Raw genomic sequence first — 140,788 nt, forward strand, 5'->3', positions numbered from 1 at the left:
GGGTTATTATGGCAGTATATTTATCGAACTAGGAGAATAGAACATATTTAACTATTTGTTAGCTTCATTTACAACTCATAATTATTTAGACATAATGCAAATGTGGACTGGAATTCAAGTTCTGATTTTTTGTGGCCTTGAGCTAAGGAAAAGGGACCCAAGGAAATGGGCTTTATATGCTTGGATGGCTTTGTGGAATCCCCAACTTCATTAGCTTCTGTGATGACTCAAGATTGTTACTAAAATCCACTTTGTATTATCTTTAAAAACCAAGGAATATTATGTAGATCAGTAGTTAGAAGGTACTTGACTCAAAATATGTATGAACCAAAGGATATAAATGACTAAAAGCAGGAGGATTATTACCTGAAGTGGTGGAGGGTTGATCTCAGGATACGACCTGTGAGATCCTTCCTCCTGGCTCAGTGCTGGCTGAACAGGGGGCAGGAGAGCACCAGGAACAACACATATCTGGGACAGGAGGGAATGCGGGGAGAAAGGAAAGAGAAATACCCCTTTTTATCTTTATTGATACATGACAATTATGCATATTTGTAGGGTACATGTGATATTTTGATACATGCATACAATGTGCACTGATCAAATCAGGATAATTTGCATATCCATCACCTCAAACATTTATCATTTATTTGTGTTGAGAACATTCCACATCTTTCCTCTAGTCATTTTGAAATATATAAGTTATTGTTAATGATCATCACCCTACTGTGCTATTGAACACTAGAAATTTTTCTGTTCCTTCCATCTAACTGTATTTTTGTGCCCATTAACCAACTTCTGGGAAGGGCAAAAGAGTGGGTGGATGAAAAGGGCCCTTTTTAAGGAAAAGTAAATCTTACAAGAAGGGAAGACATCTTAGGAGGAAAAATAAAAAGGTGGACCATTGGCTTAGAGTAGGGACTGCAGAAATTGAATGGCAAAGAAAAAACCAACTTAGCGATGTGAAAATACATCTCAATGTCATTCTTTTCACAGGTCCAGTGCCTGATTCTTTTGGGAAGCTGGATATGAAGTCAGAATCTTTCTTTGAGTCATACATTTTCATGATTATGTTTATGATTGAATGATAGCTGACAATTATTGAGAGCAATTATTGAGGACAATTAATGAGCTTTCACAAGCCCTTTTCAAAGGTCTTTACATATATTTTCTCCACTTCTGATTGTCAGATATTCTTATTATTCCCATTTTGTAGATGAGGGATGCATAGGCATAAAGCCTCTGTGGAGGCAGAGAGCAGCTACGTAACCTGACCATGGCCCAACAGCAAACAAATGATGGGGCCACATGCAAATCCAGGCAGAACCCTTCTGTTATATGAAGCTCAATGTTTTCTTGTTTGCAGCTTGTTATGAATACATCTATTTGCAAATGGGTTTTGAAGCTACTTTAAAACATTTTGTGGCTGTGCGTGGTGGCTGGCACCTGTAATCCCAGCATTTCAGGAGACCAAGGTGGGCAGATTGCCTGAGCTCAGGAGTTTGAGACCAACCTGGCCAACATGGTGAAACCCTGTGCCTACTAAAAATACAAAAAAATTAGCCGGACGTGTTGGTATGCACCTGTAATCCCAGCTACTCTGGAGGCTGAGGCAGGAGAATCACTTGAACCCAGGAGAGGAAGGTTGCAGTAAGCTGAGATCATGCCACTGAACTCCAGCCTGGACAACAGAGTGAGATTCTGTCTCCAAATAAAAAATAAATAAGATTGAATTTTGAGCTCCTGACCATGTCCCTAGATTGTACTCATATGTATTTTGATGTCTAATAAGATTTATTCTCAGTGCATTTTTTAAGTGAAAGTATTTATTGAGCATCTACTGTATATCATGTGCTGAGATAGGCACCAGTGGTGCAGGGAACATATGGCACAGTCTCTGACCTCAGGTAACTTTCACTCTCATACATATGTATTAGGACACAAACAGATGTGTGAATATAAGATAGTATGATAGTTATTGCAACAAGTAATTATTTACTGTAAACCTATTTTATAGGATTTTAAACTTAAACTGCTTTCACCCTATTTCCAAAAAATGTATTGCATAACTTTAAATAGATTCTCAGTTTGAAATCATCATACAAACTGCAGTAGCATCTGCTGGTGAAATACTGCTTTGTATCTATTAGAATAGTCCAAACAATTGGGAGAAAACTGCATTATTAGAGCTGTAAAAGTTACTGTCGAGAAATCTCAGAGAAGAAGAGGAAGTTCTATGGTAGATGAATAAGATGACATCTAAACTGTTCTCTTCAGCTACTGAAGTTCTGTGGATATCTCACAGCACAAAGTTCAAGTGTATGCCCACAGCTCCTCATGCCACAAGATGTGACACCTTTCCAATCTCTTTTTGCAAACGTTCCCAATTATGTCTCTTTTAAGAGTACTTTTTATACCCACATATTCCGGATTTTGTGGTGCACGCAAAGACAAGATGGGAAGGGGCTTCCATTTGTTGATGCCAGCTGCTCTATGGACCAGGCCCTGCCCATGCATCCGTGTTGGTTCTTTTATCCCCACATCAGCCATAGCCCATAGGCATTAACTGCCATTGCACAGATGAGGAAATTGAAAGTTTAAGAGAATATGCAATCTACCCAGAGTCATGCAGCTTGTGTATGTAAGGGTTGGAATGAAAATCCAATCTGTGTGAGTCCCAAGTCCCCTTCAACCATATGGTTTCCATTTCATTTTACAATCATCTTGGCTGGGATATGTCTGCCCTAAAAGATAGTAAGTAGGAATATTTGTCTCTATACCTTAACCTGACATCTATGGGCTTGCTTTTTGTATTTGGAGGTGTCATAACATTATAATAATAATTTGATTTTATTTGAACAGTGGATATTATACTACTCAGTCTAGAGATTTATGACATCCCAGTCTAAACTGGATGATAGCAGTGAAGCTTCTTCAAGGAGACAAGTATGAGTAATAAGGTAGTAATAAGTTGAATTTCTATGGAGTTGCTACTTCTGAATTAAAACTAGTTGAGGTTAAGTAGATATTCAAAAATATTGCTATAATCTTCACTTAAATAATACAAACATTTATTATTTTTTACATATTTATTTATTTATGGAACATAGATGTAATTTTAAAACAAAATCTTTGCAAATTGTATTAAAATATATTAAAAACATAATACATTATCACCCAATAGGGTTTTTCAAAGTAACTCAGTGTTAGTTTAAAATGTGAAATTCAATCAGTATAATTCACCATAGAATACAGTGTGTATGTCAGTATAATGTATATATCAAAATTGGAAAGAAGTAAATTTATCTTTGTTTTGTAATAAGATGAAATTAAAATTTTAATGAATTTCAACTTTCATTTTAGATTCCGGAGGGTACCTGTGCAGGTTTATTACATGGGTGTATTGTGTGATGCTGAGATTTGGGGTATGAATGAAGGTGTGAGTGCCTGTTTTGAACTTGCACCGAGAGCAATCTCCCCTGATCAGCAGATGGTAAACTAACTTGAATTACACTTGAATTTTTTAATACAGCAGGTCACAAAGGGCAAATTGTGGTCCAGAGACAAAAGTGCTCGATGGTCTAAAATGAGTCTGCCATATCACTGAGGGTACAGGTCTTCACAGAAATATATTTCAGAAAGACGTCAAACCCTTGTTTAAAGATAAATGTAAGCTGGGTGTGGAGGCACACGTCTATAATTCCAGCTACTCGGGAGGCTGAGGCAGGAGGGTCCCTGAGTTCAGGAGTTTAAGACCAGCCTGGACAACATAGGAAGACCCCATCTCAATTTTTTAAAATGAGAAAAAAATAGATAAACTTAAGCATATTAACATTTTAAACAGTTTATTTAAGCAAACAGAGATTCATGGATCAGGCAGCTCCAAACTGAAAGTGGCTGGAGGATATACTGGAGGTGTTTGTAAGGAAGGCTTTTATAGGGTGAATATAGAAGTAGAGTAGAGAAATTATTTGATTGGCAAATATGTGGGCAGTTGCATTATTTGAACTATCCTGGTGGTAGGTCTCTCATTACACAGCTAATACTCAGCGGGCCACTTGTTGGTGGGCTAAGCTTGTTTCATTTTGTCTATGTAGGAACCCTGACCATGGGAGCTATCTCAGCCTAATGCTCTCCCTTTATGAAATTTTACACCATCTTTCTGTATCAGGGTAAGTGGGGATCTTCCCCAGGAGGGTTCTTACCACCCTGTTTCCCTCAGCAAAATGAAACTGTCCCTTTTGCCTCTGTAGGCAATCTTCTGAACAAGGCATTCCTAATATTCTTATCTTATTTTATCTTATCCTCTTCTCTGTACCTTGTTTACATGCTTCTGGAACACTTATGTGTCTTGCACCCATCTCCTGCATTATTTAGGCAATCCTAAAAGAAGACCGCTAGGATGGATTGGAAGAGAACTGCTGGCATATTGAGCCCTCTCGCTTTGTATCTGGAGCTTTCATAATTACCTTAGTTCTCCATGCCAATTTTGCACTTATCTTTGTTCTCCACTTCAAAATACATTTACCTCTGACAGCAGCTGAGTTCATAAAAGGGACCTTGTCCAGTGGTACTTATGAGGCAGGAGAAATGATATAGTTAAAATTATAAACTATAATCACTATATAGTTATATATTATATATAATCATTATATCACTCCCGGGTTGAAGTGATACTCCTGCCTCAGCCTCCTAAGTAGCTGGGATTACAGGCATGTGCCACCACACTCGAATAATCGTATATGTTTTAAAATAGGAATAGATTTTCTCAGTTAAATGGAAGGGAAATGCTAAGGAAAGAGTGAGATTTGACTTGATAATTATGTGTCTGAATGAATCAGCCAATTAATAAAATGAAAACAGGCCGGGGACAGTGGTGCATGCCAATCATCCCAGCAATTTGGGAGGCCAAGGTGGGCAGATCACTTGAGTCCAAGAGTTTGAGACCAGCCTGAGCAACATATCAAAACCCCGTCTCTATAAAGAATACAAAAATTAGACAGGTGTGGTGGCTCATGCCTGTAGTCCCTGCTACTTGGGAGGCTGAGGTAGGAGGATCACCTGAGCCTGGAGATGTAGAGGCTGCAGTGAGCTGTGATCATGCCACTGCACTTCCAGCCTGGGTGACAGAGTGAGACCCTGTCCCAAAGAAACTAAACTAAACGGAAATGAAAACAAACACAAGACAAAAATTGATGGACTTATTTTAACACTTAGCATGATGAACACACACAGATAACAATACTAACCCAATGGGTTTTTGTCAATCAAACTCATGGTCACTAGTCTAAAGGAAATAGGAATAATGACTGTGAATTAACAACCATTTACAACATTAGAAATACAAAATACAAATTATCATCAGATATATCAGACTCATAATTATTTGACCTTTTAAGAATTCATCCTGCTCTCCATAATGAATAAGAAAATATTGATAACTCTTGTTTCCCTTAATTTAACCCTTCGTGTTCCTGAATCTCTGAATTTGTGTTTACATCTTAACACTCTTTTTTTGTAATTATTTTATGCAGCTTTTTTCTCTTCACTTGAGGCATCTCCTATATTCTCTTTACACTTTTCCACAAATGACTCATTTTTTTTTCGTAAGCTTCATTGATGAGTTCCATGTATGTGATGATAGTGTAATGATAAATTGTCCATGTAGTTTCCCTCCAGTCTTGTTCATTATTCAAGTGACTCTCCTTGGTTTAGCAACAGGCTAGGAGGTATCTATGACATTATGTTCAGGTTAAGCAGGAAGAAGAAAACAAAATCTACATTCTCTTTTTTATATTTTAAACACAAGACAACAAATAATTTGGAAGGACCCATGATTATACAGGGAGGATTTTATGCTCCTTCAAGAGTAATTGAGATTGTTTAATTGTATGGAGGAATGAGCATATCTCAAGGGGAATCGAGAAGATATAATATTTGGATGACAGAATCATTAAGAACCGGCTTTGCACCCTGGCTACACCATTGCATATAGGAAATATTAGGGTGCAGTGGTGCACGCCTGTAATCCCAGCACTTTAGGAGGCTGAGGCAGGTGGATCACCTGAGGTCAGGAGTTCAAGACCAGCCTGACAAACATGGTGAAACCCCATCTCTACTAAATACAAAAAATTAGCTGGGTGTGGTGGCACATGCTTCTAATCCCAGCTACTTGGGAGGCTGAGGCAGGATAATCACTTGAACTTGGGAGGCGGAGGTTGCAGTGAGCTGAGATAGTTCCATTGCACTCCAGCCTGGGCAACAAGAGCGAAATTCTGTCTCAAAAAAAAAAAAAAAAATCACTGCCCCACCAACTTTTTCACATAGGATGATTAAGGATTCCAGAGCCCATGCTACCTCTAGGGGCTCCTACCCCTGCCACACCACACATATATCTTGGCAGGGCCTGTTATAGAGAAGAAAAGGCCCAGTAAATTAATATCACAATCATTGCCACATACCCACCAAAAGACTCGAATTAAAATTTTGACGAAATTCAGTATCAAGAAGAATGCGAAGATTTGGGAATTATCAGACATTGTAGGACTGTCAGTTGGTGTGTTAACATTGGGATGAAACCAATAATACCTAGTAAAACTGAAGATATGTTTCCCTGTAATGTGTGATTTCACCTCTTGGTTTATACTGTATGTAAATACACACTAATGGTAACCAAATAGAAATACAAACATGTTCACAACAGCATCATTTGTAACTGACAAAAATGAACATAACCCACATGTCCACCAACAATGAAGGGATACACACTGGTGTACTGTAGTTTTATTTATTTTTATTTTTTATATTTATTTTATGTATATAAATATAAATTTATATATATTTTTTGAGACAGAGTCTTGTTTAGTCGCCCAGGTTGGAGTGCAGTGGTGCGATCTCGGCTCACTGCAACCTCCGCCCCCTGGGTTCAAGCAATTCTCCTGTCTCAGCCTCCCCAGTAGCTGGGATTACAGGCATGTGCCGCCAATCCCGGTAAATTGTTGTATTTCTAGTAGAGATGGGGTTTCACCTTGTTGGTAAGGCTGGTCTCAAACTCCTGTCCTGAGGTGATCCACCTATCTCGGACTCCCAAAGTGCTGGGATTACAGGTGGCAGGCACTGCGCCTGGGCTTTTTTTTTTTTTTTTTTTTGAGACTGTCACTCTATTGCCCAGGTTGGAGTACAGGGCGCGATCTTGGCTCACTGCAACCTCCATCACCTCCCAGGTTCAACTGATTCTCCTGCCTTAGCCTCTCAAATAATTGGGATTACAGGCACACACCACCACACCTGGCTAACTTTTTTTTTAACAGAGTCTAATTCTGTCACCCAGGCTGGAGTGCAGTGGTGCAAACTTGGCTCACTGCAACCTCTGCCTCCCAGATTCAAGTGATTCTCCAGCCTCACCCTCCTGAGTAGCTGAGACTACAGGCATGTGCCACCACACTTGGCTATTTTTTTCTATTTTTAGTAGAGATGTGGTTTCACCATGTTCGCCAGGATTGTCTCCGTCTCCTGACCTCATGATCCACCTGCCTTGGCCTCCCAAAGTGCTGAGATTACAGTCATTAGCCACCAAGTGGTCTAATTTTTGTAGTTTTAATAGAGATGGAGTTTCACCATGTTGGCTAGGGTGGTCTGGAACTCCTGACCTCAAGTGATCTGCCTGCCTCGGCCTCCCAAAATGCTGGGATTATAGGTGTGAGCCATCATGCCTGGCTGGTGTACTGTTTTAATAGAATGCAGAAACAATGCTAAGTGTGAATCTTAAATACTTAATATTGAGTAAAAGGTGCCAGATGCACCAGGATACAGACTTTTACTCCAATTATGTAAGAGAAAAACCAGGCAAAATCAGACTTTACTTTAGGCATATAAAAAATGCATAATAAGGCCAGCCATTGAGGTCAGGAGTTCTAAACCAGCCTGACCAACATGCAAAACCCCATCTCTACTACAAATACAAAAATTATCCAGGCATGGTGGCACATGGCCCATGCCTGTAATCCCAGCTACTTGGGAGGTTGAGTCATGAGAATTGCTTGAATCTGGGAGGCGGAGGTTGCAGTGAGTCAAGATCATGCCACTATACTCCAGCCTGGGTGACAGAGCAAGGCTCCGTCTCCAAAACAGAAATAAAATATATAAAATACATAATAAAATTATAAAGAGAACCAAGGAGAGGATGGCAGATATCCACAGGTAATGTGGATATCTGTTATATCTGTTACTAATAAGGGGAAGGAAGACTTTAGGATCAGTTAGGGGCATACAGAGGACTTCTCAGTGGTAATAGTGCTCTATTTCTTCACCTGGATAGGTATCACACAGACGTTTATTTAATAACTGATGTATCCATATCTTTGTTTGCATATTTTAAAATAAGAATGAAATACAGGAAAGGAAGGTGAATGGAAAGAGATTTCTCCATTCATCAAAATTTTAAAGTCATGTTTTTCCTCAGGTTCTTCTCCAAGCTCAGTCTGAAATGATGAAAGCAGCCAAACATGGTGGCTCGCGCCTGTAATCTCAGCATTTTGGGAGGCTGAGGCGGATGGATCACCTGCGGTCAGGAGCTAAGACCAGCCTGGCCAACATGGTAAAACCTCCAATTTCAACATCACTCCCCCAGCAAGTCCCTAGTTAGATGTACGGAGCCCGGCTGTGCGCGTGGAGGACGGGCCCTCTCTCTCCTGTCCCATGGGGACTCTCCTCAGGGCTGTGCGTGGTGAATAAGGGCAGCAGATGCCTTGTGGCTTCTCTACAGCTTTGCTCTCAGAGACAGCAGGAGCAGGTTGTCTATGAAACATTCAGATGGATTTGCGAGTCCCTGAAGTCATAAAGCTTTCTTATGTTTAGCATCCACAGATAAACAGAAAGGTGTGCCAGTGAAACAGAACACAGCTGTAAATTCCAGCTCCAGAAACCACTCGGCTACGGTAATTCCCCACCCTGGCCCACCCTGTGCCCCGCTCCTCTCGCTGTGGCCCCCGCCTGCCCTGCGCAGTGCCCTGGTGCTTCCTTACCGCCCGCTTATCACTGTGTGTCTCCCCCACGCTCCTTGGCGGGGTCTCTCTCATCCCTGCCGATGCCCAGCTCCCTCTTACCTGTGAAGGACTGGCTTTCTTTTCTTCTGAGGTGGGAGTGGTTGTGCCTTAAATGCTATTCTTGTTTGTAATCTTTATCGTTGCAATGGTTTTTCTGCAATGCATGTAAATTCTGTATCAATGCAATCTATTTCATAGAGCCTTCTACTCTCTAACTAATGCATGATGTATTGTCGTGTATTGAAATGAAAGTAGAACTTTGACTTTCCTTCTAATGCAGGGAGAGGAAAGAACATTAGGCAAGTCTAATTCTATTAAAATAAAAGGAGAAAATGGAAAAAATGCTAAGGATCCCCGGCTTTCAAAGAGAGAAGAATCTATTGCAAAGATTGGGAAAAAAAATTTCAGAAAATTAATTTGGACGAAGCAGAGGGTATGTGAACTTTTTAAAACTTCCACGTTTTTAGTAAATGCACAGTTAGTTTCCAGTATAGTCAGTAGATCTGCTTTGAGCTGTCAGCATCTGGGTGACTGCGGTCCATCCCTGTGGCCTGGAAGACATGTTTCTCCCGGGGGCAGTCTGTGGGCTGTTGGGATCACTTCACCGAAACCCCAGTTTTGAGACTGAGTGCCAGGCCTCCTAGGGCGTCAGGGGCAGCTGATGTGAGCAGCACTGTCTGCCCTGAGATGCCAGAGGCCCCCGCAGGCTCTGCCTCCCTCTCACCCCAGCTCCTCCCTATGGCCCCGCCACTGGCTTGTGCCAGGGTCCCCAGCGTGACTGGAGGCACAGTTAGCATTAGAGAGTCCACCCCAGGCAGAGCTGGGCAACCAGGTGAGGGGAGGTGGAGCACACTGGCCTGGAAGGACTGTGGGCTTGCTGAGCTCTCTTGGCTACGGGGGTCAGTGATGAAGGTCAGCCTGCACACCCCTGGCCTCCAGGAGAGACAACAGGCACACTGGAAGACTGAGATGGAGAGATGAGTCCTTTCTTGAAGCTCCTTTTTCTCCAGAAGTTTATAACAAGGAGAAGCATTGAAAACAGAGTCAAAACCAACAGCTGTCACCGTGACCTGAATTTTCATCCAGGGCATACTTGCCAGTCCACCTGGCGTGTCACGGCTTTGTCACAGCTGGCTGTGGAGTCTGACCTCATGGTAAAACTAAAACACACCTCCAGCCTTTGTTGGCCACCAAGCACAAGTAAATCACGCGCCCTCTTTGAGGCTTGTATGTTTCTGAGAACCAGTGAAGTCGGAGATTTGAGATTCCTTGTAGTTGTTAAAAACTCCGAGTGTAATTCCAATGCTAGAGAAAGCCCAGTTTAGACGCCATCTACCTCGAATGGTGGCCTTGGGGCCTGCTACACTAGAAAACCCAGCCCAGGTAAGAAAAGGAGAGTTGTGGAGGAGCCAGCAAAGAAGCTGGAGGCACCTGCAGGCCCCTGCAGTGGCTGGGCAGTGGGAGGCCCAGGGGCACCCGTCCTGGCCCCTCGGGGCTGTGGAGCTTCAGTGGGGAGAGGGAGAGCACGTGTTGCCCCCTCTGCCCTAGGCCTGGGAGGACCACCCTCTGCCCAGAAGCAATGACCCCGAGAGGCAGGCGTGGATTTGAGGGTGCCCCTTCCCAGACCACCCGTCTCAGGTCCTTCCTCTACCTCCCCTCCTTGGGTTCATTCTGCTCCTAACTTTGAGGACTGCAGCTGCAGCTGGGACCCGGGGGGGTGCCTCAGATGCTGACCAACCGGAGGAGGGGGCCAGTGCTCAGAGGGCCCCAAGTGTTAAATTGAAAGCCCAGGCCAGAGAGTCCCACAGTTTCCTACTCAGACGGCATCAGCGCGTAACCGTGTTGAGTCAAGCGTCTCATTTGTTCAAGTCTGGACCTCACACAGCGTGGTTTTTAGGGAGTACACAGCTTTTTCAGACTCCTGAAGACAGAGTATGCTAGAAGCCCCAGGGCTGTCCCTTCCGCTGTCTGTGGGAAGATAGTGTGGATGGAAAAGGGCTCTTGTTGACCCACAGCTGATAGGGCGTTAGGACAGCCCAGGATGAGAGCTTTCTAGAATGTTCTGCTGTGACAGTCATTAATGTGAAACTCTCTAAAACACGGTCACTCTGGGTATTCTTCCAATAGAGTTTTTTGAGCTTATTTCCAAAGCTCAGAGCAACAGAGCAGATGACCAACATGGGCTGCTAAGGAAGGAAGACCTGGTGTTGCCAGAGTTCCTCCGTTTACCTCCTGGTTCCACAGAACTCACCCTTCCCACTCCAGCTGCTGTGGCCAAGGACTTTAGCAAGAGAAGCGCCACAGACAACGGCCGGGAGAGCGCCTCCCAGCCCGGCGAGCAGTGGGAGCCAGCCCCGGAGAGCAGCGACAGCCTGTCCACCAGCCCAGGCTCAGCCCCCAGCCCCCCTGGACCTCCTGGGACGACCCCCCCTGGGCAGAAGTCTCCCAGTGGGCCCTTCTGCACTCCCCAGTCTCCCGTCTCCCTCGCGCAGGAGGGCACCGCACAGATCTGGAAGAGGCAGTCTCAGGAAGTGGAGGCCGGGGGCATCCAGATGGTGGAGGATAAGCACGTGGCTGAGCTGACCCTGATGGAGGAGGGGGACATCAGCAGCCCCAACAGCACCTTGCTGCCACCGCCTTCCACCCCCCAGGACATGCCAGGACCTTCCAGACCAGGTACCTCCAGGTTCTGATCCCTCCACCTTGGCCCTGTCGGCGTGGTCTGCTCAGCTTCCAGTCAGAAAGGACAGTGGGCCCCCGGCTGCCACTGTTTGCTGGTGGTCTCCGTGACCCCCTCCTCACCTGCTGGTTGGGGGCTTCCTTGGCCCTCTTGGAAAGGAGGGGCTTGTGTGGCCCCAGGCCGGTGTCTGTCAGGATGGTCCCCCCAAGGCACTCCGGGCAGGCATACTGGTGTCCCGAGAGACTCTTGCAGGAATGATACATGGCAGTGCCTGCAGCCAGGTCTGGGAACACCCTGGGAGAGGCCTGGGAGTTTCTGAAAATGGAGGCATTCCTTTCCAAATCTGGACAGCGATCGTTTTTAGTGTTTCTGTCTCAAGACTGAAAACAATAGCATTTGTCTTGAGTGAGGAAGTGAAGCCCGCTGTGTTCATAGCAGGAGAGGGCTCCCAGACACAGGCCCGTCCTCGGAAGAGCCTTGAGAGTGCAGCTCCGACCCACTGGCGGCCCCCGTAGCAGGTGGTGTGGGTGCTCGGGAGTGGAGGTGACGTCAGCAGCGCTCCCTGACCGCAGATGTCATGGGCATTTCTCAAAGGAAGCAGGGGATTCAGTGAGTGTGAAGGTGAACAGGATGGCCTGGCAGCAGGGATGTTTCCGTGAGCCACAAATACCAGAAACTGAGGCGAGGCTCCCAGCAGCCGGTAGGGAAAGGTGTTTCCAGGGGTCCGAGGGCCGTGGCCTCCGTGGCCTGCGTGGCCATCCCCTGGAGAGAGGAGCCACTCAGGGTGCGCGTTATGGAGTGTGCTCAGGGGTGCGCGGACACCTCTGCTGTGGTTTGCTGCTGGGGGTGATGGGAGTGCCTCTCCGTCCTGTGCCCTGGTCCAGGATGCTGACAGCAGTGAGAGGCCTGCCATGGGGTTTGGTCTTGTCAGACCTGTAGCCTGGACCTCGCCGGGGGACTAGCGAGTGCACGTCTGTAGATCCGTACGTATCTGGGCCTTTGGAGGCCACGTGTGACATGGGAGGGGCTACCTGGCCCCTTTCCCAGCCAGGACACACCTGGATGAGAAAGCCTGAGGTGCCTGGCATGCCCACCGGTGCCACTCTGCAGCCTCCACCCCTGGCCTGAGTCCCCCTCCATCCATCTTGGTGGACACCCGTGTGGCTCTCACCTGCGTTTTGAGTCTGTTCTTCCAGGAGTAATAAATTCTGGACATCATCACTGGACTGGCTTACAACTTTTCTTTCTCATTTGAAACTTTGTTTCCACTTTAGAAAATAATAAAAGTATTTTAATCTAGGGGAAATATCACACATTTTTAGGAGATTAAGTGGATTTACCATAATCTACTGGCTTTTAAAAATATACCATCCACTGAACAAAACTCTTGAGCACCTAGTGTTCTCCCAGCAGCACAGCCATGCGGCGGGACAGCAGAAGAGCTGGTGGCCCGGTGGCGGGTGCTGAGATGAGCTGGCCTGCTGGCCTTTGGGCTGCAGTCCCGCACCCACACCCTGGCCCTGTGGCCCTGGGGCTGTGGCTGGCTCTGCGCACAGGTGTGGCGTGTGTCAGGCTGCCTGGGAGGGCCAGACATACCCACGTTGGGGGTCAGTTCTCCTGCCTGCCAAGGGCCATTAGCACAGAGGTGGTTTACAGCGCAGGCCCAGCCGAGTGCCCCGGCTGACGTCCCTGACTTGTTTGTGGCAGGAGGGTGGGTGATACCGGCCTTGGGAGGAGCAGGTCCCCCTGCGCTCTGGTGGCTGCCCCAACTGCCACTGGCCAGAACTGGTTCCCCACCCCGCGGGCTCCTCAGCCCCTGGGCAGGTGGGTACCCTGGATCCTTGGCTCTTGGGCTGTCTCCTAGGAGAAGATCCAGTGAGTGGGAGAAGGAGGTGGGAGTGGCTTTGGCCATAGGTCGTAGGTGTGTGTCCACGTGCCTGTCCATGGCGACACAGGACAACTGCTGAGGACCTGCCCGGTCTTCCTGTGATGTTGGCTCAAGCCTGCTGGGGGGCCTTGGGGCAGAAGCTGCTCTGTGCAGCTTGCTTCTGGAACCCCCATTCTGATGGGATTCTCTGTATTGGAGAGTTCACCTGCCCATGGCGGCAGAGGAAATAGGCTGTTTATGCCGTGGTGGCCTCATGGAACCTCTTTCACATCTGTGGGCCGGGGCGAGCCTGGAATGAGTGCTGACCTGTCCATTGTCAGGGTTTAGGAGCTTGGGGGTCATCCCGGGTCACGCTCTCCGACATTGACAGTTGCTGTGGGATGCTTCCTCACAATGTGGCAGCCGCCCTGGACCCAGCGTCCGGGGTGAGAAACACAACAGGAGGTGCAGCCAAGCCCACGGGCTCCCGCCCTCCCCATTGCCATGGTGGGCAGCATGCCGGCTACACGTGGGGGCTGCCAGCAACAGCCCTGAAGTAGGGGGAGTCTCCACAGAGCTGTGCCACACCACCCTGCCCTTCCAGCCTCAGTGCCACGCACTGTGCCACCCTGTCCTTCTAGCCCCAGTGCCACATGCCACACCATCCCATCCTAGCCCCAGCACCACGTGCCATGCCACCCTGTTCTAGCCCCAGCACCAAGTGCCATGCCACCCTGTTCTAGCCCCAGCACCAAGTGCCATGCCACCCTGTTCTAGCCCCAGTGCCACGTGGTGCTCCATCACACCCTTCTAGCCTCAGTGTCATGCACCTCACCGCCCCATGCTTCTAGCCCCAGCGCCACACACCACGCGGCACTCCACCCCATCTGTCTAGCCCCAGCACCATGCACCAAGACCCGTCAGGTCCTGCAGGCTGGCCGGTGCCCCCATGCATGTCTGGTCCCCGGAGGCATATGGGTGGGTCTCCTTTCCCTTTGGCCACTTGCTGCCAGGCCACCCAGTCTAATGACCCTGAGCCTTAGCTGTCTGACACACACAACAGAGGCCGCAAGCGGGAGAAGTGTCAGGCCCCTCGTGAGATTCCAGGGCATGCTGGCAGGGGTGTGCATGTGTCCACACAGTGCTGTGTGTATGAGGCCATTCTCATGCTGCTATGAAGAAATACCCAAGACTAGGTAATTTATAAAGAAAAGAGGTGCAATTGACTCACAGTTCTGCATGGCTGGGGAAGCCTCAGGAAACTTACAGTCATGGCAGAAGGCACCTCTTCACAGGGCAGCAGGAGAGAGTACGAGAACCGGCAGAGGAAATGCCAGACGCTTATAAAACCATCAGCTCTCCTGAGACTCACTATCATGAGAACAGCATGGGGGGAACTGCCCCCATGATCCAGTCACCTCCACCTGGTCCCACCCTTGATACTTGGGGATTATCACAATTCACGGTGAGGTTTGGGTGGGGACACGGAGCCAAACCATACCAGTGTGTCAGGCAGATATACCCATGTGCGTGCACGCCTGGTGTGTGTTCGTGTGGCATGTGTCAGTGTGCACCTGCCATGTGTCTGCATGGCACATGTTTTGTGCATATCTGTGTCTCGACACAGGGACCCTCCAAAATGCTCACCTTCTGCTCTCATGGGGAGGGAGCAGCTGTCCCTCCAGCACTGCTGTGTCCCGCCTTTAGCAGTCATCTTCCGCCCCTGCACAGAAGCAGGCGTCTGCGCTTTGTGTTTTCACAAAGGAGAGAGGCATTCAAAAGGTCGCGTGCACCCACACGCGAGTTTCCAGTGCACAGCGCTCCTTCCGTATGTGCCATCTTAAAACTGGTTCTTAGGTTGTGTTGGTGATAATTCCCAATTGACTTCTTAACCAGATCTGCTTGGTTTCCAACAAAAAGCCCGGGAGCTGGGTGGTCTCACTGCTGCCCCGCTGGCTGCAAGGTGACAGTCAGGGGTCCTGGCTGGGGGCTGGAGGCCAGTGGCTCCTCCCAGCCCCTTTGGTAAGGCTGAGTACCCAGCCCCATGGCCTGACTGAGCTCCTGGTGCAGACGTCCCAAGAGGATGGACTCCACCTGCTGGCAGGGAGATGCTAGGCACCACCCCAGGAGGGGTCCCCGCATAGCTCTCCTGGGGCTGGGGTCCCCTGGGGCAGCTCACTGGGCAGGGGCAGGGGTCACTCAACCTGGAGGCCCCAGTGTCACAGCTGCCAGTATCCCCTAGGAACACATTTGGGCCCAGTGGCTGCCCTCAGGGCCCCCGGAGCTCAGCTACCTGCCAGGTGTGCGAAGTTTGCCTGCCGGGCTTCTGCAGCCTGGAAGTGAGGTCACGCCCCTCACCCTAGGGGTGAAAGTACCCCCCATGGCATGGCCATTGTGTTGTACCAGGTGAGGATGCAGCCCCACCTGGCTCCTGCTCTGTCCAAGAGAGGTCTCCTCGGCAGCTCCTGTGCCCCGCCCTCCACAGGAGCAGATGCAGCTTAGACCCCCTCACTCTGATGTGGATTGAGACCGCTGGTTTTCTTGGGGACACAGCCCCAGGAGCCTGCCACTGGTCTCAGGCCTGCAAAGCTGCTGAGGGCATCTGCTGGGTGCCTCTCCAAAGCCCCCTCTCCCCAGAGCCCCCTCTCCCCAGAGCCCCGTCTCCCCAGAGCCCTGTCTCCCCCCAGCATCTCCTGGCTCCTGCCCATCTCCGTGGCTCCCCAGGGGATTCCTGAACTGACCAGCTGGCCTGGGCCCTCCTCCACAGCCCCCAGCCTGGTTGTGACACGTGGTCCTCCCGGATCCCACCAGAAGCCACCCTAGGTTGCTCCCCCTCCTCCCCTGAAGTGTCTGCCTTCTACCTGAAGTTCCAGCCAGGTCTTGCAGAGTGGAAGTCTCAGGCCTACAAGTGACTGTGACCTGGCCTACCCCCATGTTCCCTCCAGGACTGGCCACCTGTGCCCATCTCAGCCGGCACTGCTGGAGCTCTGGCCTGAAGCCCCTCCCTGGGGTCTGCCACATGCACTCCTGTGCCCTGAGTCACCCCCACTCCCCTATTCCCCACTCACCACACTGTGCACCCTGCTGGGCACTGTCCACTCCCTCGCCAATGCCCAGCAAATATTTGAGGAGCTCTATCCCAGGCCCAGCCCATCACACACAGTCATGATCCTGGCTGGGGACCCACACGGACAGGGGGACCTTGGGGGGTCACACTCTGGAACTAAGGTTCTGGGGGGGCTCTCGTTCCCATGGGGGCCCATCAGCAGGAGTGCACAGGCCTTAGCAGGAACCCGTGGGGTGCGCTGTGGTGGGAAGGCTGGGAAGGGAAGGGGCCTTGGGAGCCACAGTGGATTGTAGGGTCCCTGCCTCTGGCTCCCCTCGCTCCCCCCTTCCTGCCGTGTTCTCAGTGTGAGCCGGCTCAGCCATGCCTGGGTGTCCTTGTGCCCTGCGAGCTTCCAAGGGGCGCTGGGGAGGCTTAACAGAGGAGGTGGCTGCGCCTGGCAGCACAGATGATCTGGAGCATGAAGGCAGAGGCTGAGCAAAGTGCCTGGGGGATGGGGTCCCTCTGGGGGCAGGAAGGGCAGTGGGAGAGGTGCCAGGCCTGGGTCTTGAAGGAGAGCCTGGGAGGGTTCAGGCCATGCCCCTGCCCCGGCCAGGCCAGCGCAGTCCCTGCTCCCGCTGTGCCTGCCAGGGTTCCTGACTCAGCCTTGAGGACCAGGGTGGGGCGGGGTCCTGCCCGAGGCCTAGACCAGAGCAGCTGGCAGTGGCTGGCACTGAGACATTCATGGACAAGTGTCTGGGAGGCCTGGGGGCGACCGGCAGCCGGTGACGGGCCTGCGCATGTGGAAAGAGGGGCCTTCCTGCTGCATCTTGTGGGGCCTCCAGCAGGACCCCCTCCTGGGAAGGCTGGACAGCACAGTCGGAGCCTGCAGGACCAGCCAGCCGAGGGCAGGGAGCCGTGGGGCGCCGGGGAGAGGTTCGCAGGTGGCCCAAGCAGCAGGGAACAAGATCCCAGTGTGGCCTCAGGTCTGGATGTTTGGAGATGTGGCACCAGGAGTGAGACCAGGAGGCCAGGCCCCTCTGGAAGTGATGCAGGCTCTGCTGGGTCCTCTGTGTTGCCATCCCTGCCAGGGAAATGCTGGGCAGGAAGGTGCTCCCTGGGCAGGCCCTGGCATGTAGGTGGTGAGGCTGCGTGCTGCTCAGGGCTGGGCCAGGCGGCTGAGTCACAGGCCTGGGGATGGCTGCCCTGCACAGGAGGGCGAGGCTGGGTCCCGTAAGCAGGAAGGGCCTGGCTGTGGCCCCCTCCTTGTGATGTGGATATCCTTGGTCGATACAGAGCTGTCCTGTCTCCAGAAACAAGTGTTTCTCCATCCTGAGCACGCTAGCTTCCTGGGGCCCTCAGGGGCCTGTCCTCCCATCTGTCCACGTGGGGCTGGCGGGGTAGAGCCGGGCTTCTGGACATGTGTGGTGTTGCAGGCCCCTTCAGAGCCCTATGAACACTCCAGGCAAATGCCCAAATGCCAATGGTATTGACTGGCGAGGGGGGGCAAACCCCTGCCTCTCCCCACACCTGATCTCTCCCAGCCCTGCAGCCTGGCATCTGGAGCCATGTGGACCTGGTGACAAGAAGGAGATGGGCAGAACTGTCCCCTTGTCCCCTGGGGGCAGGGCTAGCTCCTAGCCCTGGCAGAACCTAGTAGGACACTTGTTGAATGAGCAGAGGACTGACTGGGAGAAGTTTCTAGTCTCAGCTGCTCCACATGGACCCCTGCGCCTCCAGATGGCATCTCCACCGGGCCTGGCTAAGACACACAGGCCCCACACAGCTCCCACATGCTGGCTGGGCTGCTGCATCGAGGCCAGGATGAGGGCCTCTGGGGCCACTGCTGGGACCTGTTCAAGAGAACGGGCTGGGCACGCTCAAGAGGGGAGCCACACCTTCCGCCCGCAGCCCGGACTTGTTCACAGATGCCTCATGGAGGCCGCTTGCGGAAGCTTGGACTGAGGGTGAGGAGGGGCATGCTGGGGTTGGGGACCTTGGTGGCCACGGAGCCGCTGGGGCAGCAAGGACCCTGCGGCCATTTCAGGGACCTCAGAAGTGTAGATCGAGGAGGGTCTTCACCTTCCCAGCCCTTCGGTTCACCTGTGGAGGGCAGCAGTTGGTAGCAGGGACCCCCTGTCCCTGGTTCTCATCTGCTGGGGGCTGGCTCTTCCTGCAGCCTGTCTGCTGTGGGCCCAGGCCTGGGGCCCCTGCCACCCCATAGGCGCCTCAAGGACTCCACCCTGGCATGGACATGACTGTCTCAGGGCCTCAGACCCAGGCTCACTGAGGAAGGGAGCTCCTGGACCCCTGCCTGGGAGACACGCTAGGCACGCAGGAACCTGCCCCCGAAGCCTGCTCCTCTGGGTTGGTAATGTCACCCCCACTGTACAGATGGGGGGGTGGGGTCAGTGGGCGGGTCGGTAACGTCACCCCCACCGTACAGATGGGGGGGTGGGGTCACCGGGTGGGTCGGTAACATCACCCCCACCGTACAGATGGGGGGGTGGGGTCACCGGGCGGGTCGGTAACGTCACCCCCACCGTACAGATGGGGGGATGGGGTCACCGGGCGGGTCGGTAACGTCACCCCCACCGTACAGATGGGGGGGTGGGGTCACCGGGCGGGTCGGTAACGTCACCCCCACCGTACAGATGGGGGGTGGGGTCACTGGGCGGGTCGGTAACGTCACCCCCACCGTACAGATGGGGGGTGGGGTCACTGGGCGGGGAAGGGCTGGGCTCTCCCAGCACGGGGGCTTCACTGCCCCTGCCCAGGCCCTGGGGTCCTGTCATGGAGCTCTGGGCGGCACGTGAACCCAGCCACTCTGCGTGCACCGTTCACTTTCCTTGGCCCCAGCCTTCGTTGGCCCCTGGGGACTCCACCCTGGCATAGACACAACTGTGTCCTCCAGGGGTCCACGTGGAGGTCACCAGATGTGGCAAGGCAGTGACGCCCTGGGTAGGGAGGCCTTCTGGGAGTGCTGGCAAGGAGATGGCCTGCCCATGTTGGTTCTAGAAGCTTCCAAGGCTGGTTCAGGCAGCTGGGATCTCCTGGGGCTGGAGTGGGCATTGGAGCCAGAAGTGGGGCCAGAGTCACTGACCAGCCAGAAAGAGGGGCCTCAGTAGGGGGGCCAGGGATGGAGGGGGAGGGGACACGACCGGCAGGCCCAGAGCAGGGTGTGTGCGGTGAAGACGGTGCTGAGGCAGCGAGCCAGGTGGGCGAGCAGGTGGCCAGCCTGGTAGGGTGGGATGGGGCAGCAGACGCAGGGCTCAGGGCCCGTTCCACCAGGCCAAGAGGGTCCAGCCTATCTGGAACTGAACCCTAGTGCTCAGCCCCCTGGGGGTGGCCCTTGAGGATGGGCCCTGGGCCTGGGGGGGGCCCTGAGGATGCCCCCAGGAAGAATTAGGAGGGCAGTTGGGGCGGGGGCTCCGCCAGGGGCCTAGCTCTGTTCCTGAGCTGCAGTGGGGAAGCAGGGTGGTAGGGTTTCTGAGTGGGTTGGCTCCCCCACTTGGTGGCAGGTGTTATGTGGAGGGCTCTGGGAACACTGCACTTCCCCTGGGCGTACCTGCCCCAACCTGGAGGCCCACAGCGGGAGGCCAGCTGCCTCTGGGATGTGTTTGGGGTATTTCAGGGACCCCTCCCATGCTGACTGTGCAGGGGCCTTCGGGATAGGGGGTGGGTTCCGGGGCCCAGGGCCGGGCCAGGCAAGTGACAGCTTCTCTTCTCCTTGTGACAGGAAGTGGGACCCATGGCAGCCGAGGCCTCCCAGTCAACAGAATCATCGATGTGGATCTTGTAACTGGCTCGGCGCCCGGGCGGGATGGTGGCATAGCGGGGGCACGGGCTGGCCCTGGGAGGTCGCAGGCCAGTGGTGGACCTCCTACATCAGACCTCCCTGGCTTGGGCCCCGTCCCAGGTGAGCCTGCTAAGCCCAAGGCCAGCGCACACCACGCCACCTTCGTCTGAGCTGCCCTGGCCTGGCCAGCTCTCCTGTGGACATGTCGGGGTGGGGCAGCCCAGGTGGATTCTGTGGGCCTCAGAGGGGCCACCCTGGCCTCCACACCCTCAGGAGCCCAGCCAGGAGGGCAGGGGGTGACCTCGCTGGAGGCACTGGCCCCGGACATTCACCATGCTGGCCATGGGGCTCCCTGGCCCTGGCCCCCTGCTGCCCAATAAAGCATTTCTGAGGACCCAAGCGTCGGCCTGGTGCTGGGTGCTGGGGACACAGACTCCTCGTTCTCGAGGACTCCGAGCACATCCCCAGGAGGTCGTGCAGGAAACAGAGGGGCCTGAGGAGGAGAAGTGCCCCAGGGTAAGGTCAAGGGGGCTTTGAGGAGAGGGAAGCTTGGCTCCTGGGGCCTGAGGGCCAGGACCAGATGGCAGAGACTGGCTCTCGCCGTCACATGGGGACCCTGCCCCAGCCTTGTTTAGCAGGGTGGTCTGAGGGCCTTTCTGGGGAGGGACCATGTAAACTGCAACTGGACGGCAGAGGAAGTCTAGAAAGAGCCCTGGGCCCGTGCCAAGGCCCTGGGGCTAAGGAGGGTCTGATTACAGAAGGGGAGCCAGGTGTGGCTGCAGGGGAGGCCGGGGCCTTGGGGGCTGGGTTGAGTCAGAAGAGGCAGGGCCATTCCCCAGGTTGCCTTGATGGAACCCCTGAAGCCGAGCACCCTCAGTACAGGGTGGTTGGTGAGCTCCTCAGAGCATCCTAGAGGCCCGAGAGCACAGCCAGTCCCCTGGGGCTGTTCTAGAAGCTTCCAGGGAGTGGATGCACCCCACTTAGTGGTGCTCTAGGAAGGGGGCTGGGGGAGGGGTCGGAATGGAAGATGAAGCCCAGTGCCAGCTGTGTGTACCACCCACCACGGTGCCCGCTGTGGCCCCAGGGCCCACCACACCTCTGCATTCACTGCGCCCCCAGGACCCACCACAAGCCCACATCCATCCTGCCCCCAGGGCCCACCATGACCTCCCCCCCACCCCCAACCCCCCATTCACCGTGCCCCCAGGGCCCACCACGCCTCCATGTCCACTGTGCCCCCTGGGGCCCACGGTGTCAAGCTGGGTGGTCAGTGGGTGTCCATTCTCTCTCCCTCTGCACAGACAGGCAAATGGGGGGCAGAGAGAGGGGGTTTAGGGGATACAGGGAGGCAGCTTCAGCCCTCGCTGGTCTCCAGGCCACAGTGGTTCACTCGCCCCTCCTCCCACCTTGGCAGCCCTGGGATGTCGCTGCTGACTCAGGAGGAACCCAAGGTGCCATAACGGCTGCTCCAATATTGCAGAAGAGGTTCCTCAGGCAGCTCTGCCCACAGCCCCAAGTCACGAATTCCATGACTCCAGCTCCATCCCAGGCCCCAGGGTACCTGGCCCAGGGTTGTGCTGCCGCAGACTTGGCCTGTACCATCCAGGTGGCGGTAGGGAGCTGGGGTTGGAAAGGCTTCTTGGAGTGGACTCTGTCTGGGAAACGGGGAGGAAGGGACACTCTGAACATCTCCAGGGGCTGCTGGGGGGCTCTGGCCACCCCCAGAGTCAGAACAGGCAGGTGGGGCGGGATCTTAGGTCATCCTATACTACACTCAGCCATTGCGTGGCCCCTCTCCTCCCTGTGCCTGGCCTTTTGGCCAGCCCTGGGGCCACCGAGAGGAGGCAGCACCGAACCCTCCAGGAGCCCCCAGTGCTGCCGTCTGTGGGACAGGGACAATCCCATCCCCACTGCTACTGTCTGTGCTGTGCTGGGCACAGAGCTGGACACCTCCAAGGCTCAGCACCCATAGCGGCTCTCATCATGGACAATTCACAGGCAGATGGTGGCCAGCTCTGTGGCCTGCAGGGACTGGGAGCAGCGCCAGACCATCTAGGCCCCAACCTATCTGCATTATCCTGGAAGACTTCCTGGAGGAGGCTTCTAAGCAGAGGCCCAAGGACCATGTCAGGTCTAGGACTAGGACGAGTGCAGGTTGAGGCCAGAGAGATAGCTGGGCTTCCAGGTAGGGTCAAAGTGAGGTGGGCAGCAGGTGTGGGGGCCAGGGGACTCGGGGACTTCCTCTCCAGCTGGGCCCGCCTGACGTGGGAGGCAGCCAGGGTTAATCATTTCCACGAAGCCTTGACCCCACCTACCTTGGCCGCTCTGCTCCCGCCTCCCACTGCACCTCAGGCCAGCTCAGGAGCCATGGGGCGCTGGGCCTGGGTCCCCAGCCCCTGCCCCCCACTGGGGCTGGGCCCCTTCCTCCTCCTCCTCCTCCTGCTGCTGCTGCTGCTGCCACGGGGGTTCCAGCCCCAGCCTGGCGGGGTGAGCACTGACCTTGTCGCAGTGCGACCAGAGGTTCCCAGTGGCTATTTGGGGTCCTTGGGAGGAGACCAGAGGGAGGGTCGCTGCAGAGCATGGGGATTTGAGGGGGCGGGGGTCCGAGCAGGGGGCTCACGTTGAAAGCTGGCCCTCACAGGGCAGGTGGGTGCTGGACTGGCCTTGGAGGCTGGGGCCTGGGCTCACGGAGCCCCACCTGGGGACTGTCATCCCTGCGTGGCCTGGCCTGGGCCCCTATGGGTCTGGGGGCTGCCCCCTCTCTCTGGACCTCTTTTGGGTCTGGATGCGTGAGGTTGGGGGAACCTCCCAGGGCCTCCTAGCTGCTCCCATCACCAAAAACTGATGTCAGGGTTTAAGCCTGGTGGGTAGCAGTGCCTGGGCCTGGGCAGTGACCCTGAGCAGGCGTTAACTAGGGGCCGAGGGCAGGGAAGGTGTCAGAGCCTGGCTGAGGCCTCAGGAATGTCGTGTGTCCTCCCGGAACCTGCTCCGAGATCTGGGGGCCCCAGTATGGAAACAGGCTCAGAGCTATGACCTCCTGCCCAGCAGGACCTGAGTGTGAGGGTCTGTCCCACACTGACACCCTTTCTGCTCCTCCTAGAACCGTACGGAGTCCCCAGAACCTAATGCCACAGCGACCCCTGCGATCCCCACTATCCTGGTGACCTCTGTGACCTCTGAGACCCCAGCAACAAGTGCTCCAGAGGCAGAGGGATCCCAAAGTGGGGGGCTCCCGCCCCGGCCCAGGGCAGTTCCTTGGAGCAGTAGCCCCCAGGCCCAAGGTGGGTCAGGTGGGCCTGGGAGGAGGTGTCATGCTTCACCTTAGGGCTGGGTGGGAGGAGCATGGCTGCGGCTGGAGGTCCTGAGGGGCTCGGGTGCCCCTCGAGGGAGCCCTGACCCTGCCACCCCCTTCCCACAGCACTCACCGAGGACGGGAGGCCCTGCAGGTTCCCCTTTCACTACGGGGGCCGCATGCTGCACACCTGCACTTCGGAGGGCAGTGCACACAGGAAGTGGTGGGTCCGGGCAGCCGGGGCACCCGAGCTGGGGTCACCTGCCCCACGCTGCCTGCTTTTCTGGGAGCCGGGCACACAGTAGGCGCTCACCACGCAGCAGGCAGACCCAGTGAACCCAGAGACCCTCCAGGGTGGTGGGGTGGGGTGGGGGGCCTCTGCCTGGGACCCCCACGCACGCAGGTGTCGCCCCCCAGGTGTGCCACAACTCACAACTACAACCGGGACAGGGCCTGGGGCTGTGTGGAGGCCACCCCGCCTCCAGGGGGCCCAGGTGGGTGCTGGGTTGGGTAGCCTGGGGCGGACAGGGGGCACTGGGCCAGGCCAGAAGTGCCAAGGGAAGGATGGGGCGGACCCGGGCAGGGGTCCTGGCTGGAGGGGAGCAGAAGAGGGGCTCTGGGATTAACCCCGGTGGGTGCCACTTAGGGCCAGAGCCTCTCCCAGGCGGGACCTGCGTCTCATGGTGGCTGCCCGGCCATCGCTGGGGCCAAGGCGCCACCTGGTGGTGAGGCCGGGCCCTGCAGCCACACAGGCGTGCCCCAGGCAGGGGACAGGTGAGCAGGGTCTGTGGGGTGCGGTGCCAGCCGCCCTGCTTACACGGGTCCTGGGACACATGGGAGGCGGCTGCTGCCTGACAGTGTGGGTGTCAGGCTTCCAGGAAGCCACGTGCACAGCTGGGCCAGTGGCCCAGGTGTTGAGTGGGGGACGCTGGGAGGAAGGGGAGGTCTGTGCCCCTCCCAGGGACCTTGCACCCCGAGGGGCATAGAGAGGGCCCCTTTGCTTTCAGAGCCCCTCACTGGGGCCTGATGGAGGCCTTAGCAAGCAGAGGATGTCACAGAGGGACCCTGAGCCTCCCATTCCACCCCTCACGTCCCCTCCCGCGTGTCCCCAGCTGCCCTGGATCCCTGTGCCTCCGGCCCCTGCCTCAATGAAGGCTCCTGCTCCAATACCCAGGACCCCCAGTCCTATCACTGCAGCTGCCCCCGGGCCTTCACCGGCAAGGACTGCGGCACAGGTGAGCTGGGCCTCGGAGGTCCGCGGGGGTCCAGGGGCCGGAGCAAGTCCCCGGAGGATGGGAGAACAGGTGGCTCCGGAGCGCAGGGCAGGGGCCCTGCATGGGGACAGCAGGTGGCAGGGTGTGAGGGCTTACCGTGCACCCCTCAGAGAAATGCTTTGATGAGACCCGCTATGAGTACCTGGAGGCGGGCGACTGCTGGGCCCGCGTGTGCCAGGGCCACGTGGAACAGTGCCAGTGCTTGGGGGGCCGGGCCTGGTGTGGAGGCACCTGACGTACAGGTGTGCCATGGGGTGTGAGCCGTGCCGCTGACCCCCGACGGGTGTCCCTGTCCCCACCCGAGTGGGAGGAATGGCCTGAGGTCACCCAGAAACAAGGGACAAGGGGTGGACCCCGACTCCGCTGTCGTGGGGCACTGCGCGGCCCCTGACCCAGCTCCTCGGCCCTGCCCCCAGCTTGTCTGAGCAGCCCTTGCCTGAACGGGGGCACCTGCCACCTGATCGTGGCCACCGGGACCACCGTGTGTGCCTGCCCACCAGGCTTCGCTGGACGGCTCTGCAACATCGGTGAGTGGGTCAGCCCCCCGGGGTGCCCTGGGGCAGTGCCGGGTGGACCCACCGTGGGCTGCCTTCACTGCCCCTCTGCCCGCAGAGCCTGATGAGCACCGCTTCTTGGGGAACGGCACTGGGTACCATGGCGTGGCCAGCACCTCAGCCTCGGGCCTCAGCTGCCTGGCCTGGAACTCCGATCTGCTCTACCAGGAGCTGCACGTGGACTCAGTGGGCGCCGCGGCCCTGCTGGGCCTGGGCCCCCATGCCTACTGCCGGTCAGCACCACGCCACTCCAGGCCGCCGCACGTGGGACAGGCAGGATTTGTCCTGGGGAGAGGCCCCCCGGCTCCCTAGGACCCAGGCAGGGCCAGCTCCGTCCAGACAGGCCCCGGAACCTCTGCCTGGGAGGCTGCCCGAGGGAGGGCCACTCTCTTCCCACTGCTCCAGGTGTGGGGAGCCGCCCTGCTGGGAGTTCTGATGCCCCCTCCCCATGCCCTCTTTGAGGGGCAGTGTGACTCCCTGCCAGCCCGCGCTTATGCACCGCAGGAATCCGGACAATGACGAGAGGCCCTGGTGCTACGTGGTGAAGGACAGCGCGCTCTCCTGGGAGTACTGCCGCCTGGAGGCCTGCGGTGCGCGGCTGGCAGGGGGTGCTGCCTTGGGCCCCACCGAGGTCACAGCAGTTTTCCCTGTGATCCTCCTAGCCCCTCCCCACACCTGGCTACTGCATCTCTGACAAATGGGGAAACTGGAGATCACGGGATCAGGCTGGTCCAAGGTCACGCAGTGGGTCGGTACTGGGGTCACAGTGGGGAAGCAGCCCGCTGCAGGGGGCTGGTCACCAGGCGACGGCCTTGGGGTGGCACCTGCCCAGCCTGGACCATGCCCAGGATGGCCCCAGAAGGCTTTCAGGGAGGTGCAAGGAGGACAGCGTGCAGGCTCCCCACAGGCACCCCTGGCATCAGACCCTGGGCGGGCAGGCCCCCCAAAGGCCACCTGCTTCCTGCCCTGGGGAGAGGCCCCCTGGCTCCCTAGGACCCCGGTGGGGACAGCCCGGGGCTCTCATGTGAGGGTCTCTGACTATGCTGGGGCTGGCTGTGGGGTTCCAGGCTGCTGAGGGGGCCACAAAGGCCTCCGTGTGTCCAGCCCCTCTGGCCCTCATAGAGCCTCGGGATTGGGCATCAAACCCCATTCTACAGATTTGGAAACTGAGGGCAGAGATGGGCGGGCTCCAGGGCCTGAGCAGCGTGGACAGGGGGTCCGGCCATGGCCCTCTGCAGCGCCTCCTGCTGGGTAGGGCCTGTGTGTGGAAGGGGGCTGGTCCTGTGAACCCCAGGGGTATGACCCAGTGACCTTTGCTCCCAGAATCCCTCACCAGAGTCCAACTGTCACCGGATCTCCTGGCGACCCTGTCTGAGCCAGCCTCCCTGGGGTGCCAGGCCTGCGGCAGGAGGCACAAGAAGAGGACGTTCCTGCGGCCACGTATCATCGGCGGCTCCTCCTCGCTGCCCGGCTTGCACCCCTGGCTGGCCGCCATCTACATCGGGGACAGCTTCTGCGCCAGGAGCCTGGTCCACACCTGCTGGGTGGTGTCGGCCGCCCACTGCTTCTCCCACAGGTGCACCTCCTCTGGGCCCCAGTCACCTGCCCTGAGGCCCCACACACCATCCAGCGTCACTATGCACCTGTCCCCACCCGCTTGCGGACCGCATCCCGGTGCCTCTGCTGACCCCTTCCCGGGGTCCCCGGTAACCCTCTCTGACCCCTCTGGGTCTTGGGGCTCAGTCCTGAGCTGGGCATGCATGGACACTCCAGAAACCTTGTCCCTATTGAGGGAGGCCAGGGGTCAGTGGCGTTTCCACAGAGGACCCAGCGCCTGCGGAGGGTGCAGTGGGCCAGGTCCTGTCCTCCCCGCAGGCCCCGCCCCTCCCAGAGTCCTGGCTCTCAGTAGGGAGCCAGGGAGCGCAGTGACAATGCGTCAGAGCCCTAGGAGCCCAAGCACAGCCAGGGAAACTGAGGCCCAGCCCACTCAGCCGGCTCCCCTCAGTGGGGGCGCACAGCCACCCAGGCCCACACTCTGGGAGGCGGGCCTCGAGTGGGGAGACCCTGAGATGGAGCAGCCTGGGCCAGACGCCCTTCCACCTTCGATGGGCACCCCAGTAATTAGGGGCAGGGGTCCGGCCAGCCGAGGGGCTGGCGGCCTTTCGAGGACCACAGCTCCCAGGGTGGGGTCTTGCGTGGCCCTGCAGAACCTGCAGCCGGCAGCTCCTGGGCCTGCAAATGTGGAGAAATGGGGTTCCCCACATGGAGCCCGGGGCAGGAGGCTGAGGCAGGGTGGAGCAACCTCCACACAGCAGATGGGAGCCAGGCTCAGGGGCCCGGGCTCTGTGCCCAGCAGGAGTGAGGGCTGCATCTGGGGACCCCACAATGTGGATTGAAGCTGGGGCAGGGCCTGAGCAGGCCAGGTCTCCACCCACTCGGGTCGGCCTTGCAGCCGATCCTGCCTGGGCTTGGCCTGAGACTCCCCCCAGGGCTTGTGACCAGTGTTGTCAGGAGGGATGGCACCGCACTTCAGCTCCCATGCCTGGATCTGGGGGTGACTGACAATAGCCCCTGCTTGGTGGTCCCTGTCTCCCCAGTATCAACAGCCCACACCCGGGCACCTGTTCAGACCCCTCCCCGGGACCAGGGTCCCACACCGTTGGCCTCCGTGGGCCCGACAGGGGGTGGGGAGAGGTGAGCCCGGTGGCCGGGGGAGGGCTGGTCCATGCAGCCTCCAGCCTCCTTTGCACAGCCCCCCCAGGGACAGCGTCTCTGTGGTGCTGGGCCAGCACTTCTTCAACCGCACGACGGACGTGACACAGACCTTCGGCATCGAGAAGTACATCCCGTACACCCTGTACTCGGTGTTCAACCCCAGCGACCACGACCTTGGTGAGCTCCGGCATGTTGTGGCCGCACTCTGGGCAGGTGGGCCCTGTGCTCCCCAGGCCAGGCCCAGACAGGGGCAGGAGCTGGGCAGACATGTGGTGCGGGGGAAGCTGGGGGCAGGGCAGGGAGGACAGGGCACCGCTCCCTTCTGGATCTCCCAGGCTGCCCCGTGGAACCCACTGGCTACCCTCCCTCCATCACAGGCCCCGACAGCCTCCCGTTCAGCCCGCACACCACAGGCTGACCCTGGCCGCTCTTCTGATCAGTCCTGATCCGGCTGAAGAAGAAAGGGGACCGCTGTGCCACACGCTCACAGTTCGTGCAGCCCATCTGCCTGCCGGAGCCCGGCAGCACCTTCCCTGCAGGACACAAGTGCCAGATTGCGGGCTGGGGCCACTTGGATGAGAGTGAGTTGGGAGAGAGGTGCCCAGTGCCCCGCCAGGGTGGACAGTGGCCAGCCACGGTGTGCGTGTCATGCTGAGGGCATCATGTCCCACAGACGTGAGCGGCTACTCCAGCTCCCTGCGGGAGGCCCTGGTCCCCCTGGTCGCCGACCACAAGTGCAGCAGCCCTGAGGTCTACGGCGCCGACATCAGCCCCAACATGCTCTGTGCCGGCTACTTCGACTGCAAGTCCAACGCCTGCCAGGTGAGCTGGTGCCCGCCCCACCAGGACCCGACTGGTGGGGGCTCAGCTGGTCCTGAGTCTCCGAGATGCTTGCCCCTGGGGAGCCCAGAGCCTGGTGGCACCCCAACCTGGCAGGGCCAGCCAGGGACCCCTGGGCAGGGAGCACACTTACTGTCCGTGGCCAGCACCCCAGGGCCACCCAGAGCCCTGCCGGAAGGGCATCCTCCTCACACAGAAGGGGAGACCCAGGCTCTGAGAGGGGCCTGGGTTCCCACAGAGCCCGGACAGTTCCTGGCTGTCCAGCCCAAGGCAGTGCTTTCCGTGTGACACTAGGCACCAAAGGCCCCTTTGCCCCAAGTTCTCTCAAGCCAGCTCTTCAACCTTCAATAAGTTCTTCAACCTTCAATAAGCCCAATAGCCCAACCACGTCCTGGGCTCTGCAGGCCTGTGTGCTCAGGCGGCACGGCAACCCTGGCATGCGACAGCTCTTTTATGCCCCATTTTATAGATGGGGAGACTGAGCCCCAGGCAGTCAATTCACTCTTCCAAGGCCACAAAGCCCAGGAGTGGTAGAGTGGGTAGGGCTTGTCACTGGACCTCGATAGGGGAAGTCAGGATGGTTTCCTGGAAGACGGAGTGTTTGCACTGGTCCTGAGTGATGCGTAGGAGTTTTCCAGGGAGTGAAGAAGTCATTTCAGGAGATGCTGGGACACAGGGTGGCTGTGTGGTCCACACAGGGTTCATGCTGGTGGGAAGAGGGGGACCGTGGCTTCAGGAAGGGGAATAACGTGGTTGGATGCCCTGGCCCAGCCAGTGCTGCCCCCAGGGAATGAGACATCTTTTCATGAGGTTCAGGAGAGTGGATCAGCTCCCTTGCTCAGAAATGCCTTTGTCCTCTGTCCCCAAGCTGCCACTTGGGGGAGAGGGGGGTCCCTGAACCAGGCCCCTGGGAGGGTGGCTCTGACTGGTGTCTCTGCCCAGGGGGACTCAGGGGGGCCCCTGGCCTGCGAGAAGAACGGCGTGGCTTACCTCTACGGCATCATCAGCTGGGGTGACAGCTGCGGGCGGCTCCACAAGCCGGGGGTCTACACCCGCGTGGCCAACTATGTGGACTCGATCAACGACCGGATACGGCCTCCCAGGTGGCTTGTGGCTCCCTCCTGACCCTCCAGCGGGACACCCTGGTTCCCACCATTCCCTGCCTTGCTGACAATAAAGATATTTCCAAGAACCTGGCCCATGCTGCCTGGCCCCTGCCTGCGGCCCCGCCTTCCCCTCCAGGCCATGACTGGGGCCCAGGTCTATGCGCAGCAGGCCTTAGGCTGCCATTCTGGAGCCCACACAGTCCTCAGTGGAGACGGAGCCTGTGGCCCCACAGTGGGGTCTGGCCCCACGGCCCAGAGAGTTGTCAGGGGATGAGGTCTGGGCCTCTCCAGGCCCCAGCAGAGTCCAGCCCCCTCCCAGGCCAGCCCCAGGCCGGGGCTCAGCACCTGGGTTGTCCCAGGGCAGGAAGTGGAAACCAAGTCCAGGCCCCCAGGCGTGGAGGGGTCCGATCCGCGTGGTGCACGGAGTACTGAACCTGAAGAAGAAAGAGCGGCCCCACGGGAACACCCGTAGGCCATCGTTGGCCTTCCAGATGGCAGCCCACCTGCCTGAGCCTGGGCTGCACTTCCCCGGAGGGAGGAGGCCACAGGCTGCCTCTGTGGGGGCTGAGGGAGGGAGGGGCCCACGTGCTAGATGGGGCCCAGTTAGAGGGTCACTGCTGGGCTGGCAGAGGCCATACCCTCCCTCCAGCCAGGGAGGACAGGAGACAGGGGGAGGTGGGGCCAGAGGGCGGAGAGGGCGGGAGTGTGGCTGGTGTGGGGCAGGCCTCCTCCCTGCTTCGAGGCACCCAGGACCTTCTCTCCTGCGCCCCACCTCCTTCCTGGCGTCCTGGTCTCGGGGAGGCGGTGGTTTGCAGTTACAGCTGTTCCCTTTTGTCAGGAGCCCCTTCCCCAGCAGATTGGCGCCACCCCAGGCTGCACAGGAGGCTGGGAGGGCAGGAAACGGGGGCATTGGGGCCACACAGTTACCGCCCCAAGCAAAGCCGGGTTCTGAGCAAAGAGGGAAGAGAGACATGGCCAGGCCCTTCTCCCCACGGCCCCTGCTGCCGTGCATGGGCCTCAGAGCCTTCGAGCTCACGGAACGAACTTGCCACTGAAGACCCCTGCCCCCGCCACAGTGTTGGTGCAGCCTGGGCAGTGGCTGGGGAACTGAGGCCGGCACCTGTGCCCCAGGATGCTGAGAGTGGAGCCGCTCTTCCTCCTGAGTGTGGGGGCCTCCAGCAGCTGGTTCTGGGGCTCTGAACCGCATGGCTTCAGCCCCACTTCACCCACATCCGATGTGAGCCGTCCCTGACCCTTCCCCCATGAGCGGTGAGCATTTTCACATGCTTCCTCGGCCTCCGTTGAGATCAATGTACACATTTTCCCTTTGGCTTCACTAACATGATGACTTCCATGATAGGTTTCCTTCCTCCCTCCCTCCCTCCCTTTCTTCCTTCCTCCCTCCCTTCCTCCCTCCCTCCCTTCTTCCTTCCTCCCTCCCTCCCTTCTTCCTTCTTTCCTTCCTTTTCTTCCTTTCTTTCTTCTTTCTCTCTCTCTCTTTCTCTCTTTCTTCTTTTTTCTTCTTTCTTTCTTCTTTCTCTCTCTCTCTCTCTCTTTCTTCCTTTCTTTTCTTCATTTTTTTTTCTTTCTTTCTGAGACAGGGTCTCGCTGTGCCACCCAGCCTGGAGTGCAGTGGCACGATCTTGGCTTACCACAACCTCTGCCTCCCAGGCTCAAGTGATTCTTCTGCCTCATCCTCCCGAGTAGCTGGGATTACAGGTGCCTGACACCACGCCCGGCTAATTTTTGTATTTTTAGTAGAGATGGGGTTTCACCACGTTGCCCAGGCTGGTCTTGAACTCCTGACTTCAAATGATCCGCCCAACTCGGCCACCCAAAGTGCTGGGATTATAGGCATGAGTCACTGCGCCCGGCACATGATAGGTTTTCTAACTCAGGTTGGCCTTGTATTCCTGGAGTGGACGGTATTGAGCTGAAGTGTGAGCTGGGGTCTTCCCTTTGCCCCTCCCACTTGTGCCCTGCTTGTTCCCGTCATGCTCTGCCACGGGAGGCTGGCCTCTCTGGTCTGCAATGGGCTGTGCACTCTCTTGTTTCTTCTTGGGCTATTGGGAGATCAGAGGCAGGGGAGAGAGACTGGGCATGTATTTTCCTGGCCCCCTTTCTTTGGGGTCAGTCACCTCAGTGTTTCAGGTGGAATTATGTCCTTCCAGAATTCATATGATGGCTGGGCGCAGTGGCTCACACCTGTCATCCCAGCACTTTGGGAGGCCCAGGTGGGAATTCAAGACCAGCCTGGGCAACAGGACGAAACCCAGTCTCTACAAAAAAATTAGCCAGGCATGGTGGCATGCACCTGTAGTCTCAGCTACTCAGGAGGCTGAAAGGGAAGGATCACCTGAGCACAGGACGTGGAGGTTGCAGTGAGCCATGATCACGCCACTGCACTCCAGCCTGGGTACAGAGCAGGATCCTGTTTTAATAAATTAATTAATTCATATGTTGAAGTCCTAACCCCTAATAGCCCAGCATGTGACTGTATTTGGAGATAGAATGTTTAAAAAGGCAATCAAGTTCAAATTAGGTTATTAGGATGGGCACTAACTCAATATGACTGGTGTCCTAATGAGAAGAGAAAATTTGGACTATCCACCTGAAATAATCAAAAGGATCAGAATCCAGTTTAAAAGAGCATATGCAGGCACGAAGCTGAAAATAGCCACTCGGGACACACAGACTCCAGAGGATTAGAGCCAGTACCCCAAAGCCAAAAAGTGAAGGTCTTGCTTATACAGGCAGAAAATAAATAAATTGAACAGAGTTACAGTGCTTCCCATGCAAGGCTGGTTTATGAGTCACAGCAATTTGATTAATCACAGCTTGTTTTCTTTTCCTTTTCCAATTTGAAAGAGTCTATTGAACGTTCTGTCTCAGACAACGTGGTGGCCAGTGAGGTCTCTGTGTAAGAGAAGTCAGAGGGGAGCAAATCTACAGTGAAGATCAACATGAAGAGGGAAGGGGTCTTCCCTGGTGTCCTGTAGTCTTTTATAACATTTTACAGAACAATGTAGGTAAAGAAAAAGCTAATATATAATCAGAGGAACAAAGGTTACAGCTGCCTAAGCTACAGCTGCCTGTCATACGCAACTCAGGTCCTATAATCATGTTCCTTGAAGATGCAAAATAATTTAAAGTTCCAACAGCTTTGGTTTTGAATGGCTTCTTTTTACAGGACGCAGACATGTACAGTGGGAAGGCGATGGGAGACACCTGGAGAGAAGATGGCCATCCACAAACCAGGGCCAGAGGCCTAGAGCAGGTGCCCCCTGCTGGACTCCAAGGGAGCCAAGCCTGCTGCCCCCTGGGTTTTGGACTTCTGGCTTCCAGAACTGCAAGGTGATAAGCTTCTCTTGTCGAAGGCACCCAATCTGTGGCAGTTTATTATGGTCCCCGTAGCAAACAAATACCCTCAGGTTGGCTGCATCCTGGGACTGAAGGTCAGCGCTGCTCTCAAGATGTAAATGACTTTCTCCTTCTGAGGCTCCGGGGTCCACTCCTGCCATTGCCAGCATTCTAGAACTGGTGTGGCCCCTCCACCTTAACCAGCCCTGGGCTCCGGAGTTTCTGACTGTGATTGTCCACATTTTGACCACAGCTTTGTATATAAAAACCCTCCTTGAACTATTCCACTGTGTGTGCCCGCCTATTGGGACCCTGACTGATACATGCTGTACTGGTTTTTAAAAACTTTTTAAAATTTATATTTTATTTAGGGTTTTGCATGTATGTTTATGAGATTGGCCTATAATTTTCCTTTCCTATATTCTCTGAGTGACTGTTATCAAGGCTATCCCAGCCTCATAAAATAAGTTCTTTTTTAGCAAAATTCACTGGAAAATTCTGTATATAGTTGGAAGGATCTATCCTTTGAAAGTTAAATGGAATTCACCCATAAAATTACCTGTCTTGGTGTTTTCTTTACAGGATTGTATTTAACTACTGATTCAATGTCTTTAATAGTTATGGGACTAGTTTTATTTCTTCTTGAGTCAGTTACAGGAAGTTATGCTTTTATAAATTTATCTGTCAGCCAGGTGTGGTGGCTTATTCCTGTAATGTCAGCACTTTGGGAGGCCGAGGCGGGTGGGTCACAAGGTTAGGAGTTTGAGACCAGCCTGGCCAACATGGTGAAACCCCATCTCTACTAAAAATACAAAAATTAGCTGGGTGTGGTGGCAGGTGTCTGTAATCCCAGCTACTCAGGAGGCTGAGGCAAGAGAATTGCTTGAACGTGGGAGGCGGAGATTGCAGTGGGCTGAGATCCTGCCACTGCATTCCAGCCTGGGTGACAAAGCAAGACTCTGTCTCACAGAAAAAAAAAATTCATCTGTCTAATTTTTTATATTCATTGACACAAAGTTGTTCCTGGTTGTGATGGTTAATATGAAGTGTCAACTTGACTGGGTCAAAGGATATAAATTATTGTTTCTGAGTGTATCTGGGTGTTTCTGGGTGTTGCCAGAAGAGATTAACAATTGAGTCAGTGGACTGGGAGAGGAAGACCCACTCTCAGGAAGTTCCACTGTGATGTTTAATACTGAGTGTCAACTTGATTGGATTGAAGCATACAAAGTATTGATCCTTGGTATGTCTGTTAGAGTGTGGCCAAAAGAGATTAACATTTGAGTCATTTGGCTGGGGAAGGCATATCCACCCTTTATCCGGGTGGGTACCATCTAATCAGCTGCCAGTGTGGCTAGAATATAAGCAGGCACAAAAATGAAAAGACTAAACTGGCCTAGCCTCCCAGCCTACATCTTTCTCATATGCTGGCTGCTTCCTGCCCTTGTACATTGGACTTCAAGTTCTTCAGTTTTTGGACTCAGACTGGCTTTCTTTGCTCCTCAGCTTGCAGATAGCCTATTGCAGGACCTTGCAATCATGTGAGTTAATACTTCATAAACTCCCCTTTATATATGTCTATCTATCTTATTAGTTCTGTCCCTCTAGAGAGCCCTGGTACCAGGAGTGGTTCTAGAAGAACAGAATATTAAGGATGGAGTTCTTTTGTTGGTTTTGGGATTTCTGGAGTTGCCTGCTTAATATGACTAGACCCAAAAATGCTAAGGACTCTACTTCTAATGGCATGGAGAACACCGATAGTCCTTGGCATGAACTATTTAGAGAGTTATGCAAACTAAATGCATTTGACACTCTTGATTCACTGCTCATGAGAGGCAACGAGTTTAGTGACTCTATACATAATACCTTTGACCACGTGTGGAGAACCAAAGAACTAATGAAGCTGGTTGGTTGCTCCTAAAGTTCAGTGGACAAAGTGATGAAAGAAAATGATGAACTCAGGGATTCTAACTCTCAGCTTCAGAAGCAGACACTGAGCCTCAAATCTTCTAAGATTGCCCTCATTGAGAGTCTTATCTCCTTTAGAGAAAGAGCTGAAATCGTGGAAAAACAGACACAAGCTCTTACCATGCGAGTGACTGACCTGCAATGAAAGGTAAGTGCACAGCCTCGCCAGGTGTCTACTGTTAAAGTGAGGGCACTGATTGGAAAAGAATAGGACCCTGCAACTTGGAATAGGGATGTGTGGGAGGACCCTGATGAAGCTGGGGACACTGAGTTTGTAAACTCTGATGAATATTTTTCACCAGAAGAAAGAGCTTCCCCATCCCCAGTAGTGGCAACATTCCCTCCCTAACCCATGCTGCCATCAGCCTTTCCACCTTTGTCTGAGGAGATAAATCCTGCACTGCCTGAAGCAACAGTGATGGCCTCCCCTGAGGCAGTTGCCAGACAAGATAATGTTGATTCTCCTGAGGAGCCACCCCTAACACCCCTGTTTGTTTCTCGACCTATAACTAGACTAAAGTCCCAGTGGGTGCCTAGAGGTGAGGTTGAGAGTGTGACCCATAAGGAGGTGTGCTACACTTGAAAATAACCATTTGAGTTCTCTAATTGATATAAACAGAAATCTGGAGAACAGGCATGGGAATGGATATTAAGGGTGTGGGATAATGGTGGAAGGAACATAGAGTTGGATCAGGCTGGATTTATTGATTTGGGCCCACTAAGCAGGGACTCTGCATTTAATGTCACAGCTCAGGAGTTCAAAAAGGTTCTAATAGTTTATTTGCTTCGTTGGCTGAAATATGGATTAAAAGATGGCCCACTGTGAGCAAGTTGGAAATGCCTGACCTCCCTTGGCTTAATGTAGAGGAAGGGATCCAAAGGCTTAGGGAGATTGAGGTGGTGGAGTGGATTAGTCACTTTAGACCTACTCATCCCAGCTGGGAGGGTCCAGAAGATATACCCTTGACCAATGCCTTGCGAAATAGATTTTTGAGGGCAGCACCTGCGTCTTTGAAGGGCCCTGTAATTGCTCTTCTCTGTATGTCAGATCTAACAGTGGGAACCACAGTCACTCAACTACAAAATTTAAATATGATTTAATGGGATGATGGGAATAACTGGATCCTGAGGTTGCAGGGGCCAAGTGGCGGCACTCAACCATCAAAGGCACGGTGGGCACAGCTACCATAATGGACAGCAGAGGCAAAGTGGCAATCAGAATAGTCTGAGTTGTGTAGAGCTCTGGCGTTGGCTAATTAATCACGGTATTCCTAAAAGTGACATTGACTGGAAGCCTACTGCAATGCTGCTTAATTTATATAAGCAGAAAACTTCTAGGTCGAATGGACAAAAGACTAATATGAATTATAAAAACAGAGAGTCACAGCCCCTCAATCAATTTCCAGACTTGAGATAGTTTACAGACCCAGAACCCCGTGAATGAAGGGGAGGCCAGGTCCCCTTGAGGAAGGACTCCACTACACTACTGACAATTTATGCTGTTAATCTTTCTTTCTTTCTTTCTTTCTTTCTTTCTTTCTTTCTTTCTTTCTTTTTTTTTTTGAGACAGAGTCTTGCTCTGTCACCTAGGCTGGAGTGCAGTGGTGCAATCTCGGCTCACTGCAAGCTCCGCCTCCCAGGTTCACACCATTCTCCTGCCTCAACCTCCCAAGTAGCTGGGACTACAGGTGCCCACCACCACACCCAGCTAATTTTTTGTATTTTTAGTAGAGATGGGGTTTCATTGTGTTAGTCTGGATGGTCTCGATCTCCTGACCTCATGATCCACCCACCTCGGCCTCCCAAAGTGCTGGGATTACAGGCGTGAGCCACCACACCCGGCCTATGCTGTTAATCTTTCTCCCATCCTTCCCCAAGGAGACCTCCAGCCTTATACCAGGGTAACTATGTTGGGGAAAGGGAAATGATCAGACATTTTGGGGACTACTGGACACTGGCTCTAAGATGACATTGATTCCAGGAGACCCAAAACGTCATTGTGGTCCTCCAGTTAAAGTAGGCGCTTATGGAGGTCAGGTAATTAATGGAGTTTTAGCTCAGGTCTGACTTACAGTGGGTCCAGTGGGTCCCCGGGCTCATCCTGTGGTCATTTCCCCAGTGCCAGAATGCGTAATTTGTATAGACATACTTAGTAGCAGGCAGAACCCCCACATTAGCTCCCTGACAGGTAGAGTGACGGTTATTATGGTGGGGAAGGCCAAATGGAAGCCATTAGAGCTGCCTCTACCTACAAAAAGAGTAAATCAAAAACAATATCACATCCCTGGAGGGTCTGCAGAGATTAGTGCCACCATCAAGGACTTGAAAGATGCAGGGGTGGTGATTCCCACCACATCCCCACTCAACTCTCCCATTTGGCCTGTGCAGAAGACAGATGGATCTTGGGGAATGACAGTGGATTACCGTAAGCTTAAGCAAGTGGTCACTCCAGTTGCAGCTGCTGTACCAGATGTGGTTTCATTGCTTGAGCAAATTAACACATCTCCTGGTACCTGGTATGCAGCCATTGTCTTGGCAAATGCCTTTTTCTCCATTCCTGTCGATAAGGCCCACCAGAAGCAATTTGCCTTCAGCAGGCAAAGCCAGCAATATACCTTTACTGTCCTCCCTCAGGGGTATATCAATTCTCTGGCTTTGTGTCATAATCTTATTCGGAGAGACCTTGATCGCTTTTCGCTTCTGCAAGATATCACACTGGTCCATTACATTGATGACATTATGGTGACTGGATTCAGTGAGCAAGAAGTAGCAAACACACTGGACTTATTGGTGAGACATTTGTGTGCCAGAGGATGGGAAATAAATCTGAATAAAATTCAGGGAACTTCTACATCAACAAAATTTCTAGGGGTCCAGTGGTTTGGGGCCTGTCGAGATATTCCTAAGGTGAAGGATAAGTTGCTGCATTTGGACCCTCTTACAACCAAGAAAGAGGCACAATGCTTAGTGGGCCTATATGGATTTTGGAGGTAACACAGTCCTCATTTGGGTGTGTTACTATGGCACATTTACTGAGTGACCTGAAAGGCTGCCAGCTTTGGGTGGGGTCCAGAACGGGAGAAGGCTCTGCAACAGGTCCAGGCTGCTGTGCAAGCTGCTCTGCCACTTGGGCCATATGACCCAGCAGATCCAATGGTGCTTGAGGTGTCAGTGGCAGATAGGGATGCTGTTGGGAGTCTCTGGCAGGCCCCCATAGGTGAATCACAGCACAGGCCTCTCAGATTTTGGGGCAAGGCCCTGCCATCTTCCGCAGATAACTACTCTCCTTTTGAAAGACAGCTCTTGGCCTGTTACTGGGCTTTGGTGGAAACTGAACATTTGACTATGGGTCATCAAGTCACCATGCGACCTGAACTGCCCGTCATGAACTGGGTGCTTTCCTACCCATCTAGCCATAAAGTGGGTCATGCACAGCAGCATTCCGTCATCAAAGAGAAGTGGTATATGTGTGACTGGGCTCAAGCAGATCCTGAAGGCACAAGTAAGTTTTACATGAGGAAGTGGCTCAAATGCCCGTGGTCTCCACTCCTGCCACCCTGCCTCCTCTCCCCCAGCCTGCACCAATGGCCTCATGGGGAGTTCCCTGTGATCATTTGCCATGGTTTGCCATGGTTACTACGGGACTGAACGAAGGAGGATGAATGTAGAAATGAAAACAAAAAACAAGAAACTATTTTAAAGGAAGAGCAAGGGGAAGAAGAGGGCTCCCAGTTTCCAGTGAGCAAGGGCAGCCACCCTGAGCTTCTGTAGCCCTTCATGTTGGGTAGAAAGAGCAGGGAGCAGGAGGTAATGATTGGTCAGCTCCTTAATTGATCACAGGTTCACATTACTGCTAACAGGCTTCGTAGTTGCCTAATCACAAGAAACACTTGTGCGTGGGTCGTGACTGCTGTCAGCAGTCCTTCTGGGCAGCATATGTGGTTTGTCTTTTCACCAACAACCTGCTTTTATGAGAACAGTTTGCTGTTTACTCGTATAGCCTCTGGTGGTATACTGAGTTGATCGTGACCCTCACTCTTTCGGCCTGCAACAATCATTTGACAGAGGAAGAGAAGACTAGGACCTGGTTCACAGATGCTTCTGCAGGATATGCAGGCACCACCCGAAAGTGGCCAGCTGTGGCACTACAGCCCCTTTTTAGGACATGCCTGAAGGACAGCGGTGAAGGGAAATCTTCCCAGTGGGCAGAAGTTGGAGCGGTGCACCTGGTTGTGCACTTTGCATGGGAGGAGAAATGGCCAGGTGTGTGATTATGTACTGATTCATGGGCCGTAGACAATGGTTTGCCTGGATGGTCAGGGACTTGGAAGAAGCATGATTGGAAAATTGGTGACAAAGAAATTTGGGGAAGAGGTATGTGGATGGACCTCTCTGAGTGGTCAAAAACGGAAGATATTTGTATCCCCTGTGAGTGCTCACCAATGGGTGAACTCAGCAGAGGAGGATTTTAATAATCAAGTGGGTAGGATGACCTGTTCTGTGGACACCACTCAGCTTCTTTCCCCAGCCACCCCTGTCATCGCCCAGTGGGCCCATGAACAGAGTGGCCATGGTGGCAAGGATGGAGATTACACATGGAGATTTAGCAACATGGACCTCCACTAGCCAAGGCTGACCTGTCTACAGCCACTGCTGAGTGCCCAATTTGGCAGCAGCAGAGACTAACACTGAGCCTCAATATGGCACCATTCCTCAGGGTGATCAGCCAGCTACCCGGTGGCAGGTTGATTATATTGGACCTCTTCCACCATGGAAAGGGCAGAGGTTTGTCCTCACCGGAATAGACACTTACTCCTGATATGGGTTTGCCTATCTTGCATGCAGTGCTTCTGCCAAGACTACCATCCATGGACTCACGGAATGCCTCATCCACCATCATGGTGTTCCACACAGCATTGCCTCTGAGCAAGGCACTCACTTTACAGCTAAAGAAGTGTGGTAGTGGGCTCATGCTCATGGAATTCACTGGTCTTACCACGTTCCCCATAATCCTGAAGCAGCTGGATTGATAGAACGGTGGAATGGCCTTCTGAAGTCACAATTACACCACCAACTAGGTGACAATACTTTGCAGGGCTGGGGCCAAGTTCTCCAGAAGGCCATGTATGCTCTGAATCAGCATCCAAGATATGATATTGTTTCTCCCTTAGCCAGGATGCACGGGTCCAGGAATCAAGGCACTGAAGTGGAAGTGGCACCACTTGCCATCACCCCTAGTGATCCACTAGCAAAATGTTTGCTTCCTGTTCCCATGACATTATGTTCTGCTGGCCTAGAGGTCTTAGTTCCAGAGGGAGGAACGCTGCCACCAGGAGACACAACTATTCCATTAAGCTAGAAGTTAAGATTGCCACCTGGACACTCTGGGCTCCTCCTACCTTTAAGTCAACAGGCTAAGAAGGAGTTATGGTGTTGGCTGGGGTGACTGTCCCAGACTCTCGAGATGAAATCAGTCTACAACTCCACAAAGGAGGTAAGTAAGAGTATGCATAGAATTACAAAAGATCCATTAGGGCGTCTATTAATATTACCATGCCCTGTGATTAAGGTCAATGGGAAACTACAACAGCCCAATCCAGGCAGGACTACAAATCACCCAGACACTTCAGGAATGAAGGTTTGGGTCACTCCACCAGGAAAAAAAAAAACATGAACTGCTGAGGTGCTTGCTGAAGGCAAAGGGAAATGGTGAAGGTGAAGGAGGAGCAAAGGCACCTCTTACATGGCGGCAGGCAAAGAGCATGTGCAGGGAACTGCCCTTCATAAAACCATGAGATCTCATGAGACTTATTCACTCTCATGAGAATAGCACAGGAAAGCCCCACCCCCATGGTTAAATTACCTCCCACTGTGTCCCTCCCACAACACATGAGGATTACGGGAGCTAATATTATTAATACAATTCAAGATGAGATTTGGGTGGGGACACAGCCAAACTGTATCAGGCATCCTATGGGCAGGCCAGAAGTGTTGGTTACCCCTTCCACCCCTGCCTTACTGGCCAGAACTCACTCATACAGCCTTACCTGTTGGGGGCGGGGGTGGTGGTACTAGGAAATGTGGATGCACAAACGGGTGTGACCACAGGGTACAGTGCTTGCCACACTCAGCTGACGTGTTTCTCTCCAACACACCAGGCCACTTGGAGATGCAAGACAAAGCAGCCCACCCCTGGTCCCCATCATCCCCTTGGAATCACCTTGGAAAACCCTGGATCATTTTGAAAGATGCTCATGGACGCCATCTTATTGGGGCTCATCACAGTATCAAGGTAGAAGAGGAAGCTGAGACCAGTAAGATCACACGGTGGCTGAAGGTGGTGTGGCTAGTCAGGGACAGGTCCCTTGGCCACAGAGCCACTGGCGGGCGGCAATGTGCCACGACCATGGGGTCTGGCAGAGATGGCAGTGTCCCTGGCCACAGTGTCCAGCAGCAGCATGGCAGCCGCTGCAGGGCTCTGTGGTCAGACAGGGGTGCTGCTGTGACCTGAGACTGTGGGCTCCTTTGAAGGTGGTGACCCTGCCCCTCGTGTGGAGCCCAGCTGTGCTGTGGGGCTGAGCTGTGGTGTCCTCCTCTTTCAGGACGTGGCTCTGTTTTCACTGCCTACCAGCTCTCCAGCCTTCTCCTTGGTTCTTGGAGACCTGATTTGCTTCCAATCAACCCCTTCCTACTCAGTGGCCAGCCTATTTCTCCATTTGCAACCAGCAACCCTGGCTATAACTTCTGGGGAAACTTCTGGCTATAACTTCTGAGGCACAGAGTGGGGCAGGAGCTTGCCCAGGGTCACAGTGCTCTCAGCCAGTCTGGGAGTGGCAGCCAGGCCACCTCCTCCTCCTGCAGGAAGCTTCCTCCACCTTTCAGCAGCCCCGGAGCCACGTGGAGCAGGGAAGGGAGTTGTCTACCCTCCGGCATCCTGTGTGTTCCAGGCTGTGTGGGAGCAGGTGCAGCTGCCAGGCATGGCAGGAGCCTGGGCCTAGGCCAGCACTCAGTAATGCAGCGGGGCCCTGCCTCTCCCTGTAGGGATGAGCAAGTGCCAGGTGCCCAGGGCAACGGATGTGTCTGTGGCTACAGCCCCAACGGCCCCCGCCTCCACACCGGCTGTCCTAGGCCAGCCCCTTGGGGGCCTGGGATGTGTGGGGAGCATGAATGGGGCTCTGTGACCCAGCAACTGTTCTGCAGAAGGCGGCTGGTGGCTGCACAGGTGACTGCGGGGGTGGGTGGCGGATGCAAAATTCTGCTTCCTGGGCCTGGCGTCTCCCGCCTTACATGAGGCCCTGATAAGACATCACCGAAGCATCAAAGCCAACCCTTGTGGCCCACCGGAGACCTGTCTCTTGGATCACAGGGGCAGTGGGGAGGGGCGCCCAGGGCTCCCGATGCCTCTGAGCCCTGCTCTGAGGTCAGCCGATGTGGCTCAGTCCTGGCTGTGAGGCCTCACGCTGCCTTGATTCCATTTCCTCTTCAGTACGAGGCAGACAGAGCCCAGCCTAGGGTCTGGATGGGATGAAATGAAGACGTCTCCTCCCTAACGGGACACTGTCTACCCCTTCCTTCTTCTCCCCCGAGAACCGTCAGCCCCGTGAGGATGGGGTCTAGGGTAGGGCATGTGGACGGAGCTTTGCTGTTTGTCCAGGTGCTTATCTTCTAGGGTGCCATCGCCCCTCCCCACTGCTGTTCCCGTATCTGCTGGGTGTCCCCAACCCCAGGGTGGTGGAGGCCGTCTCTCGGATGGGGCTGACACCCAAGGCACAGACCTGCCACGTTCCCCAAAACACATGGCCTCTCTGCAAAAGAACCTGGGTGTGACATCTAATGCCCAGGCCAGAGCTTGGGGACAGCTGGACTGGAGCCACAGGGTCAAGGAGGGGGAGTCCAGAAACGCAAAGTCCACCCAGCTGGGAGGGCTGCTGGCGGGTCCTTTACAAAGCAGGCAGCTCCTCTGCCCATCGGAGCCGGCTGGCCTAACCAGGGCCTGCTCTTGCCTGGGATGGGGGCAGAAGAGGTGGAGACCTGGGGACCTGAGGCGGCAATGTGGGTCCTGGACCCGCCCACCTGCACTGGGGTCCCTGCAGGCTTTTAATGGGAACAGAAATGGAGGAAGAGACAGAGGCTGCCAGGGGCTCCTCGACCCCTACTGCCTGCCTGGGGAGGGGTCACCTCAGTGTGGGGGAAGCCTGGGGATGTGAGAGCATCCTGGGCCTGGGCTGCCCGTGGCCAGTCTGTTGTCGGGGTGTCTGGTGACCCCTGGGGTAGTGGGAGGGGCAGATGCCAGTCTGGGAAGCCGGATTGTGTGAAGAGCAACTTTAAAGTTGGGAGCAGTGCCCAGAGCCGGGCCGATATCTGCTGGGTGGTTTTCTCTGCTTTTTGAAAGAGAAGTCCCCGCCCGACCCCCCACCCCAGGCGCTGGTCTGAGCGTTTGAGCTCAGATGGTGCGCTTGCTCCAGAGGGCGGGCGGCTCCAGTGGCCGCCGCGGGACGGTGGGGCCAGAGGGGCCCGTGGGGGTGGGGGAGCCGCCCGCAGGAGAAGGAGCCCCGCCCGCGCCGGCCGTGGAGTCGCCGGTGTCACCGCCCTGCCCGCGGGCCCGCCCTCCTGGCCCAGCCCAGGGCCCTGGGAGCTATTTTGAAAGTGACCCTGGGCTGGGGCGCCGGGGCCAGCGCGGCGGCGCGGAACCATGACAGAAGATGACCGAGGCGGCGCTGGTGGAGGAGGGCCAGGTCAAGCTGCGGGACGGCAAGAAGGTCGGGGCGCGTCGGGGGCGCGGGGGGGGGCGCGGGCGCGGGCGGCGGCTCACGCTCCCCCCTGTCCCCACAGTGGAAGAGTAGGTGGCTGGTGCTGCGCAAGCCGTCGCCCGTGGCAGGTGAGCGGGGCGGGCGGGGGATGGTGGGCGCGGGGGGCCTAGCGACACGGGTTACCGAGGCCCGGGGCAGTAATGCCAGCTTGCCCAAAATCGCCGCCGCTGTCACCCCGCCGGGAAACCCGAGAGCCCCGCGCGGACCCGGACCCCACGGCGACCCTGGGAGCGCAGGTGGGGGCCCTGCATGGAAGAACCCTCTTTCCAGCAGGGCAGACTGAGGCCCGAGGGGGCTGCCTGGTGGCCCTGTAGGCGGAGGGGACGCAGGCCCTGAGCCCCCCAGCAGAGCAGCAAGGGGCCCCCCAGAAGCAAAGCCCCACATGCCTGAGGGTTGAGCTGTGCTTGTGGAAACGCTCAGAGCAGGGCCCCCGAACCCAGCCTCCAGGGGTGCTGCGTGGGTTAGCGCTGACCCTGGACCCCTCCCAGGCAGAAGAGAGGCTGGGCTGCGGTGGGGCAGGGCAGAGTGACTGCCACATTGCTGGGGGAAAAGTCCTCTGGGAGGAGGCAGGGGTCCCCCGCAGTCCCTGCTCTGAGCCAGCACCCCAGCTTGGGGAGGGTCAGCACGGAGCCCCCAGGTCTGGCAGCCCAGGCCGCCTGCAGCGCTGGGCCTGTAGGGAGGGCTGAGCCGGGCCTGCAGCTGCTCCAGAGGACAGGTGCGGCGGAGCCGGCCAGGCCCGGGTCTGGGTGGGATGCTCGGCCTGCGTGCATGGGGGGCTGTACGCCAGGGGGCTGCCAGAGCGCCCTCCAGGACAGGTGTCTGTGACTCCCAGGGAGGGTGTGGGGCAGGGATGCCTCCTGCGTCCCCTCTGCAGGGCCTCAGGTGGTCCTGGAGGAAAGCACTTCCTGCCTGCCTCCGCCTCCCCTTGCAGGGCCTGGACTGCACGCTGGTCACTTCTCCACTCAGCCCTCCGTGCCCAGACCTCCTGCCTGGAGCTGTGGGGGCACCAACAGAGCCTGGGAGGGCGTCTTTGTCCTCCGGGGCTGCAGGGGACCTGGTATAGGAAGGGATGGGGTCTGGGCAGAGTGAGAGGCCCTGCCAGGCTGGGCAAATGACAGGCTTTAGTCAGCTGTGGCTGGGTCGGGGCCGTGGTGGGGCAGGTGACGCTTGGTGGACGGTGCTGGGCTGGAGCCAGTGCAGACCCTCCAGAGAGGCCGCAGCCCAGGAAGGCACCCGGGACAGCAGCCCCCAAAGAGGAGTGTTGGGGGAGAGGTCTTTGTCCCTCTTGGAGGGATTTTCTTTCTGGATCAGACAGTCCCAGGAGGCAGGGCCTGCCAGCCTCAAGAGGGTGTGCTCCCCCGGCCGGTGAGTGCCTGAGTGGAGTGACAGGAGTTTGCAATGGGTCCCACAGGTGGGACAATCTGTGAGTCTGTAGGTGAACATGGTGGCTCCCGAGCTGGGTTATCCCGTATCCTGCACAGTTGAGATCTGCAGCCTTGTGGGGCTGGCGTGGGAGGTGATGTGGGGTAGTGGAAGGTGCCATGCCCCCTCTGGGTGGATGTTCATTCCAAGCCTTGCGGCCAGGTATCCCTAGCACCCACTGACTCACTGGCCTGGGACCCATTGCTTTGGACACCTGCTTTCTGTGTTGGTCACTCCAGCAGCCTAGGGTTGAAACTGACACCCTGTGGGGTTACCCAGAGGTCGGTCAGATGAGGGGATGGGACAGAGCGGAGTTCTCACGCCCACCTCCCCACCCTGACCAGACCAGCCTGGCACCTCCTCTCTGCTCAGAGGCCCTGATGCCTCTTCCCCTGGCCCCTCATAAGCCTCCCTGGATGCTGCCCCCTTTGCCTTCACCCAGCTGCCTTCCCGCTCAGCGCTGGAGACCACCTCCCTTGTGGATGGGCCCGGCGTGGAGGGAGCAGGCCCCAGCCCTGGAGGAGCAGACAGCACAGACCCTGCACTCCTGGTGTGAGGGAGAGAGGAAGGTTCCCGTCTGCTTCCTTGTAAGACAGGCAGGGTTCTTTTTGTTACCAGTGGTGATTTCCTTCCGGGAAGGGCCCCGATGTGCACCTTTTCCACTGGCTCCTTTCTCCTCCTTGCGTTTTTCTCAATCGTGAGCACATCTTTCTGTTATGACAAGGTTTAGCGAATGAAAGGGAAACCCTTTTATCAAAGGGCTGCTCAGCCGCAGCGCCCGGCATGGCCAGTGGACGTCGGGCCGTCTGCCTTGGTGTGGGACTGCAGGGTGCCCTGCAGTGGGACCACGTTCCTCGAGGTCTCCACCGCATCCTCACTGCGGAATGCGTGTCTGCGTCCCCTCTCTGGGCAGGGCCCCGGGGAAGGAGGGTGGTCTGTGTCCAGTCGTGGCCCAGGACTCACTGCTGGTGGCCCTGCATGCCAGCGGCGCCTGGCCCAGCCCCTCTCTTCTTCCTCCCTGGTGCGGCGGCTGGGGGTGGTGAGGAAAGTGTTCTTGACATCCTGTGGAGGGTGTGGCCCCGGGCCAGACACTTGAGGGGGTCGCTTCCCACAGGGGCTGCCCCTGGGGGCTTCATCCAGCTCAGAAAAGCCACCGGGAGGGCCCGAGTCCTGGAGCTGGCAGGGTCTTGGAGTCACCATGGTGGGGGGAAGCTGAAGCTCAGAAACCCGAGGGATCTGGCCCAAGACACGGACTGCTGGGCAGAGCCCAGTTCCCCCCAACCAACCCAAACCTTGCCCCCCACAGCTGGCTGGAAGTTCTGCGCCTGCCCCCGGGCTGATGGCTGGGCCCTTGCTTAGTCTCCCCTATCCCTGCTCTCGGTTCTAATGCTGAGTTCCCGGAGGGCAGGGTTCCCAGTTCTGCATTGCCCTCAAAGGCAGCCTGGTGGGACTGAGCCCGGCCTGCAGGAGGGACCCCACGGAGATGGCGCAGGAGCCGGGAGCCCCGTGGCAGGTGCCCCGTGAGCCCCGGAGCTGCCCCACGGCTACTGCTGTCCTGGGGCCCTGCCCTCCACAGCTCCCCTGCTAACGAGGGGCTGGGGGTGGACACTGGGTCGGCCCTTCCGGAGCAGAGCCTCCTGGTGGTGGATTTCCTGTACGTCTGGCTCCTGCCCCAACGGACTGGGGCTGACATCCCAGCTCCGGGCTGAAGACCGGGCGTGGGTGGTGGCCAGTTATCCTCTCCCCATAGAAACATCAAGAACAGGGCGACCTTCCCTCAGCCCCCACGTCAGGACAGGGAATCAGAGAGCTGGGGTGCAGCTCTCAGCTCCACATGTGGGAGCGGTGACCTGGGACGGTTCCTTCCCCACCTGCGTCCTCGTCTACTCACAGGGCTCTTGAGGGCGATGGAGAGGTGGGCGCGGGGGCCTGGCCCTGGCATCTGGAGCCTCGTCCTGGGCTGCCCTTGGTGATGTCTGTGGTCTGGGGGGGCCCACCTGCACCACACCTCCAACACCTGTGCCGGGCAGGGGCACCCTCACGCGTTTCCTTCCCGAACCAGATTGTGAATGGGTCCAGGGCTAGGCACTGGATCTTGGTCTCATGTGTCCTGGCTGTGGCCTGGCCCGAGGAGGCATCAGCAGGCCGGCCTGGTCGATGGCCGCCCCCCTTGCTCCTGCCCAGCTTCTGGGGGCGGCTTCAGGCTGCTGCACCCCCAGCAGGGTCCCCTCAGGCGGCTACCACCTGCGTTGCTAAGGGCACAGCCTCAAGGTCACTGTGACCTCCAAAGGCTGTCCCGCAGCCACTTCTGCGGACTCCCATCATGTTCAATGTGGGCGGGGACCCACCCCCCCACTGCGTCCCCGGCCCACACACGCCCCTGCCTTCCCTGGGTCACCACGCCTACTCACTCCATCTTCCCTGGGGCTTCTCCCCCTCCTCCTTCTTCCCTCCCACCCTCTCCGGCTCTCCGCCCTGGCTGTAAGGGCTTCCGTGTGCTCATGACTCCACAGTTATTTTTACATCTCCAGAAGCCTGCGTCCAACTGCCTGTGTGCATCAACGCCCGGTGTCTGGTGGGCTTCTCAGCCCCACGTGTCCAGGGAAGACCCCCCAACCCCAGCCCCCACCCCAGAAGGGTCCCCAGGCATCCCTCCCCCACCCAAGTCCCAGGGCTCATCCTGGATTCCTCGTTTCCCTGTGGCTGTGGGGGTGAATGCAGGGGGAGGGTGTGTGCACGTGCGTGTGTGTGAGGATGTACATGTGCAACTGTACACACCGTGGGAGCGTGTGCACGTGTGAGCAAGTGTGAGCATTTGGGTGAGTGTGTAAGAGTGAATGTGTGAGTGTGGGCTTATGTGGCTGTCTTAGCTCAGGCGGCTCTTAGCGAATGCCACAGCCTGGGTAGCTCAGACGACAGCCAGTCACTGCTCACGGTTCTGGGGGCTGGAGGTCCAAGATCAAGGCAGCCTGGGTGTCTGGTGAGGATCCGCGTCCTGGGTGTCTCGTAAGGACCATGTCCTGCTGCATAGGTGGCGCTTTCTCTGTCCTTATATGGTGTAGGGGGAGGAAGCGCACTGGGGCCCCCTCATCAGGTACTGGTCCCATTCTTGAGGCTCCACCCTGATGACCTCATCGCATCCCAAAGACCCCACCACCTAACCCATCGCCTTGGGGGTGAAGATTTCAACACTGAAATTTCAGATTCAGACCCCAGCACTGAGTGCATGAGTGCACGTTTCTGTGTGTGTGTGCACAAGCATGAGTGCAAGCGCATGTCTGTGTCCACGTGTGTGTGCATGTGAATACCTGTGTGTGTAGGTGTGTGCAAGTGTGTGTGTGCATGTGAATACCTGTGTGTGGGTGTGTGTGCAAGTGTGTGTGTGCGTGCATGTGAATACCTGTGTGTGGGGGTGTGTGCGTGCAAGTGTGTGCACGTGCATGTGAATACCTGTGTGGGGTGTATGTGTGCAAGTGTGTGTGCGCGTGCATGTGAATACCTGTGGGAGTGTGTGCACGTGTGCACATGCGTGTGAATACCTGTGTGTGCGAGTGTGTGTCTGTGTGTGAGCTCAAATGCTTGTTTGTGCATGTGTCTGTGTGTGCAAGTGTGTGCCAGTGTCTGCATGGTGTGCAGCAGTGTGTGTGCCTGTGTGTGAATGTACATGTACAAGTGTGTCTGTGTGCCTGTGTGTGCATGTGTGAGTGTGCCTCTGTGTGCATGTATGAGTGTGCATGTGCGTGTGTGCGTGTATGAGTGTGTGACTTGTGTGAGTGTATGAGTGTGAGTGTGCCTGTGTGAGCATGTATGAATGTGTGTGCTTGTCTGTCAGTGTGCATGTATTGGCGTGTGCGTGCTTTGTGTGTGTGTGCATGTATGAGTGTGCATGTGCCTGTGTGTGTGTGCATGTATGAGTGTATGTGCCTGTGTCTGTGTCTGTGTGTATGAGTGTGCGTGGCTGTGTGTGTGCATGTATGTGTGCCTGTGTATGTGTCTGTATGAGTGTGTGTGCCTGTATGTGTGCCTGTGTGTCTGTGTGCGTGTGTGGGTGCATGTATGTGTGCCTGTGTGTGTTCATGTATGTCTGTGTGTGCCTGTGTGTGTATGCATGTAGGAGTGTGTGTGCGTGTATGTTTGTGTGCATGAGTGTGCATGCCTCTGTGTGTGTGCATGTGAGTGTGCCTGTGTATGAGTGTGCATGTCTGTGTGTGTATAAGTGTGTGTATGAGTGTGCGTGCTTTTGTGCACGTGTATGTGTGGTGCCTGTATGAGTGTACGTGTGCCTGTGTATGCATGTGTGTGTGAGTGTGCGTGTATGAGTGTGCCTGTGTATGAGTGCATGTCTGAGTGTGTGTGCATGTATTAGTGTGTGTGTGCCTGTGAGTGTGCCTGTGTGTGCATGCATGTATGAGTGTGCGTGCACATCTGTGTGAGTGTGCATGTATGTGTGTGTGTGTCTGTGAGTGTGCCTGTATGAGTGTGTGTGTGAGAGTGTGCGTGTGTGGCTGCTTGTTCCACATGGTCTCTGTGCCTTGGTTGGCCTCTCCTGGTGCCTCTTCCTCGTTTGTCTCCTTTCACCATCACGACCCGGTGCCCTCCACCCAGCCCAGTGCTGCCTGCCAGAGCCCCGGGAACCCCCCAAGTTCTGCAAAAGCCTTCTCTGGCCAGGTTGCAGCCAATGCCTGCATCCAGAGGGTGGGTGGGCAGGGCTGATGGTGGTTCCTCAGCCGCCGGGCAAGAGACCCCCAGCCGGAGGGTGGGTGGGCAGGGCAGATGGTGCTTCCTCAGCCGCTGGGTGAGAGACCCCCAGGTGCCCAGGCCTCCTGGGAGGGTGTGGCTGGGGCCCTCTGGGCCTGGCGCCCAGGGAGCTGGCCGGTGGCCATCCACTCCTGAGTCCCTCAGACCTGTGTCTCCCCGGCACACGTGCTGTGTCCCAGGGAGAGCCGCTACATCCTGGGGCTCTGGTGTCCTGGCCTTGACCTGGCTTGGTCTCAGCCCTGGGCCTGGAGCTTCCATCTCTCTGGTGCCAGTTCCTGCAGCGCTTTGCCCCCTGGCACTCCCCTAGAGATGCACTTTAAAAACAGGATCGATTTATTGTCAGTGATGAGGAGAGGGCAGCCTGAGCATGAGGGGGTGGGCGTCAGCTGCCGGAGAAGCTTCCGCCAGGCAGGAGGGGCGAGTGGGACCCCAGCTCTGACCTCTCCGCTTCTGTTCATGTTTGAAAATGAAATCGGTGGTTTGGGTGGTCGTCAGTTTCCTGTGGCCGACAGAAGAAAGCACCACAGCTGGGCCTTCAAACAACGAGAATTCACCCACTGAGTCCTGGGAGTTAGAGCTCTGCAGTCGAGGGGGCCGTAGGGCCACGCTCCCTCCAGGCTTCCCAGAGGGGCTCCTTCCTGCCTCTCCCAGCTCCTGCTAGACACAGGTGTCCCTTGGCTGTGGCCTCAGCGCTCCAGTCCCTGCCTCCGTCCCCATTCAGGTGACCTTCCCTGTGTCTGCGCCTCCTGTTCTGCCCCTTACAAGGACACTTGCTGCTGTGTTCAGATAATCCAGGATCGTGAACTCGATTACATATGCAGAAACCCTGTTCCCAAATAAGGACATACAGGTTCCGGGGTCGGGAGTGGACACATCTTGCTGGGGGTCACGCTCAGTCCCTGCACGTAAGTGCTCCTGGATTCTCAGGCGTTCCCAAGGTGCAGGGTGTGAGTCTGCATTTGTAGACAGAGTCCAGAAAAATCAGGCCGAGGGGTGGCGTCCGTGAATCAGAAAAAGGTCTGAGGGTCGAGCATGGGTTCAGCATGCGCGCCACCACCAGCCTTGCAGGGGTAGACGTCTAGGGTGGGGCCGGCTGGCTTGTAGAAGGTGTGAGAAGCCATCGTGGCAAATTCAACTCCTGGCCAGGAGTCGGCTCACTGTGGTCTCTGGGGCAAATCCTGCCGGAACCTGTTTTTGTAAATAAAGTTTTATTGGCTCACAGCCATTCCCACACGTGTCATCTGTGGCTGCTTTCCAGCTAAGTATGGTAAAGGAGACTTAAAGCTCAATCAAGCCAAAAGGGTGACGTCGGGCTCTTTACAGGCAAGCTCCTGACCCCAGTCCTGACTGTATTATTGGGAATGTAACTTGTTGAACAAAGGAGGTGCTGGTTGGGGGCAACGGAAGGAACTGGTTGTCATCAGGTGCCGGAGCTGTCTGCCAGGGTGTGGCCAAGGTGCCACCACCACAGAGCAGAGCCACAGGGGAGGAAAGGTCCCTGCCTGACTTCTGGGTGATCAGCCCACCAAGGCTCCGAGGAAGCTGAGGCCCTTGAGGTGGAAGGTGGTGGATGGTTGGCCAGTGTGTGCCCCTTGCTGAGCACTGAGGGTGAGCCGTGGGTCACCTGGTCCCTCTGTGCGTGGGCAGCCAGATTGCAGGGAAGCCGGTCTGGCCTTACAGCTGGTAATGCAGACAGATGTGTACCTGAATATGCAAGCATGTACTGAGTGCTTACTGCACACAGGGCCTCCACACCTTCCTGCAGATGGTCCTTACGGCATTGCTGCAGGTGGGGGTGCCACTGTCCCCAGGTCACAGATGAGGAAACTGAGGCCAAGATCCCAAGGCCATGCAGCTGGGAGGTCAGAGCAGGGATTCCCAGGGGCCTTGCCCCTTAGGGGAAGGGAGTGAAGGGGTGGTCTGTGTGGTGCATGATTATCCTCAGTGGAAGTTTCCACATGGGTGTGGCTCAGCTTCTTAGGGTCCCCCGAGGCAGAGGTGGCCCGGGCCCCTGCAGCGATCTCACAACACACTTCAACTGCAGAGGGTGGACACTGTGGGCTGTCCTCCGGCTCAAGCGGCCCTGGGGCCCGCATCCTGCGCGGAGCCACCCGTGGTCATGCTGTTCCCACACACCGTCATTTCTTGGGTGCTCTGGTGACGCATTTGGGGGACATTGCATTTGGGGGACATTGCATTTGGGGGACATTGCTGTTACGGCGAATTCCGATTACGCCGCTGTGTTTGATTTCTCTCTTGGGGCCGGGCGTCCAGCTTCCTGCCTTGGAGTTTCCAGAGGGGGCCAGTAGATTGTCTGGAAAGCCTCAGCTGGGCAGGCGGAGTTCTGTAGGTGCGGGAATGAGGGGGCTTCTTTCTCAAATTGGGAATGCCTAGCTTTTTTCTAGCTGTAAACGTTTCAGACACTGCAGACAGATCCTCCAATGGGAAGTGAACGCCCTGTCGCCGCGCCCACACCGCGCCTTGCTTTTGTGAATCAAGTTTCCCGGCATGCAGCTGTGCCCACGGGTCTACACATGGTCTGAGGCTGCTTTCACGCAGCAAGGGTGGCGGTGCTGAGCAGTGGCCGCAGAGCCTGTGTGGCCCTGAAAGCTGCATGCTTGCCCTCTGGCCCCTTGCAGAGGAAGCTTGCTGACCGCTGGCCCCTGTGGTCACACAGACACCCTGGCTCTGCGGGCTGTGGCCATGTGGCCCGGGGAGGTGGGCACGGCTGGGGAGGGAAGCTGAGCACCATGTCTACTCTGGACTCCATTGCAAAAATGAGTGTCTGCGTCAAATTCATTTGGGATTTTGGTTCTCACGTGGCTTTGCAGGGCCTGTGTGAAGAGTGAGCACCTGCTTTTCAGAGCTTCAGATGACATGTCATTCTGCAATCCTCTTCGGGGACATTCTCCCCCATCCCCTCCTGCATGCTCACAGGGATTTGGGGTGTTTGTATGAGGTCCCAAAACCTACACCCTCACCGAAGCCGGGTATCCTGGAGCCCAGCTGCCGGGGCCTAGGTGGGAGGAGGCCTGGTCGTCAAGCCTGGAGCCATGCCGGGAGGGCCGGGAGTCTTCCTGTGCCATCCTCTCTGCTCTCTCGGGCAGACCTGCTGCCCCCCCCATTCACAGGAGTGTCCCCGGGCCAGGTGGTTCACCCAAGGCCACACAGGGACTGTGCTGTGCCAGGTTTGAGCTGCACCTGGTGGAGTGGATGGCACCAGCCGGTTGCTTGTGGTGACAGTGACGCTGGAAAATGGGAAGGTGGGGGTGGGGACAGGGACCCGAGTTGCCCTGGAGGGTCCGGGAGGCAGAACGCAAGCAGGTCCCCAGCAGCCGAGGAAGAGACTAGGGCCTGCTGCGCTGGGAGGTGGCCGGGTGGATGGGGATGGGACGCAAGGCCCATTGACCTCCCCTACTCCCTGGGGCTGAAGCTCAGCCATACCCTGGGAACTAAAGGAACCAGGAGGGGCGGTGGGTCTCGAGGCAGCAGGGAGTGGGCACAGGTGTGGCTTGCAGGGCAGCAGGATAGGAGCGGGCTGGCAGAACCAGGGCAGGAGGCCACAGCCACCGGGCAGGCCCCACGCTGGGCCCCCAAGCCCCTGACCACAGATCCTGCAGCCCTCAGTGTGTCCCAGGGCGCTCCAGGGCCTGGGACAGGGCAAATCCGCAGGTGAAGGTCCAGAACCGAGTCATGGGAGCCAGCGTTGGGGGCCGGGCACAGACATGAGTATTCTGAGTTCATTTCTGCTCTTGCAGCCCGTGGGTCTTGCAGGGGGAGGGGATCGCCCCATTTTGTATGCTGGGAGTCGAAGCCTTGACATGGCTGAGTGGCTGGCTTGAGGTCATGACCCCAGCCCGGGTCTCTGCACTGTCACGGCCTCCCTGGGGACGCCAAGGGTGCAGGCAGGTGGTGTTGGCTGGCGTCCCTGATGGCCGCGCTCCTTGCAGACTGCCTGCTGATGCTGGTCTACAAGGACAAGTCGGAGCATACCAAGGGCCTGTGGGAGCGCAGCAGCCTGACGCTAGAGGACATCTGCGGGCTGGAGCCCAGCCTGCCCTACGAGGGCCTGGCCCACACGCTGGCCATTGTCTGCCTGTCCCAGGCCATCATGCTGGGCTTTGACAGCCACGAGGCCATGTGTGCGTGGGATGCCCGGATCCGCTATGCGCTCAGCGAGGGTGAGTGACAGGGGCCAGGGCCGGGCGGGGGCTCCCTGTTCAGGTGTGCCGGGGCCCCTCACCAACGTGGGCTGTGGAGGTGGGAGCGGCTCCAGGGAACCTTGCAGGAAGATGGGACATTCATGGGTGCCTTAGGGTGGACTGAGCTCCAGCCTGGGGGTGCCCACGAGGGTTTGGGAGGGGGAGTCTGCTGGGCTATGGTGTCTTTAGAGCTCCCTAGCCTGACTGTTAGTTACAACTGGAGCCTTTAACCCAAGCTGGTGGCCTTTGGAGGGACGTGGCTTCCCAAAGCCCTGCCCTTTGCTTCCTACACTGGTCAGTGGAGCCCAGAGCCTGGGTAGGAAGGAGAGCCCCAGGCTGGGCGGTCCCACCCCAGCTTCCCCCCAAAACAGGATGGGAGGGAGGGAGGGAATAGAGGGAGGGGAGAGGGAGGGGAAGGGAGTGCTCCCCTGCGGAACCGGCCCTGGAAGAGGTGGAATGTCAGTCCCAGCCCTGCAGGGGCTTCGAATGGGTGCCTGGGGGCCTCTGGGGGCTGAGCTGCCCTGGGGCTGTGAGCAGAGGTGGGTGGTGATGGGGCCCTGGGCACTCAGCGGCAGAGCAAGCATAATCCTGCATCTCCTAAGAAACCAAAATCAGTGCCAAAACCCCATAATGAGCAAAACAGTAGAATGTCCACTGAGTTGAGTCCTGGTCCTACCCTGGCACCCACCCAATAATCCCAGCAGCCCCAGCTGCCCTCGCTTTAAAAACTTGCTATTTTAGGCTGGGCGCAGTGGCTCATACCTGTAATTCCAGTACTTCGGGTGGCTGAGGTGGGTGGATCACCTGAGCCCAGGAGATAAGAGACCAGACCACCCTGGGCAACGTGGCAAAACCTCGTCTCTACTAAAAATACAAAAATGATGGCCAGGTGCAGTGGCTCATGCCTGTAAACCTTGTGCTTTGGGAGGCTAAGGCGGGCAGATCACCTGAGGTCAGGAGTTCAAGACCAGCCTGGCCAACATAGTGAAACCCCGTCTCTACTAAAAATAGAAAAATTAGCCTGGTGTGGTGGTGGGCACATGTAATCCCAGCTACTCAGGAGGCTGAGACAAGAGAATCGCTTGAACATGAGAGGCAGAGGTTGCAATGAGCTGAGATCGCGTCATTGCACTCCAGCCTGGGCAACAGAGTAAGACTCCATCTCAAAAAAAAAAAAAGAGCTGGGAGGTGGAAGTTGCGGTGACCTGAGGTTGTGCCACTGCCCTCCAGCCTGGGCGACAGAGTGAGACCCTGTCTCAAAAAAACAAACACAAAAAAACTTGCTATTTTGATCAGCATGGACTCTGCATAACTTTACTTTTTAAAATACTGATTAAAATATCCTGGCCCTTGATGGCTGAGTTCTTTGGCCTTGGAGGTGAGTGTCCCGCTCCCCCAGTCTTGGCCCCAAGGCAGCAGCCCCTCCTGCTCCACTGAGTGGGGAAAGAGAAGCTGGGAGCTTAGTGGGAGGAGGTGCGGTTGGCTCTGCAGGAGGGCGCAGGGGAAGGAGACATTAGGAGGGAAGAACTGCATCTTTCCAGAAAGTTCTCCCGTTGGGGGTTCCCTCCAGCCTGGCTCAGCGGCATGGGTCTGCTTCCTTCATCCGCTGGCGCAGGGCCATGGCACAGAGGCTGCTGGGCACCGCCCAGGCAGTTTCATCTTGATAGAACGTGGCCTGACAAGGATGCGCCTGAGGCCACAGCTTGGAGCAGGTGGAGGAGGCAGAGAAGGGGGAGGTGGGATGGGAACAGGGGTCCCTTTGGCTCTGGGGGTTGGAGATGGAGCAGGTGAGGCCCCTGGTGGGGAGGCTGCTGTCTGCCTGGCGTGCTGACCTGGGAAGACAGGGGAGGCGGGGACAGCATTCAGGACCACTGTTGTCTCTGAGGCTTTCAGGGGCAGGGGCCTGGGCAGAGCCAGTGGACAGGACCATGGGGGTGCTCAGGGTTCGGGTGAATGGCCACCTGGATGGAGAGAGGGCCGGTGGTGCCCTGAGGTTCCCATGGCCAGGCTGGGGCCTCGATGCAGACTCCAGACTCTCCACACCCGAACTGGAGGCTGGGAGGGTCCCTGAGCCTCAGTTTCCCCTTCTGTGATGGAGCCACACAGCTGTGGAGAGAGAGCCTTCCTGGAAAGGAGGTTCTGGGGGTGGGAGCCCAGCCAGGGCACTCAGCTGCCCTGTCCTCCCTAGCACCTCCGTGGTGGAGGGGAGGGAGGTGGAGGTCCGAGGTCAGGCCCCTCTGAGACTTCCTTGCCCCTGAACAAAGATAGTTCCTGGGAGGATGGCAAGGAGAGAAGTGCAGCCACCAGTCCCCCTCGTGGCTGTGAGGAGTGCCATTTGCTCATCCTGCCGTCGCTGCCTCCCCGGCTGACACCTGGGCGGCTGCCCCCACCTGCCCCAGCCTGGCCCCTGCCCCTGCTGCCTCCTCCTGAGATGCCTTCTCACCCCACCTGTCCACAGTGACCCCTGTTGCCTCCTCTCATGATGCCCTCTCGCCCCACCTGCCCATGATGCCCTCTCACCCCACCTGCCCGTGATGCCCTCTCACCTCACCCGCCCGTGATGCCCTCTCACCCCGCCTGCCCATGATGCCCTCTCGCCCCGCCTGACCGTGATGCCCTCTCACCCCACCCGCCCATGATGTCCTCTCACCCTGCCCACCCATGATGCCCTCTCGCCCCGCCTGCCCGCAGTACATAGGTTCCATGTGACAGTGGCTCCAGGCACCAAGTTGGAGAGCGGCCCGGCTACCCTGCACCTCTGCAATGATGTCCTCGTCTTGGCCAGGGACATCCCCCCGGCTGTCACGGGGCAGTGGAAGCTGTCCGACCTCCAGCGCTACGGGGCCGTGCCAAGCAGATTCATCTTTGAAGGCGGGACCAGGTGTGGGTACTGTAAGTACGGATGTGTGGGGTCACTGGGCAGCAGCAGCACCCCCCACTTCCCCCGAGAACTGCTGGCTTCGGGCCGGCCAACCCCACTTGCAGGCTGGCCCGCTGGCATTTCCAGAATGCGCCGGCAGGTGGACGGAGTCTCCCCATGCTCGATGTCCGAGGTCCTGTGCCTGCAGGAACCTCAGGGTGGAGTGTCGAGGTTGGGCCTTGGCTACCTCTGCTCTTCCTCACTGGAGGGAGAGAGTTCAGGGATGCGAGGCGGGGCCTGAGGCCACATAGCCTCAGAGCCACTCATATCCAGATTTCATGGAAAGGAAAAAACAAAGAACAAACGCATTTAGCAGTGGGGAGTGTGAGCTCCCGCATAAGCACCGCAGAAACACATTCCTGGACCAAGAATTCCTGGTGGACATGCCAGCCACCCCACCTGTGGGCCGCCCAGAGCGGCCCTAATGTCCCCAGTGAGGTGGCCAGGCCATGGGTGGGGATGGCCTGAGTCCTCTGGGCCTATGAAGGCCTGAGAGCTGTCCTCAGCCAGGGGAGTGAGGGAAATGGGAGCAGGAAGGCACCCGGCCCTCCCCAGAGAGTCTGAGGTGCCTGCCAGGGCTGCTGCAGGAGCAGGTTGTTCCAGCAACCCCCTCCACTTTCTTCCATGTTGGGTGCAGATGCGCCAGGTTGCCCTGTGGACCTGCAGTCCCCGCGGAGGGTGTGACCCCTCCTCTCTTCTCTCTGGAGGGGCAGCTGCTCATTGGCCGGGCTGAAGGCGGGCAGAGGGACCTCCTGTGGGCCTGGTTTGGGTCTGAGAGGACTGAGGGACTGCACTTGGCTCACACTGGTGGGGGGTCTGGTGGAGCCTGGATGTGTCTGGGTGGAGGAAACGCAGGCAAGGACACGGGCCACACTGGCCGCCTGGGACCTCATCCTGCAAAGGCCAGCTGGGGCACGGGCGCAAGCCCGTCTGGGTGCCACATTCTGCCACCTTCTGCGCTGGGCGCTGGGAGCAAACCCAGTGGGCCTTGTGGCAGGAGCCAGCCCTGCTGGGGCCTTTGAGGAGACGACATCTAACCCTTGAAAGGGGAACAGGGCAGTGAGGCTTAGGCTCCACGGGCTGGGGGCATACACAGCCAGCTGCAGGAGGCACGTGGGGCACAGCTGGCCCGGAGTCTCGGCCCTTGGGGCTGGCAGGGGCCATAGCCAGAGTCCAAAGGGCCTTGGCCCCTCTGGGATTGGAGAGCCAGTATGGATGGGCAGGGCCGCTGCCTACGCCAGCTGTGAGCTGGTGCAGGGGGGTGGGGTGGGGGGTGGTTCCCGGGAGAGCTAGGACACCTGTCGGGGTCCCATCTGCCCCCAGGCCCTCCCTGCAGCAGGCCAGAGGTTCAGTACTGGGGCTTCGGGAGCCACTGGGGAGTGGGTTGGCGGTGGCTGGGCACAGTGGGTGGGCCCAGCGTCCCTGTCCTTTGTCGTGTGGGAAGCCAGAGCTGCAGGCTGTAGTTGTCCTGGCACGGGCAGCCTGTCCTGTCTGTTGTGTGCTAGGTTTGGGGGTGCCTGGAGGAGGGGGACCCATACCTTCCTTTCTGTCTGTGGAATTCCTTGGCACGGGCAGGCAGCCGGCCGGGGTGGCGCCGCGTTCTCACACTCTAAGCCGGGGCACAGCAGGAGGACCCGTTTCCTTGGAGACCTGCTTATTTTGTCTAGGCCATAATGGAATGGGGACACTGGATGTTTTTCCTCTGAGGCCGTGGAGGTTCACATCCCTGCCGAGGTGTGGGTGGCCCTTTTCCGCTGGTAAACAATCCCACACCTGGGGCTGTGCTTCTCCCCAGGGCGAGGCTACTGTGCCGTTTTCCTGGGCTGCTCAAAAGCCGGGGGCACTCTTGTGGGGCCGTCTGTGTCGCTGCTGTCTCTCCGGGGCAAGCTGTTAGAGCAGCCCCACCTGCAAACCTGCAAACCAGGCTGGCCCCACAGAACCTGCAAACCTGCAAACCGGGCTGGCCCCACAGAACCCACAAGCCTGCAAACTGGGCTGGCCACACAGAACCTGCAAACAGGGGCTGGCCCCACAGAACCCGCCTTTGCAGCTCAGTGCTGAATGTTCTCGTCCCCAGTGGTACCCTGGCCTGAGAGAGGAAGGGCTCTGGGAATTCGGTCACCGATGGCTGCACACCCCGTAGGGCAGGTGGGTTCTGGAGGCCAGGCTGGAAGGCTTGGCCGAGCCACCCATCCCTGTCCCCAGCAGGCCCTGCTGGGCTGTATCCTCCTGGAGACAGGCGTGGCCACCACCCTGGGTGGTTTAGGCTGGGTCTTAGACTCCGCCACGCGATGGTGTTCTCAACGCAGCACTGAGTGCAGGCCATGTGGCTGGAGGGACGGGGCGTCTGCGGCACGTGTGGGCAGCCTGGGGCCTCTGGCGGGAGGGAGCCGGCAACTCGGGTGGTCCAGGGGCAGCGGCATCAGCTTCCTGGGGCTTCTGTAGCAGATGACCCCCCAAGAGAGGGCCAAGTGTCCAGAACAGGTTCCTTCTGCAGCCTGGAGGCCAGAAGTCCCAAATCAAGGGGTCCTCAGGGTTGGCTTTTTCCAAAAGCTCTTGGGGAGGACCCATGGGAAGGTCCTTCCTGCCCCTTCCAGCCGCTAGTGGCCCTGGCGGCCTCGGCTCGTGGCTGTGCCACTCCAGTCCCTGTGCCTGCTGGCTCCTGCGTGGGCCTCCTCTTCAGTCTTGCAGTCTGTGGACTTAGGGCCCACCTGGATGACCCAGGGTGACCCCATCCCGAGACCATCAATTCCATCTGCAGGGGCTCCTGTTCACAGGCCCTGGTATGTGAACACATTTTGTGGGCCACCATTTGGCTGACAACCGGGGCCACTGGGACGGAGAAATATCCAGAATCTGAATCCCAATAAGTCTGTGGGTGTCGTCACATTCAGTCTGGAGGTCACAGCTGGGCTGGAGTCGTGGGAAGGCCCTGGAAGTTCTTGGGTGTAGGAAATTCACATTCCCTCCTTCCCCAGGGACAGGTCCTAGCCTGGCCCCCGATCCCCAGAATCGCCTCACTTGGCCCCACCACAGCCAGCTCTGCAGAGAGCAGAAAGGGTGACCCTGGCCCAAGGCGATGGCTGCGCCTCACTCATCCTGAGACGCTGGGCGTGGGTGTGCATCACGGGGGCCTTGGTGGGGTCGGGTGGAGACAGGCCTGGCTGGTCTTGGTGCCTGGGGAGCGGAGGTCTGTGGACAGCTGCCTGTTCAGAATGGGACAGGAGGTGGCTTGGTGACAGCAACCCCCGGGTCCCCAGTGTGGCCCAATTCCCCATCTCTGTTGGTCACGGGCCTGTAGTGTGGACTCCTGGAGCTTGGCTCGAGCGCACTTGGCACATGGCAGGCGATGGTCTGTGGACAGCTCAGGGCTGCGGGCTCCAGCCTCACACACGGGCAAGTGACTGGGCCCCGCCTTCGGGGACGGACTGTGCGTGGTGGAGAGTGATGCAGAGAGTGCCACTCGCCCTGGGACAGGCTCAGCTTGCAGCACAGACAGTGGTGGGCCCCAGAGAGGGTGAGCCCACCCAGAGCCTAGGAAGGGAGGGCTTTGGAGGCGCAGGGGGACGTTTGAGCTGGGCCTTGAGGGTGAATGGAAGCTTTTGGAGGTGCCCCCTTTTTCCCCCCTTACCTGCTCTCTCCAGCTGGGTCCAGTCCAAGGACCATATCTGCCTCTTTGCCCAGCCTCTGGGGGCCACCGGGAGCATTTGAAACTCATTTTGACTTTTAAAAATGATTAAGAATGTGGCCAGTCACAGTGGCTCATGCCTGTAATCCCAGCACTTTGGGAGGTGGAGGTGGTAGGATCACCTGAGGTCAGGAGTTCGAGACCAGCCTGGTCAACATGGTGAAACCCTATCTCTACTAAAAATACAAAAATTAGGCAGGTGTGGTGGCAGGTGCCTGTAATCCCAGCTACTCCAGAGGCTGAGGTGGGAAAATCACTTGAACCTGGGAGTTGGAGGTTGCAGTGAGCTGAGATCCCGCCATTGCAGTCCAACCAAGGCAACAGAGCCAGGCTCTGTCTCAAAAAAAAAAAAAAAAAAAAAAAAAAAAAAGAGTAAAGAATGAAAACCTGAACTGGGGAGGGAGGCTCTTGCTACATGAACGCGGCATCTGCCCAGCTCTGGAGAGCCCCCTGCCGGCCACCTTTGGCCACTGCAGCCTGCGGGGGCAGCCTGGACAGAGCTGGCTGGAACCCTGGCCTCTGTCAGGCAGCAGGGAGCGCCTTCAGCGGTTTCTCATTGCCGGGCGCTGGGCCTAGGGATCAGATGGTTCGGCCTCAGAGGCTGCATGAGACTGAATGAGGCATTTTCAGTCCTCAGAGGGTGCGAGGGGAGCCAGGAGGGGCACAGACCCCAGGCTGGGGCACTGGGGGGAAGCTCTCTGGAGGGGTGAGCCTCAGGGGACTTCTGCAGGGTGAATAGGAGTTAGCTCAGCTGTCAGAGGGTAAGGGGTGGAGGGGGGTGAAAAGGGCACTTCAGACATCTTTGAGCATGAATGGGTGTCCCGAAGGGCTGTGTAGGAGCCCTGTTAGGTAGGGATAGGAGGCGTGAGGGTAGAGGAGGAGGAGGAGACAGGGCTGGGTTGTAGAGAGCTGGCTAATTGGACCAGTGTTTGCACCATTGTCTCGGAGCAGCAGGGAGCCATTGAAGGTGCTTGAGCAGGGGGAGTGTTTTATATGCTAATGTTGACCCCGGGGTGCAGATGAGCTTGGAGGAAGAGGCTGGCAGGGGACAGAGAAGGTTCTGGTTGAGGTCCAGAAGATGGAGGGCGAGGCTGCCCCAGGCAGCAGCTGCCTGGTTGGGGGATGGGAACCCTGTGGATTGCAGGAATGTTAACAAGGTGGTGATGGACAAGGGAAGGAGAGCCGGCCCGGGAAGGGGGGCCTTCTAGAGTGGTGCCCCTGGACTGGGGCTGCTTCAGGAGGGCAGAGGAGGGGTGGGAGCCAACACCCACTGCCAGGCTCCAGGCCTTCCTCCGCCCGAGACTCACCAGGTGGGGCCACTCCCAAGTGTACAAGAAGCTGCCACCTTGGGGGATGGAGAGGGCTGAGGGTCATGTTATCAAGACTTCTCAGTCCTGCCCATGCCTATCTGGCATGAGCCATGCAGGACACCCTGGTCACCCCGATGTTTGTTCTCTGAGGAGCTGGGATTATGAGCACTTAAGATTCTGACATCAAGGGGCAGCCACGAGGGCACTCAAGATTATTCAAACGGAAACCGTCCTAGATCTAATTGGCTCATTGAATGTCTGCGTGGAAGCCAGGAGGGCACTCAAGAATATTCAGATGGAAACCATCTTAGATCTAATTGGCTCATTAAATTTCTGCGTGGAGGAGCATTTTCTTTCTCAAGCCGGTGAGTCCTGGAGTTAGTGCAGCAGCTTTTTCACTGGAGACATGTTTCTCAGGAAGCAGGTGCGTCTGTAACGTGGGTGAGGTTTGCCCGCCACTCAGCAACCCCAGCCTCTGTCCAGAGTTGGCGCCACCCTGAGCCCCGCAGGTCCTGGTCTTCTGCTTGTGTTGTGCTGACTCTGTCCTGCTTCTCTGCATCTCCCATGCTCTTTCCTCTTACCCTCATGCCTCCTATCCCCCCCAACAGGGCTCCTACACAGCCCTTTGGGACACCCGTTTGTGCTCAAAGATGTCTGACATGCCCTTTTCACCCCCTCCACCCCTTACGCTCTAACAGCTGAGCTAACTCCTATTTACCCTGCCACACCTAGTGGCTGGTGGCTGTTCCCTGGCTGGCAATTCTGTGGGCCAGGGATCTGGACGGGGCTCAGTGAGGACAGCTCATCTCTGCCCCATGAGGTGCTGCCTGGGGTCCCTTGGGCAGTGGCATTTGGCTATGGTGGGGCCCAAAGGCCCAGGAAAGCACTGTGCCGGCTGTTGGCTGGGTTGCCTCAGTTTCCCTCCAGGAACCTCACCCTCCAATAGGACACCTTGGGCTTCTCAATAGGTTCCAAGAGAGCAGAAGCAGAAGCTGCCAGGCCTCTGATGGTCTTGGGGCAGGGCTGGGAGAGCATCCCTCGTGCCACTTTATGCCAGAGCCATCACTGGCTGGCTTCGATTGCGGGGAGGGAGTGGACCAGCCTCTGGAGAAGGAGCGGCCTCCAAGGGCAGGGATAGGGGAAACAGAGTGGCCGGCTTTACTGCAGTCACACCTGTGTGATACCGCAAAATGGGGCAGGCCCTGTTCTCCCCCCTTTCCCCAAACACACAGGCAAACAGGAAACATGCGCACCCTGTCTTGGGGAAGGGGAAGGGGGGTGGTCAGCAGCCTCTCACCTATGTCTTTCCACCCAAGGCTGAGCACTGGGGGTCTCCTGGTTATGGGCGCTTGGGTGGACACTGAGACCACAGACAGCTTGGGCTCCCTGCTGGCAAGGTGCTCAGCCTGGCGGCCAGGACAGCAGCAGGTGGGGCTCTGCCCCAGAGGAGGCGTCTGTGAGCGCACCACAGAGGGGCTGTCGGGGTCAGGGGACTGAAGGGGGCCAGAGGCCAAGAAAAGCATCATGAAAGGTGTCGTTATGTGGCCTGAGTCTGGAAAGGTCCGGGGTGTTCTAGGTGGCCAGGGGTGTGGAGGGCGGGGGTGGCAGCCTCCTGAGTGGAGATGTAGGGGTGTGGAGGGTGGGGACAGCAGCCTCCTGAGTGGAGATGGCAGGCAGACCTGGTGTGCAGAGGGAGCTTTGCGCATTCCCAAGACTGTGGGGGCTGGGTGGGAGTGGGGAGGCTGCGGGCAGGGGTGGAGCATGAACCCAGGGAGGCCCAGCGAGAGCCTAGTCGTGCAGTGTCCTGGGAGGTCATGGCCCAAGACCTTGGCAGACCAGCATTGGAGATGGGCATCTTCCTCCAGGGCCACTGATGTCAGCTCTGCTGGCATGGATGATGGGGGTGGCTGGCAAGGGTGTCGCGTGGGCACGTGGGAGCCCGAGGCTGGCGGTGGGCTGTGCTCCAGGCCTTGCCCAGTTGACCGTGTCTTCGGGGTGAGTGACGCTCTGCAGACGCCCCATGGAATGCGGGGCCGGCTCCACTCCTTCCGTAATGTGGTTTTTTATAGTCGGGGGACTCATTGTCCTGCGGCCACTGCCAGCTGTCTGTAAGCTCAGGATTAGAGAGCCTGGCCTTTCGTGAGAGCTGGGGCTGGGCCGGCTGAGCCCTTCACAGGGAGGGGTGGACCACGGGGACAGGGAGCGACTGCCTGGCACTGAGTGAGCCAGCCAGCAGACAGCATGACGGCCTTCTCCTTGCCTGCCCCCAGGGCCTGGTGTGGGCTCTCTTCTGCCCACCCTACCCAGCTTGGGGGCCCCACCCCATCATGGCCCCCATGAGCCTCTCGGGGCATCCTCCTGGATGGCATCGCAGCAGGCATTGGCCTCCCTTCCATGCCCCACCTCCACTTCTGATCAGGAGCACCCCTCACCCACAGCAGGACTGAAAGCTCTGTCGGGCCAGGAGGTGCTCAGGGAGTCAGGGGACTTGGACTTGAGTCCACCTCGTGGCTGTGTGATGGTGGACAGGTGGCGTGCCCTCTCTGGGCCTCAGTGTCCTTTTTGCTAAAGTAGGAATGGCGCTGTCCCATGACCCGGTTTGGGGACACTATGTGGAAGGAAGCATCCACAGCACAAGGTGCCGCTTGCCCTCGTGTGCCCGGGGTGGCTGCCAAGGGGCCGGCAGCGTCGCCACGTGTCGGGGCTGGCCCGAGTTCCGTGTCCCTGGAATCTACAGCCTGTGTTCCGTGAAGGCAGAGCGTGACTGGGCAGCAGGCAGCGGGGGTTCTAATGCCGAGATTTCCCTTCCCCCCGACTCCTGCCCGCCCCGGCGCCTTCCCTCCTGCGTACCTTTCTTTGGGCAATGGGCAGAGGCCCCGGAGCGGGCGGGATTCCTGTGAGGTGACGCAAGCTGGAGTGTCCAGCCGGGTGCAGCCAGCCCAGTGGCCCATTCACGCGGCCGCCAGGGCTTCATTCACCCCTGGCCGGGAGGGCAGCGCCCCCGTGACTCGCAGCTGGGGCTTCTCCACGGGTGGCAGCCGCATCGCTCTGCCAGTGACGCTGGGCTGGTCCCCGGGGGCCCTCCTGCTGCTGTGGGGGTGCAGGGGTGGATGTTGGCCCCAGGATGCTGCACATGGCCTCAGGGCGGCACCCACACACTGGCATCTCCAGCTTCCCCTGAAAGATGACCGAGGAGGTGGGGAGGACGCGGTGCTGGCCAGCAGTGATGGCTGTGGCATGTGTGGGCAGGTGCCGTGCCACACCTTTTACAAACATCTGAACGCAGCCCTCACGACAGCCCGGGGGAAGGAAGTGCGGTCACATGGCAGCCGTCCTGGGATGTAACCCCAGCTCCAGGTGGCACAGCTCCCTTCTCCTGTGGCCTTGGAGCCCTGAGAGGACCCTACTTGATGTCTCTGGGGTCTCCTGGCTGCTTCATTTGCCCTCAAGACGGCTGTGGGGGCAGGGTTGCTGGGACCTTGGGGCAGAGGAGGGACTGATCAAGCACCTGCTGGGTGGCAGAGCAGCCACATCCCCCCATCCCCCCAAGCCAGCCCAGAAGGCAGGTATGTGGGCGGGGGCACCCCCTCCCTCCTCCTCCCCATGCCCTGTCGGCTGCAGGACCTAAGATGGGTGGAGCAGCACTCACCCCAACGCCCAAGTTTGAAGGGTGCGGCGGGGTCCCTGGGGAGTCCAGAGGCTCTGGGGACCCAGCTTCACAGAGCCAGGCGGGGTGTCGGCTCTGGGCACCCGGATTCGCGGGGCCAGGCGGAGTGTCGGCTCTGGGCACCTGGCTTCGTGGGGCCAGGCGGGGTGTCGGCTCTGGGCATCTGACTTCGTGGGGCCAGGCGGGGTGTCGTTGTCAGCTCTTGGTGGAGTTTGCTCTGGTTTCCTGCGTTCCTCCTCTTCAGGGTCCCCAGCCTGCGCTCGGGCCAGGCTGACCTGTCTCTGTCCTTCCTCTGCAGGGGCTGGCGTCTTCTTCCTGTCCTCGGCCGAGGGGGAGCAGATCATCTTCCTGTTCGACTGCATCGTCCGAGGCATCTCCCCCACCAAGGGCCCCTTTGGGCTGCAGCCGGTTCTACCAGGTGCGTGTGGGAGCCTGGCCGGCCGGGGAGGGTGCGCTCGGCAGGCTGTGCGACGTCCTGGGGCGGGGAGCGACAGTGATTTGTCAGCCCAGTTAGATGGCCACCCTCCCCAACCCCAGCTAAGGAACCAGAGCCTTTCCAGGCCAGGACTGCAGCCTGGGCTTCCACAAGCCCTGCTGAGGGATTCAGAGCAGCGGGGGCTGGGCTCGTACCTGCAGGTGCTCTCCCTCGGGGGTCCGAGCTGTTGGAATGCTTGGGCCTAGAGCTTTCTGACTGGGACAGTCAGCCACAGCTGCCACTGTGCAGTAAGAGACCCTCTGACCCACCACCACCATCTTCCACGCCCAGGAGCAGGGAAGGCCTTGCCCGAGCTCGGTGGCCCGGGGGCAGCTGGTCTGACTCTGCAGCTGGGGTCCGGACTGGCTTTGCCTGAGCCCGGTGTTTAGGCCCAAGGCCACCTCGGGAGGTCCCCTGGCTGAGGGGGTCTCAGGACACGTTGGGCTGAGGGGGTCTTGTCTTGTCTCACCCACACTTCCTTGGCTGTGGCTGCGGCACTCTCTGCAGGAGTCCTTGGCCAGGGATGTTGCTGGACCCCAGAGGGGCTCTGGTGCCTGGGCACGGTGGGGCTCCCCAGGTCGGGGCAGGTGCGGGGCCAGGTGCCTCCATGGGCTCTCTCAAATGCTCCTCTAGCTCCACGAGGGCAGTGCTTCACCCAATGTCCAAGTGAGGCTAAGGCCTAGGCCACGTGGTGGGTGAGCAGCAAGCTCACATGTGGCGCCTCCTGGCACTGGCACACCCGCCCTGGCGTGGCAGGGAAGGGTGACTGGGAGGGCAGAGGCGAGCGGCATATGGGGCGGGACCTGGGCCTCCCTTCTCCTGGCCACAGCCCCCAACGCCCCCTGCCCACACCAGCAAAGTCCCGTTGGGGGCAGCCCTGGGAGTGGGGAGGTGGCACCTATGGCCAGCGCCCTCCCCGCTGCCCTGCCATGCTGGATGGTGCAGCTGCACCCCTGCAGGTGTCTTCCTGCCTAGTGGATGCACCCCTGTAGGTGTCTTCCTGCCTAGTGGCTGCAGGCAGGAGTAAATGGTGTGGTCAGCGTGGATGACGTGGTCGGTGTGTTTGGCTGTGCAAGGCGAGGGTGTGCAGAGTGCAGGGCGGGGACAGCGCCGGGCAGGGGCAGCAGGAGGCTGAGCAGGGCTCCCTGCTCTCTCCTGCTCCCCTCAGGCAGTTCCCGGGGAGCAGAGGGAAGCAGGGAAGCAGTACTGGGCAGAGGATGCCAGGGAGGGTTTGCCTGGGACAGCCACTAGATGGGACAGGCTCCACCGCAGGCAGCACGCGGGCCGGCCCCAGGCAGGGCCATTGCTGATAGCTGGAGGGGGTGGGGCTGACCAGAAGTCCCAGACCCCACTCCACAGGACATCTTGTCAGAGTCAGCTGGGAGCTCTCAGAAAGCTCTGTTGTCAGGGCCTCGGCCTGCAGCTGTGCCCCCCCCCCCACCAGCTGTGCCCCCAAGCTGTGCCTCTGCAGGTGTGTGGGGGCCTCAGGCCACCCGGAGGTGCTGGTTGAGCTGGGACACTATGCTGGGCAGCACCCCGCCAGAGAAGCCGTGGGCCCAGCGCCCGCAGGCTGGACTTACTGGAGGGTCTGGGCTGATGGGTTCGTCTGCCTGTGCTGGCAGCACACTGGAGCCCCGTGATCACAGGACTCCCACAATAGAGCCCTGCGGGTGGCATCCTCAAGCTCTGGGCTTTCTGCCGCCCTCCTGTGCTGAGCCCGCTGTGACCCACTGGAGGGGCCAAGAGATGCAGGAAGTCCAGCCCCTTGGTCTTCCGCATGTGGACACCGAGGCCCAGAGGCAGCCAGACCCACCAGGAGCAGGAGGGAAGGGCTCAGAGGTCCGGGGTCCACCACGCTCTGAGCATGGTGTGCATGTTACCTTCTTGGCCTGGCCTCCACGGGGGTGCACCGTTGCTGCACCCCATTTTGCAGATGAGGGTGAGAGGCTCAGGGGGCGTGTGGTGGAGCTGGGAGTCGATCCGTGTCTTGCTGGCCCACCAGTTACTGGACTGGAAATGGTGGGAGGTTGTGTCCTGCATCCTGACTGCACACAGGCCCCAGCTGGGCACCTGTGTGGGCTGAAGGTGTCAGCAGAGGACAGTGTCCTATCAGGGATAGGGCCTCTTCAGCCTAGATATGAACCTGGACAGGGACATCATTGCTTTCTCTGTTTGTTTCTCCGGAGCGCTGACTATGGGGTCGGGACGTCCGGCTCCACCCTCCGCCAGGCTGGGTTCTGTCCACTGAGGCTCTGATCTAGGTGTCCCAGGCTGGGGACTGTACCTTCTGGTCCTCTGTGTGCTGCAGAATTTGGTGTAAACTTTTCATGCTGCCACTGCTCCTGGACTTTGGGGAGAGCAGGTCCTTGGACCTGTTTCGGCTCAGTCCTGCAGGTGCCCCCAAGGTGGGTGTCAGGAGGTTTGTTCTGGAGGCCCAGAGGAGGCCACTTGGAGCAGGACGAGGTCGGTTTGCTCTTGTGGGTGTGGCTGTGGCTTCCCTGCCAGAGAAACTCTTTGGGATGGCTGTGGCCGTGGGTGCTGTGGATGTGGAAGGGGCAGGGTCTTGAGCCCTGCTTTTTGGAGCAAGGTAGCCACTTGGCCCAGTGTTCACATCACTTAGTGCCTGGGACATCCCAGCATGGGCGGGGGCTTGGGGACCAAGGCAGTGATGCTGAGGCTCGCAGCAGCGGTGCTGAGGGACCAGTGAGAGGTCCCACTCTGCCTGGGCAGGAAGGGGAGGTTTCCTGCCACTCAGTCCCAGAGGACACATGGACGATGAATAGAGAGGGCTAGGCTGGTGCTCCCTGGATGCAGCCCTGAGGGGAGGGGCTAGGTGGGGCCGAGGGTCCGCAGACCACCATGCTCCAAGCCTTGGGCACAGTATGAGTCTCCATCCGAGACCCCAGGGAACGGTGGGGCCATTGCAAGGTGGGCGGGCATTTCCCCAGGCAGAGGGGAGCCTGTGAGAAATGGGCACCGTGAATGAGGGGCAGGCAGCCCCTCTTGCAGCGAGGCCGGCCCTGGGGATGGGGGAGGGGCTGGTCATTTTTTGGAACAGAAAATTGAAAAACTCAGTGGTGAGGAAGATGAGGAAGAGGGGTCTGGCCGGCATGGGGTCCTGGTGAGTGGGCAGGTGGCAGGGCCATCCACGGGCACAGGGACCCAGCTGGGCAGATGGTGGCCTGGATAGGGGTGGTGTGGGTGTCTGCGTTTGAGGCCCAGCCTCTGGGATGAGGCATCGGGAGGAGCAAGGACTCCCAGGGGACTGCCACTCCACAGAGGGGGATAACCACTGAGTCAGGCTGGCCTGGTGCCTGCAGGCGAGGGTGGGCAGTGGTGGCCACCTCCTCCACCGAGTCTTCTCTCTGCTGCAGACCCAAGTCCCCCGGGACCCTCGACTGTGGAGGAGCGTGTGGCCCAGGAAGCCCTGGAAACCCTACAGCTGGAGAAGTGGCTGAGCCTCCTCTCACATGCGGGCAGGCCGGGCAGTGGAGGTAGGGCCAGGGGCTGACCTGGGCTGTGGGACCTCGGCTAAGCCTCCAGCGGGAGAGCTCAGGAGGCATCCATGCATGTGTGGGGGCTACAGTCTCCCTCTGCTCATTCATTCTTCCCCCAACTCCCCGCCCCACCCCGCCCTGCCCGCTACTCATTCATCCTTCCCCCACCACCCCGCTCATTCCTTCCTTCTCCTCCTGTTCATTCATTCCTTCATTTCCCCCCACTCATTCATTCCTTCCTTCTCCCCCTACTCATTCATTTCTTCATTTCCCTCCTGCTCATTCATTCCTTTCTTCCTCCTGTTCATTCATTCCTTCATTTCCCCCCATTCATTCCTTCTTCCCCTGCTCATTCATTTCATTTCCCTCCTGCTCATTCATTCCTTCCTTCCCCACCCCCCTGCTCCTTCATTCCTTCCCCCATCCCCCTGCTCCTTCATTCCTTCCTTCCCCACCCCCCTGCTCATTCATTCCTTCCTTCCCCACCCCCCTGCTCATTCATTCCTTCCTTCCCCACCCCCTGCTCATTCATTCCTTCCTTCTTCCTCCTACTCATTAATTCCTTCCCCCTTCATTCCTTCCTTCCCCCCCGTTCCTTTCTTCACCCCCATTCATTCCTTTCTTCACCCCCTCATTCATTCCTTCCTTTTCTCCCTGCTCATTCATTCCTTCCTTCCCCTGCTCATTCATTCCTTCCTTTTCTCCCTGCTCATTCATTCCTTCCTTCTCCCACTGCTCATTCATTCCTTCCTTCTTCCTTCTGCTCATTCATTCCTTCCTTCCCCACCTTGCTCATTCATTCCTTCTACACCTGCTCATTCATTTCTTCCTCCGCCCCCCCGCTCATTCATTCTTGCCTTACCCCCCATTCATTCCTTCCTTCCCCCCACCCCCTGCTCATTCAGTCCTTCCTTCTCCCCCTGCTCATTCATTCCTGCCTTCCATTCATTCCTTCCTTTTCCCCCGCTCATTCATTCCTTCCTTCTCACCCTGCTCATTCCTTCCTTCTTCCCCTGCTCATTTCTTCATTTCCCTCCTGTTCATTCATTCCTCCCTTCCCCCCATTCCTTCCTTCCCCACCCCCTGCTCATTCATTCCTTCTCCCGCTGCTCATTCATTCCTTCCTTCTTCCTCCCGCTCATTCATTCCTTCCTCCACCCACCCCGCTCATTCCTTCCTCTGCCCCCCCACTCATTCATTCCTGCCTTCCTCCCATTCATTCCTTCCTTCCCCCCCACTCATTCATTCCTTCCTTCTTCCTGCTCATTCATCCTTCCTTCTCCCCCTGCTCATTCATTCCTTCCTTCCCCCACATTCCTTCCTTCTCCCCCTGCTCGTTCATTTCTCCCTTCCCCCCATTCCTTCCTTCCCCACCCCCCTGCTCATTCATTCCTTCCTCCCCCCATTCATTCCTCCACTTCCCCCCACTCATTCCTTCCTTCTCTCCCCTGCTCATTCATTCCTTCCTTCTCCCCCTGCTCCTTCATTTCCCTCCTGCTTATTCCTTCCTTCCTTCTCTGTTCATTCATTTCTTCCTTCTCCCACCCATTCATTCATTCCTTCCTTCACTTACGGTTCCACATTTACTAAACTCTGGTCTGAGGTGCTGATGGGAAGGGTGGTTCTGCCCTGAGAGCCTTTGAATCCTTTCCTCCCCACCAGCTTGTGGCCGGGGGAGACCAAGGCCCTGCGTGTTGGTTTTACCTTCTGTGCCCAGATAAAAGGCTCTAAGGCAGGTGAGCTGGCTGCCTGGCTGCCCAGGAGCAGAGGCACCTCCTCAGCTGCCAGTGGCTCTGGCTCTGTTGCCATTGTGGGGAGAGGAGGTGGTGGAAGGGGCTGGCAGAGCAGGAGGGGCTGCTGTGCTCCCAGAAGGGTGGCTGCATGGGTGACCTGTGTTCCCAGGGCCAAGTGCAGGAGCCATGCTGCTCCGGCCAGTGCCCTCTGATCACTGCTTGTCCCCCAGAGGGCACCGAGCAGACAGTGGTCATCTCCCCTCCTGCCCTGCCCCAGGAGGAGGGGACTCAGGTTTGCAATGAGCTTTTGCCTTCCTGGGGGTGACTCACAACTGCTTTCCACTTGGGAGCCCTGGAAGGCAGAGCAGGCAGCTTAGAGACGCAGCAGAGATGAAAGTGGCTTTCCCAAGAGCACGGGAGGGTCCTGGCCTGGCAGACAGGAGGCAGCCTGAGATCTGCATTGGGTGTGCTTCTCATCCCCCATGGGGAGGGAGACCGGGAGTGAGGCAAGGATGCCAGCATGGTGAGGGCAGGGGGCGAGTCGAGGTGTGTGGGCACAGCTGGTGCCTCGTGTCCAGGCTGGCAGGGCCTGGGAAGTTCTCGGGGAAGGGATGTCCAGACCAGCCTTGGGGCTGTGACGGTGCGGAGGGTGAGCTGCCCCAGGTGGCCCTGGAAGGTAGTCGGGATGGCTGGGTATGGAGTGTGGGTCTGTTAGGCAGGGAGGGTGGGGAGCTCTAAGGGAGGAGGCTGGGACCAAGGTAGTGGCAGGGGTGCTGAGAGGGAGGGGCGCAGGCCCTAGGAGAGCAGGTGGCAGAAGGACAGGAACGGACAAAGAACAGGAGTGGATAAGGGGCAGAGGGGTTGTTGTTGGTGAAACCAGGTTTCTGCTGTAGCCCCTGGGGCTTGGGGGCTGGAAGGGGTGGGGCGAGACCAGAGAGTGCTGGCCCATGAGGGTCCACCAGGCATCAGCCAAGTCCTGCCCAGACCCCTGTACCCCCACAACTGCCTTGGCTTCCTGCTCTGTCTCAGGGGATGACCGCAGCCTGTCCAGCTCATCCTCAGAGGCCAGTCACTTGGACGTCAGCGCCAGCAGCCGGCTCACCGCATGGCCAGAGCAATCCTCGTCGTCGGCCAGTACGTCGCAGGAGGGGCCTAGACCAACAGCTGCCCAGGCCCCCGGGGAAGCCATGGTGGGTGCCTCAAGGCCACCCCCCAAGCCGCTGCGTCCGCGGCAGCTGCAGGAGGTTGGCCGCCAGAGCTCCTTGGACAGCGGCATCGCCACCGGCAGCCACTCCTCTTACTCCGGCAGCCTCTCATCCTACGCGGGCAGCAGCCTGGACATGTGGCGGGCCATGGACGAACTGGGCTCACTGCTCGGCCTGCCAGCAGCGGGGGCCCCCGAGCCCAGCCTGTGCATCTGCCTGCCTGGGACAGTCGAGTACCAGGTGCCCACCTCCCTGCGGCCCCACTATGACACACCACGCAGCCTTCGCCTGGCTCCCAGAGACCACAGCCCCACCTCGCAGGGCAGCCCCGGCAACAGTGCGGCCAGGGACTCAGGCAGCCAGACGTCCGCCGGGTGGCCCTCTGGCTGGCTGGGCACGAGACGGCGGGGCCTGGTGATAGAGGACCCCAGGGCAGTGAGGCCACACTGCCTGGCCCTGTCCCCGGCGAGCCCTGGGATGCAGGCAGCTCCCACGCGGGGCCACCCCCGGCTTTCTTTTTGGCATGTCCAGTCTGTGGAGGACTCAAGGTAAACCCCCCTCCTTGAGAGCCGCAGATCCGGCCCTGCGGCTGCAAAGGGGCTGAATTTGCCCCCAGATGGGAGAAGAGGTGGCGCCAGCCTCCTTGCAGATGGGTGCTCTGCGTTCTGTGGGAGGGACCAGGGGTCTCCCGGAGAGGGGAGCTGGAGGGTTCGCCCAGTGGCTGCCAGTGGAGGAAGGGGCTGACTTGGGGAGGTGAGTTCTGGAAGGCAGGGGCTCTGGGTCCGGCAGGTCGGGGTCACCAGAACCCCAAGGCCCAGCTGCTTCACTCTGTGTCCCCCACCCCTGAAGATCAGGTGAGTGCTGCACCTCTGCTGGCTCGTGCCTTGCACTGGGGTGCCAAGGGCTGGAGGCCCTGCCGCTGGCCTTGTCCTCCTTGGGCCTCACGCCCCCTTCGTGGGTGGCCGGTTCTCCCCATCACCTCTCTGGTGCAGTCACACCACCTGTTAAGCACCAAGGTACCACAGAGGCTCCGGCCACCTGGGCTCCACCAGCCCAGCCCCCCTGGGCTCCGTGTGCGCTGGGCCTCATCCCCATCTATGGGAGGAAACTGAAGCTCAGGAGGCTGCATGGCTTGCGGGGTTCTGGGCCCCACTGCTCCCCAGTGAATCCCTCGTGGGAAGGTTCCGGGAGCAGGTGGTGTCCTCAGAACAGCCTCGCCTGCTGACCCCACTCGGAGAGGCCCTGTGCCTCGGGCCCCTGGTGGGAGCTCCGCTGGCTCCCGTCTGAACCTCCTCGCAGGGCCGAAGGCTAGTTTGGCCTGTGTTTCCCCTGGCCCAGGCCTCAGCCCCTGCTTGGTGCTCAGCAGCTGGGCTCACCTGCGTCAGAAGTGGGGCTGTGTTGGGCCCATAGTCCCCCGCCCTGGGTGGCTTCCTCTTGCACAGCCTGGAGCCTGCCCTGACCACAGCCCAGCAGCTCCCTGTGAACACCTCTCTTTGTCCCTTCACTGTCGCCTGCTTCTAAACCCAGACACTGTTTGTAATACATTCTTAGACTGGAAATAAAATGTTCTTTTCTTACCACCTTGTCCTAGTCTGTTGCCCGCCCTCCACGTGGGGCCTCTGCCTGGATGCAAAGTCCCCGGGCCCAGCCTCCTTGGCCTTTATCTCAGAGAGTGCGAGAGGCCTGGTCCGTCTTGTGAGCCTTGGGCCTGAATGCTGTGGTGTGCGGAGAGGCAGCTCCGGGCAGCCCTCGGGCTGGGATGTGCGTGTGTGGTGTGTCCATGTGTGGCACATCCCTGGGTGTGTCCTGGAGACCACAGTGGGGTCTGCAGTAGTCCTTCAGGCTCAGGCACGGGGCTCCTCAGGTCCCGGTGAGGGCGGACCTCAGGAGGAGGCTGGCTCTGAGCCCAGGGCCCCTGCCCTGCCTGTCTCCCCAACATGGGGCCAAGTTCCAGGCTTGTCTCAGTCGTCACCCCTGCACATCTGTGTGAGTGCCTGCCTGCCCCCTTGCCTGCCACCCTGTCGGGGACTGACTGAGCGGGGAGTTCTGGAGGGCTTCTGCAGCAGTGCCTGGCGAGCAAGTGTGGGCTTTGGGGACTGAGTTTGGGCCACATCCACTACCTGCTGGCTGGGTGACCCTAGCAAGCCCCGCCCCTCTCAGCCTCAGTTTCCTCTTGCAAACGGGATGACAGACCCTGCCTCACTGGGCTGCACTGAGGGTCTGATGAGGTCACTCTTCAGGCGCTCAATAGCTGCCCGTCACCATTACCCCTGCTGCTGTGACCTCCGGAGGTGGCCGTGCCAGTCTTGTTGCAGGACGAGTGAGGCTGTGGCTCCCTTGCTGGGGAGCCAGGCCCTTCCCGCCAGAGTCTTCTTCATCCACGCTCAGCCCTCTGTGTTCCCACAGGTCACCTGCCCAAGGCTAGTGGGGGCAAGGTCCCTCTGATTAGAGCAGACTGAGGCACCCCACAGCGGTGGCCTGGGGGTGGCGTGGAGTCATGGGGCCTCTTGCCTGGTGGGGGCTGGGCCCCTGGACAGCCTTTCCCTGTGGGGATGCAGCCGGGCCATCTGCCTGTCGTCACTATGCTCGTGAGTGGGCCTCACTCCGGGCGTCTGAAGGTTCCGGCCACCGCCTGCTATGGCAGCCCAGGGTCTCCAGCCTCAGTACCCAGTTCCCAGGTGGGTGGCCAACAGGCTGGGGGCTTCTCCTCAGGCCAGGGGCAACCAGATGGGGCAGACACTGGTTCTATTTTCTTGACGCCCCTGGAGCACCTGGGCCTGGCCAGGCAGGGGACAGGGTGGACCTTCGCTGGTTCGGGCTCTGCACCATCCACACCTGCCCGCCTGGCCCCCCCAGGAGCAGCTGGGGAGGGCCCCCCTCAGGAGCCTGTGTATGTGATGAGCTCAGGGGGTGTCGGCCTGTTGTCGAAGGTTCTCAAAGTCTAGACCAGCTCAGTTTGCTCAGGGGGCCTCGTGTGAGGGTCCCAGCCCTGTGACTGTCTGCCCTTGAGTCTGGCCTGCACCAGTGCTAGGTGCTGAGCCCCCATTTCCGGCCTCCCAGCCCCCACCCACGAGGCCCCTCAGAACAGGAGGGTGCTGCGCCTTCTTTCTAGCTGCCGGCTGCCGGAGCCCATGTGGGACATTGTCTTGGGCTGGCCCCGCTTCTGCTCATCCGGGCTGGAGGCAGGCAGGAAGCCTCTGCTCAGCCGTGGGCCGCTGTCCCTCCCGCAAGTGCCCTTCAGACCCCACCGGAGGCTCCTCCAGGGACTTGGGGCACCCCGTTAGGCACGGCCCACTTCAGAGGCCCAGGAGAAGGTCACCTGCAGTGTCAGGGAACTTTGCTCATCTCACCTGGGGCCTCCCAGTGGGGCATTTTCCAGGGGCACCCCCCTGCGGAGCCTTCCCTGCCAGCTGCTGAGAGCAGGGCCCACACCCTCAAGGACGGGAAAGGAAATCACAGGTGCCCTCGGAGCAGCCGCTCAGCTCTGAGGTCGGAGCCCAGACACTACCTTGCATGGGCATGGTCCTCCTCCAGTAAAGCTCTAATAGCAAAATAGTGGGGCTGGACTGGGCCTCAGGGCTCGGAACCGCCCCCTTCCCAGATGCTGAGGCCTCCAGCTCCCCCATGGGTGGTTATGGGGGCTACCACCAGGCTGGGTGGTCAAGGCAGTGGGTGGCCCGGAGATCTGGGGGCTGTGGGGCAAAGGGCCCTGGAGAGAAGGCATCAGGTATTGCGGGCTGGACTCCCTGCAGGTGGCCCGGGTCCCCCAGCCTGTGTCACTCTTGGGGGGTAGTGTCCTTGTTCTCGGGGGCCCCCCGGGCACAGGATGAGGGGAAGACCGAAGGATGCGCTGACCCAGGTTCCCGGGACCTGCAACAGCACATTCAGGTAGGCACCTGGAGCCGGTCCCCCAGAGCTCGGGGACAGGGAGGCGGGAGTCTGGGTGGGTGCAGATGGCAGCCAGAGTTTGGCTAGGTGGGGAGGGTGGGGGGCCCACTGCCAGCAGGGAATGTGGGCAACGTGGTGAAAGTGGTTGTTGGCTGACAGTGGATATTGGGTGACAGGTGACAGTGGTTGCTGGGTGGCAGTGGGTGTTGGGTGGCAGTGGGGGTGAGTCCCAGTCCAGGTGCGGACAGCAGGGCAGTGGGTAGAGGGCAGGCTGCTGGAGGATGGACTGAAGGTTGGGAGAGACAGACTGGGGTCTGTGGGTCCCCAAGCCCTGAGTGTGGACCTGTTCCTGGGAGGGGGCATGGCAGGAAGGCAGTCAGGGTTGGGGTCGAGGAGCCCCAGCTCAGGGAGGAGAGGCTGTGTCCTCAGACAGCGGAGGGGGCCTGTGGAGGCTGGGCTGCTGGTAAGCGACTCGGCGAGGGGCAGGGCATTGGTGCCCTGGCAGGTGCAGTTTTGGGGCCAGGTTGGGAGGGAGGGCCAGGCAGGGAGGCAATAGGAAGGTACGGATCCCCAGGGTCTCCCTAGAGAAGCCTGGCAGTCACTGGGGCCAGAGCCCTGCTGAAGGTTGGGCAGGGCTGAGAGAGGCTGGAGGTGAGGGCGGCTGGCATGGGGTAGATGGGTGGCATCGGGCCAGTTCTGTGCCTGTTTCCTTGTGGAGTAGGAGCCACTGCGGGCAGAACCCTGGATTCCTCAATCCCTTCTTCCCAGGCAGGTGGCACCTACAGGGGGGCGGGGTCCAGGCAGGCCTGGAGGGGACACCCAGGGTTGGGGGAGGGGCCCAGGCAGGCCTGGAGAAGACAGTCAGGGATGGGGGCGGGGCCACAGGCAGGCAGGGGCAGCTTGGGAAAGCCCCCACCAGTCGGCCTTGGCCCTGGGCTGGACACTGATCCCTGCAGTCCAGCGTGCTGAGGCGGCCACCAGACCAGAGGTGGTGGGGCCAGCCCTGCCCCAAGGGTCCTCCTGGGCAGCCTGCTGTTGCCTCCCCGAGGCCACCCATACCCTTCAGATGTCTTTTACCCAGACAGGGGTGCCCTGGGACACAGGTGTGGGGATCAAGGGGACAGGCCCAGTATCTGCTGGAGGATGTGAATCTTTTCCACAGAGGCAGGGGACTCAGGAGGGGCGCCTGGGGTCTGTCATGGGAGAGAGGTGAGCCAGGCCCAAGTGGTAGTGTCGGGCCGCCAGCCCAGGGCGGGGTCTGGGAGGAGGGTGCAGAAGGGCCAGCTGATTCCCGGTTGCTGCTTCACTGAAAGAGTATCCGAGGTACTGGAAGCGATGCTCACAGAAGCCGAAGCAAAATCCAAGTCCCAAGGAGGGGACGGGAGGAGGAGCACTGAGGGCCCTGGAGCCAGTGGCCTTGGGGGAGATGCAGATATGGACACACTGCTGGCCCAGCGCTGCTTACAGCCCCCGTGTGACTCCTAGTGGTGTTGGGAACATTCGTCCCCTTTCCCTGCAGTCAGACCTCATGCTCCTTCCTGCTTCCACCCTCACCCCTCACCGCCCACCCTTGGGAGCAAACTTGGAAGAACGGATGCAATCCTAAAACAAGGTACCAGGCTTCAGGGGGGTGTCCAGCCCCACCTTGGGCAAGCCCCGGCCCTGCCCCTTGGGTTCAAGGCCCCCTTTCCAGACGCCAGGCCCCGGCGCTCCCTCAGCTCTCCCCAGGCCCTCACTCCACCTGCCTCTCCCACCACCCCCTCTTGGCCTCAGCCCCTCAGCCATGCCCCCTCCTCTAGGCAGCTGGCCCTGCTGGCCCTGTCCCTGCTGGGCCAGGTGTCTGCCTGGGCACCAGAACTTGGCCGCTATGTTCTGTGGCTCATCTCGATGAAGGGGTCCTGCCATTCCGAGGGGACCAGCCCTCTAGGACCACACATTTGCAGGAGGGGGGTCTCCTCAGGGCCTCAGGGCCAGGCAGGGTTGGGGCAGAATTGTGTTGGTTGCTTTAGTTCATGGAATCAGGTGAGCGAACCCTCATCGACCTGGGCTCCGTCTCGCTCTGTCCCGGCTGCTGCCTGCAGAATCAGCGAGTCAGGTCTCTCTGGCCTCAGTTTCCCCACCGGGAGCAAGCAAGTGAAAGTTCCTAACCCCTAGCCCTGCTGCAGAGAGTGACGGGGACAAGGGTGAGAGAAGCCAGGCAGAGTGGATGTCTGCAGCAGGTGCCGGGCAGCGGGTGGCCACAGGAGAACCTGATCTGCTGAGGATGCATCCCTGGGGCAGGGAGGCCCAGCCTCGAGTCAGGCCCCTCCCCCGGACAGGCAGGTGCTTCAGGGAGGCCAACCTGCAGGGCTGTCACCCCCTGGATCCCAGCCCCCACCTAAATTCTGAGGGCTCGGAGTGTGCTGGGGGTGGGGAGGTCACCGTGGGTGGGGCTTGGCTGTGTCTCCCAGCCACTGGCTCAGGGAATGGGGGGGACTTGCTGTTACCTCCCCTGCCTCACGTGGCTGTGCATTCCCTCACGAGGTCCTGATGACAAGAATGGGAGGCGGCACTGGAGAACGGGGTCCTTCCTGTAGGACCTGGGTGCCCACGGTGCGGAGCCCTCAGGCCTGCAGAGGAGGGGCCAGTGTGCGTCCAACCCCCTAAGGTGGGAGCCTGCCTCAAGTCCCACCCAGCTGGGCCTGTGGGGTCCCCTCCTATCCTGCTCCTGCTCTGCCCTCCCCAGCACCAATGGGGTTTGCAGACAGAACCATCAGCTATTAGGAAGGGGGTGGGGGGAAGGGAGTAGCTCCTATGAGGGGAGAGAGGGTGTGGGGCACCTGGGTGTCCTGGAGGGGACGCAGAGGGAGCATGGGCCTGTGTGCAGGAGAGGAGGGGGTCCCTGGAGCCTGCAGCAGGTGGGGGTGACCCAGGAGGACAGTGAGGGGGAGGTGCTGGGGGCCAGGACAAAGCAGGGCTGTGCTGGCCCGGGAGGGTTAGGGAGAGAAGGTGCTGGGACAGCCAAGGAAGGGCAGTTGGTGGAGAGAGTTGGGAAGGTGTGGGGCGAGGGGCGCAGGGACAGAAGAATGGGCCTTGGGGGGCCCATGAGGGGGTCGGCAATTCCTGCAGGGGAGGCGGCACAGTGGAGGGGACAGCGCTTCCTTCTGCTCTGTGGGTACTTGGACCAGGAGTGGACAGTGTGGGGGGGCCTCAGGATGGGGCAGCGCTGGGCCAAAGATGGACGGTCAGGAAAATGGAGCGGGAACCTCCAAGGTGCAGGAGAGGCGGAGCGGGGAGGAGGGGCTACGCAGGGTGGGCAGCTCTTTACTGCACAATCTTTGGGATCTGTGTCCCTCTCGGTCCCCACCGGGGCTTCACAGCCGCTCCCCCCACAGGATCCCCAGGACCCGTGGCTGTGGACAGCCCAGGGCCAGGAGGCCGTGCGGCGAGTCGCCCACTTACGTGAACATCCCCATCAGCCCATCCTCCAGAAAGCAGGTGCACTACATGGGCCTGGAGCTCCAGGAGGCCAGCGAGGGTGTCCGAGGTGGGTCCCCACCCTGTGTGGAAGCCCTGACAGTGGGGGGCTGGGACCACAGCCTCAGGGCCCTGAGCCCCCAGCCCCACCCAGCAGCCCTTGGCCAGGGAGCTTTTCCTACAGCCTCCCCCCAGGAGGCAAACGTCCCCAACTCCATCCCTGGCCAGGCCACATCCCCTGAGGGTGTCCCCACTCAGATGCTTCCGAGGGCCTGGCTGGGGGACTGGTGTGGAGGGCAGGGTCACAGGGCTGGGTGGCTCGGGGGCGCAGGCTGCCGCTCACTGCAGAATTCTTTCAGGGGCTGGCGCCTCCCTCTACGCCCAGATCGACATCACGGCCACCGAGACAGCGCACAGAGTGGGGACGCAGCACGCACGGGCCCGGGAGGAGCAGCTGTCGGAGCTGGAGCAGAGGAAGGCAGCCCCGCAGTGAGGTCACAGCGCCAGGAGCTGACCGCAAACCCGGTGCGCTGTGCGGCCCCGTGGCCCCCGGCAGGCCAGCCCCTTCTGTTGGCCGTGGTCTGGTCCCCAGGGAGCCCCCAGTCGCAGAAGCAGGCATGGCCGGTCTCCGGGCCATGGTGCAAACAGGAAGTTTTCAGGGCCCACGGCCAGGCCTCCTGCCTCGCAGGTGTCTGGGGCTGACCCTTCCTTCGGCCTGAAAGAGTTGCTCTGAACCCCAGGCCAACTGAGGCCCTGCTTCCAGGCATCAGGCAGCTCTGGTCACTGCTGTGGCGTCTCAGGCAGAGGCCGCTGCCCAGGAGTTTGGGAGCATGGTTTGTGGTGCCTGGGATGCAAACTGCCCTCTCACCCTGGGGGTGACTGCACGGATGACAGCCGTGTCCTAGCAAAATGCTCATCCCTTCACCTGGGTGTTGCGACCCTGTAGAGCCAGGGCCCAGTGCCCGCTCCCACTGTCGGCACCATGCCCGCTCCTGAGACTGGCGGCTCAGACACTCCCGGCATCCCCTCCCCGCCTCCCGGCTGTCCTGCCTGGGCCACCGCCACCCTGCACCTGGGGACGGAGCCTGAACTCTCCCAGCCACCTGACTGCTCCACTTCTTGGGACCTATTACAGCCAGTCATGTAAAGAGCTTAAAATTGTGACTGTTCTGACAATGCCTATTTTCTCTCTCTCCTGGTTTCTGCTCCTGGACATGGGTTTGATGTCTTCACCTGGGGGTGCTCGGGGTTGGGGCGAGCAGAGCTGCCTTCCTTGGTGGCACGGGGTTGGGGCTTCCTCCTGCGTCGGTGCGGTGCTGTGGCTTGGGGGTGGGTGAGGTGACGGGGCTATGTGCATAGGTGGTGGGCGTCCTGCATGCCCTCAACCCCTGTGGCAGAAGGAAGCACCGGGCGGGCCCCCTGCCTTGCTCCTGGAGATGGGGCTCTCTGCTCTGCCTGGCTCCATCCGTATTCGTCCCTTTCTTTCATCTTCCTGCCTGTCCTTCCCCCGCCCCTCCCCCAGGAGCCCACCAAGGACCCAGAGAGTCTGTGGTTGGCCTGCCCCGGTATGGCAGGCAGCTGCCACTGCTGCTCAGCGGGGCCCTCAGTGGGCAGGCTCAGAGCACTGGCCCTCCTGGCGCCCCCGCTCCACATGTGACTGCTGAGGACGCTTGGCGTCAAGGTGGCAGGATGCAGGGTCAACCGGAGCCAGCTGGGGCCAGGACAGAGATCTCCCGCTTAGACGCAAAGGCCCTGGGGAGCATTCTGACAGACAGGGCAGGGCTGGGCTCTCAGCCTGGAGGGTCCATGGACAAGACTTTCAGCTGCAAGTTGGGGCAAGGCATGTCCTGCACCCTGATCCAGGGCTGCAGCCGTGTCGGGCCCTTAGGGTGGCAGAGTTGAGATGTCCACCTCCGGGGCTGGCCACATGCACCAGCTCAGACACGCAACCTGGGTGGCACAGCCCCACCCCTCCCCGTGACCCTAGCTTGCTGGAGCTCAGGCTTCCTGTTCACAAAGTGGGAGAAAGGGTCAGCCCCTCTGCTGCTGATGGGATCGTGGGGCTGTGGGGGTGGGTTTGGAGCCTAGACCCAGTGTGTCTGAGTGTGCCTTGGGCCACATCCTCTCAGCACGATGGAGTGGCCAGGCCATGTCCTGAGGAAATGGCCACACGAAGAGTGTGGATGTGGGGCTGAGGCTGGTCCCACGGCTGTGGGAAGCCAGGAAGCAGGGGTCAGAGTCAGACCTAGCCAGGGCACCACGGGGTGGCGTGGTATGGGGCTCAGGTACACCCAGGCCTCCAGCAGAGTGCCCGGGGGGGCTGTGATGGCCCACGCTGTATCTGGCACCCATGGGTCCCAGTTGTGTGGTGGAGGAGCCGTGGGAAGGGATGATGCTGGCCAAGGTGGGGTCGCTCTGATCTCAGGGCAGCTGCCCTTGGCCTAGGACAGCCACTCAAGGCCAGAGCTGTGACTGGACAAACTGAACAGGAAGCCTGACCTTCCCCTGGAGTTGTGACCAGCAGCCAAAGCCCGACAGGGTCATCTCTGCAAAGCTGTTGAAGATGTGAGGAGGTGGAGCACACGGGCCATCGTGTCTCAGGCACCCAGGACTCCAACCTGTGCCTGCATGGGGCTTCCATCCCTGGGCCTGAGACTGCCCCGGCCTTGGCCCACTGCCCTCGAGCTACACCACCCATTCGGCTGCCACCCCGCGCCCTGTCCTCGTGCTGTCCCTCCTGGTGCTCCTGCCTTTCACCTTCCCTTTTGTCAGAGCAGGAGCCTCTGCCCTAGACCACCCCCTCTGTTCAGCAGGCCCAGGCTGGTCCCTCTCGGCACCTGTGCCGCAGGAAGCCTGGAGCATCTGGGACGAGGCGGGGCCCGTGCAGACCCGATGGCACCGCACACTCACGCCCCACACACGGATGGGACCTGGGCTCAGCCCAGCTACCAGCAGCTCATATGTGGGGTGTGGGGACCTCGCCGTCCCCATGTCCCAAGCAGCCAACGCTGGCACGGGTGAGCATCTGTGACTCTGGGAATACCCATGCCAGTCAGGCCACGTTATCCCGAACCAACTTAACTGCCTATCAACAGGAAGCTCGTACGTCACCGCAGCCCGTCTCTCCCTGTGACGTGCAGCCTCAGCCTCCTGCGTTCAAGTGATCCTTCCCCCACAGTTTCCTAAAGTGTTGGGATTACATGCGTAAGCCACCATGCCCGGCCAAAGTAAGTACACTTAGCAACTTAAAAATACACATGGATCAAAGAAGACATCATACTTGAAATGAGAAAATATTTTGAACTGAATGGCAGTGAAAATACTACACATCAAAACTTCGGGAAATGTGGTTAGTGTGGTACGTTGAGGGAAACTTATAACCTCACACGCTTGTTTCACAAAACAACAGCAGACAACAAAGATTTCCAATTCCAGCAATGACAGGCTAGGGTACCTGGACGAACCATCACACTGAAAACACATACTGCAGTAAATACTGAATTTCTCCTTAAAAGCTGTGGGAATCTGACAAGCCAGGAAGGTAGAAACAAGGGAGAAGTGAGGGACGCAGGGGCCCAGGAAGGTCGTGAGCGCCAAGCACCCAGTGCTGCTGCCCCAGGGCGTGGCCAGTCCAGGCTTACGGGGCTCAGGTCCTGGGGGGCTGAACAGCAGGGTGGGGCAGACACCAGGCTCCAGCCCAGCCTCAGGTGAGAGTGAAGGGAGCACCTATCTGCAGCAAGCTGAAGCCCCCAAATCTAGGCCCTCAGGGTGAATCGGTACCAACCCCCTCACCCTATCCTGAATGTGAGCGGGGAAAGTGCTCACCTGGCAAGATCTGGCCTGCGGCCCTTCAGGGGTCAGCATGACTTGTGTGGGTCAGAAAGCCTCAGCCCCAAACCCGGTCTCAGAGGCTAAGAACCCTCTCCAGGAGGATGATCCATATAACAGCTCTCAAATAGGCCCCCAAATAATTCTTCACAAACACTTAACAGTTCAGGCCGGGCACGGAAGCTCACACCTGTAATCCCAGCACTTTGGGCAGCCGAGGTGGGCACATCACTTGAGGTCAGGAATTTGAGACCAGCCTGGCCAACATGGTGAAGTCCTGTCTCTACTAAAAATAGAAAAATTAGGCCAAGCATGGTGGCTCATGCCTACAATCCCAGCACTTTGGGAGGCCGAGGTGGGCGGATTGCCTGAGGTCAGGAGTTCGAGACCAGCCTGGCCAACATGGTGAAACCCTGTCTCTACTAAAAATACAAAAATTAGCCCACTGTGGTGGTAGGGGCCTGTAATCCCAGCTACTTGTGAGGCTGAGGCAGGAGAATTTCTTGAACCCAGGAGGTGGAGGTTGCAGTGAGCCAAGATTGTGCCATTGCACTGCAGCCTGGGCAACTGAGTGAGATTCCATCTCAAAAAAAACACAAAAAACAAAACACACACACACACACACACACACACACACACACACACACACAGAAAAATCAGCTGGGTATGGTGGCAGGTGCCCATAGTCCCAGCTACTTGGGAGGCTGAGGCAGGGGAATCGCTTGAACCTGGGAGGCAGAGGTTGCAGTGAGCCGAGATCGCACCAACGCACTCCAACCTGGGCGACAGAGCAAGACTCCGTCTCAAGAAAAAAATAAGAAATAACAAAGAACAGAAGACAACATGACCCCACAAGTGAACCAGAGGGAAAGACAGGAACAGACCATTGGAGACTTTAGGGATGGCTAGTGATACCAGAGGCTAAAATAATCATGTGCCCTACCACGCACGCAGCCATGGTGGCCCGGGCCCTGCCACGCACGCAGCCATAGTGGGCTGGCTAAGCTGCAGGTTGTGCCTGAGCTCACGGACACGAGGAATAAGGGTGACTGCGTCCTGGACAGCCCGGCTCGAGGCTGCTCTTTAGCCCCAGCCCCTGGGGTCCCGCGGCGGCAGCCGGGACAGTGGTGGGGGAGCAGGCATGGCACCCGGAGCACTGGAGCCCAATGCAGGGTGACCCCTTCCCCCCAGCTCCAAATCCAGCATCCCTCCCCGGTGCCTAGCCCTCGCCAGGCTGCTGGCCCCATCGCTGGGAAGGAGTGGTTTGACCCCTCACCACTGAGAGGAGTAAGGTGTACTTCCTTGTCAAGCACGACTCTGAGCGGCACTTCTTCCACACCGCGCAGCTGCCTGTGCCTGGCAGGGGCCTCCTGCGGCCGGAAGGTCCCCTGCATCCCCAACCACACCTGGCACAACACCATGGCTGAGGTGCGCTTCCAGCTGCAGCACCAGCCCACACACCTCCTCGGCACCACTACCAGCCACCCCAAGACCGTCTATACCAGCTACCCCAAGGCCGTCTATACCAGCTACCCCAAGCCCGTCTATACCAGCTACCCCAAGCCTGTCTATACCAGCTACCCCAAGACCGTCTATACCAGCTACCCCAAGCCCGTCTATACCAGCTACCCCAAGCCCGTCTATACCACCACCCTGGATTACAACTCAGCAAGATGCTGGGGAGGTTTCTGTTAGGGTGGAGCTGGAAGCCACCAAGTTCCTGGGTAGAGATGACCTTTCAGATGGATACTGACCCAGCAGGCTGGGCTGAGCTGGGACCAGCTCTTCCACTGCCCTGCTCCAAGCCTGCTCTGGTCAAAGTGGGCAATGCTGCCCTTCATGTACTTCCAGCCCCGGAGGAGCTGAACCTAGAGATACCTGGAAACCCAGCTTAGGGAAGTAAAAAAAAAAATCACTGCATCTCACAATTATTGAGATATTTTTTAATTTTCAAGCTTTTTTTTTTTTGAGACAGAGTCTTGCTCTGTCATCCATGCTGGAGAGCAGTGGCATGATTTTGGCTCACTGCAAACTCTGTCTCCCAGCTTCAAGTGATTCTCGTGCCTTAGGCTCCCGAGTAGCTGGGATCATAGGCAGATGCTGCCACCACTCCTGGTTAATTTTTGTATTTTTAGTAGAGATGGGATTTTGTGATGTTGGCCAGGCTGGTCTCAAACTCCTGGCCTCAAGTGATCTGCCCGCCTCAGCCTCCCAAAGTGCTGGGATTCCAGGCAGGAGCCACCCACACTTGGCTCAAGCTGGGTTTTTTTTTTTTTTTTTGAGGCGAAGTCTTGCTCTTGTCCCCCAGGCTGGAGTGCAATGGCGCGATCTCGGCTCACTGCAACCTCTGCCTCCCAGGTTCAAGCCATTCTCCTGCCTCAGCCTCCCAAGTAACTGGGATTACAGGTGCCTGCCAACATGCCTGGCTAATTTTTTATTTTTAGTAAAGATGGGGTTTCACCATGTTGGCCAGGCTGGTCTCAAACTCCTGACCTCACGTGATCCGCCCACCTCCACCTCCCAAAGTGCTGGGATTACAGGCGTGAGCCACTGCGCCCGGCCAGCTCGAGCTGTTTTTAAGAGGATATATCCTGGTTTGCTGCTCTGTAGTTTCCCCAAAGTCTCAATTTGATGAGAAAATAGAAAGACCACTAGAACGGAAAAATAAAAAATAAAAATTAGATTTCATCAAACTGGAAACCTTTGCTTTCCAAAAGATAACCATTAAGAAAGTAAAATAGCAAGCCAGAGGATCGGAAATTATTCACAACACATATCTGAGGAAGGACTCACACCTAGACCTGGGAATAACGCTAAGACCAGGCTGGGTGTGGCGGCTCCCGCCACCTGTAATCCTGGCACTCTGCGAGGTGGAGGCAGGTGAATCACTTGAGACCAGGACTCCAAGACCAGCCTGGGCAACACAGCGAGACCCAGTCTCTACAAAAAAAAACCTATTCTTTAAATTAGCAGAGCATAGTGATGCATGCCTGTAGTCCCAGCTACTCAGGAGACCCAGGTGGGAGGCTCGCTTGAGCCCAGGAGTTTGAGGTTGCAGTGAGCTATGTTCGCACCACTGCACTCCAAGCCTGTGCAAGAAAGATCCTGACTCAAAAAAAAAAGACAAGATTTCCAAGACCCAGTTTTTTAAATAGGCAAAAGAATTAAGTAGGCCCTTCCCAAAGACGCCACCCAAATGGCCAAGAGCAGACAAAAAGGTGTCGTGCCTCTGGCACCAGGGAAGTGCAAGTTACTACAAAACGAAAACAAAAAAATCAAATGGATTTAATTGTCTTTTTGTTACTGATTTCCTCCTCAATTGCACTCTGGCCAAAGAATGTGATTTGTATTATTTACCTACATATCATATATTTATACATTACATTATCATCTGCGAATTACTGACATTTGCTTTGGGTCCTAGTACCTCGTCCATTTTTAAAAGATTCCATGCGTGCTTAAGAATGTTTTCTCTAATGGGCATAAGTAGACCAAGTTTTTAACTGTATTATCCCATTCTTTCATATTCTTCATCAATGATCTAAGCCTCTATCAAAAGAACCTAAAACAAGGACAGCAAATTGAATACAAAATAGGTAGAAGAAAGGAAATTCATAAGAAAAGAGCAAAAGTCAATGAAAAAGAAAACAACAGAAAAAAAAATCAATGGACCCAAAAGTAGGTTTCTTTGGGGAAAATATCTGTAAAAATGATAAACTCTTAGCTAGTCTGATCAGGGGGAAAAGAAAACACAAATGGCCCAGAGCAGGAATGAGAATGGACATCACTGCACAGAGGATACTGTGATTTATGTAAATTGTTTTGATAACTTAGATGAAATTCTGCGACAAACCTATCTTTAAAAAAATGACAAAGGAAGAAACAGAAAATCCAAAAGCCTCATGTCTTTTTTTTTGAGACAGAGCCTCACTCTGTTGCCCAGGCTGGAGTGCAGTGGTGTGATCTCAGCTCACTGCAACCTCCATCTCCTGAGTTCAAGTGATTCTCCTGCCTCAGCCTCCAGAGTAGCTGGGATTACAGGCATGCACCACCACACCCTGCTAATTTTTATATTTTTAATGGAGACAGGGTTTCACCATGTTGACTAGGTTGGTCTCAAACTCCTGACCTCAGGTGATCCATCCACCTTGGCCTCCCAAAGTGCTGGGATTACAAACGTGAGCCACCATGCCAGGCCTCATGTCTATTTTTAAAAATCACAGTTCTTAATGAAAAACCTAAGCAAAAAGAAAATGGCAGGCATAGATGGCTTCACCCATCACATCTCTATGAAACAAATAATGCCAATCCTATACAAGCTATGGCAGAACTTGTTTCAGGAGGCCCACTTAATGCAATATCAAACCATGACAGACACATCACATGACAAGACAATGAACATCCAAGCCCAGTGTCCCTCATGAGCATTCCTACACAGGAGGTCCTTAGCCCGGTATGAGCAAATCTCATCTGGCCATGCAGAGAAAAGGCCAATGCACCACGGCCACAGGGACTTACCTGGAAATGCCAGGTCATCTTGGCATATGAAAGTCAGCGTAATTCACTACAGCAATGCGGTAAGGAAGTGACCTCATGAGCATCACACTAGGTGCAGGAAAGGCAGCTGACCACATTCAACACGGATTCAGGAAAAGCCCTCAGCAAATGAGGAAGCTCTTCCGCCTGTAAGTGCACCAGTGCAAACCCAACACTGAGCCGGGAGAGACCGAGCCCATGTTCACCGAGACTGGGAATAAGATAAGCAAGCGCCGGCTCACCTCGCCAGTGCAGTGAGAAGCCGAGGCACAGACTGACAAGGGGAAGCAAAGCCACTGTCAGACAGAGGACACGCGTGTGCACACGGAAACCCCACGAGTCCACAGAAACACCGCCATGGCCAAGGCAGGAGTTTAGGGCACAGGATTAAAGCACCACGCACAGGTGACAAATGAAATAAAAATACACAGTCCTCAATAGCATATCGAACACCTAGGACTAGATCTAAAGGAAAACATGCCAGACACATGCACAGAAAACTCCAGGCCATTGTTGGGAGAAGTTGAAGATGAACTCAATACCTGGAGTCACACACGGCAGTCAACGCGTGGACACTGGAGACTGTTGAGACGCCGACTGGAGTCACACACGGCAGTCAACGCGTGGACACTGGAGACTGTTGAGACGCCGACTGGAGTCACACACGGCAGTCAACGTGTGGACACTGGAGACTGTTGAGATGCCGACTGGAGTCACACACGGCAGTCAACGCGTGGACACTGGAGACTGTTAAGACGCCGATTCTTCCCAACATGTATTCAAGACATTTAGAAAAGGTATTCAAAAATGCGTTCAAGGGAATTGCTATTGAAATTCCAGAAGGCATGTTTTTTTGGTAGAAATTGAGACACTGATTGTAAAACATATATGGAAACACCAAGGACATAAACAGCCACAAGAATCTTTAAAAAGAAGAGTTGGAAAATGCACATCACCTCGATTCAGGGTTTATTATAAACCCAACTGTAGCCAAGACAGTGTGGCGGCCGGGCACCATGGCTCACACCTACAACCTGTAATCCCAGTAGTTTGGGAGGCTGAGACAGGAGCATCACTTGAGCCCAGATCAAGACCCGCCTGGGCAACATAGTAAAACTCCGTCTCTACAAAAAAAATAAAAATAAAAAAAATAAAATCAGCCGGGTGTGGTGACACACACCTGTGGTCCCAGCTACTACTCAGGAGACTGAGGCAAGAGGATTGCTGGAGTATGGGAGGTCGAGGGTGCAGTGAGCTGAGATCACGCTACTGCACTCCAGCCTGAGGGACAGAGCAAGACCTTGTCTAAAGTGTGGCAATGGCAAGAGCATAAGGACAAACAGAAACAGACCCACACAGGTAGGTCAGTTGATTTCTGACAAAGGTGCCAAATTAGGAGAAAAAAGCCTATGCAGCAAATAATCTGAAAAGTTAAGGGAGAAATGGATCCTGACTGCAACCCACACTGGAAACGTACACTCCTGAGTAGGGACTGGATACACACGCAGAACACACCCACACAACAGGCCGCCACGCGGCAATCAGGAGTCTGCCGCTGATCCATGCAAAAGCCTGGGTGAATCTCAGATGCTGAGCGAATGTAAGCAGATACACGCAGACATACACAGATGCACGCAAAGACACAGACTGCCCAGAGCCATGCACGTGGAACCCATGGCAGGCGGGAGGTAGGGAGCTGCGGTGGTAGGAGTCAGAATGGGTACCCCTGTGGGACTGGCTCTGCGGAGTGGAGGGCATCACCTACGTCCTTCGTGAGTGCTCACCATGACCAGCCACACCCATGGAACTAACACTGGGTATCTGGGCTTTTTGTGTAACTGCCTCCCCTCAACACCATGGTCTCCCACATACAAAAGAGGCCATTATACGGTAAGACACGCTACTCCGCAATTAGACACCAGAAAACGCCAGCCAGGCTGTCCATAATTAAAAATACCGAGCACCAAGTCTCAGCAATCCACTAGTGTTCTCCTTCCACCCGGCTGGGAGAAAGAAACATAGTCCAACCACTTTGGAATCATCTCTATACTTGGACAACACACTTCGTAAGATCCATTAGGTGCTCCTAGAGTCGGCCCCCACCCCCACCCCCACACGAGTGTTCACCACAGCTATTTCCAAGTGAGTGTTATTACCCCAGAAAGGAAGCAACTCAAATATCCACCCACAATAAAGTGCATTAAAATCAGAGCACAGGACAGTCATGCAATGGAATACTATACAGCAATGAAAAGGAACACGCTTCTGCTAGATGACAGGGCTGAGTCTCACCAACACACTGAGTACCTTAAGGCTCTCAGGATAATGGGAAAAAAAAGAACCAGAATCCACCCCCCGCCCCACCAGCCACACACACACAAGTCCACATAGGAACAGGCACCCACATGCTGTACCCTGGGGCCCTTCCAACCCTGATGCACCAACTCCCGACATGCTGCCTCTAGCCTTGACCTTTCTCAGAAATGATAGCTTAGCGGATGTTTGGCAGATCTCAACAGTCAAGCCAAGATCCAGCTGCAGTCAAAACACAATACGCCTGGTGGAGCCTCTTCCAGGTTCAAACATGGGAACCACGCTCGGAACCGGACCCGGATCCGAGCCTCTTCCAGGCTCAGACACGGGAAGGGAACCATGCCTGGAGCCGGACCCGAGCCTCTTCCAGGCTCAGACATGGGAAGGGAACCACGCTCGGAGCCGGACCCGAGCCTCTTCCAGGCTCAGACACGGGAACATGCTCGGAGCCGGACCTGAGCAACCGCCAGTCCATCAGCTATGGTCAGAGGAAGGCCTCCATGGCTGTCTCTCCCCCGTGAGATGGGGCATTTACACAGCACACTTAGGGACACGGAGGCCCTGCAGGTTTGGTGAGGTCTCCTGAGGTCCCTGAGCTGCAGAGGTGAGAGTTGAAAGACGCTGCCCCCAGGCCACAGTCTCTGACTGTCTACAGAACCACACGCTCCACATCTTCCCCTCAAACTCAACTCAAGCACTCTTGGCTTTAAATCAGGCCGGGCCATCTCACGGGAAAAGGAGGTTGGCTGCAAAGACCCACGGGGCCCAGAGGGGAAGCTGGCTATGACGCGATCCCTTCACGAGCACTGGCTCCGGCCCCAGCCACCAGGACACTTAGTGACCAGCCAACAAGCGGGTGGTTTAAATACTGCACTCTATTTTTTAAGGACTCTGTGCATAGTATTTCCGGTGGCAGATGTGTAAGATTTTTTATGTAAATCGTGTTGTTTTAGCAGAGGACTATCAGACCTGACAGCAGCTGGACATCGAGGTCCTCACTGGGGTGGTGACTGCCACGCTGATGCTGAGTGGAAGCCAAGCCCCTTCAGTCAGAGCTGGGCCGATCTCAGACCCAAATGCTACCACCACCAAGCCCTGTGTCGCGACGGCAGTGGCTGCAGTCACCAGAAACAATCCTTCCTGCCTCGACACCCGTGCCAGCCCCAGCCACCCTGACAGTGGGCTGTCCATGGAAATGCCACGGCCAAGAGCCCAGGTCCTTCACGCTGGCCTCTTCCCTGCCTGGCTGGGCTCCCCAATGCCTTCAGAGTTCGTTGTGCCGAGCTCTGGAGATCCTGCTGGACAGGTCCTGCAGATGCTTCTTCACATGTGGACAGAAACGTCTCATCAGCTGGGGACAGCACGCCTCGAGGCCAGCTCTGTGAGCTCAGCCTCACGTCAGGAGACACGCGATCCAAAAGGAAAAGGCGCAAGCCCTGCACATCTGACTTTCCAATTCCACACCCATCCAGAAATGCTCAAATCACAAAAGCAGCTCAGTGCTAACTAGAAAATCCCACCAAAGAACGCTAAGAGCCACCAGCCAGGAGCAGTTCATGCTGAAGTGGATAGCTCAGGGTCTCTGTGATAGGCCCATGGTGTTATTTATTTACTTACTGAAAGGGTCTCGCTCTGTCACCCAGGCTGGAGTGCAGTGGCATGATCTCAGCTCACTGCAACCTCTGGCTCCCAGGCTCAAGTGATCCTCCCACCTCAGCCTCCCATGTACTTAGGACTACAGGTGCCCACCGCCACGCCCGGCTAATTTTTTCTATTTTTGGTAGAGATGGGGTTCTACCACGTTGCCCAGGCTGGTCTCGAACTCCTGAGCTCAGATGATCCACCCACCTCAGCCTCCCAAAGTGCTGGGATTACAGGTGTGAGCCACTGTGCCCAGCCCCACAGTGTTATTTTTAAAAGTAATGACCAGAGAGACTGGGACAGAGCTCTGGGAAAGGCGCCTTCCTCCTCAGGGCCTGGGAGGGAAGGAGAGGGACCTCCAGCTCCTCACATCACAACAGCCCAGAGCATCCCCACAGATACCACCCCAGTGTCAGCAGGTGCTGCGTCAGCCCAGCCTGGGCCGGGGTCACTGTAGCTCTCCCCGGATTCTCACAAAACCCTGCTCATGGGCGCCACCTCCCTCTCCACATAGGAGCCCGTGGCTCAGGGTGAATAACTCACCGAAGGTCCCTTCTCTCAGCGGCCCTGACCTCTGCCCCAACGGTGCGGGTGCCTCAGGCAGTGCCACACGGCTTTCTTAACCAACACCGAGCTTTGCCGTGGTCAGGTGAAGCTAGGTGCACGCTAGCATTCCATCCCCGCGTCTCGCGGGAGCGCCCTGCAAACCCCACATGGTGGTGCTCACCCTGGACCTGAGCTCCTGCCCATGGGCAAGGGCCGCAGGCTGCTCTCCTGCACATTCTGCCAGGCAGACCTGCACCACCCTCTCCTATCAGAACTTCTACCTTCATTTATTTTTTAGGCCTTTCCTATTTTTGAATCGGTAACACATGCCTGCAGTTCAAAGTTTAAAGGGCACAGATGGGGCTCCTGAGCCCCAGCTCCCTCCAGAAAGAACTTGGCATGAGCTTCCAAGGTTTTCTGTGCCTCTGTGGCAAGGCCGTGCGCTGGCTTCGGCTTCTCCTGGGCTCTGCCCCTCCTCCCCTCACATCCCAGGGGCTGTGGGGAAGGGGGCTCGCCTGTCTCAAGGGCTGGAGAGTGCCCTGACTCATGGGCTGGCTGTGGGTATCCAGGTCACGCCCCATCCTGGTCACAGGAGGACGAGGCAGTGGCCTGCCGGGGCCTGCGCTCACACCTGAGGGTCGGGGGACTGCACTACAAGCCCGGGGGGCTCCCCTAGCATGGCTGCTGTGGCCTTCAGTGCCCCACACACTTGTGGCCCTGGGGTTCAACTCGGACAGGGAAGACAACAGCGTGGGGCCCACACCCCATCTACAGGAAGCCCTGAGCTGCATGTGGGCGGCCTCATCTTTCCTGCAGGGGAACTGTGGCCTCCCCGGTCCTGGAACCCGTCCGCCCCTCCAGCAGGGCGTGCTTCTCACGGCTGCGGCTCACACGCTCGCCATCGCCCACGCTCTCTGCGTGCCTCAGCTTCTCGTGCGCAATCTCCAGCTGCTTCTGGTAGTGGTTGTGCTTCTCAATTTTGGCTTCGAAGTGCTTGAGCTCCTCCTGGAACAAGGTTTCCATAGGTGAGTGTTCCCTCCCCATGCTCGCCATGCCATCTTGTGGTCCCGGGTGAACTGCAAGGACGCCAAGGGACGGCGCCATACCCGGGGCAGGACAGGCCTTGCGGTGACATGGGCAATGAGGGGGCGGCAGCTGGGAGGCCATCACACTAGCAATGGGTCCCAGCCCACGCCTCCTCGGCAGCCCTAAGCCGACCCCTTCCCTGTCTCTGCAAATGGCACCCCCGCCCCCCGAATCTAGGGGGCCTCCAGCTCGTTCCCAGCCAGACCCCATGTCGAGGGGCTGTGCTTCTGTGGTGGCTGCCTCTGCACCCTGCCCCCAGCCTGCCTGGGCTCCACTGCTGCTGGACTGAAGCTCTGTCCCTGCTCCTGTAGGCGCCCTGCCCTGCCTTGACCCCACGCTCCAGACCCAGGGCCCTCCATGTGGCCCCACCTGCCAAGCCCCATGCACATGCCTGCGGCCAGCTAAGGTGCCCCAGCCCCAGAGGGAAGCTCCTGACCCCTTTCTGGGGGAGATGCTAAGGGCCCTTCCTGGGGCCAGGAAAGTCCCAAGTCCTATGAGGGCAGGACCACACCCACCTCCCTCCCAACAGACACCAGCTATAGGGACCCTGGCTGAACTCACGGCCGGATACCATACCCAAGGCTGCCCATGCTGGACTCCCCACTCCTCACAGCCCTGCTGGGTGCTCACCGAGCTGATGAATTCTCCACCCTCAGAATGATCTGGCACTCCACACGCCCCAGGAGCCCCTGCCACCTGAGGTGGTCTCCTTCCCTCCCTGGGCCTCCATCTCAGGAAGCGGTGACACCCCTAAACGATCCCGGTAGTGTCCTTGGTCCCCTCCCCCCAGGCTGTGGCTGGGTCCCGACCAACTGTTGACCATCCACAGTACCCGCACCAAGGCCACGCTCAGACGTGGACACGGACAAAAGAACCAAAGCCCCTCCCTCCAGAGCCTGGCCCCGCCCCTGAAACACGAGTTCCCACGCAGATGAGAAGGAAAACGCAAGCAGGTTCACCGAGTGGTTAAGGAAGAAACTGCGAGAATCTTGAGAGAGAGAGCTCGGAGGAGAGGGCTGCATTTCCTTACCCGGAAACTGCAAGAGAATCTTCACCACAGGAGAGAGCTAGAAGGAGAGGGCCGTGTTTCCTTACCTGGAACGCCTCCAGCTCCTTGTCCGTGAGGTTGGCGGACTGCGCCAGGTCCCACAGGTCAATCACCCTGGGCTCCTCGAACTCTGCAGGGGAGGAGCAAGAGTGGCCTCAGCAGCACCCGGGGTGCACACCACAGCCAGCCCCACGGCAACCACGCTGAGTGTGCATGGAGCCTATGAGGGTTTGCAGGCGCGACCTGCATGTGTGTGAAACACGGGTGCGTGCACTCAAAGTCTCATGGCACACAGAGGGCATCTGTTCAGTAGCTCACATGACCTCGCTGAAATGTGGCTTCTCTGTCCCCTTGGCCAAACAACTGCTTCTCCTTTGTGTCCAGAAACACCTGCCTCCATCAGAGCCTGGGAAGTGCCACAGCCCGCCCTGGCTGCCTCTGAAGCAGGAGGCAGAGGATGGACGTGGCCTGTGTGCAGAGGCTGCTCAGGACCTCGGGTGGGGGCGCCTGCAAGTTCAGCCAGGTCCAGACGCAGGCACAGGCTGTTTCCCTTCGGTCCTGCTCAGGGTCTCCAGCAGGATGTGGTGCTCGTGAAAGTCAAACATTCGGGCTCCTGGGAGGAGCCAAACAAACCAAGATGGCTCCTGGACCCTGGTGCTCATGAAGGGACGCAGTGAGAGACTCCGGGGCCATCACCACTCTCCATCCAGGAGCGAGTAGTCCAGAGCCGCCTGCCCATGGAGCCCCGCAACAGTGGCCCCTGCTCCCTCCTCTGCTGACCCCTTCCTGCTCAGGACCCTGAGGACCCTGGGCTGGAGGGGCTTGCTGGAAGGCCCAGGCAGACCCGCAAGAGAACTGCAGGAGCCGCTGGACACAACTGCCTTGGGGACAGCCCGAGGTGGGAAGAGGAGTGTGTGGGGCTGAGTCGCCCTTTCCTGCATGGACTATAGCCAGGCTCATCCGGGTCTCTCCAGCACAGGCACTCAGCAAACTGCATCGCAGGCCTACAAGGTGGTCCAGCCCCCAACACTACGGCCAAAAGCCTACAGCTGACACAGTCACCAGCACCAGGTCAGGCTAAGGGAGCCTGGGTTTGGGGGTGGGTGGTGAGGGGTCTTGCCCAAAGGCACTCAGGTGACAGCAGCACAGCCAACCAAGGGGACCTGGGCCCGCGTGGACACATTTGACTGCTGTGCTGGAGGCTGCCTCTGGCCAGACCATCCTGGAGATGAGGCGGTGGCTCTGCCTGGCACCAGGGACAGAGACCAGCCCTGCTGTCTTATCACCATGAGGGCACAGATGCCATCTCCTGGCGGCTGCTGCCTCCTCGAGCCTAGAGCAGTGCCTGGTGTGCAGCTGGCGCTCAGTGTGCACGTGGAGGATGAGGTACAGAATCAGAAGCTGTGTGAGTGAGGCCAGCAGGCTTCTGGTAAACCCTGCACAAGGCTCTGGCCCGGGTCCGGGGCAAGAAGCAGTGGTGCAGAGCCTGGCCACTGAGGGCCTGCAGTGGAGGGAGATGAGCTGCTGAGATGGAGCCACAAGCTCTGTGGCCTCAGCGGGCGTCCTGCCCCTGCCGGGCTGAAGGGGACTGATGGACGGTGTGGGTGGCATGAGATGGAGACAGAGCTGTGTTTGACAAGTGGTCTCTGTTCTTGGCCAACAGCAGCATGGGAGGGGCCGTGCTGCTGAGGCTGGGGAGATGCTGGGAAGGGCTGCTCCCAGGCCCGCTACCGCCACTGCCCTCCGCTAGTCTCCAGGTAGAAGGCTGGGGATGGCGAGTGACCTTCATGGAGCAGCTCCTGGGAGCGAGGCCTGTGACCACCCCTGGGTAGACTGAGCGCGCCGAGGGTCTCCGCTGCGTCCACAGGCCCAGGTTCCCGTCGCTACAAGCACCTGCCTGCTTGTCCCCAAAACACAACCAGAGACGGCCCCACCCTCGGGAACCAACAGTCCCCGGCGGGCACTCACCGGCCTCAGTGCTGTAGCCCTGGTGGCTGACCCTGCACAGGCGGTCCAGGCCCTGGTTGATGCTGCACAGCTTCTCCTTCAGCTCCGTGTGCCTGCTGTGCAGGACGTTGCCCTTGATGTCGCTCAGGTCCGAGGGGCTAATGACGTTCTCGTGGATTTCTGTAAAACCGAAGGCAGGACGCCATGAGGCTGGGAGTCCTCGCCCTACCTGCCCAGACCACTGTCTATAATGCCCACTGCTGAGGAGCTCAAACTCGCTCTCATTTCTGGGCTGAAAATGTCCCCCTTCCGTGGTCCTGCAGTGCCGCAGAAACGACCATTGGCACAGCTTCCTTTCCAGGCGAGACAGGCGAGACGCCGGGACACGCACACCAAGTGGCGCCTGGCGGTGACAGCTGGGGCACCAGGTCCCCTGGGGGCTGACTCTGGACCCCTGCCCTGCCCCCTCTCTGCTGGGTCACCCTCCATTTTACTCCAGCTTTGTGGGGTGGGAAAGTCACACATTTGGGGAGGGTCACGAGTCCAGAATGAAGGACCCATCAGTGAAGCTCAGGTCTGACAAAGGCAGCAGCTGTGCCCATGGTGGGGGCAGGCGCCGGTAAGACTTGGTTCATCCAATGCAGGCGGGTGACTCCCAGAGCCAGCCCTGCCTGCACAGCAACCTCCCCACTCACAAGTCCGGTGGAACCCTGGGAGAGGGCGTCTGGTGCCGCCCCCCTGCCCCTGCCGTGTTCCCGAGGGGAGCCGAGGCTGCCCACTGAGCACAACGAGCCTCAGGTGCAGGAGGGGTGGGGGGCAGGAGGCAGTGGGGGCGGGGGGCACCTTCTTTCCTGCTCAGGGTCTCCAGCAGGACGTTGTACTTTCTCTTTGTGATGCAGGAACTCCCGCCAGAGCTTGTCCAGTTCTTCGCTGGAGAATTTCCCAGAGGTCTTCGCCTAAGAGGGAAACAAGGCCTGGAGTGAACCCGCCGCGGGCTCATGTGGCCAGGGCCGCTCTTCAGCCGATCACTCCTCATGGCCAGGCAGGCCCTTGCCTACGTGAGTGCCGGGCCAGGTTCTTGGCCTCACGAAGGGCAGGAAAACAAAAAACAAACCGGAGAAGAGCTGCCGGCAGGCAACCACCCTTCTCCTGGACGTGTCCAGGCTCAACAGGGGACGGCTACCGAGCTGGCTGGGGTGGGGAGCAGAAGATCCCAAGGAGGGGGACAGGGCAGCAGCCCGGTGACCCTGGGCTTGCCTGGCTCTCCTGGCTGCAGGTGGTGAGGACAGCAAGGCCACCTTCCTAGGGGGACCTCTGCCAGCCCCTCATTGTCATCCCACCTGCCTCCCGGTTGTGGGGTGACGTGGCTCACACACGTCCAGGGAGGCCACACAGGGCCCTCTCTCCCTCTCAGCCCCCTTCTACCGACTCCATCTCTCCTGGCCAAGGACAATGAGCTGCAACTGGGCTAGTACAAGAAGTCTAACTGTTGACCCCAAATCAATGTGATCCAGAGAAACTGTTCTGGAGCAGGAGCCACTGGAAATGGGGGAGCTGCGGCAGGTAAACACCCTGCCACTGCCCACCAGGCCCTGCTGGGTCCCAGCGCCTGGCCCCGCATCAGGCCCCCGCACCCTTCCCAGGCACAGGGTGAAAGGCCAGCCCCACACACGAGGGTACCCTTCTAATCACAGAGGCACGTCCACGGCACCACTCACTACACTAAAAATCCGACACGGAGTAAAGAACGCAGCCCATGCTACGTCACCGTCCCTAACCACACGTGACCTGAGCTGAAGGTCTGACAGCTGCAGGCCAAACAGAGCTCCTTTACTCAAAGAGCAAGGAATCTTCTAAACAGGAAAGCTGAAAAGATTCACAGAACGACAGTGGAATGGCTTCCTTAGGAAGCCACCGTCTTCCTGAGACTTTCCCAAACCCCGGCTCCCATGCAGAGCAGAGACTGCCCCTCACAGCCCCCGCCTTAACACTCAGCGTAACGGCACCAATTCTGCAAGGTATGCAAACAATCGAAGAGTACCTTGTGCCACAGCTTTTCCAGCCTGGGGTCATCCAGCCCGTCTTCCTGGGTGCCACTGAGGGAGTTGCTGGTCACCTGCCCAGCGTCCTTCTTCCCGTCCAGACCATACTTGGCGAAGATGACTAGGAGAGAGGGGAGGTTCTATTTGATATGGTTTCCTGTGAAAAACAGTCAACAGCCAACACATCTGGGTTGCCACGGTGGGTGAGACAGGTTTGCCTCTCATTTTCCAGTAGTTTCCTTTCACCCGTTTCCTGGATGACCACTGGAGATCTGGGGAGAACAAGAATATAAACAAGCGTGGGGTCTGTGGTCTCCCAGCGCTTAGGAAAGGGTCTGGCAACTCACGGGACACCCCCAGGACCTCCCTCTTTCCTACCAGGGACACACCGGCTGGAGTCCTCCATCAAGCTGTGTCCCCGTGAGACGCAGCTGTCGGAAGCAGCTGGTGGGCTGGGCTGTAAGAGTGGTTACCGATTGGCCCGTCTTTAGCGACCAGCTGCACAGATTTTCAAGAACAAAATTTGCAGCCTCACCTGCTACCATAGGGCAAAAACTCTTAAGGACCACAGGACAGAGGCCACCTGCAGACTGTGCAGGGTGGCAGGGCTTTCTGACAGCACACATCTTATATTTATTGGGAGGAAAAACAGTTTCTAAAGGAGAAACGTCAGTGTCAGCAGCTTCTAACAAAAAGTTACCGGTAGCAGCCAGGAGGAATAATTAGTCTGCAGTGTGCTGTGGCCCAGCCACTCGGGGAGCCCTCTAGGATCTGCCCACGTGGTGCTCCCCTAGCCCCACTTCCCTAGGGGGGACTCAGCATCTGTGGGCTGTGTCTGTCACCACACGCTGCCACCAACATGATATGAAAGCAGGCGCTCGACGCGGGCCCTGGTGCCGACAGGACTCAGCTGCAGACAAGTCCTGCACTTGGGATGTGAGAGCAGAGCCTGGGGGCTGGCCTCGCCCTCCGGCAGTAGCTCTCCCCAGGCCCCAGTTCCCACTTCCAAGTCCTGTGCTGTGGCTCTGTGTGACAGGCACTCTACTAAGTCCCCTGGAATCCGGGGCCCATGCAACCCCACCCGCCTCCTTAGCTGGCGGTGGGCTTGCCTGCCGGCCCTTTCCTGGGGGCTGGGGGAATTCTCCCAGGGCCCCGCCTCCCACAGAATGGGGTCCTGCCTTCCCCTCCAGGCCGAGAGGGCCCCGAGTAGGCCTCTCCCAAGATGCTGGGCTCGGAGCCTCCCTTCGCCTCACACTTCCCCTCACCCCGGGACCTCTTCACCCAGATGGTGACTCCTGGACCCCAGCACCTCCTCTGGGCCTTCACCTTCACCCTTGACCCTACTGGACAGAACTACTCCCAGCAGGGCCTCCACATGCTCTGGGCTCAGCAGGCCCCACCCCCGCACCTCTCCCAAAGGTCCATCCTCTGTCACTGCCAGCCCTGGGGACTGTCCCTGCTCCAGGGACACCCCGAAAGCCTCAGGCCTCCTTTCTCATCGACACCACCCTGGCCTCTGATCCCTCCTGTCTCATTCTGTCTGGAAGCCTGGGCCATGGGGGTCTCAAGGCCACACGCAGCATGTGCTTCTCGTGTTCCAGCCTGGAAGCGCTTGTGATCTTCCTAAGCGTGAAAAAACAGCCTGTGGTCTTGTCCCTGAGGAAAGCCGTCTCTCCTGACAGCAGTCAAGAGCTGCTGGTGCTGGGCACGGGTCCCATAGATGCACGCTTCAAAGCTCAACCACATGCTGGGCGTGTCTTCCATGGCAGGGAATTTATACCTGAAGTAACTATTTTAGGCCGGGCGCGGTGGCTTATGCCTGTGATCCCAGCACTTTGGGAGGCCAAGGCAGGAGGGCCGTCTGAACCCAGGTGTCCAAGACCAGCCAGGGCAGCAAAGTGAGACCCCATCTTTTAAAATAAATAAATAATTAAATAAATAATACCGGCTGTGGGGGATGAGAAAATAAATGAAATAAATACATACAAAAATACACAAACTTTTTAAAAAAGTGGCCTGGATGCCTCCTGGCCTTAGAAAGCCAGTGCCAGGCCTGCCTGTGAAGGCCGTCCTGCCCAGACCCCCAAGTCCAGCCACTGCTCAGCAGCACTGAGGTCACAATCCCAGGCTGTGCACCCCTGAGCCCGAGAGGAGGAGAGGGGGAGAGAGGGAGGGTGGGCCATGTCCTGGGGCTCTGAGGCTAGCCTGGCTCAAGCCTTCCTAGTTGGAGCCAAAAGCTCTGAGCCAGAGCCCAAAGTGGCTGGTCAGACCCCATCAAAAGGCAGAGTGCCCAAGGCTGCGATCAGCAGCAGGGACTATGGAAGGTTCTGGATTCTGGAGGTGCTGGGTTCTGCATGGAATGGAGTCACAGAGCACTGAAGCTGGAGGCGGCCTCAGGAGCACCGAGCCCTTAGAGCTCCTGGGGAGGATGAACACGGCCCCACACTCCCTGCCTGGGGAGGATGGACGCCATCCCACACCCCCTGCCTGGGGAGGACAGAGGTGGCCCCACACCCCCTGCCTGGGGAGGACGGACGCCGCCCCACACCCCCAGCCTGGGGAGGACGGACGCCGCCCCACACCCCCTGCCTGGGGAGGACGGACGCCGCCCCACACCCCCTGCCTGGGGAGGACGGACGCCGCCCCACACCCCCTGCCTGGGGAGGATGGACACCGCCCCACACTCCCTGCCTGGGGAGTGAAGTGGCCCTGGGGGTGCAGTGGGGGTGAGGACAGGAGCGAACCCCAGAGCAGAGCAGGGCAGGGCAGAGTGGAGCATGGCCCGTCTGTCTCAGGGTGGACCTCAGCATGGAGGGTGCCAAGGGCAGGCACACTTGGCTATGGCTGGTCCCCCAGGTATGGTATCAGACTTGATAATGGCACAGGGGACCTTGGGGGTCCAGGGGCCACACCCAGAAGATGGCGGGCAACCGGCCAGGACGAGCCTCTCTCCTGAGTGTGGGCACGGTCTGCTTCTGGGACGCCGGCTCCTAGAGTCCCACTAAGTTTTCTGCCAGGTCACTAGGCAATGGCAGAAAACAAGACAGCTCCACTTGGGCCACAGACCTGGACACTCTGCAAGGACACTGCCTGGCGTGCAGGAGGGAGCTGGTTCTTAGCCCACTTCTGTGCCCCCTGCAAGCTGCTCTGTCTCCTCCAGGCCCCGAATGCTGCCCTGCTGCATAGCCAGTCCCTTCTTCCTGGGGGCACCTCCAGGACAGACTCTTTCTTGGCCCTTGGGAATGGCCCACTAGACATGCTGGTGGGGATGCAACCATCCAGAATTGTTTCAGCCATGTCTCTGTTCCCCAGGCAGTCCCTACCGCCATGTCTTGGCTTACGTCCCACCCAGACTCTTGAACATGGTGGCATAAACCAGCAAAAATGAAGCCGGCCCTCCGTCTTTAACCCGGGCGCAGCCACATGACATGTCTGCTGATGCCTGCCAATGGTAGAAGAGGGGTGGCTGGGAACAGACCACCTGCTCAGGAGTCAGAAAACCCTGGCTCCAAATCTTTGCTGCACTACTCAGCTCTGCAACGCCAGACAAATCACCCTCTCTGAGCCTGTCAAATGGGACGACAACGAGTTTTGAGGAGTAGGTGTTAGAGCATCAGGCCTAACGAAGGAACTCCATAGACACCTCCTCTCCTTATCAGAGACAACCTGGGCGCTGCAATGCCTGAGGCCATCAGCACATGTGAAAAGCAGGGCTACAGCAGACTCCAGACATGGGCAGGGCTCTGGGGCCACCCTCATGACAGCAACAAGTGCGATGGCAGCCACCCCCACCCCCACCCCAGTGGGGAGTATCCCACTTGGTTCACACCACTGTCCTGTGAGACAGGAGGAGGAAATGGAGGTGGGGGGCAGGGGACTATGCCGGGGGCCCAGGTCACACAGGGAGCAGCGGGGGAGGGGATTGGGGAAGGGGTGCCTGGGGTCAGGCCCAGGGGCAGCAGTTGGGTGGAGGCACAGCAGCTCCTAGGGCTGCTACACATAGCTGACAGCAGGCAGCTGAGCACTCGACTCTCCGGAGCAGCCCCAACCCCAGTCCCACGGGCCCACCTGGTGTGCGTCCTCTGCCCGCCAGTGCCCTGCTGACGGGCCCGTGGTGAGGGAGGATGGTGGAGGAGAGGGGTCCAAAAGGAACAGTCGCAACTCTGTCATTTAAAACCCTCCTGGCTCTGAGGACACACCTGTCTTCCGTATGCTGGTACCAAGCAGGCGACTGTCCTGCCTCTTCTTGAATACCCACAGGGACGAGGGCTCACTAAGTGCATCACAACCAAGTGTCCATTCTGACAACATCTGGAGTATGTCCCCAAAACTTCAAGATGCTAGGGGAGACTGCTTTCTCCTCTGGGTGACAGAGCCTCCTGCTGTCCTCCGGCCCCTTCCTGCACCCAGTGCCCCTGCCTTGGCCCTCCCTCTTGCGTGCCAATGGCACCTGTGACAGCAAACCGAGACCACGGCCAAGGGCGCATCTCTGCTCAGAGGAGAGCCCCCCGCAGGCTGTGCCCAATGGGCCCCTTGGCCAAGAGCCAAGGAGTCAGAGGCGTAGCCCACAGCACTGAGGCGAGCAGCCACCATCCCTCATGAGGGTTAGCCTCGCCAACCTCTGAAGCCAGTGGCCACCTCCCTCATGAGGGTGAGCCCCCAACCCAAATCCTAAGCTTTCTGGGCACTCAGGATGCTCAGGGGAAAGGCTCATTTTGGATATCCAGATTAAGCATAATGCAAATATTCCCAAATCCAAAAACAAAATCCGACATCCAAAACACTGCCACTCTCAAGCATTTAGGAAGAGGGATACTCGACCTGCATTAGGAAAGAAACAAACGTACCACTGAGGTTGCGTATGAGTCTCACTTCCTTCTCCCCATCTTTGTCCAAGCCGTCAAGCTTTAGTTTCTTCCAGGCGAGTTCGTCCCTCTCCTGTATCTTCAGATCAGAGTGGAGCTCGGCCAGCCTCACGGGAGGAAGATGCAGCTGCGAATGAAGGGGAGGAGCCTGTGAGCCACGAGCAGGACGGACCAGGACACAGTGGGAAACTGACCTCGGAAGAGGCTGGCCACCGGGAGGTTCTGAGAGACCAGGAAGAGGTGGAGTCAGGGTCACTGTCCGCAGGATTCAAACCCCACAGGTTTAGACAAGAACTCAACATGGACACCATTCTCTAGGCCTGTCTGTATACACGATCTGGAAACCCCAAGTCCATCGGGGGCTCCCCACCAGCAGCGGCTGCTCATTCCTGTCTGGCTGTAACAGGACACCCCACCCTAGCACCTGAGGACAGTCATCGGGCACTCGGATAAACAGAGCAGGAAGAAGATACCCACTGCATTACCATTGCAGATACACATTGCAAGGACACAGACACCTAGAAGCTCTTTTTTAAAAAAAATCACTGTAATCTCAGATCTGCCTCATCTTCATTTCCCAAAGACCCTCAGTCACCACCTCTCAAGTGTGCCATGATCCGAACTGTCTTGCTGAGACGGTTCTTACACAGCCCCAGATCCTTCTGGAGCAGGAATCTGTCACCCTCTCACTTACCTGCTGGCGTAGACCACACAGGCAGCGCCCCGGAATGAGCTGCCGCACTGGGGCTGAGGAACTTCCCCGCCCCACCCTCATCCCTCTCCGCAGGGCAGGCCACGCTTCCTTCATCCCACCCCTGCCCTCCCAGCTCTGGGACCCTGGGTGAGAGAAGGGAGAAAGTGAGGTGACCGCTGGGCACACTGCTTTTTGGTTGCAAAGACAGGATTTAGGCCAAGAGTGTCCCCACGTCAGAATGACTGGGCCAGAATGCCAGGCGGCCGAGGCAAGCAGCAGAATGAAACCCACCGGCCAGCTCTCATCAACTCTGGCCTCGGGGCTGGCCCGGCCGCTAAGAGGCATGTGCTGGGGCAGGCGAGCCCTTCAGGGAAGCGAAGGCTCTTCCGTGCAGAGCAGAGTGGCCCAGCTGTGTGAACCAGAACGTGTCATGAGGTGGGACCAGGGTTCACGGAGACAGGGTGCTGTCCCTGGCTAACTGGGGAGGCTGCACCGCATGACTGTCGTGACGCCAGCGCATTAAAGGCTCTGTGGAGTCCTGCAGCAAAGGAAGTGCTCGGCACTGTGCAGTGCAGATCCGCAAATCTCTCAGCTCTCAGGAGGGTCCCCTTCCCTGAGCACCTGCATTCTCACATTCCCCCGGGGCTGGTCCTCACGAGCTGCCCGTGGCTCTAGGAGGGAACCCCAGCTCCTGCCTCTGAGCTCCAGGTGCCCATCACCTAACGCCTGCCTCTGATCATGTGTGTTTCAATATGGAGTCTGTTTCCCCTTAGAGATTTGAAACATTAATCTTTTATCTATATTTCATTAGCTATTTTCTAACATAAATACAACACAAGCTAGTATCCAAAGTATGTGTGTTATATTTCAATAAAGTTTATGTAAAACAGAGAACATCCCCAGGAAGCGTCAAGAGCCGGCTGCCTTCCCAGTGTCCTGCAGCCCGCACCGCCTTGCAGCCAGAGCCTTCCCAGTGTCCCGCAGCCCGCGCCGCCTTGCGGCCCGAGCCTTCCCAGTGTCCCGCAGCCCACGCCGCCTTGTGGCCCACACTGCCTTGCAGCCCGAGACCTCAGGAGGCCCAGCCCTCAGGTCCGCACCGCTCAGGGGCACACGTTTCTTTCAAGACTCGCACGAAGCCAATTCTGTGTGTTTGGCACAACCCACACCCCGGAACCTCCTCGCCTCACTCTGCCTGTACCTAGACTGAGCCCATCCTGCTCCCTGCAGCTCAGTCTGTGTTGGGCCTGGGAGGAAGGAGACCCCTGACCACAGGCCCTGTCTCCAGCTGGGTGCTGGGGCTGTCAGCCCCGCCCTCTCTCCTCTCAGAAGCCCAGCCTGACTATCCGCAGCTGCCATAGCCACACAGGCCCCACCCTCCAGGAGTTTAAAATTTAGTTAGGGACGAATTCAGATTACTGAGCCAAGATCCCCAATGGTAAACAGATAGCAAACGGTAGGCACAAAATGAATGGCAGGGCCTAGGGCAGAGGAAAGCTTCTAATTCTCTAGAAGGTTCTCTAACCCTTGGTGGGTGGTCCCAGGGCAGTCTTTTGTCTGGGCCCTCCTCGTAGATGCTCTGCACCCCCATCTCTGCAGGGGCTGCTTTCCAGGATTGTCCCGACCTGAAAACCCTTTCCCTGGCAGCCTTCGACACACCCCTACCTGCGTGCCTCTTCCCCAGCCAGCCCCATCCACCCAGACCCTTCTCCCCAGAGCTCCACCCCGTGCCCCTCTGTGCCCTGGACACTCGCCTGCGGCGTCCACTGGAAGACCCTAGGAGACCTGAGGTCTGATCTGAGTATTCCCAGCAGGAGGACCCAGGACAATGAGGCACCTGAGTGACGCTGAACTCTCAGGAGGGGCAGTCTGTGCCTCAGGAGGAGGGGGAGCCCACACCTGCCTATCTTGTTTGTGACCCAAACTCCTGGAGGAACAGGTCTGCTTCCATCTCTACTTCCCCGTGGCTGCTGCTACCCTGTAGGCGCCTTACTTACCGCGCTGCACTGCCCAGGAGGGTCTGAGATGCGAGGCCCACAGTGATGGTCCAAGCCAGAAGCAGCACCCTGGGGCAGGCAATCCAGGCCCATGCTCTCAAGTGTGTGCTGGCCTTGAGGGGCCCCAGGTCTGCCCTCTTTGGCTGCAGGGGAGAGGACGCAGGTGTCCCATGACTGCCCATGGGCTGCCCGCTGGAAAGCGGAGCTGAAGACCCAGGGCTGCTGAAGTCCTGGGCCCGTCCTGGCAGGCTCACAGCCAGGCACCAACCCCTATAACTTGCGGTCCTCACTGACTTCCTGTCTGCCTCCCTAGGGTGCTGGGAGAATCAAGGGCAGGTGCTCCGTGGGCTGTAAAATCTGCACCCCACAGGGGAAAGTCATTTTCTCCCTCTGATTCCCCAACTCTCAGGCAACAGGGGGTCTAAATTTCACACCGCATGTCTCACAAAAGCCAGCTCCCTTTCCCCTGATGTGTGGCTGCCAGTGCTCACCGCGGAAGGGGCCAGCCTGGCAGCACCACCACAGAAAGCAGCCCCAGATCTGCACAGAGGAAGACCAGCAGGTCACGTGCAGACCCCAGACCCCACATCTGGATTCTTTCACCTCTCTCAAGTTAAATGTTAACGCATCAAGTTAGAAGTACCCTGTGGAGACCAACTGCAGAAAAGAACCTGTCAAACATGAAGCAGCGAGGCAAATCATCAACAGCCAGGGTATACATGCAGGCAAGAAAGCCGGTTCAGCTGATCAAACAACGCCGGTCCTGTGTCCTCAGACACAAGCAGAGCCGACCGTGTCCTCCTGACCAGACCCAAGGGCCCAGCACTGCTCGGGACCTCAGCAGTGGCCCTTCCCCACACAGCACCACCCGCCTGCCAGCAGAGCTTTCTGGAACTTTCCAATAACCTGCTGCTGCTTCTCAACGCCCCAGGAAACCCAGGCCAGGGTCCACAGCTACACCACTGGTGTCAACCTGCACACACAGCACAGTTCAGGCTGGGCAGGTTCCAATGCCACCAGGACCGCCAATGGACCACCTCTTCAGAGGGCACGTGCCATCCTCCCAGCGCTCACCTGAGTGCCCGCGCCAGACTGCAAGGCACCCACCATGAGGAGCAGGCTGTGGTGGTGACCAAGGCTTCCTGGCATGCTGTACCTGTCTCACCACGGCAGGTGGCATGCACTGTCCCAGCCCAGCCACTGTGCCCCAGCTCCTTCCACCTGAGCTCCATGGACAAGGGCACAGCCATACCCACCTTGAGCTGCTGTGAGGTCATGCATTGGCCTGGCGAGTCCTAGGTGCCCATGGAGGCCACTGGCTGGCCCATCCTCAGAGGCCCTTCTCAAGCCAGGGGGGATGCTTGAGAGCTGGGGTGGGGCTCTGAGGGCTCCTCTCTGCAGATCTCAGTTTCCACTCGTCAGACCTCTGAGAACAAGATGCTTCACACACTCTCATTGCAGTCACCATTCATGTCAGAACTAAGGACCGTCTGCGTGTGGTGCCTCCTGGGATTACACCTGTAATCCCAACACTTTAGGAGGCAGAGGCGGGAGGATCACTTGAGCCCAGGAGTTCGAGACCAGCCTGGCCAACATGGTGAAACCCCGTCTCTACTAAAAATATAAAAATTAGCTGGGCATGGTGGTGCATGCCTGTAATCCCAGCTACTCAGGAGGCTGAGGCACGAGAATCGCTTGAACCTGGGAGGCGGAGGTTGCAGTGAGCTAAGATCATGCCACTGCACCCCAGCCTGGGCGACAGAGTGAGACTCTGTCTCAAAAAAAAACAAAAAAACAAAAAACCAAAAAAACTAAGGACCTATGGCCAAGGACTCCGAGCTCATGGCACCGTGCAGCCCAGGCCAAGAGGTACACGAGTGTGTCCCTGAGCGCCGCAGCTGGACCATGCAGACCCTGGAGCTTACTCCTCAGCATCAACACAACACACAGAGCTCTGAAGAGGCAGAGTCCTCAGAAGGCGTCTGTGAGCACAAGGGCTCTGCATGGCCTCCGACCTCCAAAGCTCCAGGGACAGCCTCTGCTCAGGAGTCTTGCAACACAGTGGAGCCCGCCTGTGAAAGAGGAACTGGGAGAGTCACAGAAAGTCAAGATTCAAGTTGCTGGAGAGGATGAAGCAGCACCCCCCGGCCGGGTCTCACCTGATGAAAGCGGGTCTCAGCATCTTCTTGGCGGCAACCTCAACGCAGGTCTCACAGCCCATCAAAGGCAAAGGTTTCCTGAAACGCTCCCTTCACCCTATGCCTACTGACACACTACGCAATCCTATATGCCAGGATGTGGCTTTACATGCAGAAAACAGGGACACGATGTTTTCATGAAGCAAACCAAAGAAAGGACAAGACCATCCTGGCTGCTGAGCGCAGGTCGCAGGAGGCTGAGAGCAGTGGCTGCAGAGCCGGGCAGGACGTGCTTCTCTGAAAAAGCAGCCCTCACCTCAGTTATCTTCCAGGGGGCGATCCAAGACCCCGTCTCCGTCTGATACCTACCTAGAGCGGCGAGTCAGGTGGGGTAAGAAGCCAACTGGAGTGACTGTTTGCACGAACAATTCTCTGCCCCTACATTCGAACTGACTGTGGCTCCTCCTGCCTCCTGACCACCCTGGGCCCTGGCACGCTCGGCAGCAAGAGCCACAGCACAAAGACCACCCGGGATGCGCTACCGCCACTGAGAACCTCAAAAAGACCCGGACGGGTCTGACGCCTGCACACTTGGCTCCAGGATAGAACACCCTCACAGCACCGCCACCCTCCAAGCTTCTGTTATCTGGAAGGAAAATCAAGACGAATGGGCTCTGCAGGCCTGCCTGCCATAGTACCAGGCTCTCTGGAAGGGGGGAAGACACACAAAATCCCCCAAAACACTCTCACCCTTGAAGAATTTCACGTTCTGTTCAGCAAAAAAGACTTGCCCACACAACTAGAACTTCAGGACTTAAAGGGACCAGAAAGATCATCTAGTCCAAGGCTCAGTCCAAAGTGGAGGTGAGCAGCTCGCCCTACCATGGTGCCCAGTGAACCTCAGGGAGGTTCAGGAGACATGACCCGACCCAAGACTGAAACTGGTCAGGCGAGCACCCAGCACCGGGGGACAGTGCAGGGGCAGCCTGAGGGTAGCCGGACCAGTGCAGGGGCAGCCTGAGGGCAGGCATATTGCTGCAGGGGGCCTGGGCTGACAAAGACAGAGGACCAGCTGGAGGTGGCTGGAGGTAAGGTGGAGCGCACCAGGGCGGCCCTGCAGAGCAGGTGGAAGACTTGGGCCAGCACCCAAAAGTAAAGGGAGCCGCTGGGGTTCCTGGGCCCGAGTGCACTTCCTCAGCGCCACCTCCAATTGGTCAGGGAGTCTATTTCGGGCTCCCCATTCCTCATGGGGAGGGGGGACTCCACCCACTCAACAGATGCCCAGTGCAGTGGGCACGGGGAGGCAGCACTGCATCCCGGCTGCTCCTGGTCACACCTGTTCCCTGCTGCTGGGAGGCCATCAACACATCCAAACCCAGCCGTGTCCCCAGCCCCTCCAGAATCCCTTCCTCCAAGAAGCCGCCCTGCCGCTCCAGCCCAGAGCGTTCTCCCACCTCCGCAGGCTGAACATTACACATGGGGCTTGACTGCTGGTCCCAGGAGCAGTTCAGGAAGGGCCTGTGGAGCTGATGCCCAGGCGTCAATCCCCATCCCCACGCAGTCTTATAACCGTCTATCTGTCCCCCACCTGTTTCTCCTCTCCCTTTTCGTTCCAAAAGTTCCTTCTTATTCTGCAAATCATTTACTTTCCCTCTCAAAGACTCAGGAATGCTTAAAACTGGACTATTGAGACAGAGATCTAATCTGACTCCTGCACTTGAGATGAGATAATGAGGCCCAGATGGTCGGCATAGTTCGAAAACACCCATTTCAGGTGTTTTCAGGAACACCTAACAAATGAAGCAACCGTATCTTAATGAAGAGAGCAGCTGGCCCAGGGTCATGCACCAATTAGGAAGCTGTTGTCCCGGGGGTCCCCACCGGCCGAGCCACCTTGGGGGTGCCCTTTCCCCTCGGGGCCTCCGTACCCTCATCTCTCAAATGAAGGAGAGGTCAGGTGAGCGCCCTGTTAAGACTGACTTTCAGCATTCCCAAGGTCGCGTTTTATGTGCTCTAAACCGATCCCATCTCCTCACCTCCTCATTTCTCGCTCAAATGAACAAGCACGGGCTTGCTACTGGGATTCCTTCTGTCCCTGGACACGTCTTTCTACCCAACATTTTGTTTTTCTTGTTCCCCCACATAGGGAGATAAGGTTGAGGGAACAGGCAAAGGCTCGGGAGGCAGGAGACCTGTGATCTAGCCTGGTTCTGTCCCTACGCTCGGGTCAGTAGGCCGCCCAGGCTGGGGAGGGCGACACTGACCCTCGGGGTGCCGGCCGCCACCTGCTTCACACGGCGTCGTCGCCGGCATGGGTACCTTTCCTGCTGCAGAAGGGGTCGGGGCGCCCCACCTGACACTTGGGGGAGGCTGTGCCAAGGACAGGGCGCGTGGGGCACAGGTGCCCCGGCTGCGCCCCCCTCCGCCTCCGACCCCTGGGCCCCGCTCCAACGACCCCAACCACGGCCCCCGCCCCCAGGCCCCGCTCCACCGCCCGCGGGCCGCGCTCACCCGCTGGGCCTTCTCCCACAGCTGGTTCAACTTCTCCACGCGGAACTCCTCTCCGGACTCGCGTTTCGGGGACGGCTTGGGCTGGTTCTTCTCCCGCGAGTACTTGCCGCCGTGGCTCGCCGCGGGCCAGGTCCCGAGGAAGAGCACCAGCAGTAGCAGCGCCGGGAGCCCGCGCAGAAACGACCTGACCCTCCGCGGCGCCATCTTTCTCTGCGGCTGGCGCTGCGCGGAGAGAACCTAGCCTGCCGATGCCCCGCCCACTACCCCGCCCCCACCCACCGCGTGGTCTCCTGGGAATTGTAGTTCCTCCGTGAGCGGCCCGCAGCGGCGAGGCCTCCTGCGGACTCCAGCGCCTAGGAAGCCCTGCGCAGGCGCAAGCGTTTCCCAGGCAACCACGCCGCGGCCCGAGGCTGCAGACTCTGGCAGGGGATACAACTGGAGAATGAGGGTGGCCGGGCGGGAGCAGGGATCAGGCCTCACCCAGAGCCCGGAGCCTGGAGCCCGCACGACTCGAGGCCTCTTTCCCTCTCTGCCCCACAGAAAGAGCGGAAAGCCCAAGAACCGGGCCATGTTTGGCTGAGCCTGATAATGCTCCGGCTTCACGCGCACTGACGCCGACTCTTGCATGTCCAGTGCTGTTGCGGGGTTGGCACTGCGGCCCGGGCCGCTTCTGCCCTCCGCGGAGCGCCTGGCCGTGGGTGAGCCCAGGCCAGGTTGTCCCGGGGACGCAGGACCGCGCAGACGTCCCCCTACGTCCTGGGGCCCCTGCCCCAACCCGCGTCCCAAGCGCCTGCTCTCGCGCCTGCTGCAAGGCAGGAAGGACTTCGCGCGCTTTTCCCCAACCCATGACACTCTAGGAAATTCACAGAGCCAAAGTTAGCATAAACCGCTCGTTGGGGGCTTGGCTAGTGAGTTGGGAAGTGCCCTGGAGGTAGCGCGGGAAACAAGGGGAAGGAGGGAGACAGACGGCAGCTGGGCCCCTTTGGGCTGAGAGAAGGGACAAGGGGAGCTCATCTGGCAAGAATGATCTGAAAAGGCCTCCAAGGGTGGTCGGGATTTTGCAGGGGGAGGGAGGAATTTCCAACTGGAGGGACAATGACAAAGGGGGTGAATAGAGCCTGGGCATCTTGAGAGGAATTAATGTTAATTCATTTCCTTTTTTTGCGTGGGGGGATAGGGTCTCTGTCATCTAGGCTGGAGTGCAGTGGCATGATCATGGCTCACTGCAGCCTCGACCTCCTGGGTAAAGCGATCCTCCTGCCTCAGCCTCCCAAGTAGCTGGGACTATAGGTACGTGTCACCACGCCCAGCTAATTTTTGAAATTTTTTTTGTAGAAATTAGGTCTCCCTATGTTGTCCAGGCTGTTCTCCAACTCCTGGGCTCAAGCAACCCTCCTGTCTTGGTCCCCCAAAGTGCTGGGATTACAGGCGTGGGCCACTGGGCCTACCCTAATTTACATTTAAATTGTATCTTGTGTTGTTCCAGAGAAGATTTCAGGTCCCTGGAATCAAGGTGATCTGCTGCTGTCCTGTGCTGCTTTTCTAGTATTTTCAGAGCCATCGTTTCATTTCTTTTTTTCCAGCTGTTGAGTTGTTTCAGGCAAGAGGGTAAATTCAGTCTGTTACTGCATCTTAGCTGTAAGCACAAGTTCCCAATATGGGATGTATGGGGGAGAGGAGGTAAAGGAATCCCCCAGGAGGGTGGTGGAGGGAGAATGACCTCATGCGAAGTGACTCCAGAGACAGATCAAATGCTGTCATTGCCATCATTGCATGTTTTTAAGCCTCAGGACAGAATGGCCAGGTGAGCCTGGCCTAGATTCTCACCTGTGCCTGCCTTCCCCTTCTGTTCCCTCATTCCTGCTCTTCTCTCCATCTCCTGGTGCCTAGAATCAGAGGTCACCTGTTTTACCCCACATACATGTTTTGCCCTGACCCCACTCCTGAGAGCTACAGGTAGGTCTTGGTGGGCTTAGAAGGGGACAGTCCAAATTGGCCTGTCCCCCCCAAGCATGTCCCTGTTGGTCATCTGGAATGTGGTCCTCACTGCAAATGTTCCAGCTCTGTGAATCCTGCCCCCAGTGTCTCTAGAAAGGCCCGTTATAAACCCACAGGAATTGGAAGCTGGACTGGGAGCAGAGTCTTCTGAGATCCTGCATCTGACAGTGGTGTGGGGTTCTAAGAGCCCTTTTCCTATACAGCCCAGTTTCCCAGATAACTAAGCAATATTTTATTCGTGGATGCATACACAGGCAATGAAACTAAAGAAAGTCAGGGGATGGCTAAAGGATGGAGGATACCTGGGCTGGGGGAGGAGGGAGAATGCGATGGGTGAACACAGACAGGCTTCCAAAGTGGTGTCCAGGTTGTATTTCTTCACTAGGTGGTGGGCACACAGGCATGCGTTTTTCCTTATCTTTAAATTGTACATATTTCATACACTTCTCCATATGTATTATACATTTCAAAGTAGTACATCTTCTAAAAAATCACAGTGGTTAATGCAATCAGTACAGGTGCCAGGCACATACCAGAGACTCCAGGTGACGGCATGCTCTCCTCTTGGGCTCCTCATCTAGGGCTAAAAGTTTATTTCTCACCCCTGCCGCCATCACCCCCCATGCCAGCCCATGTCTCTAAGTGCTGAGGGGAAGGTGTATAAACAGAGACAGATACAGCCATGGAGGAACCCGGAGGGAGGGCCCTCCACTTGGTGAGGACGGATTGTGAGGCTGGTCAGTGCTGAAGCTGAGTATCTTGCTTACTAGAGCAAAGGGGAACTGTGCTTATAGGACCATCTCTCAGAGCAAAACAAATTGAGTCTCTTGGGAAGCCTGGCATTGAGGATTGTCCAGCTTTCAGAAGCAAGAGTGTTCAGCCTGACTTCAGGGGCACAAGGTTCTTGCTGCCTGGTCCTGTTCTGTAGTGTGGGGCTGTCCCTTACTGGCCGGCTTTCAGAAGCATGCAGCATTGTCATTGACTTATTGGGGTTTCATGCCACCACAGCCAAAAAGCAGTTTGTTTTTGTCCTTGAGTTTGGACTATAGATTGTTATTCTCTCCAGGCAAAGGCAGGAAGCACACAGGAACAGGTAGCGCCAGGTGGCTGCAGGCAGGTGGTCTGGCTGGAGCTCAGTGCAGAAGCACAAGACGGTGGTGAGGAGTGAGGCAGACCCAGGGGACTGAAACGCCGCTGGAAAGAAGATTCCACCCAGAGCAGTGGGGGCCACAGAGTGATCCTGAGGGGAGATTTACACAGAGATGCGTTTGAGGAAAAGCAGAGACCAGTGGGAATGCTGGTGCTCTCCGCCAGAGGAGAGGCGATGGTGATCGGGACGAGATAGAGACACCGAGGCGGTGAAGATGGAGAGGCCATGTGAAGGTGGAAGGGACAGAATTTGGTGACAAGCGTCCAGACTGACGCCCAGGTTTCCACTTGGGGAGACCAGAAGGTGGCAGGGCAAATTCCAATGCCAGGTCTCCGGGGAGAACACGCTCAGGAGGAAGATGAGAGTCCAGGTCCCTGTGGGATGGACGTGGAGCCCTCCAGGGGCATTGAACTCTATAGATCTGCCAGTCAGGGGCAGAGGGGTCCAAGGCAGAGGAGACAGAGATCTGGGCACCACCCACGAAGGCACAGTGGGCAGGGGATGGAGCCCTCTGGAGGAAGCCAGCGCAAGGGTGCAAGAAGGAGCTTGCAAAGGAAGCAGAGCGGCAGCCAAGACAAGGGAAGGCACCCGCGAGGAATTTGCCTGCAGACCGCAGGGTTGAGTAGGCTTTAAGGAGGAGTGCATGGGGAGCACTGGGCCACTCACAGACTGAACGCACAGAGGCTGGTGTGGATGCCTGTGGCCTCTGCCCTTGCAACAACCTCTGTCTTGGGTCAGGTTTCCTGGAAGCAAAGCTGAGATGGAATTCCTGTGGAGGTGTTTATGAAGGGGGGTGCTCCTAGGAAAGGAGAGTGGGGGTAGAGAGCCGGTGCACAGAGCTAAACAAGGCTGTGACTGCTTCAGCCTCGTTGGATGAAGGGGAGCTCGGGAGCACTGCACCTCACGGCTGTCCCTGCCTTGAGGCCGGGACCATTTTGTGTCTCCTCTCCCTCCCCTCATCAATCAGGCACTGGGTTGTTGGGGAGGGTGTGACCTTCTGGGTGAGGCAGTTTTCCCACTTGGCCTAGGGCAATGAGCCTCCACTATCCTCAGGCAGCCACCATTGCCTGAAGACAAGTGAAACCCCATGTGCTTGGGCAAAACAAACCCCTTCCCAGCTCCCAGCATTCAGGGAGGGTCTTTGAGTAAGACCACCCTCAGCTGCCTCCTCTGCTGGCAAACTCCCTGTCACTGCTTTCCCCACTGTCTGCCACTGTAGACCCCAGGATGAAGCTCATTATGCTGCTTCTCCCTCTGTATGGAAAGTTTGAGTCCCCCTAGGCCACCCCTTGCCCCAGATAGCTCTGTATATCCCCTTCTCAGACCCCTTCCCCCATCCCCAGTTCCCTCAAACCCTTCCACTCTCGAGCTCCTGACCAGCCATGAGCAACGTCCCCCATATCCTAAACTTTTTGTAAACCAAAAATAAAATTCTGAGGGCCCCCCAGCCATCTGAATGGACTTCCTCCTCTGCCAGGGCACTCTTAAAATGTAACCTGAAAGACTGGTTCAGGCCATGATGGGAAGTGGGGATTGGACTTGCATGATTATCGCTCCAGCATTAACATCAACACACTTTAGTCTGATAAGAAATATTTCACAGTCTATTCTCTCTGAAGCCTGCCACCTGAAGGCTTCCTCTGCAAATAAGAACTTTGGTTTCCACAATCCTTTATCTTAACCCAAACATTTTCTTTCTATTGATCCCAGGTCTTTAAATCAACTCAACCAATTGTCACACAGAAAATTTTTAAATCTGCCTATAGCCTGGAAGTCCCCCCTCACCCACCCCCCACCTTCTAGTTCTCTTGCTTTTCTGAACCAATTTATTTCTTAAATGTATTAGACTGAGGTCTCATGTCTCCCTAAAATGTGTAAAATGAAGTTGCACCCTGACCACCTTGGACATATGTTCTCAGGACCTCCCGGGGGCTGCATCATGGGCCATGATCACTCAGGTTTGGTTCAGAATAACTCTCTTCAAATATTTTATAGGGTTTGACTCTTTTTTGTCGACACTTTGAGAATCCCCTTGACTGTGCTGTAACTGGAGATGGACACCCGCTCACCCCTCAAGGACCGCATCGCTCTCCAGCACTCCTCCTCTTCTTATAACTTTTGGTGATTTCCGTTTCCAGGGGGTGATCCCTGCAAAACCCTGGCCTGCTCTCCTTTCATAGTCTTGACCTCAAAACTACCCCAGCCCTCCTCTCCCATGGCCACACCCTAGATATTGTGGCCCATAACCATAAAGTCTTCTCTCTCCACGAAGACAATTCTGAGTGGCCAACCAGCAGCTGTGACCTCCTTGACAGAGCAGGAGTATCGCCATCTTGGACAAGCACTGCCATTTTAAGTTCACCCTGATCAAAAACTGCCTAAATCCAAAGGGCATCAGCCTAATGGCTAAGGTCAGCATGACCAAAAACCACAAATAACATCTCAGACCAGAAACATTCCAAACCCCTCCCTCACCAGAGGCATGCCAGCCCGGAGATAACCTCCCCTCCGGCCAGAGATATGTCAACCCCAAGGCTGCGTTTTGTGTTTCTTTCCTCTTTCTTTAACACTTACACTCCTGATTGTGTCCAGCTGACTTCTGCAGTGCCTCACCTAAACATTAATTCAATGGCTGGGCTTACAATCCACTGATCCCTCCACATTTTCACTGTGGTCACCCCTCTGTCCTCCCTCCCCACTCCCAGGTATTATGGTGGACACCAAACATTCTCAGCAGCATATGCCAGTTCCTCCAAGTCTTCTCTTCATTAGACCAATGTCCCCAGGCCCCCAGTTTTCCCCAACAGAATATGGACCACAGATCAGCCATGTCCTAGCATCTTCACCTGGTGCTTCTGTCCATGTCTTCTTGTCCCTGGAAAGCATGTTCTCTGAGAGTAGAGATTGTGTTTCCTGCATCTCTGTCTCCTGTTGCCCAGCACAGAATTGGTGCTCAATGAAGATTTGTCCATCCAGATGAAGAATTGATGGGTGGCTGGATGGGTAGGCAGATGGATGATGAGTGGGTAGATGGGTAGGTGGATGGGTGGGAACAGATGGGTGGATGGAGATAGATGGATGATGAATGGATGGATGGATGAGTGGGGGGATAGATGGATGGGGATGGATGGATAATGAATGAATTGGTAGGTGGATGGGTGGGTGGATGGATGGATGGGTGGATGGATGGATGAGTGGATGGATGGATGGGAATAGATGGATGCTGAATGGGTGGGTGGGTTGATGGATGGATGGGGATAGATGGATGCTGAATGGATGGGTGGGTGGGTGGATAGATGGATAATGAATGCATTGGTAGGTGGATGGGTGGATGGATGGATGGGTAGATGGGGTGGATAGATGGATGGGTAGATGGGGTGGACGGATGGATGGGTAAGTGGATGGATGGATGGGAATAGATGATGAATGGATGAGTGGGTGGGTGGATGGATGGGGATGGATTGATAATGAATGAATTGATAGGTGGGTGGGTGGGTGGATGGATGGGTGGATGGATGGATGGATGGGTGGGTGGGTGGATGGATGGGTGGATGGATGGATGGGTAGGTGGATGGGTAGATGGATGGGGAGGGATTGATAATGAATGAATTGATAGGTGGGTGGGTGGGTGGATGGATGGGTGGATGGATGGATGGGTAGGTGGATGGGTAGATGGGGATAGATGGATGATGAATGGATGGGTGGGTGGGTGGATGGATGGGGAGGGATTGATAATGAATGAATTGATAGGTGGGTGGGTGGGTGGATGGATGGGTGGATGGATGGATGGATGGGTGGGTGGGTGGGTGGATGTGTGGATGGATGGATGGGTAGGTGGATGGGTAGATGGGGATAGATGGATGATGAATGGATGGGTGGGTGGGTGGATGGATGGGGAGGGATTGATAATGAATGAATTGATAGGTGGATGAGTGGGTGGATGGATGGATGGATGGGGATGGATGGATAATGTAAGAATTGATAGGTGAATGGATGGATGGGGTAGATGGATAATGAATGTATTGGTAGGTGGATGGATAATGAATGGATTGATAGGTAGATACATGGATGGATGGACAGGGATGAATGGATAATGAATGGATTGGTAGGTGGATAGATGGATGAGTGGATAGATGGATCGATAATGGTGGATGGATGGATGGGGATGGATGGATAGATAAATGGATTGGTAGGTGAATGGACAAATGGATGGATGGATGAGTGGGTAGCTGGATGGGGAATGAGTGGGTAGGTGGGAGAATGGATGATGGATGGATGGATGGATGGATGGATAAATGGAGGGATGCATGATGAATTTCTCCCTTGTTCCCAGCCTAGTCCTAGAATATGTTGCCTCTTCTCAAAAATAAGGTACCACAAAGCCTCTGGTGATGGTGGAGCAAAGGAATAGATGGTGAATGTCTCATACCCACTTCGTGTCCAGAACAGGCCTAGGAGAGACTCAGGTGGGATCTGCTGCTGAGGAAGGGAATTGGGGCTGAGGTTGGAGGAGGAGGGCAGCTCTAAACCACCTCTTCCTGGCTCTAGGCCTCTCAGGCCAGACAGCCCCCACCCGTTTCTGCAGATGCCCGCATCATGGTCCTGAGGGGATGGGGGCTGGCCTGGAGCCTTTCCCCCGCGGTGTGTGGCTATAGCAGGGACATGAAGGGGGTGTGTTAGGGATGTAGTGACCACTCCCTTCTACCATCAGAGATCCTGCTTCCCCCTGCCCCCTGCCCCTCCTCAGCTGCCCTTCATAACCCCCCACCCACTCCCCACCTGCCATCTCCTGTGCTTGTGTGGATCCAGGAAGCACCTACCTGGGTACAGAGATCATCGCTCGGTGCCTCGCCCCTACACAAGGGTGATTAACTTGTCTGTTATGAACTCCTACTTAGTAATTCCGACATGAAACTCCCACTAGGATAAAACTTGGCGCAGAACAGCAATTACTGAAAACACATTTTTAAAAAGGTTGATGTTTTGTAAGAGTTCATCCTCCTCCACTCCTCAGCCTCCCTCAAGGAGACACATATTTAGATCTTCTCTGTGTGAGTCTAACTTGGAGTCTGTGAGTTGCAGTTTAAAAGGGGCTCTGGGGCCAGGTGCGGTGGCACACACTTGTGGTCTCAGCTACTCAAGAGGCTGAGATGTGAGGAACGCTTGAGCCCAGGAGTTCAAGAGCAGCCTGAGCAACACAGGGAGATGGGATCTACCCAAAACATTTAACAATAAGGCTGGCATGGTGGCATATGCCTGTGGTCCCAGCTACTTGGAGGCTGAGGCAGGAGAATCATTTAAGCCTGGGAGATAGAGGCTGCAGTGAGGTATGGTTTCAACTGCTGTGCTCCAGCCTGGGAGACAGGGCAATACTCTGTCTCTAAAAAATAAAAAATAAAAATAAAAAAAAAAGGGCTCTGAGCCCAGCCCTCTGGCCAGGGCCTGGTGCAGTGGCAGAGGCTTGGGCTTCCCTGCCAGGTCTCCTGAAACGTCTCCAGGTTCTGCTGGGGCAGCCACCTGGGTGCTCAGTTGCTCTGTTAAACAGCAAAATTCCCGAGTCCTCATCTCAATGAGCCACTGAGGCCGATGAAGAGGGCCTGTCTCATTTAGGACATGAGTGGCCAGGTGGGTGCCACAGGCCCTTTTCCTGGTGACAACAGTGCAATTGCATGGCTCCAGGAAGGCCACATCATTTCCCGGGCTTCGTAGGCACCTGTGGGGTGGAAACAGTTCAGCAGGGCCCTCCTGATCACAAGGACGAGGTCATACCAGCTGCTGCACGGCAGGGCTGCACTCTGCCAGGGAGAGTCCTGTGAGGGAGGGGCTGCACTGCCACTTTACTGATGAGGAAATTAAGGTTCAGAGATATGAGGTCATTTGTTAGAGGCCAGACAGCCTCCTCAGCCCATTTCTAAGGTTGTTTCTGTGGTATTTGTCATAAAGCCATAGGTTCATTGATTTGTTCTTAAGTAGTTCTGAGCCCTTCCTGCATATCAGGCAGGGACAAACAGGAAAGTCCCTGCCTTTGGCAAGTGCGGGGGAAATGAAATGATTCTGCTCAGCCTCATCCATTGGTCTGAACAATCACGTCTTATGACCGCAGGGACGTGGCTTCCCCTGAACACGGATCCTAGAGGCCGGGCAGAAGCAGCATGGGTTTCCACTCACACGGTAGGTGGCTGTGCGATTTCGTCTGGAGTCCCCGGACCCCTCCTCATCCTTCCCAGGGTTGCTCTGAGGCCATTCCTCTTCATCTAGGAGGGGTCTACATAAAAGCATTTATAAACAGCTCCAAATGGGAGCCTGGCGTGCCCACCTTTGGAGCACTTTTCTCTACTGCAGATTTATCTACTGCTCATGAAATCTCTGGATTTAACTCTGATGAAAGACTGGAGGCTGAAGGAGAACTTCAATATCATATATTTTAAAGGTTGACTCACAGTTTGGAGCACGAATTAAAGAACCACGAACTTCAAGGTAAAACGGGCAACGGCGTTGGGGCAAGCCTCTCTGCATCTGCGTGTCCAGCCTCTCCTGTGTGCCAGAAGTCCCCAGGCAGGAGTGTGGTGGGACATCCGGCTGGGGTAAGGACAGGCACCCTCCCACTGTGTCAGGGCCCAGAGAGTGGGTGGAGAAGCTCTGCAAGAGACCTGTGCAAGGGCGCCTTGTAGGAGCCTGCGGTCCCCACAGGGGTGTTTGTGGATAACACTTGGGGATCCCTGGCCTTTTGGGGTCATGGAGGGCTTGGTCTCTCACCTCAGAGCTGCGGAGGAGCCGCTTCTACATCAGGACATCAGAAGCTGGAACGGGATGGCCGGCGAGGGGCCTCTTGTTGGGGTCACAGAGATGGGTCACAGAGATGGCCCATGTGGAAGGTTGGATTCTCACCCCACCTCTGCCCCTAGATGTCCTGGTGACCCTCCCCTCTGTAGTCTTGGTTTTTTGCAAAACAGTTATGACCTCCTGCCATACTGGGTACTTTGCTTATGTATTGTGTGTACTCTTTACTGTATGTCTCTCCTGCTAAGGTCTACGAAGAAGGTCTTCGTGGGTGGGGTTCTTAGAGGCATCCCAATTACCAGAAGCAATCCCTGGACTAAGGGGCTCAATAAATATTTTTTATTTATTATTTTTTCTTTTTGAGATGGAGTCTCGCTCTCTTGCCCAGGCTGGAGTACAGTGGCACAATCTTGGCTCACTGCAGCCTTCACCTCCTGGGTTCAAGTGATTTCTGGCTAATTTTTGTATTTTTAGTAGAGACGGGGCTTCACCATGTTGGCCAGGCTGGTCACGAACTCCTGACCTCAAGTGATCCACCCGCCTCAGCCTCCCAACGTGCTGGGATTATAGACATGAGCCACCATGCCTGGCCAAATATTTGTCAAATTGAATTTGTATTTCCATACAAATTTTAGTCTGGATGAAGTGCTTTATGCCTGTAATCCAAGCACTTTGAGAGGCTGAGGCGGGCAGATGGCTTGAGCTCAGGAGTTTGAGACCAGCCTGGAAACCATAGAGAAACCCCGTCTCAATATAAGAAGAAGAAGAAAAAGAAAAAAAAAAAAATCAAAAACGAAAACAACACAAATTTTAGAATAAGTATTTTAAGTTACACAAAAACCTGGTTAGGATTTGGATAGCAATTTCTTTAGTTCTACAAATCAATTTGGAAAAAATTAATTAATTTGGGAAGAATTCATTTTGAGTCTTCTAATCCATGAACATGGTATCTCCATTTGTTTAGACCATCTTTAATGCCTACTAATAACATTTCTGTACAGTGACCTTGTACATTATTCTTAGATTCTTGATATTTTGTGCTATTATGTCTTTTTATAAATTTTATTTTTCCAACATTGTTGCTAATATATAGTAAGAAAATGGAATCTTGCCTATGGATTTTGAACCCAACAACTTTGCTAAACTCCTCTGAATCCTCAGAATTTTCCTGTGGATTATGTAGACTCTTCTGCATACACAACCATATCATCTGTGAATAAAGACAGTTTTGTTTTCTTCTTCACAAACTTTACCCAACTCACTGTGCAGTCTGCCACATCCAGGCTGATATTGAATAGCAGTGGCACCAATAGGTGTCTTTGTCCCCTTGCCAATCTTGTAAAGAAAGCTTTCAACATTTTCCTGTTAGCTGTGTTGGCAGCTCTGACTTTTTCCATAGATGGCCTTCATCAGCTTAACAACGGGTCTTTTCTTCCCAGAGGGCTGAGCTTTTCCTTAAGAACAGACAGTGAGTGTCATCAAACAGTTGGCTGCATCTGTTGAGATGGTCATACGACTTGTGTCTTTTCCTGTGTTTGTGTGTGAACTCTCTCTGGGTGTCTGAGAGTTCTTGTGACTTTCACAGAAGAACACAATTTGCCCTCTGGTGTGGGAAGGGGAAGGAGGCAGAGGAAGAAAGACCCCAAGTCCCCCTCATCCCCACTGACCTTCCTGCTGGCTACGTCCTTGATCTGTGCCTCCTTAGATCCTGCGTTTGACTACTTGCGGTCATGATGACAGGGCCAACCTCCTGACCAGGGCTGTTGGCACCTCCCCTCCTGCCCAGAGCCCCTGCTCCAAACCACTTCATTCATCTTCTGTACCCCCAGCCAATATTTCCCTGCCCAGTGTCAACCCAGGCCCAGAACCAGACCACAAGGGACAGCCCCGGAACCCAGAATCAGACAAATCAGCCCTTCCCAAGCTGTCTCCCCTGCTCTGCCCGGCTTTCCCAGGAAGCCAACAGAGGCTGTGGCTTGGCCTTTCCCTCGCTCCTTTCTGCCTCCTGGTCTGCCTGCAGCTTCCCCCTGCCGCCCTGAGGGGCCTGCCACGTCTCTCGTTTCTAGCGAATGTTTCAAGAGCGATGTTAGGCTTTCCTTTCAATAGCGTTGACCTCTGTTAGTCACCTTTATGGATTAAGACCTGGGCATAGATGGTTTCTTCGGCATCACGACCTGAAGGTGCTTGGGAGAGACGGTGAGGAGGAGAATGCACCCTGCCATGCTCTGCACTGCACATGGATGCGGATTTCACCATGTTGGCCAGGCTGGTCTGAAACACACGGAGCCCAAGCGCCCGGTGGACCCTCTGACGGTCCTCGGGCATGTGCCACTGTAAGCAGAGTATTCAGCTCTCATCAGGGCCTCGCCAGAGCAGAAATGGTCTGTTGATAAATGCATCGTATACAATTATAAATGTGCACCCAGCATTGCTGCTTCCTCTTTTTTTTTGATATAGGGACTTGCTCTGTCGCCCAGGCTGCAGTGCAGTAGGGCAGTCACAGCTCATTGCAGCCTCAACCTCCCAGGCTTAAGCAATCCTTCTGCCTCAGCCTCCTGAGTAGCTGCAACTACACATCCAGCTATTTTTTTTTTTTTTGGAGACACAGGATCTCACCATGTTGGCCAGGCTGGTCTTAAACTCCTGGGCTCAAGTGATCTGCCCACCTTGGGCTCCCAAAGTACTGGCATTACAGGTAGGAGCCACTATGCCTGGCCTGCTTCCTTTTGCAAACAGGAATCTTGTAAATAGAATTGATCAGAACTTGTTTAACGTACACAGACCTCTAGCTGTACTGCTAAGCTGTGTGCACATGTGTTAAGTCATCTGTTCTATGTGTTCTAATTATAAACAAGAAAAAACAAATTTCAATCAGCCATGCTGGAGGAAGAGCAATTATGTTTCTATTCCTTCTATCGTAGGTGATGTAAAATTCTCAAACAATGAGATAGATAAAAAGTACGCAGCCAAAAAGTGCAGGAAGAAGTGTTATGGAGATGGAGCAGGCCCTTCGTAAAAACACAATGTTGGTTTTCTGGATTTTGTATGTTTGCTTTTTTTTCCCTCAACCTAAAGAAATATACACTGTCATACCTAGTTTTGTTTTTGTAAGTTTGTATTCTTTTCTTTATAGGGAGGCCTCACAAAACCCGGATCAGACTCGCCCACTGCCCTGTGTCTGCCCTCCCGACCCCCTCTCCTGCCCAGCAGGGATGTGGGTGGCAGTGGTGCTGTGTGGAGGGTGGCGGGAGGACCGGGAAGACTGTGACCAGTGAGCCGGGAGGCCTTGGGACAGCCTCTCTCTGAATCATCCTGTGCACTGCCGGGTGTGACAGAGGCTCCTAGAATCCTGCCTCAAGTGGCCGCCTTCACAGAGGGAGCCACTGACGTCCCTGCTCAGCGCAGCCCTGGCATGTGGGGGTCCCTCTACTCATGAGAAACCCCCACCCAATCACCATGAGGTGTGTGACCCACGCTCACATCCAGAGGCCACTCATTCATTCAGGAAACATTGGCCGAGCCCTCAGCAGGGGGCGGTGCTTGATGCCGGGATGTAGAGAGTGGGGTGGGACAAGGACTTGGTTGTGAGACGTCCCAGTCTGGGAAAGGACTAAGAGAAGGTGACATGGACAGTCTAGACTACCCGTCATTGGTTCTCCACTGGGGGCAGTATTGGCAATGTTTGGGTATAAATTGGTTGTCACAACGAATGCTACCAACGTCTGGTGGGTGGAGGCCGGGGGTGCCGCTCAGCATCCTACCAGGCGTGGGACGGCCCCCACCACCGAGAGTGCCAGCCCCGAGGGCAGCCCAGGGTGCCCCAGTGGTGAGGAGCCCTGGTGTGGAGTGCAGGGTTCGTTTGGACCATGGCTGTGGAGGCTTACGGGAGCTCCCGCCATCAGGATGGCCGGGCATCAGGGCTCTGTGAGGGGGAAGGGGGCATCAGTGCAGCAGCGGGCAGGGGTTTGACGGGCTGAGTCCTGCGACGTGTTGCATCCACACCAGTGTCTGGGGCCAGCACCACCGCTCAGTCTCTGAACCCACTTATTTCGCCCAATATTGCATGAGTGGGAAGTTCCACCTTCCCCAGTCGGCTGCTTATCTCGTCTTTCCAATGCAGTTAGGAAGGTAAAATATTTTCTCCCCATTTTACAGATGAAGAAATGGGGCCTGGGGAGGAGCAAAGCCCAGAACTGCTGCCCACCACCCTCCCTGCCTGGTGCTTTCCTGGGAACATGTGGGAGGCCCCGCCTGGACCTTGGGACCTCCCATCTGTAATTGCAGGCCCCGGTCTGCCTGTGTGGATGTGGAATGTGTCACTCGGGATCCTGGAGTCCTCCTGAGCTTGTCCAGCAGGGCTGCATTCACTGATGTGCTGACAGAGGCCTAGGCTCGGACCTCTAGGAATATCCAAGGCATCTCATTACGCAGAAAACCACCCTTATGAGGTCCTGGGGGCCTCTCTCCATCTTCCTGGGGGTGATGCAATAGAGTGTAACTTCCAGGCTGCCGAGGCAGGCCATGAGGGGTTGCCCCCGTTGGAGGGGCAGAGTGGTATTTGTGGGGTGGTAGGAATCATTCAATGCCCACCTGCAACCCCCCGGGCTCACAGCACACTCTTAAGGCCAGTGCTACCAGCTCCCTTGGGTGGATAGAGGAGCTATGGCTCAGAAGCATGCCCACAGCTCCCCCAGGACCCTGAGGCCAGCCTGTGGCAGGGCCTGTGATTTGAACCCCTCTACGAGGCTTCAAATCAGTGCTGTTTGTCCTGGCCTCATAAAACCTGGCTGCCCAGTTGGGATTGGTGTCACCTGCCTTGCTGAACTGGGCACTCCTTGGGAAGAGGGTGGGTGCTGCGAGAAGGCGGTGCATCCTGGCTGTGCAACCTTCGCAGGTGGCTGAACCTCTCTGTGCCTCAGTTTGCTCATCTGCAAAGGGGGCTGGGATTCCTGCCTACATGCATGTGCTCAAGAGGGAAAGCCGGCCAGGCATGGTGGCTCACGCCTGTAATCCCAGCACTTTGGGAGGCTGAGGTGGGCGGATCACTTGAGGTCAGGAGTTTAAGGCCAGCCTGGCCTAAATGGCAAAACCGCATCTCTACTAAAAAAAAAAAATACAAAAATTAGCTGGACGTGGTGGCAGGTGCCTGTAATCCCAGCTACTGGGGAGGCTGAGGCAGGAGAATTACTTGAATCCGGGAGGCGAAAGTTGCAGTGAGCCGAGATCCCACCATTGCACTCCAGCCTGGGTGACAAGAGTGAAACTCCACCTCAAAATAAATAAATAAATAAATAAATAAATAAATAAATAAATAAATAAATAAAATAAAGTAAAGGAGGGAATGCTGAGAGCCGGGCGTGGCCTGTGGCTCTGTAGCTACTCAGGAGGCTGAGTCAGGAGGATTGCTTTAGGCCAGAGATTCCAGGCTGCAGTGAGCTATGATCATGCCTGTGAACAGCCGCTATATTCTAGCCTGGGAAACACAGTGAGACCCTGTCTCTGAAAAAATAAAATATTTAAAAAAGAGTGAATGGTAGGTCAGGGTCTTCTGTGGTGGGGTGGGTCTGGGCAGGGGTGGAGGCCCAGACAGAGTCACTGGGGTCAGGGAGGGACTGGTGACAAGAATGCACAGCCCTGACCAGGGAAGCACCCAGGGAGCCTTCCCCGTGACTGGGGGAACTGGCCTCGCCCTGGCTTCGCCCCGGCTGTGAGTTGGAACCAGCATGGAGGGAAGCCAGGCCCGGTGCACTCTGCCCAGGGGGATGTAGTTTGGCCAGTGGGGGCTGCCATCAGAGGCTGTCCTTACTGTGGGGTCGCTGTGGACGCTTTCCCTTCTGAAGCCTGGAACCTTGGGTCCCCATGCCCTCCAGCTCTGTGTCTCCTTTGTGGGCACCAGGAAGACACATTCCCTGGCCTCCTTTGCAGTGGCTGGCTGTGGAAGGAGGCGCCTGGGGCCAGGTGGGTGTAGGTGGGTACGTGGCATCACGAGGACATATTTTTGTAGAGGGAATTACATTCTTTCTTCCAATTTTTTATTATAAAAGTTTTCCAATTGAAACCACCCACACCCCAAGCCTGGGGCCGGCCTCCTATGACTGCCTTCTCAGTCCCAGGGGAGGCCTCCTTCTTTCTGCATGGCCTCTGGGCCCATCTGAGCATTCCTCTTCCCTGATGGGAGAAACGCCTGGTGGGGGAGAAGTGGATGTGGGTGTCCAGGCGAGTCTCAAATCCCAATGACTGACCCGGAATCCCCCCTGCACACCTCTCCTCCTGGTGCCCGGAGGGGGTGCCCACTCTGCTGCCAGGGATTTCCTGAGCAGCGACTCCGACCACAGCCAGGGAAGAGTCCTTGCAGGAACTCTGCAGGCTGGGCCTGCCCTCCCCAGCCTTGGCATCTTCTTGTTGGTGTCTGAGTTTGAGTCTGTTCTGTGGGCTCTGTGGGAGGTGGGCCCAGCTTCTCACCATGCAGGACCCCTCACCCAGAGCCTGAAACCCACTTTGACTAACATGCCTCTGGGTTCCTTCACTGGCCCTGCCCAGTCGCATCCCATGGGAAGAAGGACTGGCTGCTCGGGGTTCTCAGACCCTAGCCTGGGAAAACCAGTCTGAGGGCAGGGATAGCCCTTGGCCCTGCCTCTGATTGGGCCCTGAGTTAGGTGGGGTTCTTCCCTGCTGGGGGTCCTGGAGGCATGGGAGGGTTTTGTGGTTCTGTGTGAGAGAGGCCCCAGTCCCCTCAGTTCTCACAGATCCCCCAAGGCTGTGTGTCTGATCCATTGCTTTACATAAGAGAGGAATTGGAGCCAGGCAAAGCCCAGGATTAAAATGGGTGGTTGAGGGGGGAAGCTGTGATTTGAATGTGTCCCTCTAAAAACACGTGTTGGAAACTCAGTCCTCAGTGCAACAGTGTTGGGAGGTAGGGCCTAAGGGGAGGTGTTTAGGATGATCCATGCAGGTAACAAAAGGCCTCGAGGCTGGGCATGTGTTCTCTCACTCTCTCACACTCTCTTGCCGTGTGATGCCTTCTGCCATGTGATGACACAGCAGGAAGGCCCTCACCAGATGCAGCCCCTCAAACTTGGACTTCCCAGCCTCCAGAATCATGAGCCGAATCATCTTCTATTTTTTATTTTTTATTTTTTTTGAGACAGAGTCTTGCCCCATCACCCAGGCTGGAGTGCAGTGGCATGATCTCTGTTCACTGCAAGCTCCGCCTCCCGGGTTCACGCCATTCTCCTGCCTCAGCCTCCCAAAGAGCTGGGATTACAAGTGCCCGCCACCACGACAGGCTAATTTTTGTGTTTTTAGTAGAGACAGGATTTCGCCATGTTGGCCAGGCTGGTCTCGAACTCCTGACCTCAAGTGCTCCACCCACCTTGGCCTCCCAAAGTGCTGGGATTACAGGCATGAGCCACCACACCCGGCCTTTTCTGTCTTCTTATAAGGAGGTGAGTTGTATTGAATCAGGGCCGACTCCAATCAGGTGTGACTGCATCTTCACTTGATTATATCTGCAAAGGCCCTATTTCCAAAAAGGTTGCATTCATAGGTACCAGGGGTTGAGGCTTTAACACACCTTTTAAAATTTTTCTTATTTTTTTGAGACAGAGTCTTGCTCTGTCGCTCAGGCTGGAGTGAAGTGCCGCGATCTCGGCTCACTGCAACCTCCACCTCCTGGGTTCAAGAAATTCTCCTGCCTCAGCCTCCCACGTAGCTAGAATTACAGGCGCCCCCACCCACCCCACCATGCCTGGCTAATTTTTGTATTTTTATTAGAGCTAGGGTTTCACCATGTTGGCCAGGCTGGTCTCGAACTCCTGATCTCAAGTGATCCACTTGCCTCAATTTCCCAAAGTGTAACATATCTTTTTGGGGGACAGAATTCTACCCACAAATTCTAGATAAGGAGGCATTGCTTCTTTTTTCTTCTGGTATTGAATGTCACTTTGGAGAAATCTGATGTCAAGTTGGTTTTCTTTGCTTTATAAGATACTTGGTCTTTCTGTCTGGCTGCCTAAAGGATTATTTCTTTATCTTTAAAGTCCAGTGATTTTACAAAGGCATGTTTTGTGTTGACTGTTCTGGGCCAACACACACAAGTATACAGCATGCACTTTTACAGGCAGGCACAAGTCTGCCTGCATTTCAATAAAGAGGTCTTGAATGATAGTTTCAATCCTTGTTCAGCAGGTGCTGTGGTGCACACCTGTGGTCCCAGCTACTCAGGAGGCCAGAAGTTCAAGGCCAGCCTGGGCAACACTAGCTTATATGAGATCACCTCTCACATAAATCAAGCAGTCAATACTCGTTCTGATCTGTTAGAGTTTTGCCTATTGTATGTGTACGCTGGAGCCCCTTTACTGTTTTGTTTTGGTTTTTTTTTTTGAGACAGAGTCTGGCTCTGTTGCCAGGCTGGTGTGTAATGGCACAATCTCAGCTCACTGCAATCTGTGCCTCCTGGGTTCAAGTGATACTCCTGCCTCAGCCTCCCGAGTAGCTGGGATTACAGGCACACATCACCATGCCCGGCTAATTTTTGTATTTTTAGTAGAGACGGGGTTTCATCATCTTGGCAAGGCTGGTCTTGAACTCCTGACCTTGTGATCCAACTGTCTTGCCTCCCAAAGAGCTGGGATTACAGGCGGGAGCCACCGCGCCTGGCCCTTTACTGGTCTTTTATAGTCTCTTTCTCTCTAATCCTTTTTAATCTCTTTCCTCTTTCTTTCCATTTGCTCACTTTTTCCTTTTTTACGTGATTTTCGTGGTGTCTGTGCTCTCGTATTACCTGTAACTTCATTTCTTCATTTCTGAAATGGTTTTGTCTTTTTCTTCAGTTTCCTTCCTGAATTCTGTCATTTCCTACCACAGACTCCGCTGCCGTTTGGCCACCTCTTCCCTGCATTCTTATTCTGTGTTTATTCTCCTCCGTTCTTATTCTGTGCTGTAGTCTCCCTTCAGAGCTGAAGTTCTTGTTGGAATATTAGATCATGATTTTCATCTGGTTTGCGGCAGTATTTGTCTGAGGAGTTTTCTTCATTTGTAGGAAAATAGCACTGCTTTTATTTTTTATTTTTATTTTTTAAGACTGCAGCTTGCTCTGTGACCCAGGCAGGAGTGCAGTGGCACAATCGTAACTCACTAGAGCCTTGACCTACAGCCTGCACTCAAGCAATTCTGCTGCGTCTGCCTCCGGAGCAGCTGGGGACTACAGGTGCATGCCACCATGCCTGCCTGGGTTTCTTTTTTATTTTTTTGAGAGAGGGTCTCCCTCTGTCACCCAGGCTGGAGTGCAGTGGTGCAATCTCAGCTCACTGCAATTTCTACCTCCTGGGCTCAAGCAATTCTCCCATCTCAGCCTTCTGAATAGCTGGGACTACAGGTGCACACTGTCGTGCCTGGGAATTTCTTCGTATTTTTTTTTTTTTTTTTGTAGAAACAAGGTTTCACGATGTTGTCCAGGCTGGTCTCGAACTGCTGGGCTCAAGTGATCTGCCCAGCTCGGTCTCCCAAAGTATTGGGACTATAGGCGTGAGCCACCGTGCCTGGCCTTTTTTTTTTTTTTTTTTTTTTTAAGTGAGACACTTAGGTCTCCTTATGTTGGCCAGGCTGATCTTGAACTCCTGGCCTCATTCAATCCTCCTGCCTCTGTCTTTCCCACAAAGTGCTGGTGTTACTGGAAAAGGGAGGGCTCTGATCCAGACCCCAAGAGAGGTCTCTTTGATCTCATGCGAGAAAGAATTTGGAGCGAGTTCACGGAGTAAAGTGAGAGCAAGTTTATCAGGAAAGTAAAGGGATGAAGAGGAACTGAGGTCTCCTCCCCTCCCTTTTGAGACCTTGTAAGGTAACCTCCAGACGTTGCCATGGCATCTGTAAACTGTCATGGTGCTGGTGGGGGTGTCTTTTAGCAGCTAATGCATTCTAATTAGCACACAATGAGCTGTGGGGACAATCAGAGGTCGCTCTCGTGGCTGCCTTGGTTTTGGTGGGCTTTGGCCGGCTTCTTTACTGCAACCTGCTTTATCAGCAAGGTCTTCATGACCCGTATCTTGTGCCGACCTCCTATCTCATCCTGTGACTTAGAATGCCTAACCTCCTGGGAGTGCAGCCCGGCAGGTCTCAGCCTCATTTTACCCAGCCCCTGTTCAAGATGGAGTTGCTCTGGTTCCAACGCCTCTGGCACTGGGATTTCAGGCGTGAGCCACTGCGCCTGGCCAGCATTGCTTTTGGAAGTGGAGAGCGTGCCCATTTTTGTTACTCATTTATTTGAATAGGATGGCTGTTCCGGCCAGGATGTGCTGCGCCACGGCTCCTGGGAGGACCGTGTGCTGCCCTGCTGGATACCTCAGCACCACTCGCTCCTGTTGGCAGCTGAGCCAGCCCACCTTGAGGTCCTGTGCCTGGGTTACAGCTGGTGGTGTGTAGGTGCACAGTGATGGTGGGCCTCTGAGAGCTGGGGCGGGCCAGTGCAGCCTGACTCTGCCTGTAGGAAGCTCTAGAACAGGCCACGCTGATCTTCAATGAAAAGTCGCCTCTGGAGGGGGTGCAGTGGGGACTGATGAGCACATGTCTCAGGGGTGGTCAGGTTCTTATCTTGGTGGAGTCTGCCTTTGTCAACTCCCTGAGTGACACCCTTGAGATCTGTATAGCATGCTGGGTTGAACTGTGACTCCCAAATTCATATGTTGAAGTCTTGACCCCTGTATCTCAGAATATGCCAGGGCAGAGTCAGCAAAAAGAGGAAAATCTCCAGCCGGTTCCCCAGCTCTGAGCCTGTACCTGTCTTGGGGCCAGGAGAGGCTGAGGTGTGGGAGAAATGCATATTTGGGTTCCTCTGCCAGAGCATGGTCCTCCGTGGAGTCGGCCTCCTGCAGAGGGGAGCAGCAGGTGCTGTTGCATGCTACCATCTCCCCTAAGCCTCTCAGGGTCTCCTTAGGAAGAAGGTGCATGTTCCCTCCCAGGTGCAGCTCATCCCTACCTCTGCCCCCCACATCTCCCTCCCCCCGCCCCAGGCAGCCCCCAAGACTTTCCTTGTCCTGAACTCCCATCTGCCTCCCGGGTCTGTCCTCTGTCCCTGGCTGCTCGGGTCAGCCTGGACTCTGGTTCTCTCCCTTTCTGTCCCTTTTGCACCCTGGCTCCCTCTCTAGGCTGCAGTGCAGTGAGGACGCTGCCCAGGGCTGGAGGCTGGCGGGAGGTTGGGTGTGATGCGAGGCTGTGTTGCCAGCTGTTCTGGGGATGCTGACAACATTAGCGTGGCTCATGTTTATCATGGGTCTAGCTCCTGTTGTACAGACATGGTCCTCTTCCCTTCCTCCGCGGAAGCAGAACCCTGATGCATGGTGGGGCATGTAGCTGGCCAGAATGAAAACCTGCATCTCCCAGCTTCCTCCCTGATGCTAAGTGGAGCCGAGCTGCTAAGTCGTGGCCAGTGGGTTAAAGGCAGAAGTGCTGTAGGAGACTTCCAGGAAGATGGCTAAAAAACAAGCTGACTCAGCTGGGACTTCTGGGAGGGGCCCTTTTCTGCCCTGTACTTTTCTAGCTTTCTTCCACCTGTCCTATGGTCTTGATGGCTGGAGCACCAGCAGCCACCTTGGACCATGGAGTGGCTTTGAGGCTAGACACCATGCGTGGAGGACGAGGAGCAGGACAGCCAGGATCTGGGTCCCTGAGGACATCGAGGAGCTGCCACCTCACCCTCAATCAGTCATCCCCATATTCTCCCTTCAGAAAGAAATCAGCTTCTTTCTTGTTTATGCTTCTTTTGCTGGGATTGTCATATGCAGCGAAACCAAACTGTGGAGTCCCGATCAGCTGATAGAAATGAGGAAGGGGTTCCCTCCTCTGCACAACTCCATGGCACCACAGGCCCTAGCTGGCAAGAACATGAACTAGGGTGGGGGAGAGCCGTTGTTCTAAGAAATGGATAACCACAAGCAGCCCGCTTGCACAACCTCCTGTTACCAAATACCTCGCTCTGTACGTTAGCTCCAGCAGCATGACCCTGTCTGCATGCGGCCTCTCCAGCGTGACGCTGTCTGCATGGGGCCTTTCCAGCATGACCCTGTCTGCATGGGGCCTCTCCTGCGTGACCCTGTCTGCGTGGGGCCTCTCCAGCGTGACCCTGTCTGCCTGTCGCCTCTCCAGTGTGACCCTGTCTGAGTGGGGCCTCTCCAGCGTGACCCTGTTTGCATGTCGTCTCTCCAGTGTGACCGTTTCCACATGTAGCCTCTCCAGCATGACCCTGTCTGCATGTGGCCTCTCCAGAGTGACCCTGTCTGCATGTGGCCTCTCCAGCATGACCCTGTCTGCATGTGGCCTCTCCAGAGTGACCCTGTCTGCATGTGGCCTCTCCAGCGTGACCCTGTCTGCATGTCGCCTCTCCAGCATGACCGTATCCACATGTGGCCTCTCCAGCGTGACTCTGTTTGCATGTGGCCTCTCCAGTATGACCCTGTCTGCATGTCGCCTCTCCAGTGTGACCCTATCAAACTTCCCCCTGGCCCCTGCCCCTGGGGAGGTGGTCTTCTCTCTGCCATGCTGCCTGCTGTTCTTTTGCAAGGTGTCTTCAGACTTTCTTTACCCACGACTGTCTCGGTAAATTCTTTTACCACCCCTGACACCAACCCCAGCCAGTTGCACCTGCAACACTGGCTGCAGTGGATTCCTTGTTGCTGATACTCCACACAACCTTGCTAGGTGTCATATATGATCATTCTTTAACAGAGGGGCAAGCTGAGGCTCAGAGAGGTTAAGGCACTTGCTCAAGGTCACACAGCGGAGAGGTTGTGGGTAAGCCAGGCTGCTGGCTTAGAACACTGCCGTGGCATTTCTCAGATCACCTCGCTCAGGGACTCCTGGCAGTTCCCCCTGCGTCATAGCGGTGAGTCTGTCCAGGACGAGCCACTCTAGGCTACCGAGGGCCAGCTAGAGGGCCTGCAGACACCTGCTGTGGAGTCAAGGTCCACACCATCAGCCGGAAGAGAGGTCTCAGGAGGGGCATTAGTGTTTGTCCTCGCTGTGATTGCACCGACTGACAAATCAGCTGTGGGACAATGGAAAACACAGAAGCAGCTTGTTACTGAGAAGGGAGGACTCAGGGTGGACCTGACCCCTCTGCAGATGGCTTGGTGCGAACGTGGCCTGCCCTGTTGGCTCCTCCCTCTGGGTATTGGAATTGCTGGGCAGCCAGAGGCTTACCTGGGCTTACTGGCACCCAGGGAGAAGCCCTGAGCTGTGCGGCTGCTGAGGAAGGCTGTCTTCAGGGGAGAGCCCGAGCGCTGAAGGAGGCCAGTGGGCTCAGCCCGATGTCTCCATTCTCCTTCCTACAGCAACCAGGGTGCTTTGGAAGGGGTCAATTGCCCCCCCTTACCAGGTAGGGATGCCAGGAGAGAGAGCGAGCCATTCCTCTAACGTCAGTGACCATGTCTTGGTTCCAAAACCCCTTAAGCCTTGGGTTATCTATCAGCAAAAAGAGAAGGGAGGTGCTCAGGGGGTCTTCGTAGAGATCCTCTACTCCCCTCGCCTTGAATGTGGAGAGGGCCCAAGACTCCCTGGGGAAGGCAGGTGATATAGACTCCAGGTGTGCCCTGCTCCCTCCTCGGCACCACTCTGCAGCACCACAGGCAGTCTGGGGTGCAGATAACATCTCCCTGGGCACAGCTTCGCACCAGGGCATGCTGGGGGTAGAGCCACACTTGCACGGCCTGTGGATCCCTGCAGCCTGGGGATTGGGCTGCTATTCCCACTGCAGGGAGGGAGGTGGTCGGAGGTAGGGGCTGCTCCTACCTAGGTACCTCTGGCCTCACCAGAAGAAGGGGGAGGGTTTGCACATTGAGTGGCACCTGCTCCATCTTTGTCCCTGTATTTACATCATTATTCTGAAGGCCAAGAGATTGGAACTGCTGGAGCTCCATGCACAGACCCTGAGCAGGTGCATGTGGGCTTCTGGCTTCCTGGTGTGCACAGCCCCTTCTCTCCCTTCTGGACTGTGGCAGTGTACTAGGGACATTGTAGCCACTGTGTAAAGTCTCCCGCTTTCTGGGACAATTTTATTCACTCATGTGTGTTGAGAGCTCGTTTTGTGCTGGGGTCCCTGGGGAGAATGCTGGGTTCACTCATAGTTCCACAACAAGGGACCTGTGGCCTTTGTTGTGGACAGGGGCCAAGAGCACGTAGAGAAGGCACTGAACACTCCTTGGCTTCCAGGGGAAAGATCAGGACTGGAAGGATGTGGGAACTGCCCAAAGCTACAGAATCTGCTGTCTCAATGGTTGAGCAGGGTGCAGAGTGCATGCGGCTGTTTGTTCTGTGGCACTGGTAACCTTGGCACTTCTCCAGGTGTGAAGGACAGCATGGGAGTGAGCCTGTGAAGTTGTAGGCAGAGTCCAGGCAGCCCCGAGCCTGGGTGGGTTGTAGCTGTCAGAGTGGCAGCAGGTGGACAGAGGGGATGGGCTTGGGGGGAGGCGGGGGGGGCCCGCTCGAGTGGGAGTCAGCCTGGGGGCATCTCAATCCCTCTGATGCCTGGTTTGGGTCCCCAGCACTACTTAGCCCACCCCACTGAGCCTGTCTGTGCCTGGCCTGGCACTGGTGATGCAGGGACTGAGTCAGGCAGGGCCCGACCCAGAGAGCCCATGGGCAGACAGTGTTGGTGCTGCATGCCCAGGCTTAAACCAGCAAGCCTGATTCTGAATGTCCACAAGCTCCTGGCTGGTGGGGCCACAGGACTGGGACCCAAGCCTCCTAGGGACATGGGTGAGGCCATCTGTCATTGGTCCTTCTCTCAGGCCACCTGGTTCCCTGTGACTCACTTGGTGTTGGCCAGGTGCATGGATGCAGAGCTGAGCAGACAGTCCCTGTGTCCCCAGTCTGGTTGGGGGTGCAGGGGTCTGGAGCCCATGTGAGCCTGGTGAGAGCCTGGGAAGGAACCACTTTTTCCATAGCAGAGCTGAGTGCAAAGCACGCTGTTGCACTGCTCTGGTGGTGGCATTTTACTCTGTAACTTATTCATCCACACACTCATGTATTTCTCCACCCACCCATTCATCTACTTATCCACCCATTCACCCATCCATCCACTTATCCATCCACCCGTCTACACATCCATCCATCCACCCACCCACCCATCCACCCACCCACCCATCCACCCACCCATCCGTCCATACACCCACCCATCCGTCCATACACCAACCCATCCATCACTTATTTGTTCATCTATCCATCCATTCCCCATCTGTCCATCCACCTACTCACCCATCCATCCACCATCCATCCATCCATTCATGCATCCATCTACTCATCCATCCATCCATCCATCCATCCATCCACCCATTCACCAACCCACCCATCCACCTATTGACCCATCCATCCACCCATCCATCTACCCATACTTCCATCTATCCACATACCTGCCCATGCACCCACTCATCCATCCACCCACCCACTCACCTATCCACCCATCCACCCATCCATGCATGCATGCATCCATCCATCCACCCATTCACCCACCCACCCATCCACCTATTGACCCATCCATCCACCCATCCATCTACCCATACTTCCATCTACCCATACTTCCATCTATCCACATACCTGCCCATGCACCCACTCATCCATCCACCCACCCACTCACCTATCCACCCATCCACCCATCCATGCATGCATCCATCCATCCACCCACCCACCCGCCTCGTCCCTCCGTCTGAAGGTCATTACAGAACAAATGTGAAGCCGAGATGCTGGGGACCCAGTGGTTACTCAGGACAGTCATGGACACTGCCCTCTAGGCTGTGCTTCCTGGCAGGCAGGAGCAGCGAACAGGACCCTTTGCAGATAGTGGTGTCTGCTGTAAAGGAGAGAAAACAGCGAGAGTAAAAGAGTTGAAGAGTTACTGGGGTCTCCTGGGACTCTTTTCCATTCTGAGTCCTGAGGCCACCGAGAAGTAAGGCATGAAGGCAGGTGCTGGAAACCCAAAACCCTTCTATCAGTGCCAACTCCTCCATCAGGTTGTAAACCAAAAGGTATCTGAGACAGGTCTCAATAAATTTAAAACACTTATTTTGCCAAGGTGAAGTAAGGGCCTGTGACACAGCCTCAGGAGGTCTTGACGACATGTGCCCAAGGTGCTCAGGGTACAGTTTGCTTTTTTTTTTGTTGTTATTTTATTTTATTGAAATAGAGTCTCACTCTGTTGCTCAGGCTGGAGAGCAATGGTGCGATCTCGGCTCACTGCAACCTTCGTCTCCCGGGTTCAAGCAATTAATTCTCTGCCCCAGCCTCCCCAGTAGCTGGGATTATAGGCGCATGGTACCATGCATGGCTAAGTTTTTGTATTTTTAGTAGAGACAGGGTTTCACCATCTTGGCCAGGCTGGTCTCGAGCTCCTGACTTCGTCATCCACCCGCCTCAGTCTCCCAAAGTGCTAGGATTACAGGCGTGAGCCACCATGCTTTCTTTTATACATTTTAGGGGGACATGAGACATCAATCAATATGTGTAAGATGTACGTTTGTTTGGTCAGGTAAGGCGGGGCAGCTTGACAACTTGCGGGGATGGGGGACTTCCAGGTCATAAGTAGGTAAGAGACAAACTGTTGCATTCTTTTGAGACCTTGATCGGCCTCCCACTGAAACACAATTTAGTCTGGCTCAGGGAATCTGTATTTTTATATCAACAATAGGGCAGAGGAAGCCATCAGATATGGATTTGTCTCAGGGGAGCAGAGGAATGGCGTTGGGTCCTGTCTGTCATTTGTCTATGAGGAATTTCCTCGTGGGCAAATTTTGAGGGAGGTAGTGGCTTTTTAGTCTCTGTAGCCATCTTATTCAGGAGTGGACTGGGAGGCAGGTTTGCCTGAGCAGTACCCAGCTTGACTCTTCCCTTGGCTTGGTAATTTTGGGGCCTGAGATTGATTTTCCTTTCACAGGGTGTAGCAGGCTTAGTGCCAGGGCCCAGGAGACTTTTAGGGGTCAGGAAAGTGGTTTAATGCCTTCTAAAATCAGATTAAACACAGTGCAGCCTGGGCCATAGTCATCTTTCTACCAATGCAGTTATGAAACATCATTCATAACACTTTAGCTCAGAGGAGGGGCCCACAGAGGCTGTGATGCCAGGCTGCCCGTTATTCCCAATGGAGGCTGGTCGGAAGACGCGGCTCAGAGTGAAGGCCAAAGGGGCCTTCCCTGAACCCCAGAGTGGAGGGCCCACCTGCCCAAATGCACAGCCCAGGCCGGCCTCCAGGGAGCCCCCACCTGTTCAGCAGAGCAGGCCACCCCTGCAGGTGGCAGCGGAGAGTGAGCTCAGCCTGCCCTGCAGACCCCGCCTGGATTTGCCAACCCCTCCCTGCGTGGGGGTGGGTGACAAATGGTGGGAGAGAGGCAGGGGTCGGAGAAGTCAGTTTTCTCCACGTGGAAGGAGGCTCGGGAGTTGGGGAGGACACCCCCACCTTCCCCGGCCTTTTGTTGCCCTACCCAAGGGCCTCGTTGTCACCCTTGTGGTCAGCTGGGGGGCCGCCCCTAGGGAGAGGAGAACTGTCGGGGTCCCCTTCATGAAGCCACTCCCAGGACTGCAGGGGGCTGTTTGGGTTTACCTCCCATGAAACTGCCTTTGCAAAAACTATAACTGAGGAAATGATGACAGTGAAAGAAATCAGACCTAACCAACTCCATATTCCTTTTAACTTTTAAGCTGTCCTTATTCATCCCTGGGCATAGGCCGAACTAACTTTGGGAAGGAATTCAGTTCATGGTTTGACTCTGAAACAAAATTGATAACAGCCCTTTCCCAAATAGACCCCCTTCTTGCCTGAGGACCAGTCTGCCTTTGTAGGACTAACAAATTAGCTGCAAGATTAGAAATTATGGTTTAGGGGTCTTGTGGCCTCCAGCTGTGAGAGTCTGAACCTCCCCAAATTGCTTCTGGGGATCACCTCACTATTGTAAAACCTGAGATCAGTGCTGGGGATATTCTGCAGACCCCGCACTCATGGATCAGCTGACACCACCTAGACCAGTCATCTGGCTCAACCAGTTCCGCCATCCCACCCAGGAACAGAAGACAGCAAGAAAAACTCACTTTGACCCCCTATGAGTCCATCTCCAAACGGACCAACCGGCATTCCCCACTTCCTGAGCCCCCACCTGCCAAATTATCTTTAAAAACTCTGATCCCCAAATGCTCGGGGAGACGTTTTTGAGTAATAATAAAACTCTGGTCTCCCGCACAGTTGGCTCTGCGTGAGTTACTCCTTCTCCTTTGCAATTCCCCTGTCTTGATAAATAGGCTGTGTCTAGGCAGCCGGCGAGGTGAACACACTGGGCGTTTACACCAGGATTAATGAAACTGATGCAAAGCTCCTTTGTGCCAAAGCTGGAACTCATGCCTCCCACCCGCCGTCCACGTGGTATCCAGCTGCACGGTCACACGGTGTCCAGCTGCATGGTCACATGACATTGCCGCTGTGCCGTGGCGTTGGCAAGACTGTGACATACAGTTGCCCCACGCGGTGTCCACTGCACAGTCACGCGACATTGCAGCTGTGCCGTGGCGACGGCAAGACTGTGACACACGGCGGCCCCAAGCGGTGTCCACTGCACAGTCACGTGACATTGCAGCTGTGCCGTGGTGACGGCAAGACTGTGACACACGGCGGCCCCAAGCGGTGTCCACTGCACAGTCACGTGACATTGCAGCTGTGCCGTGGTGACGGCAAGACTGTGACACACGGCGGCCCCACGCGGTGTCCACTACACAGTCACGTGACATTGCAGCACTGCCGTGGCGACGGCAAGACTGTGACACACAGTGGCCCAAACGTGGGGGGCTCTTCCATTCCTGTATTACTTGATCGAAGAAGTCTGTAGGTCAAATGCCCTTGGCAACTACAGTTGCAAGACTTTAAAGTGAAAATGCATTTTCTTGCCCTCACCATTTAAAAGCCAAAGCTCAGAACTTTGAGTTTTAAGTGAAAGTCCCAAATGATGGGATTCAATTTCTTTCCCCCAGGTCACAGCCAAAGGGGCTGTCATGCAGGGAGATGAGGGGCCGCACAGGCACTCTGGGGACCTGGGGCTTTCTTTCCTCAGGAGGCCCAGGGGCGCGGGTGAGGTG

The 140,788-nt window shown here is 56.8% G+C and overlaps 1 protein-coding gene, 1 long non-coding RNA gene and 3 pseudogenes across 2 annotated transcripts; 3 read left to right on the forward strand and 2 right to left on the reverse strand.

Moving 5' to 3' along the window:
- The first annotated feature begins 8,182 nt into the window (after positions 1-8,182).
- Positions 8,183-20,827, forward strand: LOC129529388 (regulator of G-protein signaling 12-like; annotated as a pseudogene).
- Positions 20,828-22,791: 1,964 nt separating this feature from the next.
- Positions 22,792-30,296, forward strand: LOC129529293 (hepatocyte growth factor activator-like; annotated as a pseudogene).
- Positions 30,297-44,228: 13,932 nt separating this feature from the next.
- Positions 44,229-73,830, forward strand: LOC115934290 (protein Dok-7). The gene is given in 8 exon segments (XM_031010007.3): positions 44,229-44,301; positions 44,375-44,420; positions 54,483-54,713; positions 57,426-57,626; positions 66,618-66,737; positions 70,169-70,288; positions 73,054-73,650; positions 73,653-73,830. Coding segments are annotated over 8 exon segments (1,515 nt in total). The 5' UTR covers positions 44,229-44,244; the 3' UTR covers positions 73,796-73,830.
- A 5,261-nt stretch (positions 73,831-79,091) lies between these two features.
- On the reverse strand, positions 79,092-81,652 carry LOC129529291 (uncharacterized). The gene is made up of 3 exons (XR_008674771.1): positions 80,559-81,652; positions 79,604-79,726; positions 79,092-79,192 (listed from the first exon to the last, which is right to left on the reverse strand). It is a non-coding gene; the product is annotated as an uncharacterized lncRNA (long non-coding RNA).
- A 10,455-nt stretch (positions 81,653-92,107) lies between these two features.
- LOC129523574 (alpha-2-macroglobulin receptor-associated protein-like) lies at positions 92,108-111,971 on the reverse strand (annotated as a pseudogene).
- Positions 111,972-140,788: the final 28,817 nt, after the last annotated feature.

Source organism: Gorilla gorilla, chromosome 22, assembly GCF_029281585.2.
Source record: "Gorilla gorilla gorilla isolate KB3781 chromosome 22, NHGRI_mGorGor1-v2.1_pri, whole genome shotgun sequence".
Lineage (NCBI taxonomy): Eukaryota > Metazoa > Chordata > Mammalia > Primates > Hominidae > Gorilla > Gorilla gorilla.